The 143,855-nt window shown below is 42.0% G+C and overlaps 6 protein-coding genes across 8 annotated transcripts in view; 3 read left to right on the forward strand and 3 right to left on the reverse strand.

Moving 5' to 3' along the window:
- LOC120798367 (inactive dipeptidyl peptidase 10-like) overlaps positions 1–1,895 on the forward strand; it is a 44,244-nt gene extending 42,349 nt beyond the window's left edge. Inside the window, exon 25 of the mRNA XM_040142617.1 lies at positions 699–1,895. Coding sequence (XP_039998551.1) covers positions 699–830 — 132 coding nt within the window. The 3' untranslated portion in view covers positions 831–1,895. The remainder of the gene's footprint in view (positions 1–698) is intronic.
- A 5,838-nt stretch (positions 1,896–7,733) lies between these two features.
- LOC120798288 (tubulin alpha-1C chain-like) lies at positions 7,734–15,730 on the reverse strand. The gene is made up of 4 exons (XM_040142481.1): positions 15,620–15,730; positions 10,745–10,967; positions 9,448–9,596; positions 7,734–9,004 (listed from the first exon to the last, which is right to left on the reverse strand). The coding sequence occupies exons 1-4, from the start codon at positions 15,620–15,622 to the stop codon at positions 8,030–8,032; spliced, it is 1,350 nt and encodes a 449-aa protein (XP_039998415.1). The 5' UTR covers positions 15,623–15,730; the 3' UTR covers positions 7,734–8,029.
- Positions 15,731–27,805: 12,075 nt separating this feature from the next.
- On the reverse strand, positions 27,806–33,680 carry LOC120798017 (nuclear receptor subfamily 4 group A member 2-like). The gene is made up of 7 exons (XM_040141915.1): positions 33,642–33,680; positions 32,384–33,240; positions 31,059–31,188; positions 30,763–30,920; positions 30,438–30,637; positions 29,813–29,991; positions 27,806–28,079 (listed from the first exon to the last, which is right to left on the reverse strand). Exons 2-7 carry the CDS (start codon positions 33,233–33,235, stop codon positions 27,820–27,822), a joined length of 1,779 nt encoding a protein of 592 aa, XP_039997849.1. The 5' UTR covers positions 33,236–33,240; positions 33,642–33,680; the 3' UTR covers positions 27,806–27,819.
- Positions 30,537–62,619, forward strand: gpd2 (glycerol-3-phosphate dehydrogenase 2 (mitochondrial)). Of its 3 annotated transcripts, none has more exons than XM_040141913.1 (18): positions 30,537–30,666; positions 39,340–39,446; positions 40,963–40,971; positions 42,630–42,801; positions 43,267–43,391; positions 43,491–43,588; positions 43,882–44,045; positions 46,833–46,997; positions 47,620–47,764; positions 48,520–48,713; positions 49,643–49,777; positions 49,863–50,038; positions 52,726–52,857; positions 52,969–53,127; positions 54,082–54,194; positions 55,377–55,455; positions 55,552–55,650; positions 58,909–62,619. In XM_040141913.1, exons 2-18 carry the CDS (start codon positions 39,345–39,347, stop codon positions 59,032–59,034), a joined length of 2,193 nt encoding a protein of 730 aa, XP_039997847.1. In that variant the 5' UTR covers positions 30,537–30,666; positions 39,340–39,344; the 3' UTR covers positions 59,035–62,619. The 3 variants fall into 3 exon arrangements, with proteins under 3 accessions (XP_039997847.1, XP_039997846.1, XP_039997848.1); XM_040141912.1 differs by lacking the exon at positions 30,537–30,666 and adding an exon at positions 35,216–35,352; XM_040141914.1 differs by lacking the exons at positions 30,537–30,666; positions 40,963–40,971 and adding an exon at positions 35,216–35,352.
- A 10,030-nt stretch (positions 62,620–72,649) lies between these two features.
- LOC120798279 (fibronectin type III domain-containing protein 5-like) lies at positions 72,650–94,860 on the reverse strand. The gene is made up of 7 exons (XM_040142461.1): positions 94,770–94,860; positions 82,811–82,926; positions 77,691–77,792; positions 74,862–74,964; positions 74,623–74,712; positions 74,188–74,354; positions 72,650–72,785 (listed from the first exon to the last, which is right to left on the reverse strand). The coding sequence occupies exons 1-7, from the start codon at positions 94,858–94,860 to the stop codon at positions 72,744–72,746; spliced, it is 711 nt and encodes a 236-aa protein (XP_039998395.1). The 3' UTR covers positions 72,650–72,743.
- Positions 94,861–124,329: 29,469 nt separating this feature from the next.
- Positions 124,330–137,060, forward strand: LOC120798368 (poly(rC)-binding protein 3-like). Its single transcript, XM_040142619.1, has 12 exons — positions 124,330–124,404; positions 124,577–124,600; positions 124,701–124,733; positions 124,852–124,968; positions 126,487–126,618; positions 127,082–127,210; positions 128,989–129,063; positions 131,761–131,802; positions 133,125–133,140; positions 134,776–134,834; positions 135,693–135,862; positions 137,006–137,060. Exons 1-12 carry the CDS (start codon positions 124,330–124,332, stop codon positions 137,058–137,060), a joined length of 927 nt encoding a protein of 308 aa, XP_039998553.1.
- The last annotated feature ends 6,795 nt before the right edge of the window (positions 137,061–143,855 follow it).

Below are 143,855 nucleotides of genomic sequence, written 5' to 3' on the forward strand. Positions count from 1 at the left end.
TGAAGTGTTACGACGATGTTATCGCAGTAACCCCATTTTCATGGGTTTTGACTTCACCTGAAGACTGACGTTCCTCTCGATTCAAAATCAATTTTACCATCCTTGGTCTCACAAAAGCTTATTTCACACCTCGTTGAGTAGCCTCAGAACCACGGCCGTTAGACTGAAAATGAGGGTTGTTCGTCACGCTGGCCCAGAAGTTGATATTTCTCTGGCAGAAACTAATCTTACACGAGTGAGCGAATTTGAAAAAACAAAATCTCCACTCAGCGTCCACTTGTTCTGCCCGTTCCGGTCCTTTCGACCATATCCCATGGACTTGGTCTGCAGATGAAGTTCCCCTGAGTTGCCGTGGTAAAACTTTGCGTCGTGCTGGGCGTGTTTAGGATGTTTCGAAGCCCTGCAGTTCAACGACAACCGAGCGAACTTCAGACTGCGTGATGCGGACAAAAGCTCCGGCAGCGCAACACCCGAATTATTCTGATTTCCAAGAAACGGTTAGAAAATTATACATTTCAAGACGTGTTTTGAGAAAGTTTGTGGGAAATGTTTTTGTCCAGAAAACTTTGAAAAGCACCAGGAAAAAAGAAAGAGGGGGGAAAAAAAGTGAATTTTCCAAACTGCTGAGTTTTGGATGACCTTGCATGTTTTTATATCTTCTTTACTCATTCATCTCTTGGGTTTTTTTTTTCTGTCAGATTTATCCAGACGAAGGACACTTCCTGTCAAAGCGCAGCCGGATTCAGCTGACTCACTCCCTAATTGGTTATTTTAGAGGCTGCCTGCTTGATGCGTCATCGCTGCTCGACCAACAACGGGACGAGGAGTGAGAGGGTTATTACTGGACCGTGTTTGACAACTGTGTGTGCGTCGGTTTGTGTGTTTTATGAGCGTCTGTGGCCCTGGTAGACTGATTTGAGTGTGTGTGTGTGTGTGTGTGTTTTTATACCTGTAGCACAATGTTTGATGGACAAGCTTCTTCTCAACATATCGGACTAGTTTCCATCGCTCGTCACCTCGGTAGAATAAGGCTCCTACAGTCAGCGCTAATGTCAAATAGCATGATGCAGCTTTCACCTGTGGGGGGCGCCAGGTAGCAAACAGTCTAACAGAGGTCGATGGGAGAGGTTATCGCCTGACAGCCCAGAGAAAATGCTTCATTTCTGTGTGATTGCAAGATATTTAAATTCTACAAAATATGTAGAATATGTCAAAATATGTCGAACCCTGAGTCATTTTCTTTAAAATTAAATATTCACCAATAAATTGGCACAAAACAAACAGTTAAAGTTTGAAGAAAAACATCCTCAGTTATTATCAACCAGTCAAACTTCATTTCTGCTGCACCTTTTTCACAGGTCTGCGCAACTCAAGGTGCTTCACTGGTGAGCCTTGACGGTGCAGTTGTAAACAGTAAAACAACGTGAGACAAATGCGCATAAATAAAAGCGATGTGATTGTTTAAATGAAGCCAATGGAATAGAAAAACGGCCCCATTGCTCATGGTAAGAACAGGGTCAGTGTAAAAAGTAGCTGAGCTTTATTTATTTATTTATTTTGTGTGTGTGTGTGTGTGTGTGTGTGTGTGTGTGTGTGTGTGTGTGTGTGTGTGTGTGTGTGTGTGTGTGCAGAAACATCCAGTATTTCTCACCTTGTCTTCAGTGCAGCGGGGTTTTTTTTTTTTTTGCATTTTACAGCAGAGTTTTTGAGACCTGGCAGCCTCTGTTAACTGTACTTGCTATTCTGCCGTGGACAACACAGTCAGCCTTTCGCAAGTCAGTTCTGCTGACGGGCTGAAACCACCTGTCAGTTTGGTTTTGTTTTTTTTGTTTTTGCCTGGTATTAAATGGATTTTTTTAGCGGCCTATTATATCGATTAAAAGCTCTCTCTTCAAGTATTGAATTTTTTTTTTTTTGATGCAGATTGCACCAATTTTGGTCTGCCAGTGGGGCATGAAACCATTTTAAAATGCACAGGCATCATTGTTCTTCCGAACCTTTCGCTAGAAAAAGATCATATTGGATTTAAAGAGTGGAAAAAAAAAAAAAAAAAAACCTGACATGAAGGACATTTTCGTGGCATATTGTTACTCTTACCTTCATAGCCTCTTTTCTGTCATGTTTTTTGTCTAATGTCAACATTTCTCATGAGTAAAACTGCGTCTGAAAGTGATTAATTTGTTCAGGGCGTCAGAGCAACGTGTGCAACCAACAAAAAAAGCAGACTTGGTTGGTTCATCATGAAACTGCCTCTTAGAAACATCATGTCAATTTGTAGTTATCTGTCCCGTAGACACTGATAGTGCTAAATAGATGTACAGAATTTAACATTATGGGATCTTTTTTCCTTTTTATCTCCTTGTTGGTGTTTTTAATTCGGATTCATTTATTTATTTTTGTATTTATTTATTTCAAAAAGCAGATATTTATCATTTCGCGACTTTTTTTTTTTTTTTTCGGGACAAATATTTTAAATTGTGACTGAGACGATAGAACTGTTGGTACACTCATCTGAGTTGCCTTAAGTTGCCGCCTGTACGAGCAGCAAGAGTGGTGACGCCTTTTTGATGCCCCGGGTCTTGCCTGTCAGGTTCCTTAGAGCGCGCCCCGACTTTATGCTGGAGGTCGTTGGGGCTGTACGCTGCCTGAAATGAACACCTGCAGATGCCACACATTTAATTTCATTTACTCTGTATTTAAATTTACAGTTAATAAAGACGCTTGAACTGAACATCGGTAAAAAAAAATAAGGTAGTTAAGCACAGTTTTTCTTTGTAGTAAAGATCCAAATACAACAATTATCTCTCAGAAAATATCACGTGTATGTGTAAAGGAAACGGTTTACGATACGGAGGTTCACACAGTGTTTTTTGTTAAACTGCCATTATTATGAAAATCAGGTTAACCAATTTTAGTCTAAGTTATTGATTTAAATGTTTTGTTGTTGTTTTTACTTCACTTCTTAAACCAATCCTTGTCCCATCGTACAAAATATTTTTCCTACACAGTTGCAGGAGTCATATGGGATTATTGACAAACAGCAAATGACTTAACATTACTTCACAACTCAATAGCTACTCATAGTCTGGGCTGTTCTGTGGTTTGATTTTAAGGAGGTTCGGGATGAAACTTCCTTAAAATGAACCCTTTTCCTTAAAACGAAGCAACCACCATAATGGGAAAACACATCTGCAGCAGGTCTGTTGCTGTTTACGTGGTGATATACAATTTATGATATATAATTTCTGCTGTTTAATCATCTCTCATGTAAAAAAAATGTCACTATTTAAATTTTTCCAACCGCTGTTCTGGGTGACTTACTCAAAGTGCAATTGCTCTTCACCGCGCAGCCGAGTTGTTGCATTTCCAGCTGCTAAAAATGTGTTTTTCGCTGCACCGCACGGTTCTGGAAATACTCCCAGGTTATAGTGTTATCCATAAAGCATGGCACTAAAAAGGCATCACAAGTGTTATGGCAACACAGAGCCTGAGAGCGCTCTTCACTGTGATTATGGGTATGAGAGGGATTCGGACGATTACTGTCAGCCGCACAGACAAGTGCCATTAATCACGGTGATGAATGTCCTCTGCGCTGTTGTGGCTGTGAGACGAGAGGAGACAACTTGTGCTCGGTGTTTGGAGTTTGATTGTCAAAACTGCTATTAGCAAACAAGAATAAAAACACGGGGGGGGAAAAAAAGTGAAGTTGCGAGGGTTGGTGTGGACTGTGGCGACAATCCCCTGACTCTAGGCTAGCAGTCGGTTGCCATGCCGACGTCTTTGGTATCCCTGGATACAGCTACGCTCTCATAATTCATTTAAAGACGAAACATAGAGCTCTTTGCATCTCGGACCGCACAGGTACTGAGATATATATATATATATATATATATATATATATATATATATATATATATATATATAGATATATATAGATATATATATATATAGATATATATAGATATAATATAATATAATATGTCTCGCCTGCTGACGTCCTCCCCGCCGCCTGTGCTTTGTAACACCTGACACAACACTGAGTCCAATTTAAAGTAAAAGTATGTGAAGTCATGGTTATTGTATCTATTGGGGTCTGTACTGTGAGTTTAACTTACTTTTCCTCTCTTGTGTGTGTTTGGGGGGGGGGGGGTAGTGGTATTGTGAGTGCGGGATGAATAAAGAGAAGCTTATTGTATTTTCTGGCTGTTTTAATATTAAAGAAAAATGAAGGAGCCATGTTTGTTTCTTATTTTGTGGGTGAGGAGTGAAAAACAGCAACTTCATATTATTTCTAAGGTTCCTAAGCTTTATATTCATCCTGGAGAATCACAATTTGTTCTTTTCTTTGTGTCTTTTTCACATTTACATTTCTACACTAGACACACTTGTGTCCCTTAAACCAGGTGGTAAAACTTTTCGTTTGCACGTTTAAAGACCAAAACTATGTTTAAAATCTGCCACGATTTGAGGGAGATCCTGTCATGGCTGCAACCAGGTCCTCACCAAACCTGCAGGTGTCCTCTTGTGTTTGCCACCTTCAGTCACCTGACGAACAAAGCTTCCCACACTCCTGTTTCCAGTCCCCCAGTCCGCTCCAGCAGCCCACATATTGGTCACTTTCACTCAGACCCTCGCCCGAATGTTGACTGCAAGCGCATTAGCTTCTGGTTTCCCTGCATTGCCCCTTTGTTCGCTCTCCCTGTTTGGACTGACCACCAGTTTTGAGTCCGAGGGCAGTGTTGACGTGGGTTTTTCCAATCAGAGTCTGGGAACCTAAATGATAATATCAATAGTAAAAGAAAATACTTTCAGCTACTTGTAATTAACTCAAATGAGTTTTGGGTTTGCATATTGGACCTTCCCAACTCTGTGCCCCGTTGATCTCATTCTGCACCGCAGGAGAAAAAGGGGCCGATTCGTAGGAATGCAGCCTCACTTTCCGCCGGGGAAAACCACCCGAAATGATACAAAACAATAGCCTAAAAAATTACAAGCCACCGAAAATCATTTTCACCTGCGCCAATAAAGTAAAAAGTAGCCCAGTTGGGCGGAAAACTTTCAAATCCGCCAACACAGATTAAAGCCACAGTAAACCATGTTTTAATTCAACCTGCCTCCCTGAAAACTTTCACATACAGTATCTTCCATTTTCCTTTGTAGATATTTGCTGTTGCACAAAAACACATTTTTATCGGAAAGAAACTAAAACGATAATTGGCGACAATTTGCCAACGAAGTCCTAAACACATGAGTTCCTTGGATCTTGAGGTGAGCGAAGCAAAGGAAATCTGAGTATTATGACGTGTTAAGGCTCGAAACGCCGTATGCAGAGTGGGACAGCACTTTGTGAATGCATTTTACCTGGACAGGGACATTTCAATGGACAATCCAGTGTGTTAAATGAACTGCACTGTTTGTTTTTTGCAAGTCATTATCATCAAACAACTACACAAACCTAGTGCTAGTTAGTGACATGGTACTAAAAATGAAAATAGGATTTTGCATATTGCCTCCCTGCTGCGTTGTTTTTCTTTTTCCATTTTAACATCACAACGCTGTGTTAGTCCCTCAAGCTAAAATTTGCATAACTGTGGACACGAGGAAAGTTCTGCATGAAGGGCTGAAAAAGTCCACGTCAAAGCCCTCAGACACTGGCCCGATTTCCCCGCGGGGCATCCAGTCTAGCCCTTGCAGACTGGGCCGCTGGCTCATTCACGAGCGGCTCGGCTACCAGCTGACCAGTAACATCCAATCATAATGCTTCCATAAAGGTGGAAAAGGTTGCTTTAGTAGCCTACACCCTCCGCCAACCCAACCTCCACCTTTAAATACTAAGCTATTGGTACCGCCGGCTTCGCCAAGACATAATGTTCATGTAAGTCTTTGTGAAGGGGGTTGGGAGTCTTTTCCACCAAATCTAGCTATAAACCAATTTGCTATGAATGGGCAGTTCCTCGATGCAACTGTTTGACTGAACTCTAGCCTCATACAGGCAATGCTTTATCCTCCCGTTGCACCACTATCATTCAGCAATCTGTCCTATGTCCTGTACTTTGGTTATACACTGATATCGGCACCTTTTAATATCCCTTTTCTCATACTGAGTAGACTTGGCCGTGTTCGAGTGGCAGCATGTAACCCAGTCAGCAGTCTGAAAAAATGCGACGTACACCCATGGTGAGAACAAACATAAAGGAAGAACATGCTGTTCTTATGAAATGTAGGGGATAAGAACACTTATTTTTGTCTCTGTCCTTCGTGACCTTTATAAATCCCCTGTCCACACGGCCTAGTCTCATCTCAAATTGAGCCTTAATTACCTCAAAGCAATTACAGAGCCAACACGAAAGCCTCATCCACTGAGGAAGGGAAGAAAAAAGTCCAACAGCAACTTTGGAAACTATGAGTTCAGACCTGAAATGGGAAATAAGTCTGTCTCTGGTGGTTCTGCTCAGAAAATCTACAAAGAAGGTAAAGCCTTTCGTGTATTTTCTCCAGCAAAAGAGAAATCCACCTTAGTGTTAAATGAGCTTTAATTTAAAGCACGGGGATGAGGTCTGGGGCTCTGTGCAGGCCAGTCAGGTTCTTCCAGACCAGTGGGAAAACCGTGGACCTCAATTTGTGCAGTGTCATGTTGAAGCAGGAAAGGGTCTTCCACAAAGTGTTGCCACAGAGATGGGGGCACTCATGGACAGATTATGAGACGACAGGTTCTTGTCATTTTGCATCTCATAGTAGTTGTACTGCGCCTCCTTGTGTTCATTCTGCACCAGAATTCAAGGCGGCAGGGAGTTTCATGTAGGCACCACAGTTCCTGAATGTGTGCCAGACAGAGATCAGAGGGTGTAAACCGGAAGATTTCACAATGCTTTATGGTGTGTGTGCTTGGTAGGAGGGAGAGAGGGACACAGATGAAGAGACGGGGGGGGGGGCAGAGGCAACATGCTGCCTGTGAGGACGACACAGCAGAGACATACAGCTGATAGGTTAGTTTGGTAGGCGTGCGGTGCACGTTGACGGTGAGAAGCCTGCCAATATGGGCGCCTCGTGAAAACTGCCTTTGTTTTGAGTTTGACTGATACCATCCAGTGGGCTGTGGATTATATTTGACTTCATTTTAAATCTTAATAAGAAATAAAAATACACACACAAAATGTCAGAGGACTCCAATGTCACACTCCCTTAGACATTTGACTGCTCTGGTTTAAACAATCTCAGGAAACACGGGTGTAATTCTGATCGTCGTGACGGTTCAGGTTCCTTTCAAAGTTACATCGCACTGCCACCCTGAGGTGGATGGGGTGTAGCTCATCCAAGTGTATGAATGGGGAGAGGGGAATCTGTGTAGGTCTTCAACTGGTACAGAGACAATCAGTTGACTTATTGACAAAATGTATCTTCACTCATTTTTATAAATCATTATTCAAGCTTCCAGCTTCTCATAATATGATAATTTGCTGCTTTTGTATTTTGTTTATAACTGTGATGTGCATTTTCACTGTTTTCTGAATAGACTAAATAATCGATTCACCGAGAAGAAAATCAACTGATTAATAGTTGCAGCTTTATTTCTACCTGTTTCCAAACAAATTTCCAAAAGCAAATGAATAGCTAATAACTCTACTTACTGATGAATTTATATTCATTTTGAAGTAGTGCATTTGTATATCAAAGACTTGAAGGAATAACACTGTCAGTACAGTTGTGACCAAGAAAGATTTGATCAAGAGAAGCAGGTGTAAACAGCTTTATTTAGAAAAGAAGGTAAAGATACATTCTCTCTCACCGGAGAGTCATTTTTCAATAAATCCGAACACCATGGGATTGAGCTTGGACAAGCTGCCGCTTGGCAGTAGCAGAAGCGCTTTTTAGTGGTCTACATACCAGTCGTTAATCTGCACATTAACACTTAGGCTGCCTCCGGAGGAGACTTAACTCGATGACTGCCGGACATTTAGAATAATTTCTTGAGGAGATCAAACCTGAGAGAGAGCTTTACCCTTTCTTAAATCCAGCCCTGTCCTTGTTTTTAATACTCTTCACCCTCTTCATCTTCTTCGAATGAGTCGATGCCGACCTCTTCGTAATCCTTCTCCAGGGCGGCCATGTCCTCTCTGGCCTCTGAGAACTCTCCCTCCTCCATACCCTCTCCGACGTACCAGTGGACGAAGGCCCTCTTGGCGTACATCAGGTCGAACTTGTGGTCCAGTCGAGCCCAGGCCTCGGCGATGGCGGTGGTGTTGCTCAGCATGCACACGGCCCTCTGCACCTTGGCCAGGTCTCCTCCGGGAACCACAGTGGGAGGCTGGTAGTTGATGCCCACCTTGAAGCCTGTGGGACACCAGTCCACAAACTGGATGCTGCGCTTGGTTTTGATGTTGCTGATCGCCACATTGACGTCTTTGGGCATAACGTCTCCACGGTACAGAAGGCAGCAGGCCATGTATTTTCCGTGACGGGGGTCGCATTTTACCATCTGATTGGCTGGCTCGAAGCAGGAGTTGGTGATTTCAGCTACAGTGAGCTGCTCATGGTAGGCCTTTTCAGCTGAGATAACTGGGGCATAGGTGGCCAGAGGGAAGTGGATACGAGGGTAGGGCACCAGGTTGGTCTGGAACTCTGTCAGGTCCACGTTCAAGGCGCCATCAAAGCGCAAGGAAGCAGTGATGGAGGAGACTATCTGGCTGATGAGGCGATTCAGGTTGGTGTAAGACGGACGCTCGATGTCCAAATTCCTGCGACAGATGTCGTAGATGGCCTCGTTGTCCACCATGAAGGCGCAGTCGGAGTGCTCCAGGGTGGTGTGGGTGGTCAGGATGGAGTTGTAGGGCTCCACCACGGCTGTGGACACCTGAGGAGCCGGGTAAATGGCAAACTCCAGCTTGGACTTCTTGCCAAAGTCTACTGAGAGGCGCTCCATCAGAAGAGAGGTGAAGCCTGAGCCGGTTCCTCCTCCGAAGGAGTGGAAGACCAGGAAGCCTTGGAGCCCTGTGCACTGGTCAGACTGAATGAGGAAGGAAGAATATACAAGAAAACTGTCATTTTTAAAACAGACTAAAGGACATACATCTGGCTCTCAGTTCTGATTAGTCATTTTGGTTAAGAACATCAAGAGTATCAAGAACTATGCAGAAACTGTGCTGCTTGTTGAAAGAATAGTATTTGCTTTAGTAATAAAAAAAAATTGACAAATTAAGATTCTTTAGAATTTTGTTCTCTTTTACTTGATATGGTCGTTTTCAGTCATCTCAGAAAAACAGCAAACAACCCTTCACTCTAAACCAACAGCTGAAGGGGTTTTCTCCACTTCAGACAGCATGATTAATCACATCTTCTGGATGTTGTGAAATGGCTCTAAAGCCTGCCCTCTCATCAATAATGACTTAAAGAAAAACATGTCTGAATTTTAGCCCCAGGCAGCCAAAGTCTTCCTGTAGCCCTTCTTACCAGTTTGCGGATCCGGTCGAGAACAGAGTCGATGTGCTCTTTTCCGACAGTGTAGTGGCCACGGGCGTAGTTGTTGGCGGCGTCCTCCTTCCCTGAGATCAGCTGCTCAGGGTGGAAAAGCTGGCGATATGTGCCTGTACGAACCTCATCTAAAAAAAGAAAGCAGAATTTTTTTAATATTCTTTTTTTGTGTGTGGAGTTTTTCTTCTCTGAATCGAGGGTCTAAGGATAGATACATGTACAGATTGTAAAGCCCTCTGAGAAAAATATAACTACATATGTATATGTATGTGTATATATATATACACACACACACACACACACACACACACACACACACACACACACACACACACACACACACACACACACATATATATATATATATATATATATATATATATATATATATATACATATATTAATTTATATACTAAAAAGTATATAGAATTAATTTTTTTTTCAACCCAGTTTAAATAGGAATGAATGTGATTTAGGAGTCAGATTATCACAAATGTTCGCTAACTGCTTGAGTATTTAACTGAGCAGGATGAACCAATAGACCTCAAGTGTAACTGATAACATTAACATTAGATGTGCCAGTGAGGCAAGCAAGCCACCACGCACAATGCCAATTCTGTCTTGCTCCTGTCTTTGATCATGAAGTACTTTGTAAATCCGATCTAGAAAGGTGCTATATAAATAAACTGTCTAACTTTACTTTACCGTGGCCATGGCACTGGAATATATCAGTGGTATGCAGTCATTGTTTATGTTATTAGTTACATTTTTGTCTATGCTCAAGCAGTTTTTGTCAGACTTTAAAAATTTATAGTGAAGACTGAGCTTTTGAAATCTGCCTCTTTAAAGCAGCCGAACAACCTGATTGGTTGCTTTAAACTGAAGTGGGCGGAGCCACAGTAAAAGTTAGCTGGCTTGCAAACTTGCATTGCTTGAAATGAACTTTGGTCAAAATATAAATTCATATAAACAGCAATGCTTCAATTCAAAATTGATTTGCTGTTACAACTTCCATTTTCTTGGAACTGCTGGTTCATATAGGTAATGATCTGCTAAATTAATCTTTATAGCTTTATAGACTTTGTTGCTTCCTTCTCTCTACCCCTTTGAACATTTGTTTTTCCTTAAGTCTAGTTACTTTGTCAGGAAAGCTGTTTCTGCCTACTGGTGTTAAAGTCTTCCTCAAAATGTTTCAATGTGTAAAACAACAGCTCCAATCACTCCTTTAGGTTTCTACACTAAAAAATAGGATTCTGTTTCTGTTTTTCCTCCTCACCAATGACAGTGGGCTCCAGGTCGACAAAGATGGCTCTGGGGACGTACTTCCCCGTGCCGGTCTCGCTGAAGAAGGTGGTGAAGGAGTCGTCGTAGCCTCCAGTGGGCTTGTCGGTGGGCATGTGGCCGTCCGGCCTGATGCCGTGCTCCAGGCAGTACAGCTCCCAGCAGGTGTTGCCCATCTGGACACCGGCCTGGCCCACATGGATAGAGATACACTCGCGCTGTGGAAGGAAAAATGAAAAAGTTTTCGATTTTTAATCTTTATAATTTAACCTTTCTCAACTAAAGCCAATATGATCCATGGATATTTAATGTCTGACTGCAGATTATGATCAATTTCCACCATATTTTTCCCATTTGCAGGCTTTGGATGTCAAAATTATCACTGAATTCATCATGCAAATCAAAACACCACAGCATTTCAGGACATAAATAGGTCATGCCATTTTGCTGTCTAGCTTTATGCCAACATATGTGCTTTTAAACCTGTCTGGACCTGCTGAAAATGACAAATGAGCAACTGAAACTGAGTGGAGTCACCATGTTAAGATGGTTTTCTAAACCACTTATGTACTTTCTCATCATTTGCACCACAACCTTTTTTCAGTACTTCTTCTGCAAACTTTGCTGAAAGCTGTTAAATGTTCAAACATCCGTGCAAGTGGGATATGACACATCAAATTAGCAGTCACCGATCTAAGCAAGCAAGCAGTGGTGATTAACACAGTCTTCTAAGAGTGTCTGTAGGGGCTAAAGTGCTCCCACACCCTGCTGAAGTATTTGTAGTTCCTTGTATATTATGTGGGTGGTGGAGGGGGGTAAAAGGGGATGCAGTATGCATGCTGTGGACTGAAACAAGTTTGGTCTCTTTACTTGGAAGGACAATTTGTCCTGAGGGAGTTTAGGATGCAATGTTTTCTGTCCTGTTTGGATAACTGGCCTTTTAAAAGAAGATAAAGGTGATAGAAATGCAAATGATTGAGACAGAGAGTACAGGGATTGAGTAGGAGGATGAAATCAGCATCATTCATGCATGATTAACTTGCACGAATCATATTCATTTCTGCTGATCTATAACTGTTTTGTCCCAGCACTGTGTCTTAGCATTACTGCTGCAGTTAGTCCATCAATAAAAGGCCAGCTGTCACCGGTAATACGAGAACACAACCAGGTCAAGTACTGCTTTCAAAATACCATTGAACCCATTTTAATGACACTCTTCATATGTGCCAAGACAAGCGTTTAGTTAAAACCAAACCTTGTTATACTTACATATAATAACTAATTTCATGCTTAAGAGGTAACTTAGAGGGAAAAGAGACTGCTATCTGTAACTGACCACGACCTCTGACCTCATTTTTAGAGGGAACGTGTGAGCCAGTGAAATATTTGTCTTGTTGTGAAATTCCTGAGATGCAGCCGAGTCTAAAAACATCTTGACAGGCCAGCTCGTTGTGTTTTTCCAGTGTCTTCAGCAACACAAACAAACGGACTCCGACAATGCAGAGCAGAACAAGTCCCTTAAAACGGAGTCTGATATTCACTCAGGAAGTATGTTTTACTTTTGACAAAATGGAATGGCTTCACTGTACAGAGTTTTTTCAGGGATTGCAAGAGACATACTATGATGTTGATACAGTTGAGGGACCTGTTTTATTTCAAGATATCCACATTCCATAGGACTGCTTTTGTAGAATGATGTATAAAAAAATTTGAACCCCATAGGCTAAACCCCTGACTCCTCGAAAGGGGTACGCCTGCAGTAGCCAGGGGCTCAGTGGAAAACATGTAGAGTAGCTCAACTAATTTGAAAAAAAGAGTAAATTTCGTTTTGGTTAATAACTATTCAATGTTCGTGAAAACTAGTTAACAAGCAAGCAGAAAGGTCTATACAGTTAGCTAAAAGTAATGTATAAATGGCTGAAATATAGATAGCTTAAAGTAATGCATAAACGATGGAAAGACTTTGCTGAGTAAGGATAAATGGATGAAATAACATTAGTTAGCTAAAAATAGTATATAAATATTTGGAATAGATAATGGATAAACAGTTAAAATAGAAAGGTTAGCTAAAAGTAATGGATGAATAGTGGAACAGCTATATGTAACAGTTGAACAGTTGAAATTGTTAGCTAAAAGTAATGGATAAATGATTATAATAGTTAGCTAAAAGTACTGAGTAAACAGCTGAAGTATAAGTGATGGAAAAACTGTGGAAATAGTTAGCTAAAAGATAAATGTTGTGAATAACCATTGAAATAGTCAGCTAAAAGCTAAATGTAAAGGATAATTGTTGAAATAGTCAGCTAAAAGCTAAACGTACTGAATCACGGTTGAAATAGTCAGCTAAAAGCTAAACGTACTGAATCATGGTTGAAATAGTTAGCTAAAAGCTAAATGTGAAGGATAATAGTTGAAATAGTTAGCTAAAAGCTAAACGTACTGAATCACGCCTGAAATAGTTAGCAAAAAGCTAAATGTAAAGGATAATAGTTGAAATAGTTAGCTAAAAGCTAAATGTACTGAATCACGCCTGAAATAGTTAGCTAAACGCTAAATGTCAAGGATAATGGTTGAAATAGTCAGCTAAAAGCCAAACGTACTGAATCACGGTTGAAATACTTAGCTAAAAGCTAAATGTCAAGGATAATGGTTGAAGTTGTTAGCTAAAAGCTAAATGTCAAGGATAATGGTTGAAATAGTCAGCTAAAACCTAAATGTCAAGGATAATGGTTGAAATAGACAGCTAAAAGCTAAACGTACTGAATCACGGTTGAAATAGTTAGCTTAAAAAATGCTAAATGTCAAAGATAATGGTTGAAATAGTTAGCTAAAAGCTAAATGTACTGAATCACGGCAGAAATAGTTAGCTTAAAGCTAAATGTCAAGGATAATGTTTGAAATAGTTAGCTAAAAGCTAAATGTCAAGGATAATGGTTGAAATAGTTAGCAAAAAAGAAATGAATAAATGGTTGTAACGTCCATCTTCTGCCACTCCAAGTGGTAGGAGAACACACAACCAAATGCACTTTAGCAATGACAGTTCAATTGTATAAACGGATACTAACCACCAGAAAGTACAACTTAAAGACTCAACAGTGAATAAATCTTTTTTTCAAAATGGCTTTGGGCTTGTTTTGAATTTTGATCCCCTGTTTTCCCTGCCCCCCCCCCCCAAAAAAAGCCAGTTTTAAAGACAGAGGAGGGGTCAAGGTGACATGGGAGTTGCCAAGTATGGCGATGGCAGCCAGCTCAGCAGACAGCTATTTTCAGTGAGGCTTCGATCACACCACCCACACAGAAGTACACACCCCAGCAGCTCTAACCCACTAACCTGTCTGGACTCCCAGAGTGCAGCTCATATCATGGACATAATATGCCCAAGCTGCAGAGTGCTGCTGAGGTAACAGTATCTGACCAGCTTTCCTGAACATTTACGATCTCTCTGCAAAATGCAACATGCAACTGCAAAATATAGAAAATAGTACACAATATGGCCACACTAATATGAAGCTCTTATTCAGCATGAGCTTTCAGTTTTGTTGCCGTTTTTGTGAGTCATATAGTTTCGACAAGTGCTGACTGGATATGAAGAAAGTGGGAGTGGTGGCATGTTTGCTTCCTGAAGTTGCAACACGCCGCCTTGGTTCACGTTTACAAGACGAATAGCCTGTGAAATTTACACTTCCAGGCGACGTGTGGATCATTATCTGCTTCCTGTATCTTGTCCTGACTGAAAGTACGTCATGTTTGACGTCAGGATCCCAACATGGGAGGGCAAACACAGAGGAGCATTGTACTGAAAAAGAAAAAGCGGGTTTGAGTCGGAAAAATTATTTGGAATTTCAAGGCTTCCTGAATGCCACAGGGGAACCCCGTCGCATATACCCCAGCCACTCCTCTGCTTTTGTTGTGTCCCAGATGGCCCGGCAGGAAGAGTCACCAGATCTAAACCATTTGGGGGCCAGACTTCTCTTGCAGTTAACCGTTTATCGTCACTTCCCTTTTTTTTCCCTCTGCTTTCCAAATGACCCGCAAACATTACAACAGACTCACTGTTTGCACCCGTGTTACGAAGGGAACAAAGTCAAAAGGGAAAACGGCTTCCTGAGCTCACGCTGAAGAACCGACTTAACTCTTTAGCTCCTGTGAGCTTGTAAAAATGTTGATCCAAGGTTTCAGGGATTTATGTCATGTGCCTCACCTCGTGCTCAGCAACAGAAACATGTGCGTTAGCTGCATATTGTTCTGACGTTATTCTGTATTCGAAGGGTGTATTTCTTTAAAGTTAATGTACTCAAATGGCAGCGGCTTTAGGCCCGCCGGAATGCAGCGGCTTATCAGCACGCTGCTGGAACGTCAGGAATAGAAATGTGAAAATGTGTGGCTGCTGGAAGCCACATCAGCATTCCCCAACCAGCCGGGCAAACAAGCACGCCCTCCTGACACACAGTCCTCCAGTCCCCATATGGAAACAGTTAACCTTTACTGGAGCCGAAGCCAGATGCCTGGCAGCATATTTCCACCGACCGACTTCATGCTTTTTCAATATTTTAAACATATAAAGGCCTTTTCCGGGGCCGTGTCTTATGGTGCTGTGGCAGCGCCAAAGTGGCTTTTTTCAGAAGCGGCCTGGGGCTCCACGAAAGCAGGAACCACAGACAAAAGCTCAGGTTTGTAACAACATTTCTGGGAAGACCGTGTGAAGATACAAGAGGAAAAACGATGATCATTAAAAGAGTATTAAAATGTGTTTTCCCGGACACATGTCAGATATGACTCATCATTTTCACCGGAAGCACAGATGACGTTGCAAATTTGGCTTTTTAGACTGAATTGCTAGTAGTGATAGTAATAATGACTTAATGCTCACCATTCTGCTGTTTGGATTGTCCTTTTTGGAGATAGAAGCTGAAAGCCGTAGGTTCTCACAGTGCACCTATAATGAGATCTCTGTGAGTGAAGTCCCATCAGTGTTTGAGTCACACACTTTTATAGCAACTAAAAGGGGGAGGAGAAGAGGTGGAGCCATTAACAGCTGCAACTTTGTTCTTTTCAAATCCTTTTTCTTTTTTTCTTTTTTTTTTATTGAGAGTGAAAGAAGACTTCCTGTTGCGCCTTTTCAGAATAAGAGGAACACTCCGATAAGGTCACCACTGCGTAACAGTTCAGTTCCGGTGGTGGAAAGTAACAAAGCACATTTACTAAAGTACCGTACAGGCATTTCGCTTCTATTCAACTGTACTCCACTGCTTTCATCCGACGGCTGGAGGTACTGGTTAATTTTTCAATTTGAGATTTCAGAAGCAAAACGATGATCGCGTAATAAAATATGATGCATTGCTACAGATTAAACTGCCCAACAGGATATGAAGCAGCTCAAATGGGCTCCACCTCAAAGAGGCGCCACAATAAAAAGCTTTTACTTTCGATATTTTATGACTTAAAGTATCAAAAATAAAAGCACACAGTAGTAAGGGATTGACAACAATGTTGACTTTAACATTGTTGCCAATACTTTGGTGCTTTTACTTTAGTAAAATTGTCTCACTTGTTATTATTATTTTTATTATTATTATTCAGGCTACAGAGTCAACGGCCAGGCCCAGACCTCACCACAAGGGCTATTGAGTAGCTGTTCTGGAACTTTCAGTCATATCACGTCATCTTCCTCAACACATCGATCTCGGAAATACCATATGAGAAAAGAAATTTAACCACAAGGTTCGTTTAGCGGCCGGTGCGTCGAACATATCGCATTGGTTTTTCAACAGACGAAGGCTTATAAAACGGACAAAATGGCTACACGTGTCCTCCATGACTACATCAAGCTGATGTCAATAGGAGTGGCCGATAAAAGCAAGTGCACACTAATGTTTTCTTCGTGGCGTTGGATATTTTTAACCACTGCAGTTAACCATTGTGTGTTTCCATTGTGTGTTTCCATTGTGTGTTTTCAACCATTGTTGTTGTTTCAACAACATAACTTTTTTTTCTGTTTCTATCCGTGCGACTCGATTATTTAATATGAAACCTTTTCAGTCATTACAGCAGTGATCCTTTGGTTGCAGATCCCCTGAAATGGTAGTGTAGGTTACAGCCACAAGATGGCGCCCTCATTACTTTGATTTTTTGTCTCCAGTGTTGAACCTCCACTTTTCCTACTGCTCACGGTGTTCACTATATTGAACACGCGATAGGCTCCATCCTTCTTAGGGTTGGCTCCTGTCTAGGCTGAGCGGTGGGCAACCCAGGCCCCCAGGGGCCCCTGGGTTCACTGTTAGTTGTCTGCAGGTTGCATGTTTCATCGGGGAATTTGCACCGCTAAAGTACAAATATTACCTGAGTTATAATGACCATATCTTGTGGGCCTTCATATCTTGTCACAGTCTAGTATAAGACCTTGTGCCTATATTGTGCCCACATGATCATTGGTGTCGCTCTTCAACCAAGTTCTTCATCAAAACAGCTCTAATTGATCATTTGATGGCAGTATCTTTCTCTACCGGTGTTTTGTCTTAAAGGAGCAGGCCAGTATTTTTTTTTTCCCGAATCATGGATGTGTCGTTACAATATGAACCACGAATGACACCGATACGATAACTATTGATCTGATTGACGGGGTTTCTGACTATGTATCACTGTATTATGGTATTAGGTTTACAATTACAGTTACGTTTTCCTATTTTAATGAGACAGGGTCTCGTACAAGGTGTTTTTTCCCCTAATTTAACCAGCTGCTATCACGGTTTGTACCTTGATTTTGTTCACACTGGAAGTGAAGAACCTCAGGGTAGAAGTGTTCGACCTACAACCAACTTGTATTTGAATCTTTATTGTACCAATAGATGTGAACTTATAAAGGGATAAGTTGCATGCAGCATGTAAGTCATCATTACAGAAAAGTTATTGTGTTTTTGTTTCTTCCCTCAGATTCGGTTTTCCAAGTGTTTTCCATTTATCGTCCACTCTTGCCACACTGTTTGTGAACTTCACCTGTCCATCACTCTTTAGGGGAATGCAGAGCTGATCCAGGGGACGTCAGATGCCTCAGCTCATCGCGCCAGGCCTTCAGCTCCGAATGTAAACGCCCTCATAATCCTCAAACAAACCCCTTAGTCCACGGGAACCTATAGCTTCATCCCCTGAACCACTCATTCCTCTTCAAACACTCGCCTAAGCATCGGGTTTTTTTTTGGAAAGGGGGATTTAGTTTGCGATAGACGGATAATGGAGATCTTTTTCAAGTGTTATGTTTTTTTCCTCCTCCCCCTCGGAGGTCCACAGAATACTTTTCTTTTACACCTTCCTCAGTGGTGAGACTGTAAACTATTTCTTTCCCTCGCTTCTCCAGAACGTTTTTACAGCTTTTATTTGCCCTATTCTTGTTTGCGGTGCCCTGCGGTAGAATGTAATAAGAACAACTTGTGCTGCAAAAAACACAGCTCCATCTTAAATCATTCTGTCAAAGTAAAGTCACTTCATTTGTAAGACCGAGCAACGCAAACACAAAGCACAAACTGGGACTTACACATAGTTATGGAGATCTAAATCCAAAAAGAATAAAAATGGCCTTTGAGAGACGACGTGAAGGTTTCGTTGGGTGGCACTCCCTTTCCTTGATCCCTAGAACAGCTCAGAGTCCAGGAGAGTTAATTTTTCTTTTTTTTTTTAAAACTTATTGAACATTAAAACCATAACTGCCATAAAGCAAATGCAAAAAACTGCCACTGCAATCACAACTGCCTCGGGCGAATTAATTTTGCACAAGTAAAATAATTTTAAAGGTTTTGTTGATAGCTTTTTCTACATTGATGTAAATCTACTCAAATTAAAGCTGAGACTTGGCATTTTAATGTAGCATCCAATTTTTTAATTTCAAAGTGAATGCGCTGAAACTCAGAATCCGAAGAACAGAAATATGTGAAAGACCAAAAACTTCCAGTCTGGACTGTATAAAGAGTACACTCTTACAGGGATAAACCATGATACAGTTATAAAAACGTTTTTTTCCCCCCTGCTTTTCCTTTCTCATAAACAGTTATTCACTATTTCTTATCTTTATCCTCTGGAAGTTGTAGATTCAACCCCATATGTCCAATTGTAGGTTGCAAAACTGGTTAAAAGAAAAAAAACATATAGAACTTTATTCCACTGTCGTAGACAACTTAACTGTGCCTGCAAATATAAATGGAAATGGGAATGCAAATGTTTGTATTGTACAGTATGTTCTTTCTGCATTCATGTGTGTGAAATTTCTAATTTATGGATGTGACATTATGCAGCATAGTGTTTAAATTCAGCCAATCAAGTGGCTACGGGTAAAGTGCATAGTAAATGAAATCACTGGTGTAACGCTCATGTATAAACATGAATATTCATATAAAAAGTGAAGATGAACATGCTATAGAAACTCTGGAGGGAGAAGGTACAAATCGTCATGGCTGCGAATGTTATTTTAATTTAAAAAAAAAAAGGAAAATACAGTATATTGCTGCACAGAGTAGGGATTTTTAGTTTGTTTGGAATTTTATCTTCTAATATTTATTATATCATGTGCAGTTTTTCTTGCAGAAGTCCCTCAGGAGCTTCTTTGTCATTGTTGATGGTTTTGTCTCTATTGTTATGCTTTTCTTTTGCACCTTGGCCCCAGATGGACTGTGCACTTTTAAATTGATTTCATTTGAGTAAGCGAGAATTTTACAATCCCAATCATAAAATATGAATTTGTCAAGGTTTTATTGTTGCTCCACATTGCAGTGTAACATTTTGACTTCTGAAGTAACCGCGTTAGCCCATGATTTGACAATGTTAAAGCACAACACACTTTTCTAATCTATTATTATCGATTAAGATGATTTTTCACTAAAGTAGGAACCCGACAGAATACTGTTGAGGAAGTGAAATCACTTCCAATCTGTTTATGTCTTCGGGGAGGGGTTGTGGGGACAGGAAGTGGCAGGGTTTGTGGGTTGTATTCAATAGGCCTTTATCACAGCAGACATTTAGACATGTCAATAGGAAAATCACAGGTGTAATCTATAACCTTAATGATTCCACTGATCACAGCCGGCGTCAGGATGCTGCTATCGTGCACGGGCACCGGGACACTTAGAGGGAACGGAGCCGTTGTTAATGTTACTAGCAACACCTGCACTTTTCCTCCTGCTAAGACATGTCAAAATGTCTGCCCTGAAAAACCGAGCAGCTGAAGTAAGATGGAGAACAAAGGTTGCCTCAAGTAAGGCTCCATTTCCCTTTTGTGGTAGTTGGCGTGACGCGTTTAAAGTTAACTTTTTTTTCAAAACTCAGTCAGCACAGCAGCAGCAGTCAGTGTGGGCTAAGCTCTCTTTCAAAAACTCACTCAAACTGAACCGCCACCAAACCTCACTGTATTTCCAGACTGGTATACGCATGTTTACATACAATTATAGAAACTGTTCAAAACCTAGCATCACACAAAATCGGACTGACATTCGTTTCATTCTGCATCGAGTACGCACGGAGAAGAATTTTCTGTCACAGAGGCGGGAAGTGCATGATCAGATCGGACACAGCGAACGCTGGACGCCTGGACACGTCTGCAGAAGATGGATCGGGTAAGTAAAAGGTGCTATGTGGGTAAAAACTTATTGGCCAAATGCAGAAGACAAGGGTATCCAATACAAGTATGTAAAGTGAATATGTAAAGATTTGTGTTGCAAAAAAAAAAAAAAAAAACTCCTACTAAAGCATTTGTGATTCCTGTACAACTGTAAGGTAACACAGTCCATGCAGCAAAGAGGTGCCATTCATAGTGTTGTACAGGAATCCTGGTTAACGCTAAATAAACGATTGAATAAAAGATACTTCAAAGACAGTGGTGATCCATATTGTAATACTACCAGTTGTTAGTGTTGTTTTAGGTCAGTGTGAGTTTCGAAAAAGCGAATTATGATAGAGAAACGCGTGTTTACCAATTTTACCTGAGGAGCAAAAGAGACCGAAGTAAAAAACTGAAGCCCAGTGTAGCGGCGCCGCTGTGATGTCTGTCAGAAGGCAGGGGAGTCCTCGATCATGCAGGTCACAGCAGTCGTCTCGGGGTGTTGTTGCAGGAGTCTTGCTTCGTGCATACAGATGCCCACCACACACACACACACACACACACAGACCTGTGATGCCCCCTTGGAATAAACCAAATTAGTCAAGAAACCAAGAAACGAATGTTTGAGCTGTCTGAGAAACACACACGGAGTCAAACACAGCATGCACACACATACAAGCACGCAATCTATATCCTTGTCTCTGATACAGAAAAGGCACACACAAACTGAAAGAGCTTCAGTGTGTTCAGTATTGATATGATTGATCTGCATTTTAAAAAAAAAAAAGGAAAAAGAGAGATGAAAGACCCGATCGTAATGTGAAAAGAGAGAGCAGATGTAGTAGGAGCATAATTTTTCTCCTCTGGAATAAAGTACAAGACTATTAGTGAAGTCAGTTGACTGGGCCTACATGTGGCACTGCCAGACCAACATACTTATGTAAAAACTACACGCCAAACTAAACTAAACAAGCTTTCCCAGTCGAAAATTTTAAGCACAAGCAAATCCCTTCCACATAGTGCTACCAAAGGCCTGGTAATAAATGAGCTCAGAATTGGGGTTAAAACACTTAAGTGGGATATTTCAGGTGCTTGATGTGTCACCTGGGATCCTCTGTGTGTATTCTGCCCCTTGTCCCGGGGCTCAAATAATCCAGGCCACCGATTCAAGTGTTTAGACGACTGTTTGTCCTGTTAGCAGAGAATGCTAATTTCATTTCTCGTTGAGAGAGAGAGAGAGAGAGATTCAGGCTCCCTGAAGGATTTACCTTCAGAAATAACTACCTCTAATCCCTTCCAATTATCATCTGCTGTTTTGATGACAAGAAGATTTAGAGCAAGAGTTGTGAAGCGGACTCTTCACCCTGACAAAACACTAATCTGTTTTCATACAAAATCCGCTTGCTTTTCCTACACAAAGGACGCTCTTGGACAAAAAGTCAGTTTTAAGCAGTTTATAAACAGCCATGTTGGTGTAGCACTGGTCTGGCTGTGCTTCTGTTCGAGATGTCGTGTGACTTTAAAGAGCCCACAGTTTATGGAGGTGTATCTGGTTAAGAAAACATGTTGCGCACAACTTTCCCTCACAGCTGCACCTGTCACTTAAAAGTTAGGGGGCCGCGGTGAGCGACTATGTTTTTCCATTTCACAGCATTTCACAATCCTGTACACAAATCTGAGCTTGTAAAGCCCGAACATAAATTACAAGTGTGAGAAGTACGATGTTTACACGCAGCAACAAATCTTAACCGGGTTCCTCGTTTTGGAGAGCGATGGTGGATCGGAGTCCAGTTCTCTTGAAAAATGTCTGTGCTTACAGTCGTCCAGAGTCATTATCAATTAAGAGACAGGTAAAAGGCCCCCTACTCCTCCTATATGGGACCCCCAGGCTGAAAGAGACAGACAACGAGTTTTGGGTCTTTTGGCTTCTGATTTTGGTCATTTTGTGTATTTTCATGATCATTTTGTGTCCGTTTTGGGACTTTTTGCATCTTTTTCTGGTTTTTCATCTCTGTGGTCATTTTTTGTCTCTTAACCAAGCTCTGTGACTTTCAAACAAGAAACTTTAACAGTCATTTCATATAGAGGCTCTGGGCCAGGGACCCTCAGACCTCCCGGGCCCCTGGGCCTGTGCCCTGTAGGCCTGTTCACTAATCCATCCATGGCTGTGATGAGGATGCAGGTTTAATTAAAAGTAATTTTCCTGATTACACAGGTTAACATAGTAAAATGTCTTACAGATAAAGATATGTACTCTTATATCAGATTATCAATATCATTATATTAGTATATGGTACTAAGCTTTCAGCAAAATCAGTGGAGAATCATGAATAAACTGTAACACAATGTTCTCGGCTAATCCGGCAAATTAAATATGTGAAAAATCAAGACAATTTATCAAACTGATGAATCGCGATGGAACAATCTAATGTTATGTGTCTGACTGCCAACAAATGCAGTTATAATTACAACAGCTATTGAAGCATCTGATCAGTACACTGCAATAATCTGTAATGGATTACATGTTGAAAGTAACCGGGGGGTCCGCGCCTATAAATCCGTCTTGATGCTCGCGGTCTCTGGGCTGGCAGTGATAAGGGTTAAGCCGTATTGAAGCTGGATGGATGCAGAGATCAAAGTCGGCAGTCAGAGCCTCAGAAAAATCCCACAAGTCTTGCTCTCGAGATAAAATACTTGATGCTCCTGCACGGCCACAACCAGCAGCCTGAGGGGCCGGGAGGCTTCAGGACCCCCCAAAAAAAAAAAAAAGAAAAACAACCTGTTTGTGGTGCAAGTCGAGTTGTTTGACAGTGAGTGACAATCAGAAAGATTTCAGAGGGGTGAGGATGTTGGTATTTTGGGAAGCAGCTGAGGTCTGTACTCAATTTAAAGAGCATTTTATCCCATTGGTTCACTATGATATTCCAAAACTTGACATAGACTGCGTGGCCAAAAGTATGCGGACACCCAACCATTTCATCCATACGCGAGGGTGTGTTATTCCAAAATTATGGACATTAATCATCTACAATAAAATCCTCCACTCTTCTAGTTTCTGTCCAGTTTTTATGCTTACAATTACATTATAATGTGTATCAAACATTTATTAAAAGTTTATATACTGGAGCTTAAAGTGTTAACAAATTAACTAAAACTGCTGGACCTTCCTAAGTGGACTTTAATGGTTAAAATGTGCAAACGCAGCCCAGTGCCAAAATTTAGACACAGTATTTGGGTTAACATTACCCAGTCCCCATGGGTGGAAAACCACCCAAGACAATGGGTCGTTTTGATCTAGTGACCCAGTGCTAAACACACCAGCACTGGGTCACAAAAAATTCCTTTTTCTCGCACAGAACTGGACAGTTTTGTCCTGCCAGGTGCTCAAAGTTATTTAAACATGTATGGCCAGTTCAAATAGAAGTGGCGCAAAAGGGAAAATTACTTTGAGTGAATTGCTCATGACTCATAGACATTAGACATAGAGCATAAAACTTGTGATGGTGGCTCATATGTAGACGTTGCTGTGTTTCAGGGGGACACAGGCAAAAATGGTTGGGAACCACTGGTCTGAAGTATACCTGTCTGTTGTGCCCATACTGCACCGAATGGAGTCTTTTAATATCTATACCTATAAAACTGCCCTAGGAGCTAGCAGTGTAGTTCTGCTGTGAGATGCCTGCTATTGTATTATTCTCTCTCTCTCCCTCTCTACCTGTCAATCACCATCCACATCAGAATACATTGGACCTTTCTCCGATACTGTCATCGATTCATTTCTATCTCAGCCCGCCACGCTGGAGCATTGAACAGCCTCCGCTATTGATCCGCAGGCCTATTAAAACCTACTGGGGAACATCATGCTACATTTTTATTTTTTTATATAAGACTTTTTATTAACCAAAAAAAAGAAAAACAACCTGTTTGTGGTGCTAGTCGAGTTGTTTGACAGTGAGTGACAATCAGAAAGATTTCAGAGGGGTGAGGATGTTGGTATTTTGGGAAGCAGCTGAGGTCTGTACTCAATTTAAAGAGCATTTTATCCCATTGGTTCACTATGATATTCCAAAACTTGACATAGACTGCGTGGCCAAAAGTATCACGGACACCCAACCATTTCATCCATACGCGAGGGTGTGTTATTCCAAAATTATGGACATTAATCATCTACTATAAAATCCTCCACTCTTCTAGTTTCTGTCCAGTTTTTATGCTTACAATTACATTATAATGTGTATCAAACATTTATTAAAAGTTTATATACTGGAGCTTAAAGTGTTAACAAATTAACTAAAACTGCTGGACCTTCCTAAGTGGACTTTAATGGTTAAAATGTGCAAACGCAGCCCAGTGCCAAAATTTAGACACAGTATTTGGGTTAACATTACCCAGTCCCCATGGGTGGAAAACCACCCAAGACAATGGGTCGTTTTGATCTAGTGACCCAGTGCTAAACACACCAGCACTGGGTCACAAAAAATTCCTTTTTCTCGCACAGAACTGGACAGTTTTGTCCTGCCAGGTGCTCAAAGTTATTTAAACATGTATGGCCAGTTCAAATAGAAGTGGCGCAAAAGGGAAAATTACTTTGAGTGAATTGCTCGTGACTCATAGACATTAGACATAGAGCATAAAACTTGTGATGGTGGCTCATATGTAGACGTTGCTGTGTTTCAGGGGGACACAGGCCAAAAAGGTTGGGAACCACTGGTCTGAAGTATACCTGTCTGTTGTGCCCATACTGCACCGAATGGAGTCTTTTAATATCTATACCTATAAAACTGCCCTAGGAGCTAGCAGTGTAGTTCTGCTGTGAGATGCCTGCTATTGTATTATTCTCTCTCTCTCCCTCTCTACCTGTCAATCACCATCCACATCAGAATACATTGGACCTTTCTCCGATACTGTCATCGATTCATTTCTATCTCAGCCCGCCACGCTGGAGCATTGAACAGCCTCCGCTATTGATCCGCAGGCCTATTAAAACCTACTGGGGAACATCATGCTACATTTTTATTTTTTTATATAAGACTTTTTATTAACCAAAAAAAAAAAAAAAACCCCATTCTTTTTAACAGATAGAAGAGAAAACGTGGCACACTGCGGCAGACAAGGCTGAGCTTGTGAACAAATCAAACAAATCAGCTGGGCTGATTTCTGATGATTTCATTTCTCCCCAGTGATCTGATTATAATTTAACATATATTTGACTCGTGTTTAGCCTGTTGTCATAGGTTATAACAGGTTTATTTATTTCTTTTTTTAACCACAATGATCAGCAGCTGTATTTATTTCCCCTCTATGACTTTTCCCGGTGCAGGTGGTGAATTCGTGGCCTTTATCTTTGTCCACAGCAGCGGAAACCAGCTACTTTAATGCCAGATCTAACCAAAGGGCTGCAGAAATGTCAGACAGCCAGCGGCCATGAAACACACACACACACACACACACACTTTCCCCTTTTATCTGTCAAAATGATATATGAAATAGTCAGCTGTTTTACTCTACTGAAAGACGATTACCTCTCTGTAAAATATTGAGGATCACCGTGACCTTTGACCTTTACTCAAACGCGCATGCACACGTGCAAATATGTAGATGGTGGCCCTTCTTAGAGCAGAGTTTATTTACTCTCCAAACCTTGACTTTTTCATGTCATTTAATATTACAAATTGACAAAATAACTAATAAAAAAAAAAAAAATCAATGATTTCCAGCACATCAGTTTGGCTCGAGGAGAAACACAGCAAAAAGGTTGGGTTTGAATTTTTCACCCAGCATCACCCAGAGTACTTTTCATTTTTTAAAATTATTAGTCTTAGTCTGCATCCACGTTCGGTTTTTCCAGTGTGAATTTTAGAAAAAAAGCAAGACGTGAAAACTTTGAATAAAATTTACAGCAGCATTTCACACAAAAGCCATCAGTTACATCTAATTTGCAATATAATTTATATAAATGTACATCGTTGATTTTCAGTATCTTGTATTAGTTTATATGTACTCAAGAGATCTCCCCTGAAAATGAGATCTTAAGCTCAATGGGATTTACCTGATTAAATAACAATTATGTACTGTCTTCATTACTTAAGCTAGGCCTACCTGTTATCATAGCAAAGTGTCACACAGGTGGGGTTAGTTCATCCTTGTACTGGGTTAAGTATCCTAACTAATTAAAAATAAAAGTAAATATCTATATGACCATACATGACCTGAACAGACAGAATGACTCGTCCAAGAAAACCTATGATCTTTGCAGAATAAAAAAAATAAAAATAAAAAAAAATTCATGAACCACTTAACTCTTTTTAGACAGTTTCAGAAAAGAATCCCCAAAACAATACAGGCAATTTGTTGCAAAGCCATATTTTAGTGTGAGAACCTTGTATCTCTGTGTGAAAACACAGCCCTCAAAAACTGTATTTGAGAGGTTGTACGGGACAGCGTCAAGACTAGACCGTTTATTTAACACATGACTGCAACATTGGCACCATTTTGAAAGCTGTACTTTGACTACAACCTCCACGCAAAGGTAGCAATATTTAATTTTGCTTTACTATAGTTGCTGGTCTTGAAATGGGCATTTTATGTAAATAAATAAACATTAGTAAAATAAAAATTTGAATTTTTTTGTGTGGAAAAGCTCAAGTTTTGATTGATATTTAGCACAATATTTTGAGTCCTGGTATTGTCTTTCTCAAAAATTAAAAGTCCAAAGAGTTGGGGGGCACATTAAACCTTAAATAAATCAAAGTTCAGCAGCTGTAACGCGGTTTATTCAATAAAACAGGCACAATGACAGTTTACTCTGAGAACACAAGACCATGATAGAGTCTACTGAATATCATGTTAATCACTATTTGACTAATATAGGCTGTTATAAAGAACTTAAACATGATGGGACGCACTTATATCGTATCAAAATGCCTCTATACAACGAAAAGGTGTAAAACAACTCTCCTTACCTGCCAAACGTAGTTTTATTCCCTTGCAGTCCATAATTTTGGCCTGACAGTCAGGTCAAATCACATTGTAAAAAAAATAAAATAAAACAAAAAAAACTCAAATTTGAGGAATTACTGAAACAATAAAAGACATTGGTCCTTTCCTGATCTACAGGATAAAAAAAAAAAAAAAGCCACCAGCACCATGCTTCAGTTTCATTAAAGTCAGGAGCCGTTTTTTGTTTTTGTTTTGTTTTTGCTTTTTAATATTCCAAAGCACGTCGCTTGATATTATGGTGGAAATTACAGCAAGGCTAAGTAGTCACAATACTAGAAATAAATTAGTTTGCGTTCTGATTTCTTCTTCATTATTAGTTTTTGAAATGTTTTTTTTTTTTTTTTTATCTGTCAGGAATCACTTCTGGGATTAAAGCCAAAGTAGTCTGACATTGCCATCGCTGAGAAAAACACAGCACAAAAAAAACACAAAAAAACCCAACACAAACAACAACAACAAAAAAACGTCCCCGTGTGTATTCTCTTATGTCTCTAAAATGGCAATGTGTCGAGGAACAACTTATCTATTATTGCAGGCGGCGGCACCAGATCCTCCAGCTTCAAATAGAAAATCCTCTGCAGGCCCTGGATGCACAGAGTGCGGAGTTCAGGCAGCTTTTCTAAAAGTCTGGACAAATGGTTGGACCAGCAGCTGGAGCCTCCGTCGCCGCACATCCCGCCGTCCTTCAAGCACTTGACGATGTTGTTCTGCAGCTCCTCCACTTTCTTGGGCTCCTTCAGTCCGTGCCTCTCTGCAGGTCCGTAAGTCCGATTTCAAAAAACACATATTAGATGGTTTATAACGGGGCAAATGACGCAGAACGGATGTTGCCTTCACGTACGCTCCGACATCAGACAATCACACATTTAAAGGCTATTAAAAAGTTCTATCTATCTATCTATCTATCTATCTGTCTGTCTGTCTGTCTGTCTGTCTGCAACCATTTATCCATAACGTTTTTAGCTTTTATCTATTTTTAGCTAATTAATTCAACGTTGTCCACTCCTTTTAGCTAACTATTTCAAAACTTTATCTAACATTTTTCGCCAACAAATTTAACTGTTTATCCATTACTTTTAGCTTTATCTCTTATGTAGCTAACAATTTTAACTGCTGTACTTTTAGCTTTTAGCCGACTACTTCAACCGTTATCTATTACTTTTAGCCAACTGATTCAACTTATTATCCATTATTTTTAGTTAACTATTCTGAAAGTTTGTCCATTACTTTTAGCTAATTGACTCAATCATTTATCCATTACTTTTAGCAAACTATTTTAACAGTTTATCTATTTTAGCTATTTCAGCCCATCACTACCACTACTTTCCCCTGAGTACTTCAACCATTATCCTTTACTTTTAGCTAACTATTTTAATAGTTTATCAGTTACTTTTAGCTAAATGTCACAACCATTTTATCCATTACTTTTTTAGCGTTTATCTACTTTTACCTAATTATTTCAATGTTCATCCAATGACTTTTAGCTAACTATTGTAATGGTTTATCGAATATTTTTAGCTAACAATTTTAACTGTTTATCCATTACTTTTTAACTATTTTAACTGCTCTACTTATAGCTAATTATTTCAACATTCATCCATTACTTTTAGCTAACTGATTCAAATTATCCTCCATTATTTTTAGTTAACTATTCTGAAAGTTTGTCTATTACTTTTAGCTAATTGTCTCAACCATTTATCCATAACTTTTAGCAACCTATTTTAATACTTAATCTATTTCTTTTAGCCAGCTAGTTTAAATGCATCAATTACTTTTAGCTAACTATTTTAACTGTTTATCCATTACTTTTAGCTTTATCAGTTATGTGGCTAACTACTTTCACTGTTCATCCATTACTTTTAGCTGTCTACTTCAAACATTATCTATTACTTTTAGCAAATTAATTAAAGTGTTTATCCATTTACTTTTAGCTAACTATTCCAACCATTCTTGCATTACTTTTGGCTAACCGTTTACACCTCTCTGCTTGCTTGCTAACTAGTTTTTTTACACACTCCCATTCGCAACACTGAGGTTAGTGTTAAGGCGTTACAACTGACTCACGATCCGGGTATTTTTTCTGATCCAAATTTCACGTACCCCCCTGGCAACTACAGTAGCCCGGTTGGGAATCACTAATCTGTCTATTTCTAGTTAAATCATTACAGTCAGTTCTGATGTTTCCTACATGATCTCAAACCCCCTAAACTTCAAATGTGGTTCACAGCCAAGAAAAAGTGATTTCACTTAAAGCATAATTTGATTTCTATCATAAAACCATAGATATTTAAATCTGGGCTACTCTTTAAATTTAATTTAATATTTGAGACAAAACAGACCACTAACTGCTGGCAATTCTAATTTCCAAATCCTAGAAAATAACCCAGGCCGGATGTTGTATGTAACATGAGTAAGAGATTACTTTCAGTCCCTGAGATAGAAATCTTGAGGTGTGACAATAAACTGTGTTTTTGAGCATCTCACCAGTGACCAGGGCGAGGGTGCATATGCAGGAAAAGGTGGAGACGTCCAGGTTCATCCTCTGCAGGTTGGCAGAGAATTCAACGATGCTGTCGATCCACTCCCCAAAGCCCCTCAGGCACTGGAGCCGGTGCCACACTGACCCATCGCAGAAGATCAGCTTCCCTTCCTCTGGGTTGGATCTGAAACGGCATGACAGCTTGTGCTAAAAGTAAAAGGCTTAAAGGCAGAGGTGGATATAAACTGATTGGGTACACTGTTATGGACAATACTGGTGCAGAGAAATCTGTCAGATGGCTTCTGCATGCGTACATTATCGGACACAGAAATTCATTTGTATTTCAAAACAAGGATGTAGCTTCAAATTTAAGGCCTATGACGATAGGCTCTATCCTCTCAATAAATTCCTATGTCCTTCTCAGGATTTTAACCCACCTGTCATTAGTACCAAAAGTGGTAGAAAATTAAATCCATTCCTGAGTTTTGTTGTGTTTATTGGCAGATCCATCATCAAACATATATGCTGTGCACTGACTGCTAACTCAGGTGGGCTGTCCAATTTTTGTGGCAAAAAAGGGAAATTACAAAAGTCAGTACCTCAGTGTGTGACGAAAGGTTTGTTCCTTACCTGAACGAGAGTCGTAAAACAAAGAGTTCCAGGAAAGCTGAATAGAAGAGCAGGTCTTGGTCGTGCTTGGGTAGGGAGGTAAAGCCCGGGATCTTCTGCGCCCACCCTCGAATCACCTCCATTGATCTGGTCAGGAGGTCGTAAAACTGACGGACATGCTGTGCATCATCTCCCAGTGGACTTCCAGGACTCTCCTTGAACTGCAGTAAAGAGTCGGCAGGGGCATCAGGTAGGAATGATAAGAAATACCATCAATTACTGCTGTATTTTGTGCTAATTTTGTCTTTAGGCTAACAATGGAGTAATTCTTGTAAACCCTGATTACTTTGGAGAAGTCAAGGCGAGAGGGTGGAGGGTTTGACTCCACATGTGCCCTGATGAGGGCACTCAGGAGGGTGCTGACAGGTGAAGACGAGTCTGAAAGAGCTTTAGGTTTGGATGGCAGGCGACCTCTTCGACCTTTCAGACTGTCTGTCCTCACTACTGCAGAGCATGTGGAGAAACAGGGAATACTTTATTAGTTTTTGTTTTGACTTGGGGGGTTTTGTTGCAGGTGTAAATTAAAACGATTCCACCCGTAATGTCAGAAATGAAATGTGGTTTCAAGGTGTATCGGTTTACCTTCTTTGACCATTCCCACTGCAAGGCACTTCTGAAAGCGACAATATTGGCATCGGTTCCTCCTGCGTTTGTCCACGGGGCAGCTTTTGGCAGCCAAACACACGTACTTAGCATTTTTTTGCACTGTGCGCTGAATGAGGACAGGAAAAAAATGAAGATATTTTTCAATGTAGAAAGTTAAAAAAAAAAAAAAAATCCAGTACCTGCTCTTGTTACACTTGATGATATATTGAGTTTAAATTGATGCTTACTCATCTGAGAATATATATAATATTTAATTTAAATGACATGAGTTTAAGTTTAGCTTTGAACCTCATTCTGATGATCTATAAAACTACACACAGAACCATCTGAGTGTACCACAGAGAACCTTTTTTCTGGACATGTTCTTCGCTGTACTTTGGTACAAGTTCAAGGGCCATCTTGAAACACCATTATATCCAAGTATTGGTTGCTGTAGAACCAATATCATGGTGTAGAATTGTTCTCAAAGGGTCCTTTTCATGGTAAAAAAAATAGCTTTTCTACAAGCCTGTGAGGGATGATCTAATCTGTTGGCATGGGGAACCTTTTTGCGAGGGTCCTGCAATGGTCCATATGAAAAAAAACAACATTAAGAACCATAGAGAATCGTAACTTTGCCATTTATGTAACAATAATGTCACAGAGATCCTATCTTGAGGGGTTATTTAAAAATGATTCCACCTACAGAGCCTTAACTGGTCCTTTGAAAATTAACAGCAGCACTCTAGCTCCTGTGGGCCATCTGAGGCATTATAAGGCATTCAGCAGGCGGACAGGGCAGTCTGGGTAAATACAGGGTCGTGGACATTCATAATTTGGAGAATCGCCCCCGGGAATCTCCTTCAGAGAGAAGAAGGGGAGGGTTTTTATTCATGGCACGTTGGTGGCCATTTTCATACAGGACATTTGCCCCTAAAATGCACGTGTCAAGGGATCAAAACGTGCATCTGAAGTATAATGTCCAATTTAGGAGGCCAGTCAGGGGTCCCACTGGGATTTTTACATTACAGCCTATTACTTGAAATCAGGGCTTCATTTTGCGAAAAAGTGAATATATCCATGTTAAATGGTGATATTTTCAAATTTGACCTCTCATGAAAGTGGTGTCACATTATTTTGAAGGACTGTAAATTATCATTATTTTGAGATAAATTAGCTGACTTACAATTGGACTAATCCATTTAAACTTTTCAGTGTATAAAGGTGCCTGCACCATTTGTGTCCGTCAGCTGTCTGCAAACCTCCCAGTTAAAACTGCAGTTTTTCATGCAGCTTTAAATAAGGCTGCACTGAGAACAAACCTTGAAGAAACCCTTGCAGCCCTCGCAGGTGCGCACTCCGTAGTGCTGGCAGGCTGCGTTATCCCCGCACACCGCGCACAGCCCCTCCGTGCTGAGCGGGCCTCGGCTGGGCGCAGAGGGAGCCTGGTAGTCCATAAAGTGGTGACTGTGGGCGAGCTGGAGCGGGTGAGGAAATCCCAAACCGGGTTGCTTTCCCAGGCCGGCGGAACCCAAAACCCCGGGACTGTCCAGCGGCTGGTGCGCTCCGGCTGTGTCCAGGTTCATGGACACGTGTAGAGATCCGTCAAATTTCATCTGACAGGTGGACAAGCTCTGACCGCTGTGTTGCGCGTGTTTGAAGGAAAACAGCGAAAATCTGGATAGTGTGTTTTTCCTATGCGCCGCCGCCAAATAGTCCTGTCGAAAACTGTACAGAGAGCCGGAGTCATCCCAGATGTGTCCCGGTGGCGTTTGGAAGCTGGACGAGATGGGGGCGTGCGGTGAGGGCGACCGGTAATAGTAAACGGAGCCCGTGGAGGAGAGTAGCTCGTCGGACTGGTGCGAGGGATGCTGATTCGGCTGATACCGCGGACACCCGTGCGCATCCTCCACCTTGACGCAAGGAAGCTCCCCCTGAACTGGCATTTGGAAGAGGCACGGGGGCTTCACGTCGTACCCGGGGCTGTAAGTGTCCGCCAAAGGGCCAAAACTGGGGCCCGACGTTGCAGCTGAGATTTCACTGTTAGCAAGGTCCATGCTGAACTTGACAAACTCCGGGGTGAGAAAGTCGCAGCTGCGCTCCCCGCCGGCGCTCTGGGAAGCCGGGCTGGCTCCTTGCGGCGAGGACCCGCACTGGCTCTGGACGCACGGCATGGTCTCTGCAAAAATGGACATGATGCAGTCAGTCGAGAGTAGACCAAGTGGGCGAGGGAAGATCTTGCAAAAGACACTCTATTGCATTGAGGTATTTTAGTTCTTTTACTTTATCAAGTGATAACATTTAAAAATATGCAATACTCAATATAAAATGAGACACGTCGCTTGTACCCCGTATTAAACAGAGGCTTTTATGTTTTCTCTAACATTTTACCAAGAATTTATCATAAAAAAGTCCACTGAAAACAAGTTACGCACCCTGTTAGGCAGAGATTTTCACTTGACGAGAGAAAGGTACGACTTTAAGACTATTTTGAATTGTCTTAAACGTCTTATTTTTCTGTACGCAGGCCAACGGCACGAAACTGGGATGCATTAAGATCTGAATTTGGTGGGTTATTACCTTAAGGCTTCAGTTGTCTTATGTTTCAGAGGATGGTATTTCCCGCTAGATTTTTTTTCTGGTATGAAACAAAAAAAACAAAACAGAGCATCACTTGCAAGCTTTACATTGGCACGAAGCCATCGACTTCTTCATAAATCAGAAGAGAAAAGTAGAATATGCAATACCTTAAACCTCCATCCAGTGCAGTAGGACAGCGATAAATAATCCCATCTCTGCCGTAGCGTCGCCCGTGGATCTGTTAAACCTTCAGCTGCGACCAGAGAAGTCCACTCGCTGTCTTGAGAGCAAAGGAAATGACTGCTCACTTCTCCCACTCTTGGCTCGCAGACTGACTGCCAGTAGAACCGACAATGTGCTTTTGTTTACGTGGTGCGCTCAGTGTGCCAAACGCTATTACGCACAAGGCACAGAGGGGTGGAGTGGTGTGCGTGTGTCTCTCTGTGTGAGTGTGTGTGTGTGTGTGTGTTTGTGTGCGGGCACAGAAAGTGGTTCGTGTAAATTGGAAATAATGCTTGTGGCCCACTTCCTTGCAGCTTGCGTCATATTTTAGTTATTTTATTGCCGTGTAATAAATTATTAGACCTGTGGCTGTTTTGCAGTGCGGATGCATTTCGGTATTAAGTTTTCAAAGTGGCGCCGTTTACTGATAAATCATCTCCAAGCTTAATCTGTGGTTGAAAAACCACCATTTTGCAACTTTTCACACTTGTTTAGTATAAACAAAATATTAAAATGTCAGTTTATTTATATGCTGAAGGCTTTAGTGTTTCTTCTGCGTGCCTTCTGTGGTGAAAGCAAAGACAGAATAGGAGACAATGGGCACCTGGGCACAGGCATGTCAAAGGCCCTACACCTCTCTTTAACGGGAGCAAGACCCCCAGACTGAAAGAGACCACAAGTTTGTTTCGTGTCTTTCTGTGGTCTTTTGCATCTTTTTCTGGTCTTTCTTTGTTTTTGTGTCTTCTTATAGTTGTTTTGCATCTTTTTGCGGTTCCTTTGTATCTCTTTATCGTCTTACTTCTCTTTTTGGTTGTTTTGAATCTCTTTGTGGTCATTTTGTGTTTCTGTGGTTGTTGTGCATCTCTTTGTGGTCGTTCTTGGGCCGTTTGTGGTCTCTTTGTAGTCGTTTTCTGTTCCCTTGTACTCATTGTGCATCTCTTTGTGGTCGTTTCGCGTCTTTGGGGTCATTTTTGCTGTTTTCTTGTGGCGATTATGCGTCTCTTTGTAGTCGTTTTGTGTGTCTTTGTTGTAATTGGGCATTTCTTTATAGTTTTGATTTCACAACTTTCTGATTTTCGGAGCTCCTTGTGCGGTCTCCTGTCTCTGTCGGCGTTGTGCAGGTGACACCCCGGTGACCAATGGGCTTGTGCCCGGTACGCCCGCTCGGTAATCCACCCATGGCCGAAAGACAGAGAAAACGACAGCTGGTCATCTTGAAGGAGAAGGAGGCTGGAGGGGAGACAGGCGTTGTGCAACCTTGCCTTCGCCTTACGTCAACAACGCGGCACCGCCTCGGCTCGAACATTATTGGACGACCGTAGCCGAGTGCTGCGTTCCGATTGGCTCTCCGCGGCGCCACTCAACGGCGCTCGGTTTCCTGGTTGTAGCTGTCAAACACAAGCTACGGTTTGGATAAGAGCCGATGTCCTCAGTCACCGTCCTGCATCCCACCGAGCGAGGTTTATCCGGCCACTAAACAAGAAATCCTGTAAGTGGGAATGTCTGTTGTATCACACGGTGATTTTCGAGCGTTTTAAAATCTTAATGAGGAATTCTTAACCCTGTGTCTATTGGCAGAGAGCCAAAAAAAACGGAACAACATCTGCAAGTTTTTCTTTGCTAGTGACTGTATTGACAATGAAATAATAACATATCCGCCTGAGGTATAGCTAAGGACATGCCGAGTTAATGTGTATATTTTGGTTATTCAAAATCGTAAAAATAGCTCAATCATCCCTCCAGCGTTAGCCCCTTCCTGTCAAGGTATGTAACTCGTCTTTGTATAACGTGAAGAGCCTATTCGTGACTGTTAAGACCAAGCTTGTTGTTGGTTTTCCTCAAAGACCAAATCGAGCCGACATTTTAATCCACGGCAAGATGTCAGTTTAAAATAACACCGACTTCCTCTTGTGTGGTGATAGATAACGGAGCCATATAGCAATTCAGCGACCTGGCATCATAAATCCAGGTAACGTTAGTACCGCTTGCCGTTACATGTAAGTCTCTTACATTTGACGTTACTACAGAGAGGGCCCCCAATCCTCAAATGGAGATATTTTTAAAAAAGCAAAAATTTCAATGGAGTTTCGCCATGTGATTCTTCAAAAACCTGCCCACATTACAGCCAGAACCCCCCCCACCCCCAATCTGCTGACTCATAATGAGTCTACAGGCTGATGTAAGTGAGGCCACTTTGGGTTGTGATTTTCCAAAAGTGTGTGTGTGTGTGTGTGTGTGTGTGTGTGTGTGTGGGTGGGTGTGGGTGTGGGGTGTGGGGTGTGGATGGATGGGTGTGTGTGTGTGTGTGTGTGTGTGTGTGTGTTTGTGTGTTTGTGTGTGTGTGTGTGTGTGTGTGTGTCTGGGGGGGGGGGGCAGCATCACCATGAGAAGGAACAGTTCTCTCTTATTAGTGCTTCAGTTTAACTCTCAAACATTAAGACAGCCCCCTGGCTCAGCTGGCTAAACTACACCCGTCAGCAAGTTCTTGTCAGAGGGGTTCCTCAGGGCTAATTATTGTCATATTTGGCCTTTATGGTGTTCAGTAATGAGCAGCCTGTGAAAGGGTGTGAAAGCCTGTGGTATGCCTTTGAGTCGGTTTTGATTATATCGGGTCTGGAAGGCCAGTACACAATGTAAGGCTGGGTGTCTGTTGAAAATGTTCAATTATAGTGCGGATATGATTATTCCAAAACTGCTACCAAAGAATGCACTGAGGTTTGATATTTAGCCCTGACAGAAGGGGATCTTTCACGTTACTAGCCCATATGTTGGATTGATTTATTTTTAATTCTTTTTTTTTTCTTAATTTTTTCAGTGTTGAGTAGCTCCTGAAACACTATTTCAACCATCAAGGCACATTAAAGCTGTGTCACAATTATACTGAGAGAGAGAGAGAGAGAGCTATAATTATATTTCAGTCATATGGTCATATACTGGAGCACACAGCTTTAGCATCTGTCATACGCAGCTGTGGTAGAATATATGTCACCGCGCACTTTCAGTTCTCGGGGAGAATTTGTTTTAATGTCTTTACAGGCTCTTATAATCAGGAATGCACAGATATCCCACGATCTTGCTTTGCTTTTTTTTAGTCATTTGGGTACAAAACAGGTGAGACTTTGGCTTTTTTATGGTAATTTTAAGGTTAGTGATACGTATACATGGGTACGGTTTAACAGTTGTATGCAGACACGTTCAACTTATAATGTGGTCAAAAGTTGGCAGTAGAAACATGATACTGTTTTTTGGTGCTTATATTGGCTGACACAATAGTATGCTACTTGTAATTGGTCATTTGTTAGTCCAAACTGGTTATTGACATTTGTACCATCTGTAGCTGTGTTTTATTAAAATGCATTAGAATCTGCTTCGGTGCATGCCACTCCCTGCAAACCTCTATTCAAAGTGCACTGCAGTGGGAATGCAAATACTTTTTTGGGCTGCCCCCGGTGGGAATTGAGGCCCTCCAACCTGCCAGACAGGGCCTGTATCGTGTTCTGCTCATTATTGTACACAGGGTCACTATGGAGATGTGGAAGCGGTGTCCTAACAGTTGCTTAATACTGAAATGCAAATGCACTGTGTATCATTTTCAATGTTCATTTCAGACAAGATTATGCTGCAGGGTTTATTTACTTATTATTTAAATAATATTGTCCCGTGGCGTTAAGATATCTTTTAATTGGAATTAAAGGACCAGTTTCATGAAAACCAGCCCTAGACCACAGGGGTGTCCACATACTGTATATATCCTTTTTGGCAGAATCCGATACCAGTACTTTCTTTTGCCCAAATTTAAAAGCTGTATGCACCGCACCGTGTGGGTCTCTCATTGGGATCATTTTTGTGTGAAACAGCATGTGATGAGGGATTGTTTTGGTGCGAAGAGCTGAGCTGGCAGCCCACCATAGCTTCATGAATGTAACTTAACGTGAAGGACCAATTTTTGTAATGACATTGAGAAGGAAACTGTGTAACTGTAGTAACCGTGTGTTTAACTTTGATTGGTCTCATCTGGCTGATAACAGATCAGCTTAATAAGGTCAGTATTGGTCCTGATACTGGTCTCCGGGTTGTACCGGTGCAGGTCTAATCTGTTAGCTGTTTGAAGCAAAATATACTTTTAAGGCTTTTGTTCACTGAATAAGAATGAATGACTTGTTAGGAATGCACGTTTTTGTGCAGGTGCTTGTATAAGCAATTTTGCTCATTGTGGGTGAAATTTAATATTATGGGATGGGGTTGCATCTGAGGAGCCCATGTTATAAAAAAAAAAAAAAAAAGGTTAAAATTGCTGTTACAATTTCCTAGAGTTGAAATTGACAAATCACTTGTTTTGCCCAATTGTCAATTCACTCTCATACATGACAAAGAAAAGCTGCAAATCCTGACAAGCTGGAAAGAGGGAATGTGAAACATTCCTCAATTAAACATACCTTAAGCAAAATAATCATTAAAATAATTGCCAATTAATTATCTCTCAATCAACTAATTGATGAATCAGCTGTTTGTTTCTCCAAATATGATATTACCTCCAGGTTTACTTGTTAAGGAGAGTCTGTAATTGTCTACAACACTTTGCCCAGTATGAAAAATCCCTTATCACTGAGAATAATAGAATATAAGACTAATTTAAGTGTCCCGTATCACTGCAAGGCATTAAAACCAAATATCTGCTTAATTCTTCATTTGAACAATAATTTAACAGTTTTCATGCAATGCACACAACAGTTAATTATCAAAGCATAGTGAGTGAAATGTGTTAATGCTGCATAGTTGGACACACAAAAGGATTTTGCAAGTGGTGCAAACTAACAGTCATTTTCATTATTGATTAATCTGTCAATTAGTGTTCTCATGTGGTGCTTTAAATGTCAAAAATAATAACAAACGACCATGAGAAGTTACCAGAGGGAATGTGGTGTCCTTTAAGTGCTTGTTTAGTCTGACGAACTGATAGGACACAAAAAATTAAGAGTTTTAAGTCTTTTTCCAAGCAAAAATACCAAACATTCGATAGTTCCAGCTTCTCGAATTTGAGAATTTTCTACTTTTCCTCTATTTTATGAGATTGTAAACTGAACACGCTTGGTTTGTGGACTGTTGGCTGGACAAAACAAGACATGAAAAGATGTCATATTTTGGGCTCTGTGACATTTAATGGACACTTTTCACTTATTCTGATGTTTTATGATGAAATGATTAATCTGGAAATAATTGCCAGAATAATTGATGAAGAAAATAATCGTTAGTTGCAGCTCTAGGCTAAAATATGTAATAGTTTAACAAAATTGTCACTGTAACAGTTTACAAGTCGTTCTCGGGGTAATTCAAGTTTCTTCTTTCTCTATGCCACAGCTGATACGGACACCAGCAAACACTGACAGCCTTCCTCTGCCTCTCCACGTCCTCTTCACATGAACTTTTGTCCTAGTGTTTCAGCGGTATAATGTACTTATAATTACTTTTTCTGCAGGGCCAATGGCATTCAGGAAGGCTCTGAAACGGACGGCGATCATAGGGGGCGGGGCGGTCGCCACGGTTTTTGGCCTCTCGCACCTAATCGAGTACAGGAAGACGCAGGTAAGTTGATGAAAGATGTCACCTTTCGGTTTGTCCGCCTTTTTCCAGGGTCATTTCAGCAAATGTTTGCTTCTTTTCTTCTTGTTTCTTGTGGCATGAATACAGTTTGCGAGAATTCCAGGGTGTAAACATCCAGTTTTACGGGATTTGACTTAATATTTTTCGATATTTTTATTTCTAAGTATTGCGTAGTGGCCCCTGTATATGCTGCTTCAGATGCTTTTCCACCATGGCAGCCATTAAACTTTAAGACAAACTATCTATACTTATATATTCTGGGCATTACATTATCACTTTGAGACCAGTATTTCTGCCATGTATGGAAGGACTGCCTTTCAGGGCATGTCCTGTCTAGATTTTGGAATGTGCTTGCTTTCGTCTCCATGGTGTGTTTTTTTTTTTTTTTTGGTTGCTGTTGCCAGTTGCTGTGCAGGAGGCATCAGTTGCCTTGCAAGCAAGCACTGGATCCTGATCGGCTTATAAATTATGATAGAACGAACAAGTCCTCTTGTGCCAGCAGGTTTTTTTTTTTGCATTGTCGTTAACCTGTGCATAGACAGTGATGTTAATTATTGTATAAAGTTTTTGTATCTGATTTTAGAAAAAACTGAAAGCTACAAAAATCCCCAGTACCCTTCTTCCTTAACTCTGACCTTGTATAAAATTTGTATGTCAACCTGAAATAAATGTGTCACTTTTTAATTGGTTCATCCATCCATTCATTCATCCATCCATCCATCCATCCATCCATCCAACCATTCATCCATTTTCTGTCGCCTATCTAGGTCCAGGTTGTGTTTAATGATTAATTAATGATATTATTAGGAATTTTTGTCATACACACCTGGGAAATAATGACTTTTTATTTTTTATTTTTATAGATGTTAATAAATTAAGGTACTTTCTGTAATTTAACTTTTGCCAGTATAGGTAGATATTAAATTACATTCTGTGTGGGAATGATGAGGCTTTAAAATCTATTTAATTTGGTAAACCCTGTCCTTACCCTGTGTATTGCAAGTTTTGTGACATTGACATTTTAATCCCAAAGCTTTCCCTGAAGTCTTTTACTCTTAAATAGCCAGCTAGAGTATTTGAATGGAGCGCTCTCTCCAAATGATATTTAGCTCCTCGACATTGTAGATGGTCGACGGCGTAAACCTGAGGGATGACAAAAACTCAGGTGCTCAGAGAACAACAGGCAAAGTTTCAATGGTAGTGGAGTTCTGCCTCATAAGTGGTGACACTGGGAGCACCGCTGCTTGCTTATTGTCGAGCCTCAAAACTCAGCCACTCATCATCTACACGAACACATAAATAAGCACACAGCTTGGCTTCATTTGAGATGGACAAGCAGCTGTGTTTCCCTTGACCTCTGAACTGACGTAGGCCTATTTTAGGCATGCCAAACAACTACATGCCAGACTTTATTTGACTGTACAATCTAATGTGAACTCTGTTTTGTGTCCCGGCGCGATAACGTCTTCTCATGCCCATCGTCATCCTCTCAACCAAGCCCGGATTGGTAAGCAAGAAGTCGACCCTGATGAAATATAATTATTTTCACAATAGTTTGTAATCATGCATGCGCCTAATCCCAGTAATTGCAATGCTGATGACATGAATGTCCGTCTTGTCTCCTTTAGCAAGGGAATATGGCTTGGAGAAGTTTTCAAGACAGCGGCCGATTGGCTATTAGCATGGGCTTTGCTGTGCCATCCGCTGGCTTAACTTGATTACGAGGGGCACGCTGGCACTTAATTCTCTGGCAGTGTTTGTCTATATGCATCATCAAAAATAGACAATGATTATATCATTGTCTTGTGTGCGGTTGCAGGCCTAAATTACAAACGCCTGCTACTATTTGCAAGTCAAATGCCCCGTTGGCCTCAAAGCAGCTTGATGCAATCATTTAGCCTGAACTGCTAAATAGAAAAATGAATAAATATTTCATTAGAAGAGAAACCCCACATCCTCGTATCAGATGGGAGCTGTGTTTTTTATTGCAGTTGTGATTATTTGTTTAAATTAATTATTTTGCTAATCAAGAAATGGGTATAAATGATGATCAGAGACTGGAATGGGGTTTATTTTGTGGATTTTGCAAAGTGTAGCAGCATGTGGCAGCAGGTAGTAACCCTTAGCAAACTTTTCTTTGCTACTAATCGCGTGAAGAATATGTTTTTTAGCAACACTTCACTTGTAAAGGTGAAAATGAGACATCGTAAGAACATTATAATCTCCCTTTCTGCCAAGAATAGCTTCAGAAAACCAATCTTGGATTTGAGATTGAAAGCTCATTCTTGGATTTGTTTAAAAATGCATTCAAACTGCACTACATTTGGTCGCCATCTCACTTCTTGTGGCAAATTAGGTGGTGGTGGCACAAGTATTCAGATCTTTTACTTACTGTAACCAAAGGAAGCAATCTTGCACAGTAAAAAAAATACTTCAAAATCTCACCGGAGTAAAAGTATGTAACTACTATCAGAAAAATATACTGACAGTGTCAAAGGTACTCATTCAGCAGCTGTTATGTTATCAAATATTACCAGAAATGTTCGTTTCTATTGTTGTTTCAATATGTTTTGTTTTAAGTTATCTTGAGTTTCAATCTTGTTGACAGACGGGAGTCAAAATCACATCAGTTGACATCATTCAATCCGAACGCATAAATGAGACTATGGTCTCCACTTCTGAGGCACTGATGAGCGCTGCAGGATTCACGTCACTCACATCATTGTAACAGTAAACAATGCATTTCTATTCAGTATGCTTCTGTACATACAACACAGTAATGCATATGATAAGGAACCATACAACCGTATGTCATTACACAGTCACACTAAATCCATTACACAGTCACACTAAATCCATAATGTATGAAAATGATTGCAAGTCTTTGTGCGTTATATCACGTTATTTTATGAGGTGATTATAATGCAAGAATGATGCATAAACACATTACACTGTGAATGTGCATGCAGCGTGCTTATAATGTCTCAGAATGCACCTCAAGGAAAGTGTTGCTATATTTGCATTGTTTTAAAGAATTTGAAATTGAGTTTAACATAGAAATTAACATAGAAACCTACTATTTTGCACAGTTAAGGGGGATTCAGAGTAATCACAAAAGGTACTGTGCTCATTGTGTTGGCGTACGTGTGTCCGTGTCACTTCCAGGTTCAGCTAGCCCACGTGGCGGCGGAAGCAGAGCTGAAGGTTCCCTACGCGGACGAGCTTCCCTCCCGGCAGGCCCAGCTCACTGCGCTGAAAACCACTGAGGAGTTTGATGTCCTGGTTGTCGGAGGAGGGGCCACGGGGGCAGGATGTGCCTTAGACGCTGTCACACGCAGTAAGCTCGCTGTCAACATCTGTCTGCTTTCAAGTACATCCCTCTCCAGGGATGTAACAGGTTTCAAGCTCTATAATTGTCCTTATTGAGTTATGATTGAAGGAGGCAAACGCCTCGCGGGCTGGCATGAGACCAGCCGGTAACAGTTTATAATGGTCTCGCTCATAGGCGCAAAAGCTTAGCTGTTACTGAAAATACACTTTCAAGTATCAAATGCAATTTTTTTTAGATATTTATGTAACATTACTATCTACTTTTCCCACACTGGAATCATGCCTTTACAGTTTGTATAGTAATATGATACGATGTTAGTCGTTGACGTTTTGGGTACGTGAAGAGCTCGGGCGTATGTGATGCATAGGAGTGGAACTCAGTTTGTAATCCTGTAATAAGCAGAAGCTGTTAAGACATATTACTAGCAAACTGCACAAGTGTATTGTCTTTTTCTCGTATGCTTTTCCTCAGACCTCAAGACTGCCCTCGTAGAGAGAAGCGACTTCTCCTCGGGGACAAGCAGCCGGAGTACCAAGCTAATCCACGGTGGAGTCCGCTATCTTCAGAAGGCCATCATGCAGTTAGACTACGAACAGGTTCCTCTTCATCTTTTTATTTTTTTTTTTAATCTTCATCCCAACCTGTTGCTGCTCCTCCTTCATCATCTTTGTATTCTTTTTCTACGTCTGAAACAGTACATGATGGTGAAAGAGGCCCTCCACGAGCGAGCCAACCTCCTGGAGATTGCACCTCACCTATCTGCGCCGCTACCCATCATGCTTCCTGTTTACAAGTAAGTGTCAGACTCATACAATAAGAAAAATGCCACTGCTAAGCACAGGATATGTGGTGAAAAACAGCATAAGCAAACAGGTGATAATTGATAAATCCTGTTAGCATGATGCTTTTAATTTTTTAGCTGAAGAAGGCTTAAATTTTATTTAATTTTAATCTGGATGGAAAATTAACACCAGCTTCCGAATGTTTGTCGTGGCTTTTGATGACATAAAATTGTATTTAATCGGCCAAAATAATGAAAATGGCAGATGAATTAAGTTCAGTTTAATCACTGTGTTAATTCCCAAGATGGTGGCAGTTGCCTTACTACTGGGCAGGGATCAAGATGTACGACTTGGTGGCTGGGATTCAGTGCCTAAAGAGCAGCTACGTCCTCAGTAAGACCAAGGCCTTGGAGCTGTTCCCCATGCTGAAGAAGGACAAGCTGGTGGGAGCAATCGTCTACTACGACGGTGAGTCAATGCTCCCTTGTTTAACACCCGCAGGGGCTTTTTTTGCTTAGCTTTAATTTGGATATTTTCACATACACGACCATGTGTGTACAGTAATCTAAAAGGCACGCATCGTTTGATAAGTCATTCCTTATCTCTTTATTTTCTGTAAATATGAACAAGGCAGCTGAGTCAGTCTTGCTGCTTTTGCCCTTCTCTCTGTTTTCCCTTCTTGTTCCTAACTACTGGCTATGAATTGAATCAGCGATGGATGGAAGAAAATTAGTATTAGTATGAACTATAAGAGAAAATATAACGCCATTGTTTAAAGTAGAGCTCTGTAACTGGAACTTAAGCTAAAACAGTATAGTATACAGATGAGCCTCTCTTTGCTGAGGAAATGTAATCACATAAACAGTCTTGAAACCCTGTGAAATAATCTTTCAAGTCTTTAAAATGCCTCACTGTCCTTGTGAAAATAGGTATTTTTCAAAAGCAACCCATTTTGAAAATATGCCGCAGCATAGTAGTTTTTAAGTTATCTTGAGTATCAAACTTGTTGACACAGAGGTACTAAAAAAAACAAACAAACCCATCCTAGAACATGCACAGTACTACTCACATGCAGATTGATGGCATTTCTGAGTAGCCCAACATATTCTGAAAATAGCAATATAAAGTATGGCATTGCTGGGTAAGGCGTGTAGTGACTCTGCTAAAAGCCAGTAAATAAAAGACATAAAAATCTAACAAGAAAGCCTTGGATTCAAGGGGACATAAACCGAAAAATGTTGGGAACCAGTGTTTGAACAGAGTGATCGTATCATTGATTCAGGATGTTTTCCTAAAATTGGTTGCCTTTTTTACTTTGACTTAACCTGTACCCAGTTCATTAGAGCTTCTACATTAGCTGAGCTAAACACCCAGAGTGTGGTAGCGCTCCTCAGTCTTACAGTTTGTTTGACAGCTGCACAATCAGCATCAATGAGTAAAGTGACGGAAATTAAAAAAAGAATAGGGGTTTTAACAGTGCAAACTTGAAAAAATATACATCCAAGTTTAATTTAATTCAAATGAGTCCGTGCTCTTATAGAAATTGTGTAGAAATTTTATGATGAAGCCAAACGGGAGATTAAAGATTACACTCCGTTAAAATAGGCCTCGGATGTAAATCTTGCCTGTGGCGTTCACATGTCCACTGGTCCCTAACAACATGTGTTGACAGGCTGGTAGGACGCCCTCTCCTCCCTGTGGCAGCAAAGGTTGCGTGTTCCCCGGATGGGTGCGGAGGAGAACCAAACATATGCTGAGTGTCCAGCTGAGTGTGAGGAGATTCGTGCCCCGGGCGCCGGTTTCTTTTCCGCCACAGAAAATAACAACTTTGTGGCTGCTGGCGATGTCTGTTAATGTAGGCTTCACTGAGCAGCAGCTCGTCATGTCTAATCACAACAGGTAGCCATTTTTTTTAGACCTGATGCCAATTACAGGGGCTTTTAATGTCTCTTACTTATGATATTCAGCAGTTAGATGAAATTAGATATTCATCACGATCTGCTTATTGTTACAGTACGATGTGTAGAAAAAAAATCACATCTGCGCTGTTTTTAAAGGATATAACTTGAATAATTTTTCTGCAGTTAAAAAGATGTGACTCTCACTCTATTAGTTGTTTTCATGAAATAAAAATTTTAAATTTTACAGCATGTTTTCGAGGCAAATAGCTGTTTTGGTTGCTTCATTTACATGACTAATATTTTGGCAGATGCTTTAATTTTTGCTGTACCGATGCAGCACACTGTCTACGAACTTGCATTTTTAAAACCAAAACAAACTGTCTTTTTCTCTCCAAATGTGAAATATCAGCGGTCTGATATAATTGGATTTACTGCAGGCTGGAAAAAGGGAAGAGCATTTCCTTGGTGCAAAGCCGCATATGTTTGATTTTCCACCTCCTCCTCCTCCCACTCCCCACCATCATCTGCTCTGAGGGGGGACAGGGCCAGGATGGTGGAGGGGTGGGGCGTCCTTTCTCCAATTATGCCGTCTGGAACAATCACGCCCGTGACATTTCGAAATCTGACCTTCTCTCCCGGCGGTGTAAGGCGCAGAAGAGCGTCGTTGTCGGTCGGACCGGCTGAGCAACAGCTATTTCTCCCGCTGTCTTGGTTACTGCTGCTGCCGCTGCCACCAACAACAACGGCAGAGGATCTTTTATTCTCACAAACACGGGGCAGCGAACCTGAAGGCCTAAATCTCTCATTTTGATTTGGCTGGCTGGTATATATGTTTATATGCTCTGAATGCTCTGGGAAATGCAGCTACAGTGTGTGTTGCTGCCGTAGGTGCAACAGCCATGCCTCTTCCTACAGTGCTTTATTACCAGTGCATTTCCAGTGCATGTCCTGAAATTGCAATACAGTATTTATAAAAATGCTTTACTACCTCATACTAAGGGATTGAGCAGCCAATCATGTTACCAGCCTGAAGTAAAATGAGTTTTTGCATGTTTTTTTCTGTAGTTAAAGGTACACACAGTAATTTATTCCTCTTTGTTATTATTTAGGAATAAATCTGTGCTACATATCTGTCATTCTAAAATGGCTTCCTATTCAAGTTATTATACGTGTTGTCTGTCCAGTATTTTCTGAGTTTATCTTTGTGTTTTTCTACCCTGGTATGTGTTTTTTTTTTTTTTTTTTGGTAATAAAAATGGAAATGAAGCTTGTTTTACTTTTGCACACATTGTAAATCACCCGGGGTAAGAAATGCCTAAAACCCTCTCTCCCGCTTCGTCTCTCTCCCCTTCAGGGCAGCACAATGACGCCCGTATGAACCTGGCCATCGCCCTTACCGCCGCTCGCCACGGCGCTGCCGTCACCAACTACACTGAGGTGGTTCACCTGCTGAAGACGAAAGACCCGCAGACCGGCAAGGAGAAGGTGTGCGGAGCCCGCTGCAAAGATGTAATCACAGGTGAGGTTTATTTTATTTTCACATAAAAGTGTCTGGGAATCCCTGAACCAGTGGTTGGAGAGACCATCCTGTATTTAAAAATGTAGACGTTCGCCCAACAGTCATGTCTTGTACTAAGCGTGTGCAGAATTCATTTTAATTCGCCCCATTGTATTTGGCCAAGTGCTGTTACACTTGAGAGGTCAATGGATATCAGGCGTTAAAGAGAAGGCTGACCAACTGTCATTTCAAAGGGGTAAAATAATTAATAAATGACTTTTCAAAAGGTTTTTGGGTTGCATGGAAATGACGTGAAGGGAAAGGTCCTCTCACATTTGCCTATTTTGCCTGGAAAATTTGTGTCAGGAAACAGTTTGGCTTCTACTTTTGAGTGTTAAATGTAAACTGTAAATGAAACGCAAGTCAGACTTAGCTGATCTAAAAGCTTTGTGATGCTGCCGTCGTATTTTAAGAGGCAAAGGTCAGTGAGAGGTGCAGTTTTGGAGTGAAAGCAGGCTAATCGTTTGAATCAAAACTTCTATCTTCACACTTTTCTCTTTTGACTTTGGTCTATTAAATCACGTAATGTTCGGTTTTTCACTGGAATACCTAATGCAGTTGACTTCTCCCTCCTTTTTAACAGGGCAGCAATTTGACGTGAAGGCCAAGTGTGTGATCAACGCCACTGGACCCTTCACAGACTCACTGAGGAAGATGGACAACCAGGAAACCAAAAACATCTGCCAACCCAGTGCTGGTGTTCACATTGTCATCCCCGGTTACTACAGGTTCGGCATAACACTGTCATACATCACACACGCAGCCCAACACACAGTCAGTGCTTTAAAGCCGGCATGAATTTTTATTCACGTTGCGGAGAGCTCTAAGTTTCTATTTCAAATGCATTAACTTGTACATATTTATTCCTCGGTGTTTTCTCATTCCTCTGTGTAAATACTAAGCTGGCTAAACTATTAACTGACCTATACTTACATGCATAGGACAATTTTCTCTGGTTAAGATACAGCAGAGCAATAGAGTGGTTTTGTTGAAGTCGGGGGTTTTAAAGTTCAGCGAAGCTTATTGAGCGAAACCCGAGGGACCATGAGCCCTTTGAACGGCGGCAGAAATGCCAACCACCTAATTCTCTTCCTCCCTTCCTCTCGTCTTCCTCCCGCCGCTATCTCCCACCCCCTCCTCTTCTTCCCCCTGTCTTTTCTCCTATTTTCTTCCTCTCTAACTCCTCACCTCCTTAACTTGCTCCTCTCCTCCTCACTTGTTCTCTACCTTTTTGTTTTTTCTTTTCTCAACACTACCCTCCTCTTCCTCACAGCCCCTGATTCTTCTTTCAGACACAAATTCAGTAAATTAGACTTAGGTAATCTACTTAACAGGAAAATTGAATTGTCATAGCAGCCACAAACCTGGGACAGCAACAAGAATAAATTAGACATAATACCAACTGCTGCTACTTCTACCATTTCTGTTACTACTAGTATTTGTTTTAATTATGAATCCTCTTATCGGATTTCCTGTTCCACAGTCCTGACAACATGGGCCTGCTCGATCCGGCCACGAGCGACGGGCGTGTCATCTTCTTCCTGCCCTGGGAGAAAATGACCATCGCCGGCACGACCGACACCCCCACCACCGTGACGGCTCACCCGATCCCGGGGGAGGACGACATCAACTTTATCCTGAGGGAGGTCCGCAACTACCTCAGCCCTGACGTAGAAGGTACAGGAGCTTCCTCTTGTCTGTTTTGAGGAACACGCAGTGACACACGGGGTTATTTTGACATTTTTTTTTTGCTTGTTTTGTTTTGTTTGTGGCTAAAGTGTGTCAGTACTGTTGGGTTAACTGCCTCCGCCACCCTGACGTCACCTGGTCAGTTCAGGTTTCTTAAGGTTGCCATTGCCATGGTGGCAAGCGACGCTCATGCTAACTTCTCTGTTTGCTCCTGACAATCCTGAAACATGTTTCAGCAGAAGATTTTTGTGTGTTTTGAGAGTGTGCCGAAAAGCAAGTCTAAAAGCAAACATAAAATAAAGTCAAATAAAGTTAATTTTTATAGCCAAATGTCACATACAGTGTCTCAGTGCCGCTATAGGCCCACAACAGCCATAGATCTTTGGATATCTGTATTTTTTTTTTGTGTATTGTTCATATTTTTGCAAGCATGTTATGGATATATTGTTTTAGGATGAATAAAACCAAACCACGGTAAACCAGTAGCAGCCGTCCTGTGACTACAGTAACTCAGCTATTCTTAAGTAGCAATAACAGAAAAGGAATACAAAGTTTCAGAATTTGGTAGAAATACGATTTATGAGATTCACAATGAGATTTATTTAATTTAAAATGGAGACTGTAATAGGTACAATTCAGTATCACTGAATCGCCGCCACTATTTTGGTAAAGAATAAATATATGAATATATTTCATGTTACAAATACTACAGAAGGCCATACATGTATACAGATAGTAAAACCTATTCATCTCAGCTCAAGATGTAGTTTATGTCCAGAAATGTTTTCCTACATAACTGCTCTACTACTCTACTCAGTACAGGGTTTAGCACTGGTTCAAAGTGAAGTGCTTTGGTTAGTCTGTGTCCTACACAGTGAAAAGTGACTGCGTGTTTTTTGTCTGTATGGTGTGCGCAGTGCGCCGAGGAGACGTTCTGGCAGCTTGGAGCGGCATCCGTCCCCTGGTGACCGACCCAAACTCCAAAGACACTCAGTCCATCTGCAGGAACCACATCGTCAGCGTCAGTGACAGCGGACTGGTCACCATCGCTGGTCAGTTAGGCCTTTGGTGGTTAAACATTTAAAAATTTGAAGAAGATTACCTTTCACATAAATGCACTGTTTTGTCTATGCCCAGGTGGGAAGTGGACTACCTACAGGTCCATGGCTGAAGAGACTCTGGACTCAGCCATCAAAGCCCACGGCCTCTCAGCTGGGCCCTGCAGGACTGTTGGTCTGACGCTGGAAGGGGCAAAGGGCTGGGCGCCGACCCTCTACATCCGCCTGGTGCAGGACTATGGCCTGGAGAACGAGGTAAGAAAAATACACAAAACGGCATAAGGTGGATGATTGCACTCGTAGGCAGACTTGGGTTTTGTAAAGTAATTTTAAATAGTAAAAACAGTTGTCAGGGGCAGAATTGCTCTGAAAATGATCTCGCTAGTTGAGTTAAACCTCAGTGGGTGGAGACAGGGGGAGAGCCACAAGTCTTCTGGTTAAGTAACATCGGATTGAACCTCGTTGAAGCAGATGAGTGAAGAGACGAGGTAGAGAAAACTGCATTTTCAGATAAGGTTTTGGTCAGTTTCAGGCCTGAATCCTCAGGACACGTTGTTTCACACAGTCTTCTTCCCTCCGTCAATCATCCACTTTGGTTTGTTAATGTAAGTCAGGGAGAGATCGTTCCATCACTCTCAGAAACGACAGTTGATTTCAGGAGGGGTTGGAGTAGACAATTTATCTAGCTGCCATTCTTCACTTCTGCACCGCGTCTTTTAAGAAGAGCGTAGGTTGCCAAATAATGTACAGTCGCTAAACACATGTTTAGGTTTTGGTCTCAGTACAGGCACAATTGTACCAACCTCACCGTGACAATAAGAGTTCAGGATGCTCCACACAGTCTCTGCTCCCTGTGCCATGAAATAGCTCTAGTCAAACACCACAATATCTTTGCAACCCTGTTTATGTACAAGTTGAAAAATCAAGGTACAACTTTTAGAAAGAAATGAACTGCTGCCCTATTAGCAACTCTGCCTCCGAGAACAGTTCGGCTTGGTAAAACATTTTCAGCATATCGAGGAGTAGAACAGAGTAGACCTTTAACTTCCTACTGTACACGGGACCCGATACACACAGACACACATTCGTCTCCAAAACAAACCTATAAAAGCCCACTTGCTCAGACACATTCACTGTCTTCTTCACCAGCAGTGGAGCTGACATTAAAGCTGCTGCTGTAACAATGCTGACATTTCTGCTACACAAAAGACTGGACACACGTGTAAGTGCACTGTAGGCTGCACAATTTATCGATGGCCTTAAGTAAGGGCACATCGATTAAGATCAGCTACACGCCATCTTTCCGATAATTAGCCTGAGCGTTTTCATTAAATCCAATAGGACGTTGTTTCATGAAGAAAAACTACTCGTGCACCGAGTGCCTACGGTATACTTACTCCTCATTAGAGGCATCCGGCACCAGCTCTTGTTTTCTCTCGAATATTCCCTAAAAGGTCACTGTTGATATTTGGACAGCGTTTGCCCTTTCCACATGATCGGCAAGCCAACGATCTGAATGGCAAATAGACCTCCTGTGTTCTGTAAACGCATGACAACTCATTGACCAAGTGGCGCTAACGTTGGCGAAAACCAGGAGCTGCCGCCACAACCTACGTCGTTTAACCTGTAATTTTTGGTACTGTGGTAGCAGCGGAAGTGAACGTGCATAAATAAACTTAAAGACAACTCATCAAAACTCACTACAATCCCCACAGCGAGTTTCAGGCTACGTACAGGTTTTATTTAATTGAATTAATAAAAGGTTGGAAATTTTGTTACAATTGTTAATAAATGAGAATTTAGAGAGCGGATACACAGAAATCCAGTTTGAGTTTCAGCAAAAGTCCCAAGGGGGTTAAATGAGAACCTAGACTAGTAGCTATTTTTGTAGAGTTCAGGTTAGAGCTGAAATGATTGGTGGATTAACCCAAAAAAAAAAATGTAATCGATTTAATGGCATGAGCCGTTTTTCAAACAAAAATGCCAAAGATTTCCTAGTTCCAGCTTCCCCAAATTTAAGGACTTGCTGCTTTCCGTTGTCTTGTGAAACATTAAAATTGAATGTCTTTGGGTTTTGGACTGTTGGTCAAACAAAACAAGCCATTTGAAGATATCATCTTTTCCCTATTTTCTGAGATTATCAAAACCAACTATAGAAAATAGTGCTCAGACTCGCAGTCTAGTTCAGTGGGTTACATTTGTTCTTAAAAAAGTGAATTTTTTTTTCGGATAATATGACTTTAAGTTAAAGGAGGGATGTGCTGTTAAATGTAGATGATTTGAGGAATTTGTTGGGGCTGTGGTTAAGTGTTACGAGATTGGAAAAAGAGCTGAATATATATGGTTTCCCCAAGGAATTCCTTAAGGCAAGTTATTAAGCCACCTTGATCTTGACGCATTTTTTTTCTTGCGATCATTTTAGTTACTAAATAAATAAGCCTAAATAATAGCCACACTTATTAAAAAATGTGCAGATTTGACATGAAATAGTACCTCTGCTCCCTTCCTACAAGTTTATGTTAGTATGAAGGCAACACCTTGTTGAATAAACCATGGCATACTGGACATGAGATGCCAGACTGGTTATAATACAAGAAAGATATTAACTGTTGTGTATTTAACAACCGTGAATTCTACTGCGACTAACCTATAAAAAAAGTATCCCAACTGCTGTTTAATATGTTTACGATTTTTTAAACATTATATTGATATTTTTTGGGACATTTTACTAGTATTTGTTCAGCATTTTTGCTAATATTTTTCAGAAACTTTATCAGTATTTAGATTTTTTACATTTTTGGTAAAATGTATTTATTTATTTATTTTTACGCTGACTGAAGAGGGTGTTTTTTTTTTTTTGGTTTTTTTTGCACAGGTTCTTGCTAACTGAACGTCTTTCTTTTCTTTCATATTGTGTATTTGATCTCTTTCTCTGTGCACAGGTGGCCCAGCACCTGGCCGCGACGTACGGCGGCAAGGCGTTTGATGTGGCAAAGATGGCTCAGGTCACTGGGCAAAGATGGCCAATTGTGGGGAAAAGATTAGTGTCTGAGTTTCCTTACATCGAGGGTGAGGTAAAGTGGGATTTCACACAAACAGTTAATCGTCTAGTGGTGTGTCTCGAGGCTTTTTTTTCTCTTTTTTTTTTTTTCTGTTTTCACGTGAGAGTGCGTCCTCTTTCTCAGGTGCTCTATGCCATTAAGGAGTACGCCTGCACCGCCATTGACATCATCGCCCGACGAACGCGCCTGGGCTTCTTGAACGTGCAGGCAGCCGACGAAGCCCTCCCACGCATCGTCCAGATCATGGGCAAAGAGCTGGACTGGAGTCAGGAGAGGAAGACGGTATGATTTCACAGAACAGCAGTTAATTTTATAATCAATTCTTTAAGCACAAAGCTTATAATATTGAGTAAATATTAACTGTAGTAAGTTAATTAGAGTTTCAGGCAGCGTGTGTAACAATGTAACAGCAAAACTGGAGCTGCCATGACTGATCAGTCAGTCAATCAAAAGAAAATGAATCTGTTAACCATGGTTCCAGTCTCTCAAAAGTGACGATTTGTTCGCTCTCTTTGACACATATGATAAAATATCTTTGGGTTTTGGACGAAACATACAGACATTTAAAGACCTTACCTTGTATCCTGGGAAACTAGGATGGGCATTACCCAACTAGTTTCTGACAATCCATGGACTAAATGTTCTGATGATTGTTAGTTGCAGCCCTAAACAAAACGACAAAAAGTAACAACTAAAGGTCAGTTAAAAGCCTGATGTGTGGGTATTGTCTCCGTTTTGTATTATTAATGTTTAAGAGTACATTTTGACAATGACTGTGCCTATGAACAAAGCTGTACAAACCATAATAGTGCGTGCAGGGGTACAGGGTTCAAGAGCGGCGCTTTGCGAGGCAGCAACTTGTTTTCCTCTGTTTTTATTCTAACCTATTTACCGTAGGCTTTCCTTAAACAAATATATAGCGACTGGGCCAGTTGAAGTTCCCATTTTAGTACGATTTTCTGGGGGCTAACACACATCTTTATTTTTCTCCCAATCACTCCAGTACGAAAAATGTGTTTTACACTGCGTAAATGTTGGTTCTGCCACCAAACCACATTACAATTATAAAATTACATTACAACCATCATAACACTGAAACCAGAGGTGCTCTTGGGTCTATTTGATATGATTAGAGATAAAATGAGTGTGAAGAGTAGAGGGTTGCTGATAACACTCTGAGGTATCGCTAAAGGCTGATTTCTAACTGCTCTCTCTCTCTGGTAACGTGAAATCCAGGCAGAGCTCGAAGCAGCTAGGAAGTTTTTGTACCATGAGATGGGCTACCGGTCTCGTTCTGAGCAGCTGACCAAGACGTCTGAGATCAACTTGGACTACCAGGAAGTAGTCAGGTAATTATTTTCCCTCCTCCTTTATTACACGGCAATCCAAAATCCTTCATTTTCTGTTTCTGGTGAAAGTTGAATTTCCGTAGGTGGGCTGGTGACTGGTTCAGTCGAGGCCCCAATTTCCTCTGGGGATGTCACTCCCACTTTTTACTATCTCACTAGTGCCCGTTCAAAACCTTCTTGTTATCTCATTAATAGTTAAATATTTTGTTCAATCATCTAATCATCATCATCATCTAATTTCCACCTCACTGCTGTGTTATCATATAAGTAATATTAATGATAGACCCTATCTGTCGGACACCTGATCGGAAAATGCTGGGCCATAAATTCAAAAGCATTGCTGTGACACATACACCTCCTGCCAGTTTATTAGGTACACCTAGATAAAACTAATGCAGTATAACACAACAGGGGTGCGATAAATCCTCCCTTCGTGAGGATCATAATGTTCAGTCCTTATTGACTCTGGGGGTGTTGATTTACTTAAATGGTCACTTCGGAGGCCGTAATTTGTGGTGCCGTTGAACCGTACTGGGTAATACTGGGGGGTGTTCCCTAATATTATGACCATCCCATGTATATGAATTAACGTTGACAAAATATTAGGAACGCAGAAAAGTTTCAGGTTGTTCTGCAGAAATACAGATGGAAACGTTTTTTTTTTTTCGTTTTTTTTCCCCCCGAAGGTCCCCGTATGTGGCCAGATTAACACAACACAGAGCGTCCAGGATGCATATTATATAACCATTTATTATAATCTGTCTGTACCTCTACTATCTATATCATATAAAAGCTAAGCACCAAAAAAAAGAAAAAAAAAGAAATATATAACAGGCATTGCAGTTCTTTTGGAAATTAACTGTGAGTCAGATTTTTAGCTTTCTCAGCATCTAGATTTGGTTTCATAAGTATTGTTCCAACAAAATGAAATGAAATAAAATGAAGTGTGTCACCAAGCGTGTTGTGAGCATGACCCACAGGCTTAACATTATACTCATATTAAACAAGACTTAAATGAGATAATCGCCGTTATCGGCAGAGTTTCGTTGAAACTGTAGCATTACCGTTTATGAAGACAGCTGTCAAAGACCATTGCTGGTTATTAAATCTAAGTTTTCCTAAACGCTGTAGAATCAAATGCAGAGAAGTGGCAGAGTTACTAGCTGCTCATCTGTCTCACAGATACAAGAAACGCTTCCATAAGTTTGACAAAGAGAGCAAAGGATTCATCACCACTGTTGACGTCCAGCAAGTTTTGGATGTGAGTCTTCTTTCATCGCCTATACTTTCTTTCTTTCTTTACACACTTGTCTTCATTATACATTATTGATCCTGGTCTTGTTTTCCTTCTCTGCAGAGCATCAATGTCCACATTGATGAAAATGCTCTCCACGAAATCCTTAATGAGGTGGACCTCAACAAGAATGGACAAGTTGAAATTGATGAATTCCTGCAGGTACGTAACATGCCGACAGTGATAACGCCGCGAGGAGAGGGATGTACAACATGAAGGCTTTTGCAGACATTTAATGACAAATAATTTCACACATTCACATCAGCAGACACTTCAGTTCTTACTGTAATGCTGTTGTCTTCTCCCTCTGTACCTGTTTGCAGCAGGTAAAGTTTATGAGTGAAAGTGTTGATGCTCGGTGCCGATGAAGACCTGCGTCAGTACCTGTCCGCATTTTGTAACTACACACCAAATTGTGTCAGAGTGTCAGCAATCACTTAATAAGTAAATCCCGTATTACTTCCACTAAAGTGAAGTAGATATTTGAAAACTTGAAAGCTAGAGATAAAGCTAAAACTAAAAGTGGTATCGTTGAAACGGTCACCGGCAGTTTAACGATAAGATGACAGATGTAAAATGCACCTCTGAGGAAATAAGAACAAAATGAAGGCAAGGTAAAGAAGGTATTGTCTCACTCCATTTTTCCTTTAACACTGCAAATGTTCATCCACAGCCACAGTGACTAATGCAACATCTTCTCTTCCAGAGAACAAAATTAAATTAATCAGTCGTAGCAAGATTGCAATTAATACAAAAAATATTATTTGCACTCTTGTTCAGTTTATAATTAGCTCCTAAAACCTTATTTTCCTGAAACAAGTGAAAAATTGTCGATTGCACTCGGACTATTTCAACATGTTTCCAATAGAAATAATGAATCCTCTCTCTTGCTCAAACAGGCAACACAGTTCGCACCGTATGTGCGCTCAGAAAAGCCAAATATCAGTTTTGGATTTTGTTTACAATTAAGTCCTTAAACCTTATTTCCCCAAAGCAAGTGAAAAATCTGCCATGGCACCAATATTTCAACCTGTTTCCCGTGGAAATCGACACGATTCAAGAATTTTCAAGAAATGAATTGGGGAGGTTGCTGCACAGAATTAAGATGAACGAATCTTAATTTTAGAAAAAAAACTTGAGACGTGTTTATTGTCGTTAGAAACGGACGAAAGTTCTTATTACGCTGAGAGATAGCGTCACTTTTTTAAGACAATGACGTGACTTTATAAAAAGAGATTTTTTTGTAGTGGAAGACAAAAAATCAACAAAGGTTGATTCCAAAACTAACAATAAAAGCCGCATTTTTCTGAGCGCACATACACTGTGCATCGGTGGTGTGAGTGTGTGCAGCTTCAACTGATGAGAGGAACTATTAATACCTAACACCTCTGCCAGGGTCTCATACCAGCAGAACAAACACGACTGAGGACATGAAGTCTGGAGAATAGAAGCTCTGGGGAACTCGCATTGCTGTCTCCCCACTTATTTATTTATTTTCATTTTCTTTCCGTCAGAATTTTTTCGTGCAGCCATATTTTCTGTCTCTCTCTTTCTCCTGCTTCATCCCGCGTCACAAATTTTCGATAAAATTTGGCTTAAAATGATTTTTTATACATATTTTATCCTGAAATACAGGTCTAAACATATGTGTTTTTATATCTTAGATATTCATTGACATACCCAGGACACAGTCGTCACGGTCAAAAGTCGTCTGTTGCTTTCGGTGCCCAGATGCCCAGACAAAAACATATTCCTCCTCATACATCCTATAATTTTGTATCTGGTCACTAAGCGGGGAGCGCAAATTATCCCGTCGTCATAAAAAGGACCGCCGTCCACCTGAGACGTGAGAACGGTGAACATCTGTCCCTGCAAACAGAAGGTGTGAAGTCTAAACCAGCAAGAGTTTGAGTAGATGAGGCTAATGAGAAAGGTGGGTCCCTGTCAGCGACCTGTGTAATGAGGCCTGAAGTGTGTGCCCAGGGCTCCCGCGTCCACCTGCCGCTAAATCACTTTCTCACGGAGTCATTACAGGGGGAGCCCGATGACAGTCGATGATTTGGTCTTCATTAGTGGCCTCTTCGCTGTGCTGTGAGTCTTCGTCGCTGAGGAAACAAGCTCGGAGCTTGACGATAGATCGGCCGAGAGTCCAAATATCTTTGAACCAGATCCACTAAAAAATCTGAGTCTGTCCTTCAGTAAAACATGATGGGGTTAATGATTTATTTAATCTTGCATGTCATGCATTATTTCATGATGCTGAATGCCCATGTTTGTTGATGGGGAGACAGCTGCTGTATCCCTTTTGAGCCCCACGGGGCTGACTTGAAAAGGGTTTCCTCTCATATTAACGGCACAGTTACACAACTTTTCCCCTTCAGCCAAATCAGACTTAATGGCTAACACTCTCAAAACAGACTAACAAGTGGTCCGAGATGTCTTACAGCTACACTAGGTTTCTTCCTGCATTGGTAGTTTTAAATGATAAGTCTAATGATAGAGTCTGTATTTTTCACTTTGTCATGAAATCCCAGAAAAAGACCAAAACCAACAATGAATTGATCCCATTTAACAACTACCGTCTGATATGTGCCATACAAACACTGATGTGTTTTCAGTGAGCCACACTGTTGCTCCGGGTGACCTGTTCCTTCGTTACCACGATCACACACAGTGTAGTTTAATGTATTTTTAATGAATTCGTTTTGATAAAGATATAAACAGTTAACAGTTCTGAAATAAGACTAAATGTAGGCTAGGGCTGCAGCTAAAGATTATTTTCATTATTGATTGAAGATTATTTTTAGTCTATTGATTGTTTGGCCTAAAAGTGTAAGAAAATAGTGAAAAATGTTATCATTTCTCACAGGTGATGTATTCATATGGCTTGGTTTATTCAGCCAGACGCCCAAAACCCAAGGATATTCAGTTTATTATCATATATAACCACTTTTCCAAGCTGAGTCAGAAAGCATTGACAGGCAGACTAACACGTTTTTTCGTTTGTTCTTTTCATGGGGTTTGTTGACAATAAGAGAAAAGCAGAATAACGCTGCCTCATCTTTATATCCTCAAATGTGACACCTGGAAAAGTTTAGCCAGCCAGACGGATCAGAGCGAAGAGAGACCAAATAAAGACGGGTTCGTTCTTGCCGGGATCTGATTCGGTCAAAAATATCTGGCTGGTGAAAAATCACACCTAGTTGAGCCTCAGCACATGAGGAGCACGGTTGGTGTCAGTTTCATTTTCTCCTTAACTCCGTGAGGTGAAGGTGATCGGACAGCTCTGAAGTTTCAGTGTCAGGCAGCAGGGTATTTTCACCGCGGCACAGATAATTATTTCTTACCTCAGGAAGGCGGCTGCTTTGACAAGTTAACCTTTCCTCGCCGTGACCCGGACACTCTGTGCTTCCTCTGCAGCTGATGAGCGCCGTGAAGAAGGGACAAGTGTCGGACAGCCGCCTGGCCATTCTGATGAAAACGGCGGAGGAAACTCTGGATAAGAGAGGGCCGGTGACGGTGGACCGAAGCGGGGGTGGAGTCTGAGCCGGATGCGCGGAGGATTTCAGGGACGCTAAGAAAAACCTCCAGCCGCTGCTCCTTTTTAAAGGTGGTAATGACAAAAAAATCAAAACAAAACAAAACACTGTAAGGGTCTCATGCAAATGGCGCTATTTGAATGACAATATTCCAGTCAAAGCACGCAGTGGGGTGAATTTGGCCAAATCGGGGGTAGACCAGCAACACGTCTGAGTGTGCTTTTTGGTGAAATCGTATCTAATGATTGAAGCTGAGGTCAGAGAGGAGATGTTTGTATGTGTGTGTCGTGTCTTCGATTGATTGGGACCCAACATCCGGTGCCTCTGATATTACGCAGCACACAATGTATCTGTTTTCTACTCTCTCTTAAAACAGCTCTTTGATATTTTAATCGTGGCATTACACTCAAAGTTTCTCTGACACAACTTTTTAAACTTCTCTTCCTTTTGTAACATTATCAACGCTGATCGTTGTGTAAATACTGTTTTCAATGCGATGCAGCTCTTTCAGCCGGCAACTGAGCTTTTGGTCGTGCTTGATTTTACAGGTCCATAATTTCCTAATATTTCCCCAAAAGTTTCCTGGAAAGAATTTTGTAATTTGGTAGCGATCATTGCGACAATAGAGACAGGAGCATCTTTTAGACCCTGGCAGGCGTTACTTTCGAGCTTTAACCCTGAAATCGCGACCTGACGGTTTTGAGTGTATAGGCATGGCATTTAGTCATTTAGTTTACCCTTTTCAAGTCAGCCCAACTCATCATTTAGTTATTAGACCTACAGTTTCCGAGCAACTGGGGATACAGGATAAAAGAGAAGACGTGTAAACTGTAAACGGAACATCAGGATTTATTGCATATGTCAGACAGAGAAGACGAACATACTCGGGTTTGTACCAGGTCTTTCCAGGTAACTTCCTACCAGGAAACAATGTGCCTCTAAAATAAAGCCTGGCCGATCATTTCAGTGTGTCCTTTTTTTTGATCTTAGCGTGTTACGAGCACTAGTCAGGTAATATTTAATAGTTTTCAAAGCACTCCGAGATGTTTCTGAAGTACTTCTGCAGTACTCCTGCTGCCTGTTCTTAACCCCGAGGAGGTATTTTTAGAGTAGAAAGCCGCTCTGGGATGAGGGTGGAAGGAACATTTACATCTTCTTGTCCACTGTGTTTTCCATCTGTTGCACTACCAGCAAACTACTGATACCGAGGTTTCAAGGATGTAGATGCTTTTAAATCACTGCTATTGTTCTGTTGTTTTTTAAGAATTATTTATTCTTTTTTTCTTCATTTTGCTGCAGCCGTTTATAGACCTAAATGCAGAGTTGATAGATTTAACTATATTGCCGAGTGCATCACAAAAAAAGGATTTTAAAGCTATTTTTATTAGTGGAATCGCATGCCACACGTTAACCTTATTCTCTAAATACTGTAAAGCTAAATCTTTATTTTTTACAACGTGTGTTTAAAGTAAAGCTTTATTAACGCACATCCAGTCTGTCTGATGGCAGCGAAACGATATATAATCCTGCATGCTGTTAGCGGATGTTTTCATAGCTTATGTGACAGAAATGAAAAATTTTTTTTTTTAATCCAGCATGGATGTTTCATCATGTCACAGGATGTTTTATCTCTGGTGATATCTGTAAGCGTGGATGAATGTATGATATGTGCCTTGATGTGCTTAAGATATGACACTTAACCATTTACCCTCGCACAAACACAAACACTCAAAGTTCAACAAATACAGGAAATTATCTTGTGAATGTTAAGATATTTATATCATTTAGCAGTTATTATATAAAGATTAATATTTAAACTGTATTGTATGTCAATATTTGTGAGAGCAGAGGCCTGTCGTAAGGGACGAGCCGCCACGTTGGGAGGGTTGACGACCAAAATTTGACCGATGTGGGGTTCAAAGGACAAAAGTGATGCTTTTAGTTTGGTAATTTGACCCGTGCAACTCAAAAGGGACACTTATTTTGTAGGGCTGGGTGTCGAACCACAATACTCTTTTTTTGGACTGATTAAAAAAAAACTCTCTAATACTGGAAGTTGGCCAGATCTGTAACGTTTTTTACTTATTCGATGATCAGATTGTTCCCGTTTTTAAGCAAAAGGCCTCATTCGTCCCGCAAAAAATTTGCGGAACGAATGTTGATTAATTCCCTGTTCCCACCCAACTTTGCCACATTTTACTTTTATTGACACACCAACAACTTTTTGTTTTTTTTCATTTTTGTTATTTCAGCCTTTACATTCAGGCAAATTGAAAATCTGCATAAAAATAGGAATTAAGCTACTAAAAAGCGGGTAACCATGCTCAGAAACGATGCCCAGCCCTTCCTAATGTGTTCGATGCAGTTTTTTCTGCTCTTTAGGTTGAGAAAAAACCCTCCCGCTGACCATCATCTGACACTAAAACTCTTCCCAGTCCATAATAATCAGATGATTTGACTGTAAGGAGCTCCCACCCCTTTTTTAAATGGTAAACGAAACAGAAAAATGAACAGATTAGCAGCCCATCCACCCTCTCTCCTCCTCACTACAGGCCTCTGTTAAAGGTTTTTTCGTTGTGAAAGAAGTGTGTGAGTGAGTGTGTGTGTGTATGTGTGTGTGTGTGTGTGACTGAGTGTGTGTGTGTGTGTGTGTGTGTGTGTGTGTGTGTGTGTTTGTGTGTGTGTGTGTGTTCAGACTGTCCGCCTTTATTGCCTTCATTTTTGATTTATATTCACGACTAACTGCAGGTGTTGAGGTTTTCTCTGGACTCTGATTATTTTTGTGCTGTAAACCGAACCCCCTTCCATTCTTCTCCCTCCCATGTACCGGACACTGTAACTGTTACTGAAGTGTGTTGTATCAGTGTGTGGTCACATGGGGGTTTGACTACAATACCTCCACACTGAGGACCCTTCAAAACTGCCAACGCCGGCCCGTCAAGAATAGCTCATGGGCAGCGGGACTGAAATGCTGATGTTTGATTGTCTTCTTTTGGATGAAATTACAGCTTTATCCAGGCTCAAAGAGAATCATATTCCTCGCTCTTTTTCTTTTCCACCAATACTGTACGAATACTGAGAGTCTGTCTTCAGGTTAAAAAAAACAAAACAAAACAAAAAAAAAGAAACAAGGCAATTATCTAATTAAATGTATCTGGTTGCTTGCAAAGCTTTGTGCGGTTTTTGTTTTTCTTGTGAACATCACTCAGTCCTGGCGTCATAACAGCGGGGAGAAGTGACGCGACAGCCTGTGAACGGGACAGAAGAGAGGTGTCCTCCTTTTATTTGTCCAGATTTTTTTTCTTTTCTTGTCAAATTACTGAAAAAATTTTAAGTTTAAAAATCTGGATGATAACAATAAGGCTTATGTCTAGTGCTGAGATGAGTCAGTTCTTGATAGTTGGTCAACAGAGAATGAATCAACTGTTTTGATATTTTATCAGACTTTAACTGCGTCAGATGTGAAGATTTGCTCATTTTCTCTGTTTCTATATCATTTTAAATTGACCGTCTTTGGGTTTTGACTGTAGGTTGGACACAGAAAAGTAAGTTGAACGCATCATGTTGGGCTTTGAAAATTAATTCATTGGGCAAATTATCCACAGATTAATTGATTTTGAAAATAATCATTAGTTGCAGCCCCGGTTATATCTACTGTTGTTATTGTAAACACTGTTGCAGCAGTTTTTCAAAAAAATGTTATCCAAATATCCATTTTCTTTACATAAATATAAATGTTAGTTGGATTTTAGGTTTTTTTATTTTTAATAATATTTAATGTTTATAATAATTTTTTAATATATAATATTTAATAATATTTTATTTTTTCAACATACTCAAACAAAACCAACAGAAACACAAACACTTCCTTGCTTTCTTGTTACAGCCTGCAGCTGGTTAGCTTAGCTTAGCATAAAGACCGGAAACGGGGGAAAAAAGTTAGCCTGGCTCTGCCTGAAGGTAATAAACTATGTGTTGTTTTTACACTTTGGTATCGATAAAGCAAAATGAGAGATAACATGCTAATTAATGAGCTTTAGAGGCGCTGGTGGTCCGATTTTGTTACCGTCATTTAGAGCCAGGCTAGCTGTTTCCCCCTGTTTCCAGTCTTTATGCTAAGCTAAGCTACTTGTCTGGTAGTGTCCTTCCCAATCTGTAGAACTGTTCTTTTAAAAATATATAACTTTACAATGAGAAATTCTTTAAATGCTTCAATGAAAATATCTAAAAAGCAAGAAACTAATCTACATTAAACTAAGCGGAGTTTTTAAACTATCTAAAAATAATGTGTGAAAAAACTTCTAACTGCATTTTTGTGAATATTTTTGTTCTACAAGAAGGATCCAAGTACAGTCTCATCACAAGGTCCATTTAGTAGCTTGTTTCTGGAGCTTTCGATCACATCCCATCTTTCAGTTGTCAGTGAGGTGCAGATGTTCAAATTTCCATTTTGTTCCTCAGCAAAGATTTACGAAATGCTCCGAAAGAAAACAATGAAGGAACTTTGAACCCCTTCTGCTGATGAAGATCATGTTATATGACCTAGAGATTGTTTTCTCAAATAACCTCATTTTTTTACCTGTGTTTTTTCAACCTGTTCTGAATGTTTTTGTTTTTTTTCTGCCTCTCTGCTGACCTCTGTTGTTTGATGAAGCGAGAAAGCAACAGCTACTGTAAATTCATATATCCAGGTAGCTTGGGGATATTTTTAGCATTAACAGTTTATCTACATACAATGATGGAGGTGGAGCTCAGAAGGATTCAGTTTCCTGTTAAGTGTTGCCTTTCTGTCTGTGACTGTACAACGTCGGGTCGGGTTGCACCCGGGCCCACACGTCCTCGCCCAGGTTGGTTCTCACAAGGATAGGAGTACACGAGCACACGCACTAAATTTCATCCCTGCAAACCGGGTGAAAAAAACATCCTTTTCTCCCGAAAGGTCACGGTGAGATTTGAGTGACAGCTTTAAGTCCTGCGCTCATATTACAATCTGCAGCGGAGACGTCCGCGGAGCGCTGCCTTCCTGGGAAAGGCCTGGAGTACAGGGAAGCAATTAATTGTAATGAATAATGGGACAAATCTGGCCGGCATATGACCGCTAATGCTTTTTTTTCTCTTGACTCTGGAGGATTAGGACGATGATGCCAGCCATGCTGAGGTGTCTGCCTGCACACTAATTGAAAAGTGCAAGGATGATGATTGGGGGGGTTGTCTTCTTTCTCTCCTTAATTCAAAGGGAATTTCTGATCTAAATACATCAAATTTGTCCTCACTGTTTTTTGAGCTATCGTTCGGCTCCTAATCACCTGGATTGCGCCACAAACAGGACTGTATCGAGGATTTTGGAAATATTGAGGCCTTGAGTTATATTTTTTGAATTGTTCCCAGGGGTAGTAAAATTTTAGAATCCCAGGATTAAATGTGGAAATCTCTTTTTTTAGCCTTTTTAAAATCACTTTACAATAACTAATACATGGGCCCGTGTGTCAGGACTGATGCCTCAACTGCTGTTTCCAAGGTCGAAAATGGAGTTTTTAGCCTCTAAATAAAATCGTGTTGAGAATATTTTATTATAGACAATATCGTACTTGCAGCTTTCACAACCAAGAGAACCATCTTTTACAATTTTCTTTTTTGGGTTGATGTTCGATTTAGAGGTGGTAGAAGTACTTTTTTCAAGCCTTGTGTACTGCCTCTAGTCTTACTCCCAGGCTGCATACAGGAGCAACAGCCCCATATGGTGGGGCAACCTGTGTGTAGTCTGACAGGCGAAACCCAGGGCAGAAACGCTCTAGCAGGTGAGTGTGTCAACATCTTCGTCAACTAAGATCTTCCCTGTTCTGGAGTTTGGCGACTGGACAGTGAGGGGACACTGTTTACAAACTGAAATGAAGAAGGCTTCACTCAAACAATAAAAATGAAGGGGACAAAAACAGGATTTTGGATATTGGTCTTCATTAGAAATATTTCGTTGGTCCTTTAAAGAGTCTAGAAAAAGTCATGAAATTTCCCTGTAGGTTTGTTTTTTTCTCAAATGTTATTTATTTATTTAACTGTTCACTTACTGAATATTATTGTACATTTTTATCTCCCTGCATGATGGCAACTCAAAGCATTTTTTTTTTTGCCTAAATTAGTCAAATTTAAAGATCTGAGCCTGCCAAAAATCAAAAAAAAGAAAAAAGAATCAGCCTTAAAAACCGACCAATTGTAATTTGTGTGTAATTTATCATTTTGCTGAGCCCGATCCCGGTGTCGTTACTTTCACTATGCCCTTTTTTTAGCTTTTAATTAAACCAAAAATCTTCACTTTACAATGATAACTGTGCCCCCTAATTCACAGTAACTTTGGAGACAATGAGTCCTTGATTTTATAGAGAAGTAGACAAATGCAGGCTTCACATTATTGAGCTGACGAGCACCGGTTTTTGGGGACTGAAAGGGATGAGCAAATTAGCATTAGCTCCAGATGTGGATTAATCCACCACTGAAAATAGTCCCCAACAAATTCAGTATTTACTCCCGTTTGAGTGATGCTCGCTAACAGCTACAGTGCCCAGGTGTTCTAGGAGTTTACAGAGCCTTTTTTAAAAATGAAATATTTGTGAGATTCTATAAATATGCATTTTATGGTTGCACTGACATGATATCATGCTAACTCTGTGTTGCAATAATGATGCTGGCTCATCATTGACATTTTCTAGTTGTTTGGACTAAATTATGTGCAAATGTCTTTGTTAGGTGTCCAGGACACTTTTTAGCCCCCCCCCCTCTCACTGACTAATCCAGCTACGCCTCGCATGTGTCAGAAGTGTTAGCACCTTCTCCATCCCATGAACTTGAGTGCCGGTGTTAGTAATTAGAAATTTATAAGTGGAAATTATCAGCCATCCTCCCAGTTTCCATAAACAAGATGACACAAAATAATCATGTTTTAATGAGTTTTAATTAGAACTGTGAGTAAGAGCACTGGGACCAGATAGCCCCACAACAACTCAGCAAACCCTCACTTATTCAGCTAATTATTATGGTAAATAAGATGTTAATTAACTGACGGCTTGAGAAATTAATCACATCGACCTCTTGGAAGGAAGGAAAAGTTCAAATATTGACATGGGAGAGGGCCACGGCTTGACGCTTATTTTCTTCCCAAGGAGCACATCTGCTCCTAAGTTGAAAAATTTAGGAGCAGATAAAGAACTTATATTTAATGAAAATTTATCAGAAAAAGTTTTCCTTTATAAAGGGATATGGGGACATTTACAAGCAAAATGATTTAATTTATTTGAATACAAAAAGTACACCAGGTTTTTAATCATTTCTGCTTCAAACTGCATTTCTTAGAAATAATTATGTATTTATACTTTAAACTGCTTTATAAACTGTATAAACTGTGCAGACAGGACTGACTAATTAAATTATTATTATTATTTGGTGTAATTTGTGCCTTTAAGACTAAATGCAAGTGGAAGTCAATAAATGAGGAGGTTGTTTTTAAAACAAGAAACACTAAAATGGCTACCTAATGTCTAAAATGTAATATCTAGGGTACTGTCTCAGACTTTCAGGGGACTGAAGATGTGTCAGTGTGCAGAAGTGAGGGGAAGAGAGTGAAAAAATGACTGGTGAACCCTGAAATATCTCTGCTTTATAGGGTGACATTATGGTTCAGACCTTTTCTGGGCCACTCTTGAACTTGGTGTGGTCGAACAAAAACCCATCCCGCAAGGTGTCGTAACATTTACCTGGGTCCTTCACAGGCTTTGTGCCTATCAGTGTGTGTGGACAGGAAGCTCTTTCAGCCGCGTTTCAACGGACACCTGCCAATCTGCCCAAACAAGGACGGAGTTTTGACACATCGTTCTTCCTGGAAACGGAGACAAAAATCCAAAAAGAAGATAAAAAACAGCAAAGATTCCTCTTCTCATGTAAAACAATGCCAGTTTGTTTCAATGTGTGACCAGTTGGCGCCAACCGAGACCAAACCTCTTCGTGAGAGGAATGTAGACAGAAGTTACAGTGTGTTTAGTGACGGCAGTGAATTGCAACTCATTCTGATTCCTCCTACGCAGCGAAAATTAAGCAGAGTCTTCGTGAAGAGATTCTTCATCTGTGTCTTCCTCAGACTCTGTGCCATGTTGTGGTTCTGCCTGGCAACAATGCGTCCTTTCACACTGGAATCTGTACAGTGAGTCGGTCCATTGATCGTCTCTGACTGGGACTGATTGTGACTGAAATTTGTTGGGAGATATGACATTAAAGCAGCTCCGTCTTTTTGAAAGACTGGATGTATGTGCTTTTGTTTTTATTTAGCTGGACTAGTCTTAAATTTTGATGCTGGACATAGTTTAAAAGACCAATAAACAAAAATAATTGATTTCAGGATGGATAGTTTATGTTCAAGGGGTATCGGATGATGAATGAAATGTTAGTGGGGTTTGTAATTCAGCTCTGAAAGCTGCTACCGCGTAAGCTAAGGGTTGCTTCGAGTGGTGGTTATTGCGACATCCCTCCTATAATCAGCAGTCTGAGCACTTAGATGAATAGACTTGGGTGAGGTACAACTACAGGGAGAGCTCAATGTGATAAAATGATCCCTCAAAAAAAGTTGGTATCACTCGATCAAGTCCTTGCCTTCCTACTCTTTACTATGATTATCTTACTAGAAGAACAAGTCCAAGTGACTCAAGGTGGTAGATGCCTTTTCAGGTATTCTATTACGACATAGGTTTGGTACTCAACAGCCAACATGCCAAGTGAAGATTCAAAAGCTCTCAGGAAGGCATGGTAGCTCAAGGTGTTACAAGCCTCCCATCAGATCTTGATCTTGAGGTTGTGGGTTCAATCTTTAGCGTAGCTGAGAATTTTGAAGTCCAACACGCAAAGGAAAGACTGAAAAGCTGTAAAAACATACATTTTTTCTTGTCTGACCTGGTGGTTCAAGGGGGTAGAGGCTTCCTCCGGTATTTTGAGAGCAAGTGTTCGATCCCCAGTTGATTCAATACATTTTGATGTCCAGCTCCCAGAGTGTAGTCACAAAAGTGCTCAGAGAGGTAGTTTAAGAATAGCCAACATAGTGGTTCAGGGTGTTGGTAAACCTCCTTCAGCATTTTAAGGTTGTGGGTTCAATCCCCAATGAAGTTTTATGTCAAACAACTAAAAGAAAGACTGAAAAGCTTTAAAAAAGACATTTTCAATGTTACTAGCCAAGTGGCTGAATGGGTAGAGGACCTCAATAAGGACTTGGAGGTTGTGGATTCAATTCTTAGGTACCTGTTGAGTTTTAAAGGCCAGCACTCAGAGGAAAGACTGAAAAGCTTTAAAAATTCTATACTAATTGTCTAAGACCTAGTAGCTCAAGGGGTTAGAGGACTGCTCCAGAGATTTAGTGGTTTTGGGTTCAATTCTCAGCTGATCTTATGAATTTTCAGGTCTGACACTCAAAAGAAAGACTGAAAAAGCTTTGAAAATGATGTGTTCCTTGTGTCTGGCCCAGTGGCTCAAAGGGTTAGAGGGCTACACTAGAGAGTCAGCGCTTGTGGGTTCCATCTTAGGCTAATCCTATGACTTTTCAGGTTCGACACTCAAAGGAAAAACTGAAAAGGTTTGAAAATGTTGCTGTCATTGTCTCTGGTCCAGTAGCTCAACGAGTTAGACACCTCTACAGGTATTTTGACGACATGGGTTCGACCCCGGACCACTCCAGGAATTTTGAAGTCCAACACCCAGAGTGTAGCCTCAAAAGCGCTCCGAAACAAAAGTCCAATGCGAAGGGGACTCGGTGGCGTGGTGGGATTGTTCGCGACCGTAAGGCGCCACCGGTGCAGTGTCTGGTTCGAATCCTATCCGTTATCAGTACCTGGAGCACCAAAAAGCAGTCCCATGGTGGTGGGTGAGGGAGGGGGCCGTGTCCCCTCCCGGTGTTTGGAGAGATAAAAGTAGGAGGTTATGGGACAGAAAACCAAGACCAGCAAAAATTTTAGTTGAAATTGCATCAAAGTATTTTTAATAAATGTTAGAAGAGTTTTGCAAACTAGAATAGAAGACCACTAACATACCTGTTACGTATGTAATCTCAACATTTGTCATCAACCAGGTAGACTTGCTGCAGGTGTATGTTTCAGAGGGGAGGGGGGCAGTGTATGTGCTTTGTTGGACTTTGTAAAAGACTTTGATGGAGCCATCACTTGATCACATGTAGTTTTTGCACGTGTTTTTCATCGATGACTTGAGAGTACAACTCAGCTTAGTGAACACGGACAGTTCATTCATCAACTTGTCAGATTTGTCAGGTTGCAAACTGAAATAAGCAGGTTGTTAAATTGTTAGCTAAGTTAGCATGCTCCTCCCCACATAGTCCTAGCTGAACAATATACCAGTGATTGTTGACTAGCGTTTTCTGCTGATTTTTTTCCTCATTACTGATAAAATATTTAGAAATAAATATAGAGTAAAAACAAATTAGACCAGGGCCTAAAAAATAAAAGCACCCAATCTCTTAATTTGTTTTTACATTACATTTCTACATTTCCTATCAATAATATAAGGCCAAAAAAAAAGAATTAGCTGAAGATATCAGTCAACAAGCCCTGGTATGTTAAGCTTTAGCTGAACAACAGAGCATGTGGGGTAGAGCATGCTAACCTAGCTAACATGTGGACAACCTGCTTGTTTCAGCTGGCAACCGTGTAACATAACAAGTCGAGGAAAGAACCACATGTACGCTTTCTTTATAAATACACTTAAATCCATGGTAACGCATTAATTTAACAATGATACCCAAATGGTTGTTGCACGTGCGCCAATTCTATGCTACCACCAGGTAAAAGGGCAGACAGTCAAACAGGAAGTGGGAGAATTCAATGTGATTTATAGGGGGTAACCCCGACTGTACTAAGTAGGGTAGAGTACAGAGGGGTTGCTGGCTCTTGTCCCTAAACAGCTGCTATTGTGTTTATTTCCATGTGTGAAGATCCAGAAATAAGATGTGAAAATATGGGATAAGCAAACATTTCTGCTGTTTAGGAAACATTTCAGTCTCAGTCTTCAATGTTTTATTTTATCTGTATTGTCTGTACTCACATTAGTGAAGTAAAAGGTTTTTTTTTTTTTTGTACAGAACATTTAGACAAAAAAGGAAAGTCCCAATTTCCCACCCCGTCTCAGCCTTCCTTCTCACCCATCACCACTTACTGACTTCTTTTAATGTCACCTTGGAGGGTGCCGTTGACATACGTCGGCCTAAAACCTCATTAACTCAGAATGAGATTCTCTGGTACCTGGGAGCCGTGTCCCGCGATTTTCTTAACGTTTCCATCATAGGAAATCAAGATGGCGCAACATCAGTGATTCAGTCGAAAGCACTTGATCGATCCTGTTCCCCGGTGGCTTCTCGCTGGCAGCCGCCCTCCCCTCTTCCCTTCAATATTACCCCTGACTTGTCACAAACTCCCTCGGAGCATCAGAGACCATGACGAGCCCCCGGGCAAGCTGTGATATTTAAGTCTGTCGGCGAGGGTGACCTGCCCTTTACCTCACCCCTCGCTGAGGATTCCTCCACTTTCCTGCCTTTTGTTTTCCTCCTGAAAGAGGGAATAAAGACAGGGAAGCGGGGGGGGGGGGCAAAGACAAAATATAGCAGCAGAAACACATGTCGCTCCGTCCGGAAGTCCCTCCTGTGACCTCTGACCCAGGAAAGCCTGAAGCTCCTGCTCACTGTGTGGTGAACGGGGACATTTTGCCTTTATTCAAATCAACCACAAATATACGCATTCCTCTGAAAAACATCCACTTCAGCGACAGGACAGATTCTAATATCATTGTTCCACATCTGTTTTTTTTTTTTAATGCTGATCACGTCCACCTGCAGGGGAAACCTTTGCTTTTGTCATTCTGAGCCAATACATGAACCTAATAGTTGATCAGATCTTTATTTTTTTGATTTGCTAAATGTTTTTCTGCTTCCGTTGCCTGCACTTTGCTCGTATGACTTGTATTTGTTTAAAAATCTGTTGCTTTCCCTCTGCATTTGCTCAGTCCAGTATTATAGGAACTTATAGCTGATTTAATTATAATAATCCTCATAAACTATATTGAACCTTTGTCTTAAGAACTCTGTTCTGCTTTGCATGCATGCATGCATACCCACACACACACACACACACACACACACACACACACACAACCAACCTGCATCTAATAGAGTTTAGGCGCCACCTGTTGACCACAACAAAAACTGTATCTAATGTCACAACATGTTTAAAAAAAAAACAACAAAACTTCATTTTGCACAAACAAACATTCAGTTGCAGTTACATTAGCCTAAAATAACAGATCACGGCATGTGATTTATATCATGTAAGTCACGTTATCATATTGCTTTTCAAGGAAAAAGAAAAACGACACAAAAGTGATCAAGACCGATGTCGGCGCACATGCACACAGTGGCTATTGATTATCTGGTTATCTGTTAATCATCCTAATGCAGCTGCTGAACGCAAGTACTGCTGAAACGTGCATGTTGCAATGGTCCGTCCGCGTTGGTTGAAACTGGAGAACTCTTTGTTAACTTTAAGAAATTATAGGCAGACCGATGAAGGAGTGATAGACTGATTGAAACTGAAATAAAAAAACAAAAAAAAAGAAGCTGCCAAACAACATAAGAGTTTCTTTACATTTTGCAGGGTTTTCAGAGGCTTTTCTGAAGGTTTTGGCATGGAAATGAACATTAAGTGTCCATATTATACATAAAATATCATCTTCCTTACCATAAATATCATCCCACATCTACCACCATCATCATCATCATCATCTCAATGTAATGTAGACAAAAAAAAATCAAGAAATTAAGTTCGGCCAATAAAGTGTTCTTAAATTGACAAGATCTGATGCCTAGTTTTGAACTGCAGTTGTTACTTCTCCGGGTGATTCTAAGTGCAAAACAACCGTATGATAACATTGCACATGAAAACACCATCGTCACATACATTCAAATATTTGTCTAAATTACACCTAAATTACTTTTAACTTCAATTTACATTCCTTCAATGTATGTACATATTCTAATTACATATAATACACTTATTTGGATGTTAGTACTGTACATCTTAATGATTACTCATTGTTTTAAAAATATATAAATCGCATAGTAATAGTGGTCAAATGTGCACACAGGCCATAGCACACACACACACACACACACACACACACACACACACACACACACAGATGAGCTGGAAAATCAATTCATTTGAGGCAGACTAGACATGTGCCGACATGCTGGCAAATATTCACGTTTTATCTTTTTTTTTTTCACATCAGAGAGAAGAAAGCATTTTTATATGACGGGAGATTAGTTGAAAGTGCGTCTTCTTTCGCTGGGGGGGGGGCTGATATGACACCACAGCAGGCCAGTGTACAGCTGTTTTTCCACGATGTTTTAAAACTGCGGTCCTCTGCCACCGGAGGGCAGTGGTCTCCCACAGCGTCGTGCACGGCGCGGCTCCTCCGTTTCGCGCCGAGTGCTTCTCCACTTTGCCCATTATTTTTTTATTTTTTATTTTTTTCCAATAAATCAAAGGCTCTCATCCAGCACGTCCACAGATTCCCCATCTCTCACGCTGATCCCGCCGGAGTTCCCGCGGCCGCGCATCGTCGCCCACCCGTCCCGCGCCGCCGTACGGTTGGGGTGAGCCCTCGCCCCGGCGTCCGCACCGCTTAGACTCTAATGATGCTGATGGAGGAGGAGGCTCTGTGGAGCTGGAGAAGGAGAAGCCGGTGAGGTGGAGCTGTGCGTGCACATGAGTCATAAACAGAAAGATACGGGGGGGGGGCGCTCACATATATGAAGAACATGACTCATAAACCTCGGGAAGGAAGCGTGTGGGTCAGATTCACATGCGCCGCCACGTGCCTTATTGCACTCCATACGTAAAGCCTCTCAGTGATCGATTATCTAATCAATGACCCGGTGTGGCAGCTTGACATTTACGACACAAATCTGACGCGTCCCAACGGGGCCCGGTGGCTGTGTCTTTGGGCTGAAAGATGTCAGAAACACCGGAGGATGAGGCGGTGCGCCTCGTTATCGCGGTAACCGGACGTTAAATGAGTCGCGTTTGGCACTTTGTGTTTCGCTGCGGCTTTCGACGTATCTCTGCCCCGGGGAGACTCGCGCCAAAACAACAAGCTTTTAATAGATTTTTTATTTTTTGCCTCTGAAACTACAACAGAGACATTTTTTTAAACAAACATACACACTCGCCGCAGAGCCTCAAGCACTCACACAGTTTTACAGACCCAGTTGGATCATTGTCCAGATTTTTTCTTTTTTAACCTGTTGAATTACAAATTCATCCTTTGCGACAAAACTTTAGTGAAAACTGACAGAACTTGCTTCTAAAATTCCCCCAGTTTTCAAATATGTAGAAAGCTTTGCACGAGGACATCGACGATATTTTGTAGAATACTACATAGGACTAAATAATTATCTCAGTTAATTCGGCTGATTTTTCGTAGAAGTAATTTATTTCATGTTTGATGTTGTCTTTATTTAGACTTTGTCACTACACACGTGCAGTTAAGTAAGATAACTCCAAGTGCTAAACTATGAAAAGAAAAGAGCTCACAAATTCGTGTCTAACGAAGCAGCCCAAGGCTCAATTTTGTCACTCATTAGTTTTACACCATATACATGCGTCTAAACGTCTCTGACTGCTCGCTGATTGTTACCAAGTTGTCGCCACTGATGCATCCGATTGGGCTTTGTGTTTTTTTTGACGTGACGCCATCTTGGCGCTCTACTCAAAGACAGTTTAAACGGACTCCGGTTTTATCGTCGCGTCCCTCGCTCGCATCCGGAAACGGGTCTGCCTTCTCGGACCGCTTCACCCAGCGAGCGTTCGCAGCTAAGCCCTCCGTTTCCAGCCCGGCTGTTTTATATTTAGTCGTGGTGGCAGCAGCTCCGGTTGCCTAGGAGATCTCTCATGCAACTACACAGCGCCCCCCCCCCCCCTTTCAGAGGAAACAAAATATTCCCGGCAGCCAAGAATGATCATGCATTATGAAGAAGCGCTACAGCAAAACGAAAGCTAGATGGAGCAGAGTCGAGGAGGAAGTTCACTAGAGAGGAAGTTCAGAGGTTGGAGGAGAAATGAGTCACCCTGCTGCTGCGTACGGCTCCGTTGTGGTAGATGGGCGAGCTGCCGGCCGAGGCGTTGTAGTAGGAGGAAGTGGCGCGGACCAGCGGCCTCTTTGCCTTCTCCTTGGTGCCGTTGGAGTCGTTGTCTTTGATGATGTCGTACTGTCGGCAGAACAGGGCGATGACGGCTGGGGAGGGCGGTCACGTGGCGCGCAGGAGAGAGCCAAAGTCGGACACGTGAAAGAAAAAGCAAGGAGAGTGGCTTCGTTGGCTACGTGGGCGGGAAAACTGGCACAGGGACACAGAACGACCACAGAGAGAGAGAGAGAGAGACGACACAACGCAGCCAAAGAGACGTCTCTTTCCCACGTTTGCGCTCATAATCCACCCGTGACCGAACCCCAAAATACACCCTCATCTGCACACACCCACACAGCCACACATCTCCGGACTGACCTGCCCACAGCAGCAGCACGGTGGTGATAATGAGCAGCTCTCCGGTCTGCAGGTGAGGAGTCATGCCCAGACCCTCCATCGCCGGTTCATCTGAGGGCAGAGGGGGATTCACACGTTTACGCTCCTCGTGTACGCCGATTACGGGGAGTTAGGCAGAAGGGGAAACTGACCCGACAAATATATACGTAACTACAGCTTTTTTAGTCTGTGTACGTATGTGTGGGTTCGTGTTTATTTACGGTGGTCCAGGACTCCGGCTGGGTAATGGTCACTCCTCTCCAGAGTCCTGAAGTGGATGGCGCGGCTGGGTTGGCTGTCACCGTGCGGCCCGACGGACTGCACCTAAATCCACCCGAAAAAGTGAAAAAAACAAAAAACACAAAGCGGTGAAAGCACAAAGTACTCGTCATATTTTTAAGGGGAATGCTGAAGGCCAAGATGGAGCCGTACCACCAGACTACACTCAAAACACTGGGCACATTCCCAGCCCGTCATTAACAGACGACGACATTATGTAACGATGAGAAGAAACTGGCTCGCGAGGGTGTATTCAGAGATTAAATGGTGCTTTGGTTTTTTGGCCGGGATCCTGAGTGATCACTGGAGGACCGATGGTACTGTAAATGCACGGGGGGAGGGGGGGCAGAGCTTGAAGGATAACAGAGGGAATACCGACTTGAGCTAAAGACTCATTTGGGGAACCCTTTTTTGGGACATTTTCAGCCACCGAGGAAAGTGAAAATCCCGTAAAAGACGAAGCTACTTGCAAGGTGTAAACGAGCCTGGTCTATGGTGCGTGCCTCATCCAAACAGAGCCCTGAGATATTTCTAGCAGCCACAGTGAAGTCTGAAAGCAGTGACTATTAAGTTCAACAATCACACAGGGAGAGAGATCCATCACAGAGTCCCAATTACGTCCATAAGAGGTCTCACGGTGCCGCAGACACCGCCGTCTCCCGCCTACACATTGAACCCAGAGGTTGAATGCAGAAAGTTTTCTGTGGAGGTAGTTGCAAGTCGCCGTGGGAAAAGAACTAACCACGGCAGAAGTGGGCGTATAAATACAAAAGGTAATTACAACATTTCTTTTCAAAAGAAGTCCTTGAATTAATTTAAAAGTATCCGCAACATTTCTCTAATAGGAGAGTTAGAGAATCTGTCCCCTCACTCTGGAGAATGATAGAACTCTTCACCAAACTCCAGAGGGAAATTCTCTTCTTTTTTTGTTTTTTTAACGTTCCTCCCCGCCACAGGGAGGTCAGGGGTCAAATTTCAGCACCCCCCCTGGTGCTGTCGAGGCTTCAGAGCTTTGCTACGTGACGCTACTGCTGGACGTCCGCTTGCTGACGAGCACATTTAACAAAGTCCTCCAACCGAAGGACAATCTGTATCCGTCTATTAAAAGCTATAATGGATTATAAAAAGTTTAATAGAGTCATGATTACGAGTCACATTAGTCACTCCTCCTTCAGATTGCTTCCGATTTAAGCAACTTTGAGCTGTAATAAGTCATAAATGTGCCATAAAGAAAGTGTCGCCAGTGTATGTTCATATACACGGAGAGGAGGTTAATAAAAAGTTCATTTCTACAAAAGCAATTTATTATCAATGAAGTTCCTTGGTTAAAGCTGCCCTGCAGATATCTGGATCTCATTTTACACATCCGGAAAGAGCTAACGCGTCCACGCGTTAGCCGTTTCCAGAACTTTCTACCGCATTATCGTGGGCTTTTCTTCGGCGGATGGCGTTTGCTCGGTTGTCAATGACGTGACGAGTTGCGATACGATTTCCCGCCCCTGGACACACGGCCGCTTGTTATCCCACGGACGAAAATTCCGCAGCTGACCGAGCTCCATGATGGTCATCTGCTGAGGAAGACCGCGAAATGGGGTTGAAAGCGCGGGAAAAAGCTACAAAGTGGACGCTGATTACCTTTAAAACAAGAGTTGGTAAGAAAAAAGAACGTGTTGAGCTGTGAAATAAATACAACAAGATGGAAAAGAAGAACTTTTGATTCATGTCTTACAAACTTTTTATGAAGCTGAAGACAGACACAAATCAGGGATCATATTTAATGGCTTTATTAATGGTTTATAAGTCATTTAGAAATCACGCTCAACCGGCATTGTCCTAGATGGTCAGATTTTTTCCCGCTCTCTTAGCTGTCTAGTATTATGTTACACAGTTTCGGTGGAGAGGGTGCGGCGTTAAAGACTCGACAGAATGGGCTTGGAAGCGCAAGCTAATCATCTATGTTAATATATATAACGGGTTTCTTTCCTGAAATTTGAAAAGAAAAAAAAACAAAAAACAAAATACTACAAAACATATAATACATCAGACGCTGCCAATAACCAGCTGCAGTGCAATCACTTTAATTGCTCACTCTTCATAACCAGTGCTTGGTCTACAAAGGTACTCTAAAGCTTCTGCGTGATGGAAAGCGCTGATATTCTTCAAATATAATCCGAGGGGGGGGTCTGATGTAATGTTACCAGCCGGATCCTTCTAGCGTCAGCACTTTGCAAACTTGGCCCAAGCGTTTGACTCCCGATCTTTGAGGCGCACAAGCAGCGAGTCTCGTCAGCCCAGCTTCAAGCTGACCAGGGAGACAACTGCATACCTGTGGTACGGATCGGAAAAACAACACCAGAGTCTGTGTGTTTGCTCCAAATGATCTCAGTCTCAGAAGAAAGTAAATTGAAAGAAAAAAAAAAAAGGTAAATACCTTGTTGTACCTCGCTACAGATATAATGTATACGCACTCCAACGTAAAGCGGCGTCCTGTAGATGCGCTGGGGTCCACTTTCTAAGGTTTTCATCACAACGGGGAGGCCCTTCCTCCGATTTAAATGTTTCAAAGTGCTCCTCACCTGCTCAGCAGAAACATGACTTCCACCTGACTGCACAGGTGCAACTGAATTAATAATGCAAAAACCTGAATTACCCCCCCTTTGTCAAACCATTTGGAAATTCTGCCTCACTGCCACCGACGCTTTCCAGGTGGACATGACACGACCGCAGACAACCACAAACCGGAGGCGCTGAGGCGGCTTTTTGAATCCTACCTGGACGCTGTAGTGCGTGTCCTCGTCCAGGTCCCACAGCACACACCAGCGGCTGGACGTGTTCACCTCTCGGATGGAGCGCTGCATCAGGCCGTCCTGCCTCTGGAGACAAGACACGTGCGCAAATACATGAAGGACACGTGCCATCCGGTGGACGCTTTCACACCCTTGAGTTATTTCAGTATTTCAAGATGGATGCAAAAACACTCCCCGCTCAAACGTGCAGCCCCACCTCATCGAAAATTCAGCTCAAACACTTACTGTGCCACTGGGGGAAATTATGCCTGCAGGGAAGGTAACACCAGCAATCATTTTTTGGAAGAAACAGGATAAACCCCTGTACAGGCAGAGATGCTCGGCCAGTGCAAAAAAACGGCCTTTAACACAGATTACACACGCAAATATCACCTGTCCAGTTTATGCATAAACTGATTCCGACAAAACCATGAGCCTGTAATTCTTGTCATACTTGGCACCAAGATAGATTCATGAAACAATTCCGTAAATAAAAATCAACTCGGATAACAAACTTTAAACCTGGAACAATTTTGGCCACTTGGTGGGCGGCAGAAACAAGCCTGTGACAAACAACACTGACATATGATCAACTTTTAAGTTAATAAGGCAAATTTGTTAGTCAAGAGTTGCCTGCAGATACGGAGCAACATTAGCATTAGCATTTGAACTCGTGTTTTTTTCTTTCACCTAATGAACTTAAGTCCTATATTCCCTCTCTTTTAGCTCCGTTTTTGGTCTCTACCAATTCCTGAGGGAAATATCAGGCTCTTTGGCCGCTAATGCTACAGTTAGCTAGTTGCTTACGTCGTCTGTCTGCTGTGTGGCAGGTACAGATAGGCTCCCGCGTCTGAAAACAACGCTATGAGAGCAGCGAGAGTGAACTGAAACGGTAGAGTTTCAGGGCAATGGATAAAACTCGCTATTAAACTACAGCGAAATCGATACTCGAATCGATTCATCGAGAAAATAATCGGGGCAATAAACATAAAGGAAGATAAGTGGTTTCCGTCCCGTACGAAACAGTTAAAAATCAGCTCCAATCAACCAATTACAACAGTTAAACTTTTACATTAATTCATGAGTAATAATAATGTAACAATATAACAACAGCAGCTATATAACAGTATATTAGTGTAAGAGTCAAGGGCCATTTCTCGTCAAACATCAAAGTTCAATTAGTCTAGTTTATCCATGGTTACATAACGAATTAAGAGTTCAATTTGAAATACAAAAATACAAGTACACCTCTAGTTTCTCTAGGATGCGAAAGGGTTAACAACTGCTTGGTAAGAACTCCATTAATTCCCACAACCCCCAGCCCCCCTGACCCCCCCCATCACCCCCACCCACTGGATTAAAGTGTACTATCCAGCCTACGGTGAAACTCCAGTTTCCCAGCGAGTAGATGTGGCTATAAAGCACTAAAAGGCAGAGGAAAAGTCAATAAACAGAAGGCTGGCAGGACGCTCGAGGCCCCGCAGATGTCTGAATCGGAGACTCAGCAGAGTCAGGGCAGTGTCTTCTGCTGCTCTGGCATCCGTGCGAGAGCAGCGGGTCAGCGAGGAAGGTTTTATTGAGCAGAATATACAAGATCTTTTCGGGGGTTAAAAGGGCCGTATAGCGGTACCAGTGAGTCACCGGTGATTTTGCAAGATCGTCAGGTTTCGGAACAAAAACTCCAAATCCATCAAATTTAAAGAAAATGCTGCCGAAGCAACTGGCATTACAACACTTGAGCCTCGAAAAAAGCCGATAAAACGCCTCGTCCAGGCAACAAGGCGTTTGAAAACATGCAAGTTTGCTGTTGACATCTGTGCTCTTGACATCGCAATGCTGCTGTAGAGTAACTATTACAGGAAAAAAGTGAATACTATGGAAATTACTGTAGTATTAGTCCACTAAATCCATAACCCTGAGAGGCAAAAGCCTGGGCGAAAAAAGAAAGCAAGAAAGATGTAAAACAATCGTTGCCTCACTTTAAGCTCAATTGCTGCAAGCGCTTGGTAATAATTTCACTTTTGCCTCCATTTTATTAGTTTTCTTGTCAATAAATGCTTCATACTTTGCACTTCTGCGTACCGACCTGCTTCTTCAACATCCCCCCTTTTTGGTTTTCCCAGCACCGAGAGAGAAGACCAAACTGTTTCGAAGTGAATATATCAAACCGTTAAAAAGCGGAGGAGGCAAAAATAGGACTTTTAAAAGGGAGGGGCATTTAAATGCGATGCAATTTCAAATCCTTAAAAGGTGAATTGTATTGAGACAAATTATCTTACTGCGGCGTTCTGTACAAAAGCAGAAGAATCTAAGACCAAACATGGAAGGAACTGACTTATCAAATGAGAGGCTACGAGGCGTGCTATGTTTTCCGCGGCTGCAAAAGAAAAAAGGATCAGTACGGTGGGACAATGAAGAAAATAAAGAAAAATCCCCCCTGAGTTTTCTCTTCAGCTGCAGAGATTTACTGTAGTCTGCTTGGTTCAGGTTCAGCTGGGACACACCGAGGCCTCAGACACCGTTTAAGGGGCGTCAGCAAGAACGGGAGCGGTGCTTCGTCACGCTGAGCACGTTAACCTCAGTAAAGCGGTTTCTTCTGAGGTGACCGACCCTGGGGTGCACAGGTGAAGACAAAGTTTGGTTCTAAAAACTATTTTTAGGTCGAGAGGGAAGTCGGCAGCCTAATGGATTTCGGCAGTGAAGCGCAGCAGACACAAACACTCTCCTCTGTTCTTGTCATTGGCTCACGACTTTCTTTTAGCAGCAGGGTTAAGAAACCTCCAAAGACGCCTGCGGTTTAAAACAGACGCTGCCTGCGGAGGCTGCATGGATTTACTCATTAACGTCCACCCGCGTATTCGCATCGATCAGAGTTTGGGATTTCTGAATCAGAATAAGGCTTATTGGGGGTTTCGGGTATACAACCTCAAATTGGGTTACTTCCTCTGTGTGTGTGTGTGTGTGTGTGTGTGTGTGTGTGTGTGTGTGTGTGTGTGTGTGTGCTGTTGCATGATGTGTGACTGTCGGCAGCCGGCCCCTCTGGGATTCGGAGCAACTTCAGATGAGCGAAGCAACTCCTTGTCTGAACAGATTTCACTCGTCCCGATTCTCCCTTCACAGACACGAGGCTGGGCTCGTTACGGGAAAGATACTGTGCGTGTGTGAGGCGATTTCCCGAAGCAGCCTCCGTGTGTGGGTTCAAACCACATGCAGCTCGGGATCGACACGGAACCTTTCCCGCTTGATTTTAAAAGCAGGAATGGCTTCCAAGAGAATAAAACCAAAAAAAAAAACCAAAAAAAACCTGAAGATATGCCTGATTGACAGAAAGCAGCAAAATTTGATAGGATTAGCGTTTCTTTGCCATTTTGCCATTTTGTACATTTTCACGCTCATCCGGAGCGACTTTTGATGACTAACAGGAGAAAAGAAAAAAAGAGAGCTCAGCCGATAAAACCCCCTGCTTGGATACCCCCTTCTGCACCTCCCCTATTAATTTTTGAGTAAGGTTTTTACATAAGTGCTTTCTGAGGTTATGGCAGGAGATTTTTTTTTTTTTTTTCACATCCCCGTCCTCTTCCTGCCTGGAAAATGCCACGAGCCCTGATGGATTCCGTGTCAGACGTGAGGCGACTCTAAAAGAAAAATAAAACGAGAGTTGCTTGGCATCGCCACCGCCGTGCATGCTCCCCCTGTGAGATGAGTCCCGGCCAAATAATTTCCACTAATGGACACAACTCCCACTCAGGGCTCGGCTAATGTCTGATTCTCCTTTTGCCAAACTGTGGGTGGTAAAAGAAAAACCGACTGGAACGAGCCAAGCTGAGTTTGCACCCTAGGTTTCAGGAAATGAGAGACGGACAAAATGTGGCGAGATATATGAGCACAATTAATTTGAAACGTCTATTACAGTGATGCAACCGGGGGCACTTCCGCTACTTCTGCAGGTCTGCATTGGCTCGGGGATGCTCGGAGAGACTGAAGAGTAGCTCGACTAATTCGAAATAATAAGAACTCTGATTAGAACGAAATCGAGATGTCGAGCGAGCAGTAAAACCCGCGTCGCAAGTGGGAGCGGACCACGAAAAGCAGCTAGCAAGCGAGCCGACGGGCCTAAGCAAATCCCAGTTCAATTACATGAAAGCGCTGCAGAATTAATAGTGTTCCGTCACGTCCAGTTTAAAATCAATTAAAATGAACACATTTGGAACATGATGGGTGGGGTGTATCGAGTGTATCTGACGCGGTGGTGGGGATACATGGGGAGAAAGAAAAATGCCGGGAACCACTGGTCTATAAAACGATTCCCGCTTTCTATTAATCATCTTTCTACTCGACCATTTCCATTACCAACGTTTGCCTGCTTTTTCTTGCTAATGGGATACTTACAAAGGTGCACGGCTTCTCTTGGCCGGAAACTTTTCGTAATCAGGAGATTTGTGTTTTTTATTGCTGTCGGCTTTGCCAGACGTTCACGAGCGCTTCACGTTAAATGCTTACGAGCAATTTCCACACTCGTTTTGTTTTTTGTTTTGTTTTTTTTAAAGGAGACGCGTTCGACCCGGCGTGACTCAGACTGTCTCGCAGCAAAACGCCGACTGTCTACTGGGCCTCATGAATGATGCAGTGTCTTAAAAACGCCTGCAGAGAAAAGCGGGAAGGGGGAAAAAAAAACAAAAAACAAAAACAAAAACAAAAAAAAAAAAGGAAAAGAAAAACGAGGAATCCACTCCTCAAGAGGTAAAGATGGGTCATAAAAAAAAATACATAATTCAATGCTGAAAAAGCTGCTTTCTGGCCCAGAACATGGCAGCGAACCAATTTTTCTGGGCATTTGATTCATAATTTACAGCCTTTCAATTTGTATCCCTGCAAAATTAATGGGTCTTCAACCAAATGAGAGCGCGGAGGGAGAAAAGGGTAAATTTGACATGAGACAGATTTACTGAGTTTAATGGGGAGGCTGAGAAATTGTTTTTCAAGCTTTTTGAGGATTAAACCAATTAGGGAAAAAATCCATCGTTGAGCTCGATTGCCATGCATAGTAAATATTCACACACACACACACACACGTACAGTGATGGTACAGGGCTACTGTACTGTACCTGCTGTGAGATGGCGTATCCAATGACAGTATCTCCCTGTGGGACGTTCCAGGTCACCATTGCCGAGTGCGCCCTCAGCTGGGTCACCGATACATTGACTGGGGCTGCTGGCACAGCTGTTAAAAACACACACACGCGCACACACACACACACACACACACACACACACACACACACACACACACACACACACACACATTAGTTGTTAGGGACAGTCGGTGAAAAATATTTTCACTGGAATCTAGGTGTGTAGTTTGCAGAGCACTCTCGTCCTGCTACACAGAATTTCAAAATAAGTGACATTTAAGAACTTGAAATACGATTTCATTGGTCATGGTTTCTTCTCAAAAGAAGAGAAAAAACAAACAAACTTATAACTTCAAAGTCGAATCTTGACGTCACTGCATCAACAATCTGTTACTTCTCCTGAGGAAAATCAGAAAGGATTTCAACCTTTATCTACTCTCAGGCAAGTTGATACATTAAAGATGAATATACTTCTATGAAAAATGCACACCAGCCCCCCGGCCTCCCCTAAAGACCGTTTTCATTTTAACAGTCTCTCTCCTCTTTGTTATTGTCGCATCTTCTTTGGCTTATTATATTCCTCTACACACGTCACTTTTCGCTGTGTGCATTTTAATATAAGTTTTGTTGAACATGTGTTACTGGATATATCACATGGCCTTGGTCACGCAGGTCAAGCTCATGCAAAACTTCACATAAATAGAGACAATTGTGTTTCAAGGCTTTTCAGATTTGCAGAAACTTCCCTCAATGATAGACAGCCTTTACACTAAACGATGACTTCACGAAGGGAGCTCAATTTGAGAACGGCTCCTTTAACGTTTCAAACCTCGGCACAGGGGCTGGAAATAGGTTATTTGGCTTAAAACTACACTTTTAAATTGATGTTGACGTATGTGCACTGTAAAAATGAAGAAACGAAAAAACGCTGCGTTCATGAACACGGACCCGAAATTCAGAAGCAGCTCCAAACCCGCAAATACGGAGATCATGTATTTCACAAACATGTATAGGTACTAATGACCCGGAGCAGTGTGTGCAGAAATATGTGCATTAAATCCATGTATGATTTAATCCATCGCTCTACAGTCAGCTACCAAGATACTTTGAGCAATTTGATGGAACTGCGCAAAGTGCTGCTCATCAGGTAACCCACCGGTTCCCAACATGAAGGTCGGGACCCCTCCAGTGGGTCACAAGATAAAGCTGAGGGGTCACTGAACGACTGACGGCATAGGAGAGAAGACAAGACCTCAGTCTGCGACACGACATTTTAGTATTTTGTCTTTCTTCGACCTCCTTAGGACGACAAATGAAACAGTTCACGAGGGGAAAATCGCGACCAATCAAGAGATTCTCCAGCAAATAGTCCCCAAATAATCCTCTTTACATTTCCGTTTTTGTACTGATTAAACAAACGAGGTGTAAGGTTTTACGTACTGAGCTTTAGAGTTGCTGGTACGCGGCTTTTGTCAGGCTGCTTTTTTTTTCCAATTTTAAATCACAGCAACAAATGATTAGAGAGAGAGAAAAGCAAAGGAAGAATTTAAACCTATTTCCCAAAATGTCCAACTACCCCTTTAATGGTTGTAGGTCCAGCTGCCTGTTTTTGTTTGTACGTGAGTGACGAAAAAACTTTCCATAAAGAGAGAGAAAGTCTAAAACACTTGAGGCACTCGTGTTTATTGTCTGTGGATAACTGAAAGAGGACAGTTGAAACTGATCTCGGACCAAAGCCGGTATTTCCTGGCTCATAAATCTCCTCCAGTCCTTTACAGTGTCCTCCACTCTAAGCTGGACGTCCTGAACCAAGCATCCACACAGATACTCCATCACGCACACGTGTTTTGTTTTTTGTTTTTTTGGTCACTGTGAGCTTCCAAGTCTCCTTGAGCAAGACGTCCTCTTCTCCTCTCGCATTGTGATTCACTGTGGATTGAAGTGTCAGCTAAATGGCTAAAATGTAAGTGTATGATCACGGGCGAGAAACACACACATACTGGACCTGCACACTTGGAGGCTCATGCTAATGATTCTCTGGGGGCAGGTTAAGATTGAGTGATATAACATCTTAAGTGTTCACGGAGAGAGTGAGATTTTTTTATATCACTAAATCATCAATAAAAGCTCTGACCTCCACTGACAGTGAGGAAAAAAAGAAGGTAAATAAAAGAGAAACTCTTTCTCTAGGAATATTTTTATGAGGTAAACAGCAAGTATTAGGAGGGAAGGACAGAAGTAAAAGGGAAGGAGGGAAGCAAAAAAAAAAAGATATAAAGGGATTTAGAAACAGAAAGAAGGGGGTGGGGAAGACATACCCCTTTCCCCACGAGGTAAACATCTGGAAGAGAGAAAGACGCGAAGAAGCTCAGATAGAGCGTAAAAGAAAAAAGAAAGAAAACTAAACGACCGTCAGAGAGAAAGACAGGCCAAAAGGTTGAAAAAAGACCGAAACAAAGTAAGAAAAGAAAGAGAGAGACAGTATAACAAGAAGACAAAGTGGAAAAGAAAGAAAGAAAGATGAAGAAAATGAAGACAGAAAAAAGATAAAGAGACAGAACAGCATAAAGACAGACAATACGAGAGAGAAACAAAAAGACAAAGAAAGACAAAAATGATACAGAGACAGAGAAAAATAAAGATAAAAAAGACCACAAATAGAGGGATACAAAACAGAAGAAAAAAAAGACAGAAAAAAGACGAGAAAATAAGACAAAAAGACAGCAAGAAAGGAAGACAAAAAGAGAGACAGACAAAAGACAAAATGCCAAAGCCAGAGAGTGAGACAAAAAGACAGAAACAGAAAAAAAAGTGAGACGAAAAAGAAAGAATGAAAATGAAGACAAAAAAAAGACAAAAAAAAATACAGAAGAAATACATATACAGACAGCAAGAAAGACCAAAAGAGACATGAGGACATAAAACCTGGGAAGGGAAGAACGAAAGAGCAAAAGTGAGCAGGCGTCCCCTCAACCTCGTGGTGGTGATATAACATCGAATGGAATCAATAACTGGATTTTTACTGCGAGTCAGGAACTATTGATGAGTTCGGTTCATCCACTTCCTCTTTTTTTTTGTTTTTTTTTTAGTGCAGGACAAGAATAGCACTCCACATTTCTCATCAATTTCTCTGGCAGCAGAAAGCAATTAATATGTGCCCACTGGAAGAGAGAGTGTGTGTGTGTGTGTGTGTGTGTGCGTGCGTGTGTGCGTATACGTTTGAACAGCAGCCAATTAGGGCATTAAGCCTCAAAAAGAGGACCTTAAAATGCCCAGGTTTTTGCATTACGGTGCATTAAAAGTCAAACTGAAATAGAAACAAAGATGATACTGCAGCTGCCGTGCATATATTTCCATTTTTCAAAAGAGGACTTCCTGTTGCCCCCTCGCACACATGAATGGGATGAAGTAATTCAATCACACGGCTCTTCTGGACTCTCCGGATCTTTACTGGACTGAACGGATCAGATTCGGTTAATAAAAAGATTCATCTGGCGAGGTCCGTGACGCAAATTCATACACCGTTTTTACGGTCGCTCTGCCGATAGAAATTTGCACCAAACGAACGACACAGCTGGCACACTGTCAGGTGGAGTCCCTTGAGAACACTGTAGGGGGCGCTACCGCTGCAGAAAGAAATAAACACGATTTCTTAACGCTGCGGTTACGAAATCAGGACTTCGGCAGTTGCAGAGCAGCAGCTTGGAAGTGTCTCGGAGGCGACTGCTGGTTGACACGTCGCCTGAATGGGCCGCGTTTCAGTCACTGCCTCAAACCTGTCCCGTCGTCTGACAACAGACACAGAAAAAAACGGGTACATGAGAGCAGCTTTGTTGGGAATCCGGCCGCATTCAGTTACTGTACATGTGGGCGCAGGAGAAGAGATAAAAGGGCGGCCCGGCCACATACCAGGTTTTGACCTGCTTCCGTTTAATTATCAGTTTTAATTTATCTGGCACAGCGTCGCAGTGGTTCTCTCCTTTTCCACGAAGCACGTCTGAGTGCCACCGTGTTTTGAGCAGTGACAGTCGAAACAAAGAGACGACAGCATCACCTGAGAACAGGGAAAACCGCTCAGTCCCAGACCGGCGGAGGCGGCAGCAGTGAGACCAGCTCAGCACGGTTCTAAAGCCAAAGCTTCCACTCAGGCTCCGTGGAGGATGACAGTGTATGTCAAGCTCCGTCTCGGGCTAACAAGCCGACCACGGCTCATTATGCAAGCCAGCCCCCCCACTCCCTGACAACACGGCTTCGGAGTCATTAAAGGAAAAATCCACACACTTCCTTCAACACTCGTATAGCCCATCAAGTATCTTTCAGCCTGGCTCCTCCGCTTCAGCTCGCGACGTCCTACACTTCCCAGAATGCCCTTTGACAGCTGACAGGGAAGGATCATAAGCCTGTTGCTTCCAGCAGGTGTAGGCGGAGTGAATGAGGCAGCGTGTAACAAGAGCAAGTGCGTGGGAGTTTTTCAGTTGAGAAAAAGCAGCATTTGTGTGTGTCAACGCAACCTGTCCTGCAGCTGCAACGCTGCGTACTGGTCTATTTCCTGATCCTGTGGGTGTAAAAATCTTATAAATTCCTCCCCGTGTAATTACTGAAGCTCTGCGCTGAACAGCAGATGTAGGAAGAAGCTGTCGCTCTTGGCGCCGTGTGGTCAAAAGTATGTAGACACCCGAACATAATGAACTCACTCTTTTAAACGCTGCGTGTATTCTGAGAAATGTTCAATTTGAACTGTCCCTGTGGTTTCACACTTCGGTCTGGCTGCTGACCGGTCAACTGGATCTGCTGCTACTTGCCTCGACTCACTGGAAACGGTCAGACAAGACTGCTTCCACCAACTTGCGCAGATTTTCAGGTCTTTGACAGTCAGGTTAGGAGCACAAACCCGGACGACAACAGACCGAATGACTGGTCAGTAACCGCTGGAGGTCCTGGGAGTAGACAACCCCATGATAACACCCAATTTTTGCATCTTCTCGTAGCGAGGCAAACGCGGACGGCAACTGGCAGATCAGACTTTTTACATGCAGTGCACTTTGCGCTCCGGAGGGGAACTGAGGGCGAGTGAACTTTATAGAACGAACCAAACTTTAAAATCAAATCATATCGTCTTTCGCCGATAACAAGCATGTTTAAAAATATCTTTGCGGGAACGACCGGCAGCGACCGGATCTGAAAACTCAAGATCAGAATCTTTACATTACCACACACAACACGACTGTTTACACCCACTAACCCAGACTGGAGCTCGGTCCGATCGGTCGTCTCACCCAAATCATATTGAATATCGGCTCAACGGCCTTCATCGTGTGTCCCCGCCTCAAGGCGGCAACACTGGGCGGAACAAAATGCAGTGTCGTCCGGCAAGGCTCTACGTTGGAAGTGGCGCATTCCTGGTAGACTGCTTGTGTTTTGGCGCCTGAGAAGCCTTCAGACTCATGGATCCGTTACAATCCACAAAGACCAGTTGGAGTATTTCGTGTTGCAACGGTCGTTTGTTGTAACGCAGGGTTGTTTTTCGGTCTGAGCAGCTGCTAGCTAACACAAACCAAAAATAAAAAAAGAGCTTTGATTTCTGTCTCCAAAACACCTTTGGGATGAACTGGAACGTCGACGGCGATCCAGTTGGACGGGGTTGAGGTCAGGGCTCTGTGCAGAGCAGTCAAGGTCTTCCACACCAAACTGGGAAAACCATTTCTTTATGGACCTGGCTTCGTGCACTGGGGCACTGACATGTTGAAACAGGAAAGGACCTTCCCTGAACTGTTTCCATAAAGTTGGAAACACGCCGTTTTCGAAACTACTATCCACATTCATGCGTCCACGTAGTTTTGGCCACAGGGTGTACGCGGACATGACAGCGCAAGTGGGACTTTCTATTTTTTGGAGCGTTTCAAGGAGAACTTTCCTTTTACAGAGGGAAGAGGTCAGAGGACATGTAGACACTCAGAAAACAAACAAGTGTACATGTAATAAAAACACGGACCTAAATCCCATCCTCCACCTGCACACAAACTCACTCCACAGAGAAACACACATTCAAAACCATGTTCCCCTGTCTCTGCCCATCACGACCAAGATTCCCCCCGAACTCCCACCGCGTTACGGCTGCCAAATCCCAACCACTTTCATCTGCCAGGGCCGCGATGGAGTGCACACACGGCGCATAGACTTCTGCAATTACATTATACACACCAGCGGAGGAGATGAGAGGGGAGGCTTAGACGGAGTCATGGAAGACGGGAGGAAGACAGATGGAGATGAGGGGGGAAAAACAGTGGAGAGAGGGGAGGATGAAAGACGACAGGAATATGACAGCGAGGGAAGAATGAGCCGGGGGGGTGAGGAGAACGAGAACGGAGAGCAATTATCTCGGGCAGATATCAAGAGATGACGGCTGGATTTTCAATCCTTTGGTTTTGAGAGAAAAGATGGACGAAGGTCAAAGTGAGATGGATGGATGGAGAGGGAGGAAAAAAGATCAATGATGGAGGTAGTGGTAGAAAAAAAAAAAAGCGAGAGAAGGAGAGAGGGTGGAGGGAAAACAGGGAGTAGGAGGAGGAGTAGCATGTGGATATTGATTAAATGATGAAATCTAGCAGTTCAGGTGGATGTACAGGCAAACTGACACACTGTTCCCACATGTCCTTGTTTGTCCTTCACGTTTTAGACCAGATTGTGCAATTTATTTATTTATGCCCATTCATAATTTAACGTTTTATGATGCATTTAGCCCCCCCCTTTTCTCTTTTTTAACAGTTTGCAATTTGCTGTATATAAACTTTCTATATACAAGGGGAACAGACACACAAGACACTGACACAAAAACATAAGATACCTAAACTTCACCCATCCATCTTCCCCCAGCCCATAACCATAAAAGAGCTGGGTTACGCTATATGCTCAACTGCCCAATCATTTATTTCACACTAATAATCAGTGACTCTTAGTATGAGTGGATGGACGTAGTTTCCAAAAAAAATGATTTCATATTTCCAAAAAATGTGTGTGTTGTCCTTTCGGCAGCGAACCAATATTTTTCCATTGCCAAGCACGAGGAGAGGTCTGCTAGCTACCAGCTAACAGTTAGGACGTCTGCAATTTTTCCATAAAAACAGCAGCTGTGTGCCCCGCGGAGCTGGACCAATCAACCGCTCAGGGCCGTGTGTCAGGACTGAAACAGCAGCGCAGAAATGCCAAAGATACGTCCGATACTTGCGTAGTTTAGAAACGAGCGTTGCCGCCACGAAGCGCTGACGGGTTTGTTTTTCAGCTGCAACATGTCCCGGCTCAGTAAATGTCTTGGCATGACGACGATCATTTATTGGCACTAAACAGAAAAGTACAGCGGAGGCTGATGTGAATGTCAATCTTTTTTTTTCAGGTGTTTAGTCATAAACCGAACTACTGGACAAACCGTCCAAAAAGAGCATAGTTGACAGAAACCGCCAATTTTCAACTGCTGAGTCTCTGTACACTCCCAACAAACAAGAGAGCGAGGTACCGTGTTCTGATCTTCAAAGTTCCCTTTTAAAAGCAAACAAACAAGGTTTTAGTGCCGGTCCGTCTGTTTCTTGAAAATGCCCCCTTATACACTGTAGTTGATAGGTGCTTTGATATAATAACAATTCAAAAAATTCGAGATACTCCTTAAAAAAAAACCCAGAATCAAACATGCTAATAAAACACGCTAAGCAGAGTCTAAGACGAATATGTTCTCCGGGCTCCAGTCTCATCTAAACTGACTAACAGACAACTTGTTCTTAATAATAATCAGAATCAGAAGTGGAAGCTGTTTGAGGTTATTAGTTGTGCTTACTAAATATCCTACAATGAGACTGTACCATTAGCAAATTAAATAAATGATCTTTTCTGTTATTTAAGAATATTTCTCTATTTTATCTATTTTTCTCCAATGAAGTGACATTTTTCAGTTGCTACGCTTGATCTTATTCTGTCTTGTTGCCAGGGTGCGTTCGCTTTCGATTTATTTCTGTCAACAGAGACACGCATGCATATACACACACACACACACACACACAGGCACGCACCAAGGCAATTCTTTGATCTTTCCCCACAACGCCCTGTTCTTTTTATTGTACGAGGAGACGGGGGAAAAAAAAAAAAAAGGCTCCCACCAAACTCCGAGACTGCGATTCTCCGCAGCCCCTAGCAACGCTACACCGACGGCGCCTCCATCATCACAAAAACAACAACAAGCCCGGTGACGAGCGGTGTTCACGTCGTTCCCCCTGGAGTAGAGTAGTCCGTGACGTACGACTCGGGCCGGACCGCCGACCGTAAATCACAGCAAAGTAACAGTTTGCTGATGGACTCAGACAGCCTAATCTGGCTAATGGCTCCCTACCACTCTCTCCGCAATGGATGGGTGCCGGTGTGTGTGTGGGTGTGTGTGTGTGTGTGTGTGTGTGTGTGCACGCAAGCTCTAGATACAGCAATAACCCGGGCGTGTTTATCAAGACAGAGTTTGATCGTGGACGGATTATGAGACAGCGAGCCCCTGGACACAAACACGTAAACCCCCTCCTGCATGGGAGCAAGAGCCCACGGACTGAAAGACACAGGAAATGACGCTTCACATGTGGTCATGTTACTCATCTCGGTGGTCGTTTTTCCGCCTCTGTGCAGCCGTTTCGGGCCTCTCTGCCGTTTTGTCTCTCTTTGTGGTCATTTAGCGTCTCTGCACTCACGCCACCCCCTGCGGTCGTTTCTCTTTTGTAGCCACTGACAGTCTCTCTTTGCGGCCGCTCGACCAACTTTCCAACAAGATACATTGACATGCTGCCCCCTCAGGCCACCAGGCCTCTGCCCGCCAGGCCCGGGTCAGTAATTCTTACATGAGTATGACTATACGAAGTTGAGACGTGACATGATAGGACCATGAATTCTTGTGTAACTTTCTGTGAGTTGCTGATCACAATTCCTGATTAATGACCACATTATGCAACGACATTTTTTTGAGCTGGACCCAAATGTCAGCAGTTAGATGAGAATTTTAATGTGCTCTCGGGCCCCCGGACAGGTTGAGTCATGTCCCGCCAGAGCGCATGGGAACGGAGCTCTGCCGGATTCCTGAGCAGCAAGATGGCAGTGATGCTGCAGAAACTGAAGCAAGCCAGGTAAGAGGGGGAAATCGCCAGGTCGCCGGGGGGAAAAATCAGAGCGAGCGAAGAGAATAAATACCACAATCAAGAGTGAGGGAGCAGTGATGTGAGGCTGAGCAGAGCGTGAATAAAGAAGCGCTCTGCCCTGCTGCTTTTCAGTGAAGACCTGCCGTCGTCGCAGTTGGTGCATTTTTATGATCCCCACATGCTGCCAAACGTTCAGCTCTCTGCTCTCTTTTTTTTTCCTCCTCCCCGAAAGTCCTGGTAGAATTTTTAGGCTGAAGACCAACAGGGTTTTCGTCTCATGCCCAAGTTTTTCTTCCCGGGAGCAGCGAGACGCACCACAGGAAAACACTTTGTCTCGGTTCATGGTCCAGTCGTCATCCACGGCACAAAAAGCCAGATGTGCAGCACAGAAAGTAGCTGTAGTCATGTGTAGTCAAATGTTTAAATGTTTGCATGTGTTACGTTGCCCAACGTGAACCACAAAACTACAAATCCAGTCCGGGGCCCTGGTTTCCCGTCATCTCTCCACTGTTGCTTCAAAGTTGAAACCCAGCTTTCCCTCCTGACCCTTGTAGATGTGTCTCATCTGCCTACGCGTCACTGACGACCGGGCAAACGCCGCCTGCCGAGGACGATCCTGTGGCACAATCAAAGGCTCCGTAATCGCCGCTAAATGGGCCCCCGCGGTGAGGTTGTTTTCGAGGATGAACTGTCAGTATCAAAAAAATACATTTAGATCTATGACTCTCAAGATAAAGATTCTACGCAGCGCACGATCAAGCACAACTCTAAAATAAAAACAAGAGAGCTTGTTCTGCCTGGTGAAGCCTGAAATGATCCCAAGTTCTTGTTGGGAAAAGGCAATTTTGAAGTTACTAGATTGTAAAGTAAATAGTTTTATACGTAGAATAGCACGGGGGGCTTTTTTAGAAGCTTCAATCGGAACGTTAGGTTATAATCAGGTGGCGCGCCCACGTTCAACAGCTCTGCCCGTTGTATGGCATTCAAGAGTCCACCTTTGAAAGCCAGATGTGATCGCATCCTGAACTTCTGTTTGCGTCAGGCTGTCCTGCAGATACTTCGGCGTCATCTTCCAGCGATCTGTGCTTCAACTAGTGGTAATATTGAAGGAGAGCAAGCTTTTCCTTTTCCCCAGCTGGTTTTTCACGACCGAAAATCCTTATCTAAACCAGAGGTTGGTGGCAAAGAGCAGCGACGACGCAGGGTGGTTGACGAGCTCCTGCAAGGAGGTGGTGTTTATGTCACGAGCCGGGGAAGGTGACGGCCACGAGGGGAAACATAAAGGCACACTTCGCTGGCCGGATCAATACGGGGGCCTCGTAAACGCAGATTAGCCGCCTCTTGGTATCCAGCCAAGGAGAAGCACGTTGATAAGCGGCCTTTGGCAAACGAACCCATAACATAAACCCTCATGTTAAGAAAAGAAAGAGAGAGCAGGGATCTGACCAGCGGTTCGCGGGAGATTTACGCGCCAACGCATTCTCGCAACAGCTACTTAAACAGGCCGGAGGGTGAGCAGGAGAATGCTTTGAAAGTCCAACCGCCCGGCCGGACATTCGGTTACGGTCCTGGCAGTTTTACAACAGCTGCCTGTCTGGCTGAAATATAAAGGCGTAAATAGTGCAACTCACCTAAAAGCTAACGGACGAGGTAATGCGTTAACGTCAAGCTGTGCTGCTGTCATGTACTTAACGCTCCGGCTGACGACAAAAAAAAGGCGCCAACTGAGAGAGAGACCTGCCCTTTGTTGTGGGTGGGGATCTTCTTTTTTGTTTAAAAGTACCCTCTTAAATCAGTATGGTGTGGTGGGTCAGCTGCTTCCAACTCATTAGAGTGTTTTTAATGGCTTTTAATCCTTCTACTCCCGTCTCCTCAAAGTTCAGCCCGGCACCTTCGGTACCTCTAGAAAACTTTTGCCTTCGCCCTGGAATTGAAGTTCGGCGGGTCCGAGCGAACTCCGCGGCCGCACGGCGGGAGTTTTTTTGTAGTGACAGGAGAGGGGGGGTTTTAGCTGAATCGATGCAGAGGAGAGAAATAAAAAAAAAGAAAAGGCACAGGTAGAAAGAGAGAGTTGCACTGAAAAGGCGGAAAAATGAGGATAATTTTCCTCTTTTCTGTCCAAAATGCAGTCAGAAGAAAAAAAAACCATCCAACCTGCTTGAAGAAAAAGAGCAGGCACCTTGAGGTGACTGCTCTTCAGTCCTGCTAGAACTGACTCTAGTCCTGACTGCTGCCTCTTTTCCTGTTTTTCATTGCATTACAACCCGTTTATCGTTCTTGATGTTTAATATCGCATCGAAATTACCTTCCACTTTTCATCTGTCTCCTTATATTTGTTCTTTTGTTGGTCGATATCACTGTAGAGACAAACAGCTTTGACACAGATTGATGCACCTCAGCTCATTTGTTGGTTGGTAATTGTCTGCTCTGCAAATTTGACGAGACAAATTTCGCATTTGTGTGGTTTTGCACGTGTGCACGCGTTTGCCTCTGCATTTCGGTTTGTTTTACGGAATTTGCTTTCAGGGAGGCGTGTTTTTCGTGTTCGATGCGGATGGAGCACCTTCGGATGAGCTTGAATGAAGGGAAACGGTGCGAGAGACATTTGTTCACACACACACACGTTCCGGTACACATATCTGACTTACGCAAGTTGTTTGCACCTCTGTGTCATTCCGGCAACGCCGTTTTTTGAACCTAACTTTGATGCAAAGGTTGTGCGAGCTTTCGTGTCGTGGAAACTCGGAACTGGAAAATCTTAAGCAGGGACTCACTTGCTCCGACCATCCCCGGTGTTTGCCAGCAGGCCAGAAGCAGCAGCAGCAGCAGCAGCAGCCCGAGGTCCAGGTGAACGGCCGCGGTCATAACCTTCTCTGTCTGCGCGCACGCTCACGCGCGCACCTCTGGCTCCCTCAGCACCTTCTGCCCCCCCCCCCCCACCTCCCCCCTCCTTAACTCTCCTGCTTCCTACTGGAAGTTTCCCCACGGGGTCCCCGCTGTCTCCTCGTCACCCTTCATCTTCTGTCTCCTCGCAACGCGGGCACAGTCTCGGCACCCCGCTCCGCGCGGGCGTTTTATTTTCCAACTTGCCCAAAAGTAGGTCGGCAGGCAGGTGTGCGGCCGCGAGTTCAGACGGCCCCCGCCGCGTGAAAATGAAACGACATTTCCCAGCCCCCTCCGCCGTGGGTTGCAATCCCGCGGCCCGGGGACGCTAACAGGTAGTTCGACCCCCTCCGCCGCCGCCGCCGCCGCCGGTCCTCGGCTCTGCTCGTGTCTAGCGGGCTCGATCCTGCGTCAAACGTCAGCCGGAGACGGCGTCTCGGCGCCGCGGACAGCGCTCAGGCAGGTCGACTGTCATTTCAGCGAGGAGGGAAGAGGGGGAAACAAAAACAGAGCTCAAATAACCCAAATCGGCGTTTGTTTGTTTTTTAAAATACGTCGGCGGGTCGGTTGAAGAGGAGGCTTGAGACGCAGGAGCGCAAAGGTGCTGTGAGAGATCCAGAGGGCTGACAGATCATGGGAAACCCGGAGGAGCAGAAAACGTCTCTGTCTGCAGGAGCTTCGGTGGTAACTCCTCCGGCCAATCACACCCCCCCAAACACACACACACACAGAGAGAGAGAGAGAGAGAGGGGGGGGCGTCTGCACGGTGCTTCTCTCAGCACTGACGTTACAAATCCTGTCACCACACAGGGGGATGAGGATGAGGATCGTGGCGCGCGTTTCATCACCGAATTACCCGCACGTCGTCAGCGATCAACACGCTCACGAGGCAACTGTTGATCATGGTGTCAGGTTACAAAGATTCACCTTCCCTCAGGTAAATCGGCCGCCACTCCCCGACTCGGCGCCATTTATGGGCTCGGTAAACAGCAGCTGATGGATTTATTGCCTGTATCTGGTGCAGTTACTGGTGCACTGTGCGGGCAACTTCTCCCCTGCGGGCAGGACGTCTCCAGCGCAGCTGCAGGACATCTGGACCGAAAGCCATTTATAAACTGCTCATTAGCACCTACAGCTGCTCACTTACTCGAGTCAACGTTGAGCGAGTGCTCTCTGCTTCCATCAGAAGCCTCAGAAGAAGTGAGATTTCTGGGGGGGGGGCCAAAAAAAAAACCCCCCCAAACCCCCAAACCTTCCTGAAATGAAATAAAATTAAGATTCGTCTCATTTCTTTACAGAAACAGGCATCGAGACACTTTCCTTCAGGATCTGTCAAACACAAAAGCTGCGAAACACAGGAATTCGTTTTTTTTTTTATTTTCAATATTATTTAAAGGAGGGGGGGGGCAGAGGGAGAGGAGAGGGGCGAAATGATGGCGTTTAATCAGTCTGAAAAACACAGGCGCGTGCATGTGATCCCAGCGCACGGAACAGCATCCGCGACACCAGTGCAGTCTCGCGAGCGGGGGGGCTATGACGAGCCCCCTGCTCGCGGGACCGCGCTTGTGCACGCGGAAGAGAAATGCTCGCTCGCGAGGATGCTTTTCCGCTCGCGCACACTTGAACCGTGCTTTCGTTTCACGTGCACGCACCTGGTTTTTATGAGCATTGGGTTTGAGGCTCATTAAACGCCATTAAACGCCCCGTTTATTTGGGACCGGAGCATGTGAAGAACCTGGCCAGCCAGAACCTCTTCTTTTTGAGCTTCTTGTCCAGCATTTCCTTCATCTTGCTCTCGATATCATCCATCCTGGAGCCCAGGTCGCTCTCCCTCTCAGACCACTGCTGCTGCTTCTCGGTCAGGGTTTGCTGGAGCCCTTCAGTTGCTCTCTGGAGAGAAGCCCTCTCCTCCTGCCACTGTTTCAGGTGGACCTGCAGCTGCTCCTCCACTTTCTCCCGGGCGGCTGTGACCTCAGCGTTCACCTTTTTCAGGTGCTCCAGCTGAACGATGTAGGAGGCCTTTGCTTTTTCTGTCTCCTCCCGAGCCTCCTCTTTCATCTTCAGTAGATCTTTCTCTAGCTGACCTACTTTTAGTTCTGCCTCTTCCACGGCAGAGTTCTTTTTGTGAAGCTCACCCTTCAGTCCCAGGGTGACCGTTTCATTTTTTACTCTGAGGGCTTCTTCAGCCCCGAGTTTTTCTTTGAGCTGCTGTATTTCGCACAGAAGAACTTCTTTCTCCTTCTGGTTTTCGGCAGCCTCCTCGCCCAGGTCCTGCTGTCGCTGCAGCTGCGGCTCTGGACCAGCAGCGTCCGCGCCCTGCCTGTCCTCTGTCTGGTCGGGCTGGTCGGTCTGCTGCTCCCGGTCCACCTGGGTGCTGCGGCACGCGCTTTGCCGCTTCAGCGCCTGCTTTGCCATGTCCATTTTGAGACTGAGACCGGCGACTTTGTTCTCAGAGTCGGCCAGGTCACGGCGCGTCTCCTCCAGCTGGGCCTTCAGCGTTGCGATGGACTCTCGTGCAGCCGCGAGTCTGCAGTCGGACAGGTGCTCCTTGAATTGAGAGTCCGTGAGCTGATCTCTCAGAAGAGCATTTGCCTTCCTCAGCTCGGTCAATTTGTCCTCCTGGACGGTGGACTCCACCTGACAGCCGAAGTCCACGGCGTCTCTTACTTCCTGTTCTTTCTTTCGTTGGGCCTCCATATTCCTTCTTTTCTTTGGTTTGTACGCTTTCCGGTTTTGGCTCTTATCCATCGTGGCAGTGAAACTACTGACTGAACAAACAGAGCTGTGCACCAGTTTTATAGCCTCAGTGTTCCGTTTGTGTCATAGTGACAGTTCCATCTGTTCATTCTCTTTAGAATTCCCTGTCAGAATGTTTATTTTTAAACAAAACCAAAGCCGTTCAATGAAGAAAAAACATTAGGTCTTCAGGTTTGTCATATGTACTAAATTATCTGGATGACGATGGACCTTTTCAGATAACAATACAGCAAAGCAATAGACTTTTGCTCTGGGACAATTCTGCATCAGCGGAGAGTTTGGGCCTCAGTTATAATCATTGCCTTTACATATTTTATATATATATTTTTTTATTCTTTATGACATTAAATCAGATTAAATCACATTACATGTGATCACCAATGCCAAGTATTCCCATGTGAAAGCAACGATCAGATGCGCGCCACAGACAAAGACGATAGCTGTGTCTCCGTTAGTGCCAGCGAGCCTTTTATATTTAGTGTATTTGTTGTATTTATTTTTCCATCTGATTCATCTCGTTTCAGTTACTGCGCTGCAGGCGCCGGCCCTCAAATCCTCTGACTGGTCTCACGTGAAAAAATGTGAACACGTGTATTAGCCATGCTAGCGGCGTCGCGCAATGTGTCAGTTTACAGCCTGTCCGTCCGCCCACCGCTTCGGCCTGAACACGAGGTGTGTCAGCGGCCATGGGGTGGATTGCCGTGAAGTTTTTGTCCAGACTTTCATGCACCCCAGACAACTTCTGGTGGATCCCCCCGGCCTTTCGTCTGGCGCCACCAGCATATCAACAATTTCACGTATTCAGCGAAATCTCAAATTCAAATCCATCCTCCAATCGTTGAGTTGGCACAAAGTCTTTTTACAGACATTCTTGGTTCCCAGAGGGATGAATCCCACGGACTCTGGTGATCCCCTCAACTTTTCATTTAGTGCCATCATCATCATCATCATCACTGCATTTAATTTTCTCCAATAATTTGGTTTAGTTTTAAATACGTTTTATTTAACTAGGAAGTCTCTCGAGTGACATTGTTTCCTTTGCAAGAGAAACGTGGCCAATCGACTTAAGTCACATAAAAAAATAATTTTTCTACTCTATAGCATGTTAACAAAAGTCATAAGAGGCATAAAAGACAGAGTTTTATTATCTAATAAAGTTACATGTTTTTATTCATCATAAAGCACGTTATGAAAGTAAAGACCAACTACTTCCTCTACAGCTTGAACTCTTAAAATTAAAACTGCTTGGGAACCCTTGATTTTCATCTGAAATCCTTTTTAGAAGCCTGAAGAGATAAAACAATCAAGTATTTCACAGAAAATTTAAAACTGTACATAAAAGATCATGTTTTTTTCTCAGTTTTTTGCAGACCTGTGTTTTTGTCCTTCTGTCTAGCCTGTTGTTCACGTTATGACCAACAACCAAGTGTTTAAACCACTACAGTACCACAATAAATCCCTGTCATATTCTTGTAATAACGAGACTCATGTACTACAAGCCTGCAACTGTACTTGGAGTAAAAGTAAAAACAGCAGTTAAAGCAGGTAAACTAACTCCCCATTTAGTAGTGACATTAAAAGGTAGGGTTAAGGTTGCTATAGATTTTTCAATATATAAAGAGCAAATTATTTTCTCCTTGTTAAATTTCTTCTCATAATATTACCTTGAAAATTCAGCTGTGGCAACCGTGCGGCTATAAAATGGGGGATAGAACACGATGACCTTGGCTTATTAAATCTGCTCAAACAAAAGCCCTTGTTTCAAACCTGTGGGGCAGCGGTGACAGTCTTCAGCCATCATTAATCTCGGGTTGAAGCTTTCGATTTAGCCCCCCCCATTTATTTTTATCCATTTTTTGCTCTGCACCAGTTATTTGGCCGCAGAGTCTCAGAGTCTGACATCTTTGACATTAAATATTGATCCTAGATCAAAAGGCAGTTCAAGTTTTTGGTATTGATTTTCGGCGATCAAATGGTGGCAAACCGTCTCCACTTCAAAGGTGTAAACTAGAAAGGACGTTTTTTTCTTTTTTTTTCAGAGTACACTTGTTTTCATTTAGTGCTGCATGTTGAAATTTCAGCGTTAAACACTCTTGTCAGCTGCAAATGAGCGAGAGAGGTCACTCGTATGATGGATGGATCTCTGCAGAGTTTTCCCCACAAAGAGGAAGACCGTTGCCATAATAGATACTATTTGTATACACCATGTACCATATACTGATGGCCGTGGTATGCTGTTTTTTTTTTTAACAGTAAGTATACAACTTATTAACACATTTCCCCAGTTATTATTACCGGGCTTTTATGAAAAATGTGCACAGATAGCATCCTCAAACTGCAACTTTGGAGCCTTGTCGTCACTTAACAATCGCAACGAAAAGCAAAAAAAGATTGTCAGATTCACAATTGTTTTTTTTTCCCCAAAAAATCTTCCTCGAGTTGGCTCACCTCCACCAGGAATTTGTTTTAATCGTTTGCAGTGGTGAGGAGCTCCTCCCGCACCGTGTGGCCATCACAACTCCAGCTGTTCTCAGTTTGCATACAGACTTTGTTGGTACTTTTTCTGGTACTTTTGTACGTGCGTGGAATTAGTACGTAGTATGGATTCGGGACACAGCTTCTGTTTGATTTTCTCATTATTTATGACAGTTTGTGCTGAGAGGTTTTCATCTTTTACTGTCTCGTGTGACGTATTGTTATTAAAGAAGTGTTTCGTTTTCTACATTTACATTTGCTCTTTTGGCGGATGCTTTAATCCAGAGCGACTTACAAGAGAGGGACAGCACCAAAGCTTCAGTACATTAGGAGACCTTGAAGTAAGTGCTAAGTGCTGAACCAAGTCGAAAAGACAAATTGCGCAGTAAGTGCTAGCTTATATGGGCTGGCATTATAGGATGCTGGAGGTGTTAGGTGGAAGTTTCTGTTGATCAGTGTCAAAAATTTACTCTACATGGACATTAAACAAAAGGACTGAACTTTACCAATGTCATTATTAAAAATTTCTGATAATGCCAAAGCAGTCGAGAAGTTTTACAGCTTTGTCCGAAAACCTACGGGGTCACAGATCTATGAAATAGGATCAATTATCCGGACATAAAACCGGTGTTTCTTTTGTGGACAGGAGCTCAGCTGAGAGGGTTCAGACATCTGCTCAGGATGCCTCCAGTACGCCTCCCTGTGGCAATCACTTTTGAGCAACTGGGAGAAGACGAAAGCAGGGAAGATCAAGAACATGCCGGAGGCTTTAAATACCCCCATCTGGTCTGGGCACGCCTCAGGATTCCCCCCGTGCAAAAGCTGAATCATCCAATGGAGAGAGGGACCTTTCTGCCCTACAAAAGGCAGAGACCAGTATCTATAGAAGCAGTTGAGTTGAGAAAAAAGGGTTTAAAGTTTTCAGGTTGATCTGCAAACTGAGTAACAGAGACATAAATTGTAATGTCTTTAATTAAATACCTTTAGCAGGAGTTAGCCGGCTTTGTTTTCTCCCTTGTGAATGAACTGGCAGGGGAAAAAAATGTGTGAATGGGTGGAAAATAAAGTGTCTTGATGTCAAAAACTGCAGTGGAATGACCTTTAACATCTGACTTGCCAGCAGCCCAAAGGTTTTCCAGACTAAATGCTGTGCATTTCGCTCGTGTTGAAATTCTCACTCCTACCGAGAAAATTCTGTTGAAACCTCACGGTTTATCACAGCTGTCGTTGCCTTGTTGTTAAAGTTTCGCTTCACTTGCAGGCTTGATGAGCTGTGCTTTCTCCCTGCACCCAGGAGGACTTGTTGGTGAAAATCAAGCAAAGTTTTACTTCCTTGTTTATTGCAGTATGCAAATGTGCTTCTGCGGTATAAAGAAAGAGCCCGTAAGTCACGATGCAGAGTAAAAGGATTAAGGGCGCGTCTGCTTTGAATAACACACAATGTAGGATAGATGCATCACGGCAACATCTCTGACAAATTTTAAATCTGACATTCGGCTTTTCAATATTTGAGTCTGAGCTAATTTTTCTGGGGTTTCTTTTCAATCAGGCTCAAAAATATAGCGCTACATGTCAATGGGAACTTAATTATCTAATAATTAATAATAATTTTGAATGGATTTTGGTTACTGAATACATTTTTCATGCAGCATTTGATCATGTTTGCAGGCTTTGTTGATCTGTTTCGAGCAGATTCTGTTCAGATGATCTGATAACGGTTGCACTGACAATGAATTCTTTCACCGGTTTTAATGTCTGATTATTAACTGAAGTTTACAGTCCTTCTGAAGCGCCGCTACCCTAACGCCACATACTAATGAAGACATACACCGGAAGCAAGGTACTGAAGTAGACTCACTGTTTACCTCAATAACATGTCAGTGTACCGACTCCGTCCACCAAGGGGAGCTAGCAGCCTGCAGAACATTAGCTGTCCATTGGCAACGCCAAGATTATGAGTCAACCAACTTCAGAACGTGTCTTCCTACAGCAGAGCAAGCACATCAAGTGCAGGCCCAGTGAAATGAGGCTGCTTTTATAAAGGCCAAACCACAGCATGATTTGTCAGTGGATTTGGTGGCAAATGGATTTAAAAAGCAAAAAGGACTAACTACCCATTCAGGGACTGTGCAGCCGCGGGAGTGTAAACTGCATGCATCCTAGAGACCAAAAATCACACCCAAACCATATCAGTGACAAGGCAACAGTGAGGTGTAATAAAAACACACCCAATCTAAATGAAAGAACCAACAAAGCGTTAGCAATTGGCGGGATAAATCCACTGTTTACAATCCCTTGTCTCAGTGGTTCCCAATTTAGAGGTCGGGACCCCCGAGATTAATCTGAGGGGTCATGAAATGATTAACAAGACAGAAAAGAAGATGACAAAACATTACGGCTGTACAAAAGTCTGCTTATTTTTTCTGGATTTTCACAAATCTTTGCTTTTTTTTCATTAAGTATTGGAGAGTTGAACCTAATCAGGACCTGTCACACTCTTTGATCAAACTGCTCGCTGCTCGTGGAGAACCTGTGAGCAGGGGTCCTGAGCTTGCATTACTCGGTGGGGTTCACAAGCCAAAAAAGGTTGCCCCCGTCTTGTGATAAAGCTCTTACAACCCTTGCAGACAACTAACTTCCCCATTTAGAGAAATAATGTAATTTTTAAGTACCTTAAATACCAAGTCTCCTCAGACGGCCAAGTGTTGTTAAATGTTCCACAGTCATGGCTTAAGACAAAGGGGGATCATGCTTTTACTGTTTACTTTACTTTTGCATGTATTTAATCATAAACCAAAGTAAGGGACGGGTACAATTTTTCACCTGACGATGACGCTAGATGAACGGTGAAGGAATCACCAGCGTAATTACAATTCATCCTGAGGCTCGAGACATTTCACTCACAACCACAAAATGTCAGCCACATGGTGGCGCTACGGGAAAACCCAGCTGATCACCAAAGTCATTAGGATTCATCCCCTGGGGAACACGAACGTTTTGTACGAGATTTCGCGACAATCCTTCCCGCAGTTCTTGAAATATTTCAGTCTGGATCAAAGCGGTGGACCGACCAACCAGAAGCCACGCTGCTAACATAGATAAAAAGCTTCAATTATATTGTCATCCCAATATATCATCCCAATATATTGGCATGAGTTATGAGCGCTCACATTTGTTCCTTGAATACTCGCTACTAAACCATGTTTACTTAACAATCTTCATGGGCCATCCCGAAACAGTACTTTTAAAAGCAAATGTATTAAAATTAAATCTGTCCCTGTTGCAAAAACAAACAAACAAAAAAAAAAGCACTGGGCTGAAGGGTTCATTCTAATTTTTCACAGCTGAGTGGTTTATGATAACAGAATCCCTCACAGATGTGAATGCAAATTAAAATACATAATGAATATGATGGCAAGAATTACAAATCACAAACGCTCCCTTGCTTCTTGCTTGGTCTCATATATTCCTACTTATCTATTTAAATGAGGCTGCTTGTTCAGATTTGTCTTTGTATTTCACACTTTTCTGCACCCGGCACAGATCAGAACCTGCCCACATGAAAACCACTGGATCTTTACTTGAGGGGGAAAGAGAAATGCTTGAACTTACAAGGCCTGATTTATTATTATTATTTTTTTAATTCTTTGCTAATGATGGAAGCCAGCCATGCATGGGCTAAGTGAGCAGCTCCACATATGGTGCTGCAGCCATGAGGAATGTCAGTTTCAGTAAGCAGCAAATCCACTGTGTGCCCACATCCTTCCTGCAGGATAGACGCTGCTTTTAACAAAATCTGGACGAATGAAAGGAATAAAAAAATAAAAATAAGGGGGTTGCTGGATGGTGCCTGTTCGAAAGAATCTGATAAAGCAGAAGATGATGTTTGGTTTGAACCATGACTACATGACACTGGTGCTAAAGCCTTACATTTAATTTGAAGTTATTTGTGGTTAAAGGTGGCAGGTTAAATGAAACTAATTCTTCAAGCTGTTTTACCTTTATATACGTGTTTTTGTAGTGGATATTTATTTCTCGATGTAGCTTTTATTGATTTAGTGCGTCTTGTGGACCCATAAATAGATCTGCCGAAAAAGAATACAGCACAAACGACTCAATGTCTTCCAGAATAATCCACCCCTTTGCCTTTGAAAGCTGACAAAACACAGTTGGGGCTTATTCTGGGAGCTGATTCACCAACCACAACCAGGGTTTCAGCCGGTTCAGATAAGACATCGCCGTCCTGCCTGCCCTGTTTAAATGACCAATGATCTCAAGCGAAACACACAAAGACTGCCGCAGAGATTTTGCTGTAGTGGCCACTGTTTTAATTTTAGGTCGCATGACGCTTTTCCAAACAAATTCTACTGTCATTATGTCTCACCAAAGCACGCTGCCAAGCTCATTTCATTTGTCATAAGAAATGCTTCTTCTTGGCGGGCTACCGACTGTCAGAGAACTGTGTATCATTGTCTTGCATTTGTGTCCTTGTGCATGTGGATGAGATACTATCAAAACTGGGACCCACTACTAAAAGCGTTTCTCCGTGGAGCCACACTGATGGATGTATTACTGAAAGGGCCTACCGGGCACAGGCCCAGGGGCCCAAGAGGTCAGGGGGCTCTAGCCGTGCCAGATCCCCTCTGTTTGAAGTTACTGGAAACATTTACTGTGAAAGACACAAGATGACTATAAAAGAGACGCAAAATGACCACAGAGACACACAAAACAACCACCAACAACTACAATAAGTTGCAAAGGCTACAGAGAGACACAGGGATCCTTTAAATCCCCCCAAATCTTAAAAGTATTGAAAAGTTGTATCGGTGTAGTTATTAGTTGTATCTGCCGTTCATGTTTGTGGGCCAAACAAATGTGGAAGCCCGAAGACTCCTTTGCCGTATGTTCCTGGCGAACAACCTTCATTGGGACGAATGCAGCAAAATACTGAAACACATCTCTGTGGAGACACCTGAGCGGCACCTGATGACACAGTACAGGGGTAAAACGCAAACGCAAAGATCTTAATTTACGGCTTTTTAGCACCACTCCACTATACTTCACTTCAGCTTGACCAAACTAAACTGCTTCTCTAAAGTGACATGACGTGATCTCCATCTTGCCCGGCACTTAACTGCACCGTACATGTTGTCTGTCTGAAACGCCACGCACCCTAATATCAAGATATTCCCAGATTGAGTTAAACACAGACTTGAACCAATCCAGGATTTTATTTCACAGTTTTGGTCGTATGGATTTTGATCAGAAATCCATAAATCTGTCTGAGCACGCTGCTACAATGGTTTGTGAAAACTGAAAAAGAATTTCATATTATGTTCTGCACACTGAACCTTATCTTAACCCTCATTTGAACCCAAAATGTACCATTTAAACCAACATGTCCTCATTTTTAGGGTATTTCCCCTCACCTTCTCATGCTTTTGAGCACATCTGGTCCTCACAAGTATAGAGCAAGACCACATAAGCCCTTTGCATACAGTACACAGACACTCACATACACACCCTCATGCAAACAGTGACACTTCCAGTATATTCAGGGCATCAAGGCTTCAGTCCTACTGACACCCAGGGGAACTTGTGTCCTTTGTCAAAGCAACTGGTTCTGCCACACTGGCAGCTTCAGCTAGGAGGCAGCCACTGTGTGTGTGTGTGTGTGTGTGTGTGTGTGTGTGTGTGTGGTCAATAGCCAGAGTATGAGAGAGAGACAGAAATCACTGTATGTGTTCTGTGTGTGATCGTATCCAAATGTAAAACCACTTACAGTCATCCTCGCGCCTTTTGATTGACAGGTGATCTCTAGCAGCAGCACAGCTACGAGACCTTAGCAACAAGGACAGAGAACAAGACGTTTCAGCACTTAATCTGTCATCTTGGAAAAGGCGTATTTTCCCAGCAGGGACTGCAGCCAAAAAAATGATTGCTTCACGTTGGAAACCTCCAGATTAATTTATAAAAACCCAACGGGTTAACACTTTTCTCGACATTATTAATTTGAAGCTGTTGAGTGGTGCAAAACCTGGAACCAGTCTAGCCAATACCGGCTTTTTATTGGCAGGGGATTTAGGACAATTTTATTGTATTTTCATGTATTACATCTTTAATATTTCAGTTGGAGGATGGGAGTTAAAACTGGGGCAATTATTGTTCCACTCCCTTTTCTCCAGTGTCCTTTTCCTGCTTGCCAATTCTCGTTTCTTTCATCAGTCTGTAAAATGATCCTCGGGTCCACTTTCCATATTCTAAGAATAACCGGCTCCATTAGAGCAGCTGCTGTAAGAAACTGAAGCCGTTGTGATTCGTGTCCGTAAAACTCACCCGCTCAACGCTTTTTTCAACGTTTTAGTTGTAATCTCGGCTGCCTAAAAACTTCTACAGCATTCAGTCCCCCATGTCCTCCTGTCATTAAAGACACGTCTGAGCCAACCACGACCCATCGGCTCGCTCAAGGACTCTCCTCCGTCGGGCTGTGACATTTAGCCCACAAATGTTTAGGGCTTATAGGAAATGGTGTTTGTAAAGGGCCACTAACGCACAGAAATACCTAATAAACTATGATATTAGATCGTTTTTCAAAGAACTTCCATCCTTATCTAAACATATGAAGGCAGCCACCGGATATGCTGTCAAGTAAGGTTATATTCTAAGGCTGGATTTTAAATGTCAGTAGGACTATGAACGAGGTTCTCTTTTACTTGTGGAACAGAACCCGCTTGCTCCAGTTCATAATTACTACCATAATTATTAAAAACGGCTGAACACAGAACAGACCTAGTCCAAAAAAAAAAAAACCAAAAAAAAACAACAAGTAAGTAGTGGAATCCGGATGCAAACATTAGCTTCTCATGTCGGAGGTCACATGGTTTGTATGTCTTTCAGGACAGTATCTGTATTTTTAGTGTTCCTATTTATGGTCATTGTTAACTCAGTAGCTCGAGGCCTGCTACTTGAGGCCAATGAGGTCGTCTCAAGTGTTTGTGTGTTACAGGCCCTCTAACTTTGCTAGCGTCAAAAACTGTCCTTCTGAGGTTCAGCAACGTTCCTCCATGTGTGCGCGAGTGTGTCTCATCTCCAGCCTCTGGCGTGGTCAGGTCCGATTTCTATCACTGCACTCTTTGGACAGACTAAGAAAATGGTTTGCTCTGCCGCTGCAATGCAACAGTCATCCATTTCTTCATCTATCCATTCAGCCATTCAAGCATCTTCTCATTCATTCATCTACACATCCATCTGTCTGTCGATTTATCCATCATAAGTCCTCTTTGTAGTCAATCATCTCCAATCCAGATGTGTATTCTTGCACTGCCTGCCCTGCGGTTACCGCACCCATAATCCCCTGGCTCGTATCACTGCAGTTCAAGCACATGGTTGCCCTGCTCATCATCCTCATCTGATTTCACAGCTGTATGTGCCTCGCATCTCAAGATGTCAGTTTCTCATCGGGTGGTTTGAGTCTAAAGCCTATCGGGATTGTTCCAGGGGAGCTCGCGTGTCGATGTATTGTGTTGATTAAAATACATTTCCGTCATATGGTATTTGTTATGACTCAATACCAATGTAACCAAGGTAATCCTCAGATTGAAGCAGGCAACCTCAGAAAGACCGTGTCACTTTCAACACCTCTGTGCGTCTACATAGGGACAATACACACTGTAAGTGTAAGCAACAATATATAAGCGTTATTAAAACTGCACAAGTCATGATTTTAATGTAAACTACAGCAATTTCATTAACATGAATTACAAACTGGGGCTGCATATGAATAAAGTGTCCGTGCTCTTTGTTAGAGAAAGAATCATCCTGAAATGACAAATATGCACAGTCTCTCAGCTCAGGTATGCAGTTTACAGATGTCACCTCACGGCATCATGTAAAGGCGCAATCGTGCAAGGATGCAGCTTTGGTTTTTGCCATGCCACAAGACTTTACAAATGCGTGCTGTCCTCAGCTACATACATAGTTGTGTTAAAAATGATGGCACCACCATTTTTATGACTGTATAATTTTAGAGAAAATGTCAACAAATGCAAAAAATAAACATTAAGAGATGTTTGGGGCATGGAGGTGGTAAGGATTGGGGCAGGTTAGAGCAGGAATCTCAAATCTACATTTATACTGGAGATAAGAGATGTTTCTTGGGTTTGTGTCAATCTGATGAATCTAAGTCCAATATTCTTTCTATTTTAGCTCAGTTTTTGGTCTCTACCAACTCCTGGGGGAAATATATTGCTCTTTACCTTCTGGATGCTCAGATTTATTTAGCTTTTTCATTACTTCAGCTCTGTGTCATTTCATGCTTTGCAGGTATTGTCCTCTTTGCTCGTCTGACCTACAGTTCTTTGCAGGAAACGGCCAACTTTGGTCTTACATGAGAGTTTGAGAGGAATGCTCAACAGCAGAATTATTGCTTAATATAGGTTTGAATACCAACAATAAAACCAAAGACCTTCTTTTAAAAGGGTCTTTAGAAAGGTGGCGTCAAAGCCAGAGGTATATGGCTTAAACTACTACTCAATTTCTTATAAAAAGTAGCAGCAGCTGCTAAAAACAAGAGAGGGTTTGTTTTCGGTGAAATAAGTTTGACATGACTAGTGTGTGTTTTGATAGCATATGTACCCTGATGTTAGATAATTTGTCTGTACAGACAATAAATTGAGATGATGAGAAAAGATTAGGATCCACAAAAGGGTGAGGATTAAGTAAGCGATGAAATGATAAAAATAAAAAACATAAGGATTACCGTTTTTTGTTTCAGATCAAACCTAAGAGCAGTCCTGCTTGGTAAGTTAGATCCAACAACTGTAGATTGCACAATTTTCCTTTAGAATGTTGTTGAGTCAGGCTGTTCCTGCGTTTTCTCCATGGGGCTTTTGCTTTGTCTAAAGAGGGACGCTCATTTAAATAAAATAGACAGAAAGTGATCTGCAGTGTCAGGGTCAAGACAGGACTTTATGAAAGTTTGAACTAATCTCTCAGCTTTTAAAATGTTCTTTTACAACTTTTAATAGACCCATTTTTTTCTTTTTTGAAATCTCCACAGGAAATCAAGGTTAATATTTCATTCAGAAGACAGCTTGTTGGATTAATCTGGGAAATACAGCATCCCTCTATGACGAAGTGTTGTCTCCTCATCAATGTGTAATATGTTGTCCCCTGTGTGTGACAAACTAAACTAAACTGCAAACTAAACTTCTTTGCAAAAAAATGTTATTGGATATTGTATCTTGCATCTACGTGATACGGTATCTTGTGTTTTTTTGTACACTTACAAAGCAAGAACACAGTGTTTTGAGCCCAGAGGAGTAAAACACAGTCAAAGTTCCTCACCAAATGGAAGTTTATTCATCATCGGTTTTTGCCAGGAGGCAATGTGTACCCATTACTGGCTGCATTGAGTGGAGAGGGTCAGGCAATATTTTCCATTAGGAGCATGGAGTTGCTTTGTGGGGAGTAGCTTAAGAGTTATGGACGAAGGCTTTTAGAGCATGCTGAACACTTATGGGAGGTTTATTGTTCCCAAGACAGAAGAGTGCTCCAGTTATGGCTATCGGGGATAAACTCTCAAAATAAAAGAGGATGGTTAGACATTGTAAAATGGAAAAAGGTTCAAAAGGGCCTTTATGTTTCTTTTTGGATTAAGGTTATTTATATTTAAGTACAGTTTTCTCTCTATGTTTATTACTTTTTACACTAATTTCCCCCTTTATACTGCACAATACTAAGAATATCCGAATCATAGTTTATGCAGGGCCACATGCCTTCCTTTTTTTCTTTTTAATGCGTTTTTAAAAATCTTCTTAGTTTCACATCTATATAGTTAAAGACAGCAGAAGTCATGCACTTTAAGGTGATGTTCTTCAATGATTTACGCCAGAAAATGGGAGTTTATGGGGGTTCATGGGTTTTTCAAAGACCTAAAATACGGCAACAAAAACTTTATGGTATACCTTAAGTTCTCCTCCAAGAAATAGTTATGATAATGGATATGGCACCATAAGGCATCTATAACTTTTAAGCCATGCTTGTGGCATGGATGGCAAAGTAGGTTTTTCTTTCAGTTGACCACCTTGATCCAGAATGAAATATCTCAACAACTATTGGAGGGAACGCTATAATATTTTGTACAGCCATTTATGATTCCCAGAGGATGAATACTAATGACTTTGGTTATCCCCTGCCAGCATGTCGTCGATATTTTTTGGTTTTTAGTGACATGTCTTTACAACTACTGGATGGATTGCCATGAAATATGGTATGCACGTTTATGTTCTCCGCAGGATGAATTGTAATAACCTTGTATGATCTAGTTCCTTTCTAGTATAACCCGGCCGTTTGTCTTGAGACATTCCTTTTGGAGCTTCTGAGGTTTCCCTCATAGCTGTAATCTGCTGAACCCCTAAGGCTTCCTCTGAGATCATTTGCTTTTTTGCGTGCTGTTGCATTTGTTATGAGTTGCTAAAAGCAAAGCAAAATGAGAAGGCTAATGTAGAATAGCGCCTGCCAAATAAATGCCATCATTTTAGAGATTTAAGCAGCCAGGCTTCAGGAACAAATTCACTTAAGATAAAAGATTAAACTTTGTGACATTTTCATTAAAAGGCAAACTTGTACGCTGTCTTATCTTATTTGTCTCTCTCTTCTTTATAATCATTTTTTTTCATCACTTATCTGTTGAATATGTAATGACGAGCAGCGGTAGCAAGTTTGTGCCCAAAAGTGTTGTGAATGTTTTTCTCAGGAAACACTATGGTGGAGGAAAATGAACAAGACCAACCACTGTCTTAATGGAAAATCCCCACTCATCTAATATGAGTAACTGTATTGCTTAAAATATAATTAATTGAAAATATTATTAATACTCTTGAACTCTTTACAAGGTGAATGGGATGAAAAGCAAGCTGTTATTGTTGTTGTTAAAGAATGAAATGTAAAAGCCCTATTTGCTTTTTAAAAAATCATTTTTCAAGCCAAATGTCTATATAATATAGCAAAGATTAATGTTGTTCTTTATAACAAAATGGATCACCAGTTTGGTCAAAACCTTTATCAAATGATCAATATAGAAATTACACCAAATATGCGGACAAAAGCTGTTGATCATAACTGATGAGAAATTTTTTTTGGTATTCAGAGGTTGGAATTTAATAATACCTGCAACTTAATTTTGGAAATGGATGCCTCTGGGATTAGGGAGTGGGAGTGATAACTCACTTTATCAGAAATATAACACTGAGTATCATTATCATACAACTTAATTAATCATAATAGATGTAGATACAGAATAGCAGGAGGCCCAGAATAGTTCCTTGAGGTACAGCAAAGTTTATATTACAAAATTATGAAGTCATTTATTGAATTTTCTAACATGATTTCTCATTAAAAGGACTTAACCATTGTTATAAATTGTTTTTGGACTGATATCCACTAAGCTGGCTGGCTATGGTCCAGTTATCTGACAGTAAGTGATTACATGCTGTTAGTTACTAATGGAAAACCGGCATTGATTGCAGTGGAAACTGTGGCAGAAATAGCTCAAAGTCAATGTGACCACTCTCCTACTTTGCCTCACCCTCTGTTACACACAAAATTCATTTTACGTTTCCACGACTTTTCATTTTTAAGTTACTCTAACCTTTGTTTTATTCCTTTAATCTCACTTTTCTCATTTTCCACTTAAGTTGAATACAAATTTGAGAATTAAGTTGGAAAATACCGTTTTATTCCTCTAAAATAACCCTTTTGTAATTCTCTAGTATTTTTTGAGTTTGCAATACATTTTTCCCAGATTCGAAGGCTTTTTCTATACATAAACTAAAAGTGTTATGAAGTTCCATAAGCACTACAGATTCTCATACACTTTTGTCCCATGACATCTCTACTAATTTGGGGTTTTTATTTATTTTCTTCAATGACTTTTTTTTGAAAAAAAAAATTAGACAGAGATGAAAAAAATGAGAGACACAAAGAGAATGACTAAACTAAACAACTGGTTGCTGCTGCTTGGCCCCTTGACCCCTACACTGCCTGGGTTCCCATCCATGTGTACTAATTTAGTAGCATTCAAAAGTAAAATTTTGTAGCCAAATCTCTAATTACTTACTACTTTGTGCAGCTGACCCAGCCCCCTTTTGTCACCACTCTCCTGCTCTCATCAACAATCAGTGAGATTGACTGTCACTGTGATCTCCCTCACTCTCTCCTTCACGCCCTTCTTCCTCCATTAGGACCCCGGCACCCTGATAGGAGACACGGGTGGCTATGAGGACAAGCTCTGTTCGGGGCAGGGTTGCAGTAAGGGGGGGGGCTGGCCTGGGTTCATCACCTTGCTGGAGGCCATGGGCGGGGGGTTAGTCAATTTATAGGGCCGTTGGAGCTGCCCCAGCCCCTAGTGTGCCCATAATCTGCCATCTTGGTCCTAAACTCCCAGGCTCTCCACTCTCTCGATTAGGAACTTCCCCAGAACTTAACCGGTAAGCAATTTGACCTTTGACCTAAAGAAGGGCATTGTATCATAACAGGCCTGAGTGGCAATGCTTGACTACTTCCATCAAAAAAAAAAGATTTGTTTTTAGGACTTAGCCTGATGCAGCGATCTTCATCTCACAAACACTGTAAATTTATTATGTAGAGAATTATCTATGATTTCAGTTTTCATTTAGATGGCTCATTATGGCCCTCTAAGCCATTAATACTCCTCCATCAAATAACTTTTGACAGATTATATGTCATCTCTCAAAGGACTGAGGACAGAGTGCATTTAGCATTAATGAAGATTAGACTTTACTCAATTATACAAGAATGTTATGTAAACTAGTTTCTATTGGGGGCTACCAGTACCATTTGCTTTGGGTTTTGAAGGCGAGCCAGCAATGTCATTCGAATATAAAGTAGATTTCCTCTGACGTGGCGCTCAATTTTTACCCCACACACTCCTCTCTTTTGCCTCTCTTGATTCAATGTGGAGCAAATTTAATGCTCTATTTGTAGTTTATCCCATGGGCCATTTTACAGTCGGTTGGGTAGGTAAAGGCATGGTTATTATTTTGTGTTGCATAGGTACAGACATTAAAAGCATATTGGGAGCCTCATTACAAAGCCTTTATTTTTATGTTTGATGTAGGACGAAGATTGTGTTTTGCATGGAGAGCATCTGCGCCACATGAAAACAATTGACAATGAGGTGAAACATGTTCTTCATTGTCTGCATTGCCCCTAATCCAGACAGTATAACCCCACTGTTTGCTTTTCCCTGGCAGCTCCCTTAAACGTTCTGCTGCTGCTGCAGTCCAACCCTAATAATGTCAGATTAAGTCCCGCACAACTGTCCATCTGACATGAGGGCTGGATTTGTGCTGGATTGGAAAATCTGGATGGGATGCCTCCAAAGCTCTGTAATTCTGCACATACACACTCACAGATAGACACACACACACACATCCACACACAGAAGCAGATTAAAAAGCAGAGGAACAGAGAGGCTGGAGAGAGGATATGCATGTCACATTAGTGTGTTTGTGAACTGCTGGGGCTGTGTGCATGTCTGAGTGTGTGCGTCTGGTTTGACCACTACTTCTTTGAGATGCGTCAAGCCCAAAAAGTTTCCACAACTGTCCTGAGTGTGTCCCTCATGGCTGTAAATACCAAAACACTTTGGCATCTTAGTTTCAGTGCGTTTTGGATCTAAGAAAGGCATTACTCGAACATGTAGCCGGGGTATTTTTGCGTCGACTGTTACAAGCAATGACAAGGATGGTAGCTTGGCGGATTCTGGGGGTGCTCGACCCTCCCCTGGGACAGATGAGCGCCCTGGAGGCTACAGTTCTGATTCAGGCCACCTCATCCCTAGACATGCCCCCACAATGCCCGTGTGCCTCGCTGGGCATGCCCCCCTTTTGTTGCAGCCGAGGGAAGGGGGTTGGCTGACGGGGCGGTGGGTGATGGTCACCCAGATTACGCCTCATCATACGGCCTATTTGCACTTGACACCAAACAGTATGGCAAACAGAGTATCGCACCGCAGCAACAAAAACCGTGCTCGTTGAGGATGCCAGTCGGTTTCGTTTCATCATATCATTTCGACAAGTGTCACGTGTTTCTCTGGTCGCTCATGTGACCCGATGGTACGGACCAATAGGGTTGCACGGTTCGTCCTGGGCAGAGCAAAAGGAAGAGGGTAAAAAAAAAAAAATAATTTTCCCTCTGCGATTTTTAATCTTGCAACGCTGAAAGTGGTCATCATCTACTGTGTCCTGCACTACATAAAGGTAAACTCTCTTTTTATGGCTCTTATGAGGAATCATTTGCTACAGTCTAGGCCAAGGTGTGCTTTAGCATCTTTTCCTAGAATGCTAGTATAGAAATGAATCATTTATTTTTTTCGATTTTTAGAGATAAAAAGAAAACTGAGTCATGAACATGGGACATGGACTTGCAAAAGCATCAAAACTTGCATGAAATCCAGGGCAACGCCGCGTCGGGTAACAACATCAATAATTAATTAACTTGATAACTTACCTACAGTCAAGAATAATCACTATCCTGATAATGAGCGGTGGCACAGTACGACTTATTGACTCGTTATATAATTCAGTTATTTGAAGTAGATCAAGTTAACATTTTTGGAAGTTACCCCTCAGCGCGCCCCAATACAGGGACAGCGTGCAGTGTGGAAATATTTGGGTTTTTCCCCAGAGAATACTCAATTTTATGGTCAGTCGATTTTGCTTTCGGGGGTCTCTTGATTATCATTGTTTGGGTGTTCACTGTCTTGGGTTAGATTTAAGCATGAGCGATTTTATTGTTCAAGAATTAGCACCGAACGAGGAACACAAAACAAATTAATGATAACTAGAAGAACTGCTGCTTGTACAGTGCTAACTATGAAGCTGGACTGCCCCTTTTCACTATAGGAATTATAACGTTACATGATGGTCACTGGAATTGATACATCAGTTCCTCCCCGAGATCATTATTCCAATTATCGTCACTCTGATATTAGCACTGCTGATGGCCTTATTCTCGGCTAGTCATAGACCAAAAATGTCATTCGTCATTAGCTCAAAAGCTAAACACGGCACTTGACTGGATGTACGCCGATGAATAACCCCTTTGTTTGGGTCGAAGAGCTTTAGGGATCGACAGTGAAAGTCCTGTATGCTCACAAATTCATGCTCCTTCTGTAGGTGACGATTCTCAAATGTAGCGGTTACCGAAAAGGGTGCGAAAGGCGTGACGGTAACAATTAGCTAAAAGAGGGAAACCGAAGAAAACGGGGGTTACGCTCTCGACGGGTTCTGCATGACTGCTCGGCGAAAGCTCCACGTATGGAAGCCATGACTCTGTGACAAGCAGTGATCTCACATTACAAATTGTGGCAAATCTAAAATGGCCGACTTAACGCTCAGCTTTTAGCACCGCATTCACAACACAACATGGTGTGCCTGCACTGTAAAGCCTGTTACACTGTGCTCACTGTAACCCCCCGCCCCACCTCCCACCCACCCACCCACCCACCCCCCACACTTGCACTATTTGAAGCAAACATGTAGTACTCTGTGAGGTACTTTTAAAGCTACTTGGTGATAGTTGGTCCTCGTGTCTTCTTTGCTCATTGCTTTCTCTGATTTGACTGGTTGTGGTGAGGATGTGGTGGCCCCAGTTTTGATTTTGATTTAGGCTGAGCTATCAGGATGCTGGGCTGCTGATGTGGGCTGACAGCTCTTGAGAGCACTGTCATAGCAGCGTATAGGAAGGCCGATTGGGTGGATGCCCCCCCACTCCGCCGCACCGCATACAACAAAAGCCTGCGCCAGACGAGACAAGAGCTGCTCATATACCAGTAAACTGAGGGCGAAAACCTCAGGACTCAGTGCAACTCCTCTCCATTTCTTCTACTTGATCTGCCTACGGTTACTATTTCTGACAGGAGCAACCATCGCCGGCAATTATTTATCATCCTTTTTCTCCCCTGCTCCTCAGAGTCTTCATTCCTGTTGCTTTTCCTGTCACAGACTGTCTCCGAGAGGTTTTTGCACCCCAAGTGCGAGTTGAAAGTGGTCCTGAAACTGAGACGTTCCCCCATACAGAAGTGAGATGCTTTGAACAGACATATGGATCAACCAGGTCACCCTCTGTGTGCTCTCCCCCCTCTGCTGCCCTATATGCACGCTAATTTTCCTTTTGCTCACCCTTAATTAGAGCACAAACATGTACAACAGCCCAGGCACGGGCTAACATATTGGTAGTACACCTTCTCTTTTGGTTGAGTAGATTAACTGCCAGACCTGCAGCTGCATACATCTGCAGTTCAGTTTTGCTCTATAGCTTGAAGTGTTCTGAGCTGTTACTCCTTTATCATTAAATGCTAAGACTCATAACGAGGGCAAGGAATCCTTCTATAATACTTGCATGGGTATTAACTATTAGCTATTATTTTATTTGATTATTTATGTGGAGGCTATGAAACGTCAGAAAAACGGCAAACAATTCCTGTCAAAGTTTCCCAGAGCCCAGGCTGATTTCATCAAATGCCATCAAATCCTCACACTGGAGAAGCTGTTTTGGTAAATTTCTGTCAATTGACAAATAGTATCAGCGCTACATGGCGGTCAATCCCAAGAAGAGCTACGCATGCCCCATGGGGATGGGGGATTTGTCTGCTGGGAAAAAGTTACGACTATTAAAAAGCTCCCTAACGAAGTCTGTAATGGTAACATTTAAAGAAAATGTTCTAAAAGGGTCCCGAAAATGCAGAAACATAGAAGCATGAACTTTTACTTTTTCCCCTTCTTTAAATGTAGCCTTACCTTGAAACTGACCCTGCCTTGCTCTGAATTTAATTAAAATGTGTTCTTTTAAAACTTTCTAAGTCTCCGGCCCTCTTTGAAAATAGGCCATTTGGTGACAGTTAGAGACTTAACCAAAAGTAAAACTCAAAAATGTACAATATAAATGCCAATTTAAAAAAAGGGTTCATAGGAGGTTAATTAGAATTTAAATATATCTATTTTTAAGAGCCAGAGTGAGAGAAAGAAAAAGAAAACCCCCACAAACACAGGTTTGGGAACGCAACCACGCAAAAGTGGTAAAGGTCAAAGAGCTCAGATGAGGACACCTCCTTCCACAGCTACTGAAATACAGATAAACTTAGTCTGGAATCCATTAGGACTATTTCTAAGAGCTAGTCTGCTTAGGACAGGCTTGGATGTAAACATCGCACAACACACAAGAAGTTATATCCAGGACAACTTTGACCAAAAAGCGTGGCAACCAGAAAATATCTGAAACTAGAATCTCACTGATACATACTTCACACTCTTATATTCAATAAATGCATTAATTATAATCACATTTTCAAGCTGAGGATGCTGAAGAGACAGGCAGGCAAAAAACCCATTTTTCATGCTTCTTTTTCCCCCTCACGCCACCACCGTTTTTTTTTTCCACTGCAAAACACCATTTATCTAGAAGGAGACAACTCTCTCACTTTAATGACTCCATTATATCAAAAATTTAAAACCCTTAAGTGAAACTCTCCGTTTTCAGAAACCTCTGCCTTTGCAGCTTCAGCTCAGGCTCTGCTGTACAGTGATGAAGGGTTTTATATCAAAATGTCGTAATGACATATCTGTGGAGATGTAGATTAGGATGAACGGATGACAGGAGCTTTGGCCTAGATTAGACTGCGGGCCGTCCATTTAATGATTTTCTTTACAGGATTTCACATGAATCTCTCTCTCTCTCTCTCTATTTGTCAGTTATTCTACTCTCTGCGTCACTCAGTGATGAATGTATGGCAACGGATAACTTATTTTAAGACAGGTAACCTGCAGGAAAGCACTCTATTAGCCTTGTATTTATACAGTGGTAATGCCATATTCTTCTTGTATGACTAAAATGAAATAATGATTTTGGTTCTTTTTATATTTTTCCTAGTTTTTTTTGGGTGCACGCAGGACAACCCTCAATTAGCTTTTTGTTAAAAATCTAGTAGTGTGCAATTAGTATCATCCTCCTCTAATTTGACTACATGAAAACTGTGTAAAACACGCACGGAATTACTATTAGTGTTATTATGTACATTTTTCATATATGTTTTGGGGGTTTCATTTGATATGTTTAGTGTGCCAAGATCGTCCGATTTTACCCAGATGAGGATAAAATCCTGCAGGAATCCCCTCTTCTTAAATTACGAAATGTTCAAAACGCAGTGAATTGGTGATTATGATCGGAATAAAGTATCCAACATTTGTAGTTTCAGTCCAAAAACACCAAAACTTGATGCCTAAGCTGAATGTGAATTCATAAATAAAATACGCAACTCATACACAGGGTGGAGGTGACGGTGATTTGATCCGTCATGTGCTACTTGAAATGCAAAACAGCAACAGCTTTTGAATCGATTAACCTACATTTTTTACCGATATGTGAGGCGCTAGATTTGTTTTCTGACTGCGTAAGGTTTCAGGTCGCATCTATAAAAATGGCTTTAAGCCGAATTCACTGGGACAAAATCTAAACCGGCCGTAAGAGACACAATTCGTGTATCTTTGATATTTTGAGGTACGTGCCGCAGTTTTAAAACACTTTCCGACACTCAGACAGCACCGGACAGAGTGATGTGGACCATGTCAAAAGGGGCCAAAGTGAGCTGAGGGGGGGGGGGGGACTTAGCTGTGCAGCAGCTCTCAGCCCGGAGTTCAGGGCAGAGACAGAGACAGACAGACATCCAGTTTTATGTGCATAGTGCTGTAATGAGATGGCTCCATATCTCTGGCCAACCCTGCCTTCTTCCTGTCAGAGTGAAGTGAGAACAAAGGAAGACAAAAACATGTATTAAATATTTATTTAATGCCTTTAAGCACTGATATATTCTAAAAAAAAAAACAAGGTATAAAATAGCTAAGAGCATCAGCGTTCATTCGTGATCAATAACCTGCAAAGCATCTTGAAAATAATGTACTTTCACATGCCAAATATCTGCCCTTAAATTTGCTTTTTCGTCCATTTGCGAGGGTTTTCCCATCATTTACACACCAGTGGCTCTGCATAAGAGCAGCATCATCTCATTGTTAGCAGCACATAAAGCAGGACTAAGATATAAAGAGAAGCGACCTTAGATTCAAGTTCTTCAAGAGCAATGTGCAAGTCTTTTCTGTGGCGAGCGCCGAGCAGACGCAGGGAGAGATGGGAGGCGAGGGGGAGGTGGGGGAGCCATTTTGTGCCCTGCGTTGTCCAGCTGAGCGTAAAGCGTGATTAATTCAATAGCCGCCATAGAGGAGGCGGCTAGCAGCACTGCAACACCGAGCATGACCCACTTTCCCCATCAGATGTCATGAAAAATTCCCTGCCATCCCTCTCGGTGTTTCTCATTCCCCCTTCTCTAACTTCCTGCCTGATTAACAAAGAAACAAGCCGGGGAAAAAGACCAAATTCATGCACGTGCAGTATGTTTGCAGTGATCAGTAGACGTGGCAACAGAGCGGGGACTTTAATCAAAAATGGGGCTATTTTTTTAAGCTTTTAAAATGCGGGTTTTAGGTGTAAGGAATTCCAACCTTAGAATTTAAAAAAAAAAAAAAAAAGGCCTATTTGCTGGGAGGTTTTAACCCATTGGGGCAAATGATTCACAGGGCCTTGACCCAATTCTATTATGCTACAGGATGTATGAGCAAAACACTGTCTGGGAGGACAGCTATTCAAACCGCAGCGCGTTCATCTCTGAGGTCCAAAAGACTCGTTTTCGTTGACCTAAATCTACAATGGAGTATCCCAGTTTCAGTGTCTTGATCATGGGAAAGGGGGCTTTTTTAAGGGGCGGTTTATTATGGTGCAAGAGTGGAGAAAGGAAGGAGGTTTCTAAAAGCATGCACAAAGTACAAATGTAGGCAAATATATCATCTTTTAACTTTCAGAAAGAAATCTTAGAGTGAAAGTCACTCCTTAACACTCCAAAAACCTCGATCTGTGGTCTTGAAAGGAGATGACCACTGGGCCATCTATCATCAGCGTTAGCTTGAATCCTGTTGTCAATCTTGGTAGGTTTTTTTTCTGCACCCCCCCCCCTCCTCCTTCCTGTCCCTGGAGAGGACATGCACCGCTGGCTTTGGTCTTAAACCCGGATTAAGGTTTTTTATGTAATCTGGTCTCCTCTGGGAGATTGGAGAGACAGCTGGCAACAGAATCCCTGTCCTTATCTCTCGAACCTCCCCTGGCCTCCAATCAACACATGCCTCAGCTCTGCTTCTGCATGCAGCGTAGATTAGAGGAGGAACGATTTCTGGAGCCAGAAACTATTTATTTTCAACATACTTGCGGGTCTAGTTGGAAACCATGAACACTTGAACAACGCGTAATTTGTTATAACAACGTATCAGCTTGTTCTTAAATGATTAACTGATTAATGCGTTAGCTGATCGACAGGAAATTTAATCAGCATCGGTTTTGATATATCAACCCGAGTCCAGGTTCGTTTTGGTTCATTTTTGCCAACTTTCGCGGTCCTTGCCTGGACCACACCCACCCTCGAACTGGGCCTTCATCTGGATCTCGACTGAACACCTGTACAGTGTCATGACTGTATCTTGCACAGCTGTGACGCTATCGCGGTGACAAAATCTGTCCGCAGACAGACAGACAGACAGACAGACACCTGTCAAATACTCCAAACTGCCTCTGTGGTGGTTCCCGCTACAATAGGCGATGCCGTGACGACACACACACACACACACACACACACACACACACACACACTCGCAAGGTCAAAACAAAACCAGCTACGCTGTCACGGCTGGTAGGCTGTAGGCAATTCTTATCAGCATTTTTTTCCCTATCTTCTGACATTTTATTGACCAAACAATCAGTTACTTCAGAAAATAAATGTCAGATTAATTGGTAATGAAAAGACGTCAGCACTGCCTTGCTTTCATTGTTTGCTTCTATACTGGTCAACCAGTCGACAATATACATGCGTCTTCCATATGCATCTCGCGATGTTGTAGTCCGCTTACATTGTCAATCCAGTAGTGCTTCTTGTTTGGACATTTTTTACATTTAGAGCTGAAACTATTAGTCGACCGACAGAAAAAGAAACCACTTTGAGAAATGACTAATTCTTTGAGTAATTTATGAAACTAAACCACAACTCATTCTCTAGTTGAAGCGTCTTCAGTACGAGAACTTACTGCTTTTCTCCATTTTAAAGACGACAAAACACGACATCTGAAGACGTCACCTAGCACTCTGGGAAGCTATAAAACGGATATTCTTATATAGACAAAAACGGCTTATCGATTTTTCAAGAAAATATGCAATAATGAAAAGTAAATCAGCGCTATTTACATTTACGTGTAAATAGCGGCTTGGTTCATCGAAGCCTCGTACAGAAAATTAAGACCCTGAAAGTTTTTCCTTCATGGCGCATCAGACTTCAGGAGAAGTCCACGTCCTCTCACACCTACAAACTCCAGATGTGAAGTGGCTCGAAGAAAACAAAACAGACTGCGTCTCCTCATGCTCGCTTGTTGCTCTGCATAGGCGCAAGAGCTGAAAGACTAAATTCAATAACAAGGAGAAAAAGAACAACTTCTTAGACTATTCCTACACTTGTATCAGATTTTGTCCTTTTAGCTTGAAGTAATGAAAGTCTTTGCATGTCTGTAAAAAACATCGAGCATCTTGTTTTTTTTTTTTGGTGATACAAGCATTTACTGGATGATTTTCTGCCACATAATGTGGCTGCAGCACTTTCATCAGTTGTACTTGCCCAGTCTGAACCGTAAACTATCATCACCTGTTTGCGCTCAATGACGACTCAAGAGCCACATTCATACGCTCTCATTTCTTTTCAATCAAAAGAAAAAAGGAGGGAGACTGAGAAAATCTATCTAGATATCTATATCTAGATCTATATATAGATATAAACATTTGTATTACACCCCCCCCACCGCCCATTTCTACATAGCAGCAACAACTGATTGGCAGACAGTGACATTATCTGTCTCTTCAGTCAAGGTCAACTGCTCCAGGAGCTTCTCTGTCCATATATTATCTTTTAGCAGGCTGCGATGGAGATGCACAAAAAGGAAAAAAAAAAACTATCCAACTAATATTTAGCCCTGCATTTGTTTCCCTCCATCAGTTTATTCATTTCATTGAACTCAAAACAGAGAAAAGTACAGCTTGGCATTAGGTGTGAAACGTCAAGCGAAATCGTCAGTATGTTTGACTGTTCTTGTACTTTTATGAAGCCTGCGTCTGTGTTTTCCTGTTACAGAACAAAAACAGGAAATATCTAATACTGGTTACTTTCTATTCACATTTTTTGGGGACAATTTACCAATTTATGTGCCTCCAACTGTCGACCCCTAATTTAGTCACAATTCGTTATGGTTTAATTTATGTGTTCCTTTTAATTTTATTTATATTTAATCATTCACATTGGGATTTTTGTCATCATCTAGAGCTACTAACTAAACTACAATTCTCACAGTTCAGCTTCAAGATATTTATGATTTTTTTTCCCCCCCCAATGTGCTGTGTGTTGTTTTTTTTTAATTTTTTTAAATAAATTGCACCAGATTAAAAATCCTCCAGCCCTGACTGCAGTGCACTAATACTCAGATCCACTGTCGGGGAGTCGGCGTACAGACTGAAGCGCCCTCCTGTGTTCACTCTGAAGTCCTGCTTGACTCATTACATCACTTGTCAGGCCGAATCTAGAGGGGTTCCAGCTGAAACGGGCTTTGATAAAAATAAATACGGCTCTCGATGTTCGATGGCTCATCTCGTGACTGAAGAGACGTGCGCTGACCTACATTTCAATGGCTTTCACTGCAAACGGCTGTGTACTGCATCAGGGGGGAACCGGGCTCATTTTTTTCAAAAGCAGAGTCCACTGTGTGTAATCATTATTACAGTTATTACAACATTGCCTTTTTCCCCTGGGGCAAAAATGAGATGCTGCGCCCCCCTTAACCCCTTTTTCTCCCTCTGTCTGTGCAGCGATTTTCTTTACTAAAAAGACTTCCGGGCCCCAGGTTTGCTGTGTGGTAGTTTGACCCGAGGAACATGTAACTTATAAAAAGGAACAAAACTGAAATAATAAAGATGGGGCCTCACGGTCAGTGAAACAAGACCCACCTTAAAATGGATAAATTCGGAGATATTCTGTACATTGCTTTAAAAAAAAGACCAGAACCGACAATGGATTTGTCTACTAACAGCAGCAGCTTATTCCTCTGAGCCATAGAGCTCCATTGTTGTCCAAAAACTATTTAAAAAAAAAAGTTGTCCACAAATAGCCTACGTTTTAGTCCTGTTTGAGTTAACGTTTGCTAACAACCACAGTCCCCAGCTGTTTTACGAAATTACTGAGCCTTTTTTTTTTTTTTTAGATGGATGAGAGTACATTCATAATCTGTTTTCAAAGATTGAGGTCTTCGGTAGGAACAAATAGGCTTTGGGTTCAGTGCCAAAGACAGTGTAAGGAAGTCCAAAAGTATTGACAGACGGGCCAACGCATTGTTGTTTTTTTGTTTTTCATAGAATATGAGAATATTGTGCTTTAGTGGCAATTTCGATTAATTTAGCACAAACTACACATTAAACCAGGAGTACAGGTCTCTGGCTGGCAGTCCAGCTTTATTTTAATCCCTTTTATCTTCTATTTTTAAACCAAGAATCTTTTTTTTCACAGTTTTTTTTCCCCAAAGTAGTCCTACGATTAAAATTAACTCCTTATTGAGCAACATGTGAATGAAGAGACTAATCAGCTTAAAGTGAATTTTAAATGAGTGACAAGTAAATATTTAATGTTTGTATTAGAGTTGAATGGTTTGTATCGCGCTTGTTTTCACCTGGTAGCTGAATACCAGCATTAAACTATCCAAATGAAGTACTACACTGTATTTTCATTACCGACTTGAAATTTCGCTGAACTAAAATGCCTTGATCTCGGTCCGTACCTAGAGCCAGGAGGCACGGCGAAGAGAAAACTAAAACCAATTTCACACTTCAGTCCCCGCCCGCTATCTGCCCGGCCTAATCTCCTCAGGTGTGTCTTTATTTATTTGTGTATTTATATATCTATTCGTTTTATCTGGCAGGCGACCGGTTGGCTGACTCCACCATCACACTCGCGTTGGCCCTCGAACTCCTCTCTCACGTGACCACGCCCCTTATTCCTCCACTTCCAATCCCAACATGGAGCCCATCAAGGTCCAATCAGAAGGTGGACTGAATGTGACCCTCACCATCAGGCTGCTGATGCACGGCAAGGTATAAAAACAAAAACACAGAGACCAAAACAGTTCTCGGCAATAAATTCAATTTCATATTCTCTAACTTTCTTCAATTACTGTATCTGTCAAAAGAAAATAGCTGATTTCGAGGGTCCCCGTGGCACAAACAGACCTGACAATGTTTTGTTTTTTTGTGTGCGTTTCTGCAGGAGGTCGGAAGCATCATAGGAAAGGTATTTATCACCAACACAACAAGCAGACCATGTAAAGCATCATAATGCCCGTGGGAAATACACCAAGCATCTCAATATTCTCCCTTTTCTTTGCTTCCAGAAAGGAGAAACGGTGAAGAAAATGCGCGAAGACGTAAGTCAAACTTTTCTGCAAATATCCTATAAGTCTCAACACTCCCAGTGATTGTTTGTGGCTCTTAAGCACGTGGTGTTTTGTCCTTTTTTTTTTTTTTAATTTTTTTGCCCTATAGAGCGGCGCCCGCATCAACATCTCAGAGGGGAACTGCCCTGAGCGGATAGTCACCATCACCGGGCCAACGGATGCCATCTTCAAGGCCTTTGCCATGATAGCCTATAAATTCGAGGAGGTATTAACATGTACAATCTGCACCCTACAGAGTCTGTTTTTTGAAGTCACACTTTAGTGAGTCAACTGTGAATATGCCACAGTGGTGGAGGAAGCGTTCACATGCTTTACTTTGGTAAAACTGGTAGAAATACTCCATTACAAGTAAAATTCCTGCATTTTAAATGTTACTTAAGAATGTAACTACTACTAGGAAAATGTATTCAATAGTGTTCAGTGTTCAATGCAGAAAAATGCTTTTTTTGGTCCAAACAAATACTCCAAACCTCAAAATGACCAAAAATAAATTTAAATAATTACAAGGAAAGAGCAGCAAATCCACACATCTGAAGCTGGAAGCATGAAAAGTTTGATATTTTTTACATGAAAAATGACTGAAACCATCTGAAGTTTTTGTCAGTCGACCGATCGTTCAGCTCTACTTGGATATACTGGTAGGTAGAGTGGTCCAGGCCCTAATAAAACACATTTTATAAGCGCTTCATATGTTTTGTATGCAAAAAACCTTAATCTGTAACGTAGCTAGTAACCATAGCTCGTCAAGCACATCCGCACTTAAGTGAAGTACTCGAGTAAATGCACTCAGTTACATTCCACCGATGGCGTGCCTTAGCGTGTCGTACTGACTCATTTCCAAATGGAATAGAAAGCAGGCTTGGCCGGGTTATGTAGGACAGAAATGTGCTGATCTAACCTTGTGGCACCCTTTGAAAGTGGGCCAGTGCTGTGTTTTGATTCGGGTGCCTTATCAGAATGAGTGTGTATGGACCAATGTGGAGGGGAGCAAATAAGACGAATTTCCCGATGTACACGTAAAAGTGAAAGGGTAACACTTCACTTAGTCGGGTGGCTTAGAAGGGTGCCCAAACTTCTGCACATGCCATAATTAGTGTTCAATTATTGTTTGTTGTTTAAGTTCATGAAATAAAAAGCATTAACATTTGAAGCAGCTCATTTTTAGTGTCAGTTCGCTGCAGCGGCTGCATGTGTCGTCTTTTCACTACAAAAATCCAACAAAATATGCAAATTGCCCCCGACTTTGCGTACAGCTGTACAATAAAATAAAGTAAAATATAAAAATACAGTTTAAAGTAACGTGCAAAGGAAGTATAGGCATCTCAAAATTGTAGTTCAAATTTTATAAAAAAAAAAAAAAAAGGATTTTTGTTCTATTCCACCACTGGTGCGTATGAAGTCAAAAAACACGTAAACATGATGTAAAAACACTAATATATGCAGAATACAAGGGTTTGGGAGGATGTGTGCGACCTGAAATACAGCCTATATAAATTCATACTGTTGCTGAAAAATTTCAACAACAAAATGATTTTTGCTCAGCCATTTGAAGGCAGTTTTGTGCTGTAGCATTTTAAATATCGTCTGTTTGACATGCAAGAGTCTTTTGTGGAGTTTCCTAGCGATGCCGGCACGTGCACCAAGGTGGATTTCTACAGTATGTAACACGCTGTATTGGACACGGTACTTATCTGATAAAACCTGGTCTTTTCTCCCCCCTCAGGATATAATCAATTCCATGAGCAACAGTCCCGCCACCAGTAAACCCCCGGTAACCCTGAGGCTTGTTGTCCCAGCCAGTCAGTGTGGCTCCCTCATCGGCAAAGGAGGCTCCAAAATCAAAGAAATGAGAGAGGTAGAGTATGCGGGGACAGAAATTCTTAATTTATATCCTGAATTGACCCTGTTTTTTCTATCCACTGATCTTGATAAGGACCATATGAATTCGAATATTACCGGATAATAAAGTAAATGCTCCAGTTATACTTGCTTTGGAGGGATGTCACTGTGTAAAACTGAAAATTAATCACATGTATAATCTTACTGACGGTATAACCATAATAAATTGCAAATATCATATTTACCCTTCATGCAGTTCTCATGTAAGCTTTCTAAATCCCCTACTTATTCATATGGTTTCCAGTTAAGCTTTATGTGCTGCGTAATCCCCAACGTGTAAAGCTCAGAGTTCATTTTGCTGCTCTGGGAGCAGTTTTAACTCTGTTTGAAGCTGATTAAAAAGGAGGCAGGATCAATAAAAAGATGAATGATTGTCTGTGTGATTTCGCCGTGTTTTCATGTTTCCTTCTCACCTCCAGTCCACAGGAGCTCAGGTCCAGGTCGCGGGTGACATGCTCCCCAACTCCACTGAGAGAGCAGTGACGATCTCAGGGGCCCCAGAGGCCATCATCCAGTGTGTCAAACAGATATGTGTGGTGATGCTTGAGGTACAGTATGGAAGGGAGGGGAGAAAAAAAAAAAGGGAAACGAAGGAAACATTATTAACAATGACTATATGTTGTGATTGAAACCCCTCAGATGGAAGATACAGTAGTTTGCTTACAGTTAAAATCCTTAAGATTTCAGTCTCGGGTGATTTGGTGACATTGGTGTGCAGTTTAATACGACACCAAACGCTCCCTGAGCTGCTGGATTCGGCGATTTATTTATTTATTTTTAGCTTTTTTTGCTTGAAAAATGACTTTTAAGCCGGTTATCTAAATTACTGCCGATGGACTAGTCAACGTATCGGCCGACCACAACAGAAGAGCAGCTGGTTTTTAGCCGTTCACAGTGCAGCCCAACAAACTCCTGTTGTTTCAGTGAAGAAGGCATCCTTCATTACAAGAGCGAAGTCGGAGCGAAAAACGTTGCGCTCAAGACGGGCTGTGTATACCCAAAGTCAAAGTCAGAGTCCAAAGCACGAAAAGAGTTCCAACACCCAAACCAATTAGATGTTATTTGACTTAAATTGTCAAATATGAGTGGGGGGGGGTGCACAGAAGTTTCAGCTATGACTTCTTCAGTGTGCGACAGACCGTCAGCTCCATGTTTGAGTTTGTTATGTTAGAAAAATCTTAAGGATTATAACTTTAACGCAGCTATGAGTTATTACTATCGCTCCACTACCGATGCTTCTGTTCGATTTTGTGCCCTGATGATTTTTGTTACTGTGCAGATCTGCACAGCCGCCCATCACTGTGCTGCTGCCAACACATTTCTCTTGTCCAAAAGCTAAAAAAAAAATAATAATAATAATAATTAAAAATAATATATAGATATATGTATATATATAGAAGAAACTATGGAGTTCATAATAGGAAACAGGTGCCCTTCTCCTGCAATAACATCTACGGAGTCAGGGAAAAAAAATGCAGCAATCCAGAGGTCAAAAACAAGCAAAAATAATCAGCTCATGTGTTGATCTTTTGGGTAATTTTTATTTACAGTGAAAAAACTGTTTTGGCTTGGTTCCGTTTATTGGTGAGTGCTTGATGAGAGCTCACTGCCGTTACACATGCCCTGATGGGAGGCTTAATGCCAAAACATGTCAGCAGATTTGTCGAGCCATCGATCGTAGATAAAAAAAAAAAATTCCCCTACAAGATCAATACACGAGGTGCTTATTTTGCTGTTTTTCACCTCCAGAGCCTTTTTTTTCCCCTGGCTCCGTTTTTGCGAAATATAGACATTGCAGAATCTATCACTACCAGCTCGCAGATACATGTCAACAACAGGATAATGCTTTAGATTCAAGGGCTACACACTTTGTAGTTGTCTCTCTTTTTCTCGCACCATTAACTTTAACTATCTGCACAGCCAGTTCTCCATTGGGCCTTCATGATGGCACCAGCCATGGATACTAGGACATATGTGACATGACTGTAAGTCTCTAGAACGCGGACTTAAAAAGATATTTTAAGTACAGTATGTTGAGTCATCATTATCCAGTTGAAAGTGATGTTCCAGGTAAATCCAAGTTTAGTTGTGCACTGAACCACGATTTGGACATTTTATGTCAGCATGAACACACAGTGAAGAGCACTTTTGTGTGAGTGTCACAGGCTGTCTTCCCTAAGGCACTGTCCCTTCTGGTCTCACTTTATGCAACTTCTTTCTTTCTCTTTTTCTATTTCTTTCCTTCTTTCTGCTCTAACACTCTCTCCACATCTCACCCCTTCCTCTACCCCCCCCCCCCCACTCTCTCCTCCTTTGCTCTCCTCAGTCCCCACCGAAAGGTGCCACCATCCCCTACCGCCCCAAGCCTGCCTCCACCCCTGTCATTTTCTCAGGTGGCCAGGTAAGAGCAGACCCATTGGGGGCGTCCACAGCCAACCTCAGCCTCTTACTGCAGCACCAGCCACTGCCTGTTAGTGTCGCACCAGGTTTTACTCACTTTTCCTCCCGTCCTCACTCCCCCACCCCGCCCCCCTCAACTAGCATGAACCCGTCACTGCTGTTTACTTTGCCCTCACTGTCATCCATCGCCCCTGAGCCACTCACAGCAGAACTGGGATAAATGACATCAGTCTTTGAATAAATCAGGTGTCAACTCGTGTTATTCTGCATGAGAGGATCCATCAAGGCTTTTGGGAAATTGGCCAACTTACCTATTAATTGATGAGGACGTGGGCGGCGGAAACATCCAACCTAAATGGACAAAGAAAAAAAGACCCTGACTTTAGCTCGTAAAATGTCTCATGAACCCTCACACACTGTCTTACTTGCCCCTGGAATATCTATTAGTTTACGGCTTTTCAGCCCCTTGACCTTCATCAGGTACATGGGGCAACCATCAAAACAGTTCCACACACGGAAGCTGCCTCAATTTTCCAGTTAAGAGGAGCACAGAAATTAGTTCAACTGGTGAATGACATAACTTAAACAAACAAACAAACATCCAGGTTAGGTGAAGAAAACGTCAAACTACGGATTAGAAAAGAATCAGAAAACGACACAAGGCCAAAAACGGCTATTTATCATTTATCATAATTATCGAACGCCAATAGATGTCAAAGTTAAATTGACAGAGCTCTAGTAAAATTATACAAATATAGAGTAACACAAAAAAAAATAAAACTAGTAAAACTACATTAACTGCTCTAAACTGACAAAAATCACTTCTGATTGACTTTTTGCATTAATTCATTTAAAGTTGAAAATGCTTGCTAACTTACCAAGAACAACCTCTGTTGATTTTGGTAGAACAGCTGGGTTACATCTATTAAGAGTCGATGTTGGATCCAAACACAGAAAAAAAAAACAATATACCGGGTGTGTTTAGGTAAAATTATTCAAAATGGTGAATGTGTCTAATCGGACACTGGCAGGAGAGCAACAGGTGAACACATAGCAAGAGGGCAGGCTAGACTGGGGAGGCTAATGGCAGGCAGCTGTGTGGACAGGTGGCTACACCAGGTGATCTGCAAAAGAAGGAAAACTCAGTGGGGCCAACTAGTGGACTGGGTGTGAATGACAGGAGACAGGAGAAATTATCGTGGCTTGATAGCATTGTAGGGACGGTAGAGACGGGGCTTTTATAGATATAATATAAGTCTAACTCTTGCATTACAGAAAAAAAACCATCTCTAGTCCCCTCCAATCCTCTGGGCTCTCATATTTGACTATGGCTGCAACCAAGTGATTCTTTCCATTGTCAATTAAGCTGCCAATAATTTTCGTTAAGCCACTATTCAGTTAGTGGCTTGGTTTAGAGCTTAAGAGTTTACTATCATAAAAAAAATAAGAAATTCTGAAAATATCAACATTTGAAAAGATGGAACCAGTGATTATTTTTAGCACTTTTGCTTAAAGATGGCTTTTAAATCGTTATCCAAATTATTGCTGATTGACTAATCAATTAATGACAACAATGCGGCAGCTTTAATTTAATCAGCTGCATTTTAGACATAAAATGGTTTAACAAGCAGTTTTCCTCTTATATTTTCCCCCAATTATATTTCCCCTTTAGTAGCTTTAAGGCTGGAAAAATCACCTTGAGTTTGCTCCTTTTAAGTTTACTACTGTATCAGACAAAGAAGAGCAGCAAATCCACAATTAAGAAGCTGGAAACAGACAATTCTTGGCATTTTGGTTGATAAATTACTTGATAATCAACTAATCAATTATAAAAATGGTTACAGAATAATTTTTATGTTGTTCATCTGATAAGTTAATTGCCTCAGCTCTACATTTGAGTACCATTAGCACGGTTCACGCTACCTTATATCACTAGGATCATCTATTTACCAAGAATATATGATTGATCATGAGTGAATTGAAATTCTCATCAATTAAAAGGAAAGCGGCTGTTCCCGGGGGAAAAAAAATGGAACATTTCCATCAAATTTGACTTGGTCTTAATCTCGAAATGTCTACATCTGGAAGTCTAATGTTTGTTTTCTAACTTAATAAACTGAAACTGAACCGACGCCATATAGAGACTTGACACGCCTTTTTTTTTTTTCTGGCTTCAGTATCGCAGCGGTTGCTGTCTCGGCTGATGAAATGCAATTTAGCTCAGTTCTGTCCTCTGTGGCCCCTATAAACCACACACCCAACAGGTCAAGTCACATTACTCCTCTCAGGGCCGCTCCCCTGGTTTCCCCCACACCCTCCCTGTCGCCTCCCCACTGTCTGCGTTGTCCCTTATTGATTTAGTTCAACTGGATCTGATTGATGAATAGTAGGCGAACATGACAGGGAGTCTATAGTGCATGACTTTCTTGTAATGTGGCTAAAAACAAAGCTCAAAAGATTTTAGAAAAAAAAAAACCTGAGTCTATAGAGTGCTTAAATTGTAGAAATGTCGATTTCTTTTTTTAATCTTTCTTGAATTATATTTTGCTTTGGCCTAGTTTTGTTACAGATTCAACAGTTTTACGTTGCCAAAAAGTTGATTTAATACAGTATGTGATTCATTTGAAGCCAGTATTATTGTGTGCTTGTTCGGATGACGTAACGAGATAACAATAAGCTCTTCTCCTCATGTTTGCAGGCTTATACCATTCAAGGACAGTACGCCATCCCTCATCCAGATGTGAGTGCTAACCCCACGAGGCAGTCCACACTGCACCCTCCATAATTCTGTCTCGCACTCTTTGAGTTGCAGGCTCTTCTTACTCTCTTTCCACCCTTATTAATATTAATTGTTAATATTAATACAGCTTTTTATTCTGATATGTAATTCCTATATCTTCTAACTTTTCTGACTCTTGCCTCCATGCCCTCTGTTTGGCATTAAACCTCATGGGACTTGGCCTGGTGCCTGGTGGTTTCCTTTTATTTCAATATGCTACAGCAATCAACTTTAGACCTGACACCTGCCTGAAATGGGTACGATATACCAGGAAGCATTCTGTTTTCATTTTTACCCAGTTTTTTAAATGGCAGTTGACAAAAGGCATTTTTTCATTCAAGATTCGAACAATGAGAAAACAATGACTGAAGTCGTTTCATGGATTAAAAAAATTAATCAGCTTTCTAAAGAAAGTTTTATGTCTTCAAACCACATGAAATGAATAAAAACTTAATATATAAATATATTCTAAAAACATATATGTTCTGAAATAATGTGGAATATGTTTATGTTAAAACTTAAAAAACTCAAGAGCAGACTTGTAAAGTGTGTATTTATCTGCTCTGACATAAGGTGCGATCTTTAGCATGTTCGGCTAACTGGCTTACAACCTACGGTAGTAAACCGGTGTTACTTCCAAAGCCCAAGGGGCCCATAACTCTGCTGTGCAAATTCACTGTGTTGCATTTCTTCACAGTGCAGAGGACGGCCTGAAGGCTAATGTTAGCAACTCCATCCTGTTGGAATTAACAATCCGATCTTCCTGGTGAGGATGCCGTCCGTTCTGCCCGGCACACGTAGCTTTAGCCTGTGTCATTTAGCTCAATGGACTGGAAAACACTGAAAAAAAACACAAGCCGGAGGAAGCATTTACACCCAAATTAATGGAGCTAAATTAGCTAGTTAGCTATAGCTGATAAGTTCTGCCAGCGAAAGCTGCTAATTCAGACAGTCGGCGGCTAGAAATGACAAAAACACGGAGCCATTGTTTCAGTGACTACTAATTGATAAAGTTAAATATGGCAGCCTTATTGTGAACTGCGTACTTGTAGTCCTAGAGTGGAATGCTTGATGGAATGCCTAGCAACGGTAACTGGGGGCGGGGGGCGGGGCTTATGGATCAATGTTATTCACCAGCATCACCCCATCAGCCCCGAATCTCAGGCCAAGCCCTTTATGAGCTTCTTCTCTTCTTCTTTCTTTTCCTCTCTCTCTCTCTTGGTTTTCGTCCATCACCTGTCTGTGTTGTTACTTCTCCTCGGATCCTCTCTTTACTCTTGTAGCATTTCGGACGTACCTGTATGTGTATGTGTGTGTGTGTGTGCGTGCGTGCGCGTGTCTGCGTGTGTGAGTGAGGGAGTGTGTGTGTGTGTGTGTGTGTGTGTGTGTGTGTGTGTGTGTGTGTGTGTGTGTGTGTGTGTGTGTGTGTGTGTGTGTGTGTGTGTGTGTGTGTGTGTGTGTGTGTGTGTGTGTGAGTGTGTGTGTGTGTGTGTGTGTGTGTGTGTGTGTGTGTGTGTGTGTGTGTGTGTGTGTGTGTGTGTGTGTGTGTGTGTGTGTGTGTGTGTGTGTGTGTGTGTGTGTGTGTGTGTGTGTGTGTGTGTGTGTGTGTGTGTGTGTGTGTGTGTGTGTGTGTGTGTGTGTGTGTGTGTGTGTGTGTGTGTGTGTGTGTGTGTGTGTGTGTGTGTGTGTGTGTGTGTGTGTGTGTGTGTGTGTGTGTGTGTGTGTGTGTGTGTGTGTGTGTGTGTGTGTGTGTGTGTGTGTGTGTGTGTGTGTGTGTGTGTGTGTGTGTGTGTGTGTGTGTGTGTGTGTGTGTGTGTGTGTGTGTGTGTGTGTGTGTGTGTGTGTGTGTGTGTGTGTGTGTGTGTGTGTGTGTGTGTGTGTGTGTGTGTGTGTGTGTGTGTGTGTGTGTGTGTGTGTGTGTGTGTGTGTGTGTGTGTGTGTGTGTGTGTGTGTGTGTGTGTGTGTGTGTGTGTGTGTGTGTGTGTGTGTGTGTGTGTGTGTGTGTGTGTGTGTGTGTGTGTGTGTGTGTGTGTGTGTGTGTGTGTGTGTGTGTGTGTGTGTGTGTGTGTGTGTGTGTGTGTGTGTGTGTGTGTGTGTGTGTGTGTGTGTGTGTGTGTGTGTGTGTGTGTGTGTGTGTGTGTGTGTGTGTGTGTGTGTGTGTGTGTGTGTGTGTGTGTGTGTGTGTGTGTGTGTGTGTGTGTGTGTGTGTGTGTGTGTGTGTGTGTGTGTGTGTGTGTGTGTGTGTGTGTGTGTGTGTGTGTGTGTGTGTGTGTGTGTGTGTGTGTGTGTGTGTGTGTGTGTGTGTGTGTGTGTGTGTGTGTGTGTGTGTGTGTGTGTGTGTGTGTGTGTGTGTGTGTGTGTGTGTGTGTGTGTGTGTGTGTGTGTGTGTGTGTGTGTGTGTGTGTGTGTGTGTGTGTGTGTGTGTGTGTGTGTGTGTGTGTGTGTGTGTGTGTGTGTGTGTGTGTGTGTGTGTGTGTGTGTGTGTGTGTGTGTGTGTGTGTGTGTGTGTGTGTGTGTGTGTGTGTGTGTGTGTGTGTGTGTGTGTGTGTGTGTGTGTGTGTGTGTGTGTGTGTGTGTGTGTGTGTGTGTGTGTGTGTGTGTGTGTGTGTGTGTGTGTGTGTGTGTGTGTGTGTGTGTGTGTGTGTGTGTGTGTGTGTGTGTGTGTGTGTGTGTGTGTGTGTGTGTGTGTGTGTGTGTGTGTGTGTGTGTGTGTGTGTGTGTGTGTGTGTGTGTGTGTGTGTGTGTGTGTGTGTGTGTGTGTGTGTGTGTGTGTGTGTGTGTGTGTGTGTGTGTGTGTGTGTGTGTGTGTGTGTGTGTGTGTGTGTGTGTGTGTGTGTGTGTGTGTGTGTGTGTGTGTGTGTGTGTGTGTGTGTGTGTGTGTGTGTGTGTGTGTGTGTGTGTGTGTGTGTGTGTCTGTCTGCTTCCTGGGTTCAGCAGCAGGTCTGGATGCCAGTAACCAGGCCAGTACTCATGAACTCACCATTCCCAATGATGTGAGTACATTTGTCATACTGTGCTAAAATGTCCGCTTGTGACTATGACAAGTGCTTTTTTCGGTAATTACTAAAATTTTCCCAGACACAGATTTGTTCTAAACAAAAACTGGCAAGACTCTTTCTGCCTTCAGCACCACAATTATATAAAAAGCAAATTATGGACGGTACTGCAGAAATACCATCACACTTCTTCAGCAGTTTTGTTTAGCCACTTTGGCTAATTTGCCATTGCCACTGCCAACATACAGCACATTATAAGTAAAATACTGTTGAGGGTTAACATTATCGAAGACAACCTTTTAAGAAAATCAATAAAGGTTAGGGACATTGCAACCAAATTTACTAACTCCTGCTTGACTATTTAACTCCATTTTCAGAGGAATTCGACTGACAATTCTCAGTTGATTGGTTAAATTATTAATTGGCAAATCTTCTCCAAAACAGCATAATGAAACGAAAAGGAGGCACGACACTTATCGGGAAGTAACTGCTATCAAAGCCCAATTTCACATGCTGAACCGCAATGTCAAAAACTGCCTCATGTTTCCAGCAATACAATGTGACAGCAGTTCAGATGCAACCATGGAAAAATCTCCGTATCCACAGCGGAGATGTAGTACAGTCAAAGGCAGCTGGCTCTGTAAAGTGAATGGCCTTAATGGAAAAGACTTGTTGGACGCAAAAAAAAAAGGAAGCATCAAAGTTATAGCTCAAAGCTGGGCGATGACTGGCCAGTGCTCACATGCATCGCAGGGAATCCATGTCCCGTCAAATCGAGTCGGGTCGAAACGTGTGTGTTTATGTGTCGTTCGTGCGTTCCGGCCATCCTAAGTCCAACCCCCATTTTCTTCCCAGCTAATAGGCTGCATAATCGGACGCCAGGGAACCAAAATCAACGAGATCCGTCAGATGTCTGGGGCGCAGATCAAAATTGCTAACGCCATGGAAGGGTCATCGGAGCGCCAGATCACCATCACAGGGACCCCCGCCAACATCAGCCTGGCCCAGTACCTCATCAATGCAAGGTCAGAACTCTCTCCGTGGCTGCTAGAGTCTGGGGAAAAAGTTGAAACCCTCTTCCTCCTTGTGAACAATTCTCATGGTACCGCTACGACACGGACGTTTCTCTTTTGAAATGGTAAATTGCCCAATTGGCTGCTCTCAGGTTTGTCAGGTACCTGCAAAAGCACTTGTAGCTTGAAACCTCGTGTGTATGCACTCGTCTTTCTGTTTTATTGCTTTGCATCATTGTTGTTGTTGCTCTTTTTTAAAATTCCCCGCACTCTGTCAGCCAGGCCCCTCTTTATTAATTTGTTGCGATTTAATATTTAAAAAAGCTGCTAATTACAATGTGCCCTTCGTGTAGTTAGGTGAGAAGTAAGCGTCTAGAGGTTGGGGTGGCAGATGGGCATGACACGCATGCAATTCTTCTCATGTAAACCATAAAACACCGCCATAACCAAGTTGTTTAGTTCAGTTCAAAATACACCTATTCGCTTTCTTACCAAGACTTAGATGAGAAGACCGATACCACTCTCACTGTCTGTACAGGAAATATGTGGACGGAGCCAGCAGCCAGTTAGCTTAGCATAGAGACTGGAAACAGAGTGAAACAGCTAGCCTGGCTCTGTCCAAAGGTTACAAAGTTCACCTACCAGCGCCTCTAGGCTGGTAGGTTGATCTCTGCCAGACGCTTTCTTTCTCAAGAGAGAATGACGACCCCTCATAAAACCACAACGTATTGTTTTTACACCTCAGTTTCAAGTTTATCTCCCAAAATGTCAAACTGTTCTTATAGTTTATTTCTCATCACAGCAATCTTTTCCTAACTGTAACTATACTTCATTTGCCATACACAGACATTGTTCTATCAGTTAATTTAAACAAGTCGGCATAGGATGTTTAAAAAAAGGCTGCCATTAAATATAATCCGCGATTTTGAAGAATTGCCCAGTATCAACATAATGTCTAGCGAAAGGGCTGATTTGATTCTTTTGAGTTCATGATGTCCCATAAAAAGGCAAATACAAAAAACAACTCAAGGAAATGGTACAAAACTACTTCATTTTTGCCCCCGTGTTTGGCCAAATTAGGGACTAAACTCAGGCTGCTTTGGGGAAAATGAGAAGAAGAGCAATTATGCCTACTCCTCCAATATCCTCCTTCAGGTTCAGAGACGTGGCGGCCATGTGGAACGACCCATCTTCCATGACCACATCCTGAGATCCCTGACTGGCTCCTCCGTTTGGCCCTTTCCAATGACTGACTACCGCAGACAACCCCGATGAAGCCCTTCGGACTCTGGCTCTGGCTCTCCGAAAAACCCGATAACCTTCCCGCCCTGGTTCAAAGTTGTTTATACATCAGGGAGGGTTGGGTGCTCACTTTTATTTCTGAGAGCCAAATTAAATATATATATTAAAAAAAAAAAAAAAAAAAAAAAAAGAACAACAAAAAGAAATTCTCTGTTGATTAGGTTTTTTAGAGAAGTTGAAGCATGTTGAATGTTTGCTAGGAACAACTTGTGTTAATCTTTCTTCTGTTTCTCTCTATCTATTGCTTTCTCTTTCTCTCTGTCAGTGCTGCGTCATAGAAAATCATTTAAAAGTATAAGAAGTACTAGTAAAAGATTGAACAATTTTGTAGAACATAGTTTTTTGCTTTTTACAGCTGCTCAGTGATGCTATCGGCAGAGTGTGTGGTGGGATGTAGCCAAATTATCAAATTTTGATAATATATTTTGAAAAGAAAAAAAAACCGGACTGTTCTGCGTTTGTCCTAAATTGCATCTTTGTCCACTTACAAATCCAGTCTCTACCGATGACTCTTTGATGCATCACATGACCCTTTTAAGCCAATGGTATCACTCCTAGAGCCTCCCTTCTCATGTTAATTTCCTATATTTACATTATTGCTTATATTGCATGTGTTCAGTGTTGTATCATCGTGTATTTGAGTATGCCTGTTCAGTGTACGTGTTCCTTCAAATGTCGTTATATCTTTGTGCTCCTGTTCTTTTCCGCAAACTTTTCAGCATTCTTGGCCATTCACGTCTAGTCCTACTCCCTGCCCAGACGAAAAACTTTCCGACATAGCCTCCTATCAACACCGATTATTAGTATATAGATGCATGAATGAGAATTAGTGAAAAATCAGTGGTGAAAACACTGACTGAAAATTTAAAATGATTGTTTACTAACTTATTATTATACTGTATTTGTTTTGTACAAGGACTATTGTGACTTAGCACATTAGTCGACTACGCGGCGCTCATGCAATAGACTATTCAACACTTTACTCTGGACTGCCTCTGATGTGGGAGGAATTAGTTGGACTAATAAAGCCAGGTGTTGCGTCCAAACCGTTCGGCTTCCTTCCCTTGTGCCGGAAAGTGTTCATTAGGCTGCTTGCAAAACAATTCCGGGTCCTTGCGGAAGCTTTCGAGAGAGCCAAAATTACAAGGGAAAGACGCCGAATCTTAACGGCAAAGCGGCCTAAACGTTTGGACGAAGCCGAATGGTATTTTTTGGGCCAAGGAATGTTCAGGGGTTCATTGGGGGGAACCCACGGGGCCTGGGCGGACGTGACCACTCAGTCTCTTTTTCACGATTGTTCATCTTGTCATGTTCTTTTCATTGTCATACGGTTGATTTGACGCTTTAGGTTTGAATGTCTTTTTATTGTCACGACTTTGTCAGCAAATTAATTGTTTTTATTTTAAAAAAAAAAGGACAGGTTGGATGACAATTCCTGCTTCGCTGGTTTTCAGTAAAACCGGCATGTATTTATTTATGGTGTGGTGATGCACATATGACTTTTTGTTTGTTAGTCATGAAACTTAAGCTAATTTAGTTTTGTTGTATTGTATTTAAGTTGAGAGGGAGGTGTGGATGATATTTGGTATGATTCAGTGTTTCAACCAGCCAACGCGTATTCTACTCACGAGGATGCTCTAAATATTATTTGACAGCTCGAGTCATCTCATTTCCGAGCTTCAGCTGAGCTCAATCCAGTGTTGACGCATACAAAACAGCTGTTGAATGTTATTGTCCAATCACATTATCTACTGTCCAACACAGCAACATTCTGCATTTTCTTCATACGTACCACTACTGTTGTTTTATTTCCAGTAGCCTACGCCGAGTGTAAGGGAAAGGTTTTGAGGCATTTTGAGAAACACGAGACAGTCACACTCGTGTCTGTACAGTAAATACGGAGCTACCGCCAGCAGCCAGCTCACGTAACTTAGCATAAAGACTGGAAATGGGGAAACGGCTGAAGCAAATGAACAAATTTGCCAAAATGTCAAATTTTTTTCTTTTAAGTTTGGATCTTAAGCGCTTTGATGACATAAATGAGACGATGTAAATGGACCAAATGCTGTATCAAAAATACTGAACGATGCACAGCCAGTGATTATTCTGCAATAATTCTTCATTTTTGACGTGAACTCAAGTAGTAGTGCTAGCATTTATTTTTATTTTGAGTTGTCATAGCTTGTACTTCAATGGGAATGTTTGTCAAATGAACAAACTCAAATTATGCTTTTTGACAGTTAGCTAATACCTAAGAGGGCTTTACCCACATACTGTAACAGTGAAGAACATCCTCAAGGGTATTACGGCTTTTATACAACCGTCATCAGTGCATGTGTACTATTGAAATGTTTGCTCAAAACGTGGATAATCAAGGATTTGCTAATGTTTATTAGCACAGCTGGCACGCGTGCATTGGACAAATTATTGTTGTGTGATATGAATTTGATTGATAAGCAGGACTATTGAGTTGTAAGTGATGGCAGTGTGATTCCAATAACATCAATATTCATGTGTTGCTCAGTGTTTGAAAACTGTACTTACATTTGTGTATATGCCGGAGTATACTACAACTTTGAAACAAACTGCAACTAATGCAATAATAGGGTGCAATGTGCAATTATTTATTCAGTTATTTAGTTATTAGCATAGGATGCAGGAGAGCTGAGTAGCTAGTTGAAAAAAATGCTTTTTTGAAATTTTACCACTTTCCATGTGACAGCAACAGCAGGAAAAAAAAAGAATGACTAGACATGTTTTTGGTTTTTTCTGCTTTTGTTTGTGTGTATTGCAGTTTGGGGGAAAAAAAAGTGATAGAACTTTGTAACTATTTTCGATTGATTTATTTGCTATGTGCAGATCTATATTAGTTGTGAGTAAGTTTTAATTTCAAAGTGTTGGTAAGTATAAAAACAAATAAAATTTCATTTTTTTCTTTCTGTGACTTGTTTTTCTCGGGTTTCTCTTTGCTGCTTCTTACAGAAAATGACTGACTTCAGATTATTTCTACATCATCTGGGTGCACACATTAGAGCCTGATGAACCCTGAGCTGACAAGGGCCTTTGTCGAGCAAACTCCCCCCCCCCGGGGAGATTTTGATAGTTATTGAATACGGCTAATTATTGTATGGCATAGTGATTATGGTAATTAGATGATTAGCTTTGAATGGGAGTCTCATCCATCCTTTTTTAACAGATAGCCGTGCGATTTGGGTGAAATAAACATTAATATCAGATTAAAGAAAGACAATTAAACATTACAAGTGATACAATTAAGAGCTGCTGCATGCTTTTTGTTTAGAGCAGTGGTTGTCAAACTCACAGGAGTTTCGCGGAGGTTTGCAGCATAGTGAGGAATAAGTACTAATTTATTTTTAATTCGTCCTAATTGGAGAATGACTAATGATTATTATTGGAATCATAGGTTCCTTTTTCTCCAGTAGTATTTCATCAGCTGCTGTACAGACAGTTAGATAATTCATCAATAAATCAATGACAAAAGTAGTCCTCTCATCTGAGGGTCTTCCTGGGATAAAATCTTGTCAAACAAGGGGTCGACTGTCTCTGTCATTACAATGTTCCTGGATTAAACTCTTGATAATAAATGAAATCTTTCATTATATGGTCATTTTAAGCAGGTGTGTTTAGCTCTGTTTACGCTCAGTTCCTAACAATCAATCAATCATTATTTTAAAACCAACTTACAGGTAATTTCCCCGTCAAGTATCCACAGCCACAAAATAATGTATCTAGGGGCCATTTGTCACTCTGAAACCAGACACCAGCAGACAGACGGAAAGATCCAAAAGGTTTCTCCTGTCCGCAGTGAGAGACTTTTCACATCTTAATATGAGCTTGTCTGCCTTTTAACCTGCAAACTGCTTTGCCAGAGTGGACGTAAAACATCCGGACTGTAGACAGCTCCCTGGAAGCTCTCAGACAAGGGATTCCACCCCCTACCCCCTCCACGACACTATCTCTACCTATGTTAAATATGATAAATCTAAAAAAAAAAAACTTTCTTCACTTTCTTTAGATCTTCTAATACGACCTGAACCAAGCAGTTGTGAGCATTAGTCGGGCTAAAAGTTCGAAAAACAACACGGGTTTTCTGAAGGATTTTTCAGCTCAACCGCAGGAGATATTTGGGAAAATAAGTTGTTCTGTGCCTGGATCGGATCCAAGGCTGAGGAGATCCTCAAGGACAGAAAGCTGATCTCATTCTGTGGTGTCAGGCAGAGCACTGATATCATGTGTGATGAACAATACCACTGAGTTTATCTTAAGAGAACACTGACGGCACAAGAGGATGCCGGGAAATGTAAGTTCCACGCTGGTGACACTGGGAGCCCCACAGTTTTAGCGAAAACAGATTATGGTTCCTGGTTTCTGGACCGGATTCAAAAGGTAGATTAAGGATTTTTTTTTTTGGTGAGAACTTTATAGGTAGGCAGGATATAATTGTTGGCTGAGATCCAGGGCAGACCTTTGCAGTGTGTATCAGAGTTTAACAGGCTGCCCCTGCCGCTGACAGCGAGCCAGAATGAGGAATCAACTCCTGCCACCCTACAGTCATGACAAAATTTATTTACATACTATTGTTAAATAACAGAAAGGACATTCATTTATATTGAAAATAAAATACATGTCAGCGCTAAAGCCTGGAGTTTAGCAGCGAAACACAAGGAGGTGGTGAAGTCCCTTTCAAAGCAGTGGCATGGAAGGTACCGATGGTTTAAGTAGCCCCACTGGAAATTCCCATCACAAAAAAAAAAAAAAAAAAAAGGTTTGTGTCATGGCCACCAGCTTGAATTATTTCAACTATATTTGTGCGAAGTCACGGATTTTCTGGCAGTTTGGTATGATGAGCAGCTCTCAATACCAAAATAAGTATAAGCCTCGGCTGCTGCAGTTAATAAGAAGTAAGTTGTGCAAATTAGAGACGCAGCAAATTCAGAAGCTTCGCTGCTGCAACTGGGACCAAATCACCACAACGCGGTTAAGAAAATACCACGGACGTATGAAGAGGGACGGATATGACCCGGCCAGTCAGCCCCAGTGGCCAACCATGGTACTGTAAAGAAAAACCAAGAAAATCATGTCCCGTCATGAAAGAACGTGTATGCTCACGGTACTAGTTTGTGATCAAGAATGCTAAGAGAAGTTTTTAAAAAAAATCATCAGTTTTAGCTCATTAATATGCAAATTTATGACTATTCTATAAAACTCCGGAGTAAGATCAGTGGCAATGTTTTTTTCACGTCCAGCGCCAGCATTTTAAAATTTCTCACTTTGTACCGTATCTGTACACTGCTCCATGCTGCTGCACTGAAAAAACACAAACCTTGGGCAGAGCCGCAATTTGCCACAAAGCCAGATGTTGAATCAAAAAGTCTCGTTTGTTTCTATTCTAAAATGTGAACCAGGCTGCTCCGAAGCTCGACCTTCGACAAAAAGGACATCAGTTAATCAAGTGGTCTATTTAGCTGTGCACCAGACTGCTCTATCCTCGATCAATACACCTTCAATAACGGCTCAACACGGGTTTGTCCGACTGGGCTCGCACAAAACACAAAGGCATGCTCTACCCCTGTCTTGGCTCGGCATGAGAGTTGGAGCGGGTCCATGCTATCACTCAGCATTGCTGTAAGCTGCTTACAGACAACCTTCTCTATAATGCAAAGGACTGATGTCAAAGCAACGCGGGAGACGACGTGCAAACCTAAAAGTTGCCGCAAATGTCTTGCCGGTCTTGGCAGAGATATATTCTGGGCTTCTTCCTTCTCCACTGTGATCTTGGAGACGGGGGTCACGTCGCTGCCGTGTCCTCGCTTGTGAACGAGAGCGCCTGCAGAGCGCAGCGAGCGGAGTCCAATGTCAGGCGGCCTCTGCAGTGGGAAAGCATTACCGAAATGCATTGAGCGTGGCTTCGGAGAGGTCAATACGTACTGTAGGGCAGCGCTGGGCTGCTCCCAGAGAGTGACTCTGCAATGTCATCTGTCGCAAAACTAAGCAGGGGGCACAGATGGGACAGAGTGAATTTGAAGTGGAAAGGAAATTCTGTGGAGAAAAAAAAAAAAAATCATCTGTTGCGATTTACGTGAAGCATATCTCATGAATTGTGTAATGCCAGAATCACTCAGTCTATAAACGCTTACCCGACAAAGCTTCCCGTAAACTGGCTCAGCTCCATATCATTGCGATGCTGCGGAGGAATTTATTTAAAGGTGGGTTACTAGGCAGGAATTTGGCCAGGAGTCTGACAAGATGAGTGAGGATGTTAAACAAATGCCTTGGCAAGTTTCACGCGGCCTAAACAGCGGAGAATGTGAAGTAAATCTATCACCCTGGTTACCCAGGAGCAAGGGAATAAAAAAAAGAAAAACTGGTGTGAGGTTGTTTTGACATTTATGAGCGTGCCTTGTCATTTCGGATACTGTCACAATAAAGCAAACTCACGCAGGCCACAATGCTTGACTTGTCAATATAATCAATGTTTCTGCCTTTCAGCAAAATTGACAGGGCTGAACTCTGCACATGGCCGCCATTTCATCAAACGAGATGCCTCGCAAAAGCGCCGGCTGCACTCAGGTGGTCTCTGCGTGACAGCGGCACCGCCGGGAGTACCTTCGAAGGTCTTTTGTCACCGGGGGGGGGGGGGGTGCGACTGGCTCCGTACTGAAGTCCTCCATCAGGGGCAGGA

The sequence above is a fragment of the Xiphias gladius genome, chromosome 13, assembly GCF_016859285.1.
Source record: "Xiphias gladius isolate SHS-SW01 ecotype Sanya breed wild chromosome 13, ASM1685928v1, whole genome shotgun sequence".
NCBI classification, from domain to species: Eukaryota; Metazoa; Chordata; class Actinopteri; order Istiophoriformes; family Xiphiidae; genus Xiphias; species Xiphias gladius.

Excerpts from the sequence above, each read along its gene's own strand:
- LOC120798288 (XM_040142481.1), bottom strand. Across the intron at positions 9,597-10,744 it reads CCTGGAGCCCACTGTCATTG|ATGAGGTTCGTACAGGCACA; the intron begins GTGAGGAGGAAA and ends TTCTTTTTTTAG. Across the intron at positions 9,005-9,447 it reads TCGACCGGATCCGCAAACTG|TCTGACCAGTGCACAGGGCT; the intron begins GTAAGAAGGGCT and ends TTCCTCATTCAG.
- LOC120798017 (XM_040141915.1), bottom strand. The coding sequence starts at position 33,235 with ATGCCGTGCGTCCAGAGCCAGTGCGGGTCCTCGCCGCAAGGAGCCAGC. Across the intron at positions 31,189-32,383 it reads GCTGCAAGGGTTTCTTCAAG|CGCACAGTGCAAAAAAATGC; the intron begins GTTTGTTCTCAG and ends GTCCTCATTCAG. Across the intron at positions 29,992-30,437 it reads GTTTTACGACTCTCGTTCAG|ATCCAACCCAGAGGAAGGGA; the intron begins GTAAGGAACAAA and ends ATGCCGTTTCAG.
- gpd2 (XM_040141913.1), top strand. The coding sequence starts at position 39,345 with ATGGCATTCAGGAAGGCTCTGAAACGGACGGCGATCATAGGGGGCGGG. Across the intron at positions 42,802-43,266 it reads CTTAGACGCTGTCACACGCA|ACCTCAAGACTGCCCTCGTA; the intron begins GTAAGCTCGCTG and ends GCTTTTCCTCAG. Across the intron at positions 55,651-58,908 it reads AAATTGATGAATTCCTGCAG|CTGATGAGCGCCGTGAAGAA; the intron begins GTACGTAACATG and ends CTTCCTCTGCAG.
- LOC120798279 (XM_040142461.1), bottom strand. The coding sequence starts at position 94,860 with ATGACCGCGGCCGTTCACCTGGACCTCGGGCTGCTGCTGCTGCTGCTG. Across the intron at positions 77,793-82,810 it reads GATACGCCATCTCACAGCAG|AGGCAGGACGGCCTGATGCA; the intron begins GTACAGTACAGT and ends TCTTGTCTCCAG. Across the intron at positions 74,713-74,861 it reads AGCCGGAGTCCTGGACCACC|ATGAACCGGCGATGGAGGGT; the intron begins GTAAATAAACAC and ends CTCTGCCCTCAG.
- LOC120798368 (XM_040142619.1), top strand. The coding sequence starts at position 124,330 with ATGGAGCCCATCAAGGTCCAATCAGAAGGTGGACTGAATGTGACCCTC. Across the intron at positions 124,405-124,576 it reads GGCTGCTGATGCACGGCAAG|GAGGTCGGAAGCATCATAGG; the intron begins GTATAAAAACAA and ends GCGTTTCTGCAG. Across the intron at positions 124,601-124,700 it reads TCGGAAGCATCATAGGAAAG|AAAGGAGAAACGGTGAAGAA; the intron begins GTATTTATCACC and ends CTTTGCTTCCAG.